General features: G+C 47.7%; 12 protein-coding genes, 1 long non-coding RNA gene and 1 pseudogene across 14 annotated transcripts; 7 read left to right on the top strand and 7 right to left on the bottom strand.

Moving 5' to 3' along the window:
• Positions 1–342: 342 nt before the first annotated feature.
• LOC120649433 (protein argonaute MEL1-like) lies at positions 343–9,438 on the bottom strand. The gene is made up of 22 exons (XM_039926223.1): positions 8,678–9,438; positions 5,418–5,623; positions 5,191–5,340; positions 4,962–5,095; positions 4,756–4,865; positions 4,546–4,652; positions 4,076–4,214; positions 3,881–3,997; positions 3,670–3,777; positions 3,492–3,563; positions 3,199–3,318; positions 2,940–3,108; positions 2,731–2,852; positions 2,510–2,650; positions 2,236–2,381; positions 2,091–2,153; positions 1,949–2,012; positions 1,712–1,847; positions 1,538–1,611; positions 1,362–1,456; positions 1,250–1,281; positions 343–740 (listed from the first exon to the last, which is right to left on the bottom strand). Exons 1-22 carry the CDS (start codon positions 9,362–9,364, stop codon positions 556–558), a joined length of 3,177 nt encoding a protein of 1,058 aa, XP_039782157.1. The 5' UTR covers positions 9,365–9,438; the 3' UTR covers positions 343–555.
• Positions 9,439–18,430: 8,992 nt separating this feature from the next.
• On the top strand, positions 18,431–20,927 carry LOC120649432. Its single transcript, XR_005665253.1, has 5 exons — positions 18,431–19,134; positions 19,216–19,303; positions 20,031–20,237; positions 20,462–20,533; positions 20,628–20,927. It is a non-coding gene; the product is annotated as an uncharacterized LOC120649432 (long non-coding RNA).
• A 1,974-nt stretch (positions 20,928–22,901) lies between these two features.
• Positions 22,902–25,225, bottom strand: LOC120649428. The gene is made up of 2 exons (XM_039926220.1): positions 24,524–25,225; positions 22,902–23,639 (listed from the first exon to the last, which is right to left on the bottom strand). Exons 1-2 carry the CDS (start codon positions 25,048–25,050, stop codon positions 23,231–23,233), a joined length of 936 nt encoding a protein of 311 aa, XP_039782154.1. The 5' UTR covers positions 25,051–25,225; the 3' UTR covers positions 22,902–23,230.
• A 394-nt stretch (positions 25,226–25,619) lies between these two features.
• On the bottom strand, positions 25,620–27,612 carry LOC120649430 (thioredoxin H2-2-like). The gene is made up of 3 exons (XM_039926222.1): positions 27,286–27,612; positions 27,051–27,173; positions 25,620–25,928 (listed from the first exon to the last, which is right to left on the bottom strand). The coding sequence occupies exons 1-3, from the start codon at positions 27,415–27,417 to the stop codon at positions 25,794–25,796; spliced, it is 390 nt and encodes a 129-aa protein (XP_039782156.1). The 5' UTR covers positions 27,418–27,612; the 3' UTR covers positions 25,620–25,793.
• Positions 27,613–27,761: 149 nt separating this feature from the next.
• LOC120648964 lies at positions 27,762–32,003 on the bottom strand (annotated as a pseudogene).
• Positions 32,004–32,133: 130 nt separating this feature from the next.
• Positions 32,134–33,436, bottom strand: LOC120649429 (TLC domain-containing protein At5g14285-like). The gene has a single exon (XM_039926221.1). The coding sequence runs from the start codon at positions 33,226–33,228 to the stop codon at positions 32,461–32,463; it is 768 nt and encodes a 255-aa protein (XP_039782155.1). The 5' UTR covers positions 33,229–33,436; the 3' UTR covers positions 32,134–32,460.
• A 2,014-nt stretch (positions 33,437–35,450) lies between these two features.
• LOC120649426 (vacuolar protein sorting-associated protein 35B-like) lies at positions 35,451–43,227 on the top strand. 2 transcript variants are annotated; one of them, XM_039926217.1, is made up of 22 exons: positions 35,451–35,749; positions 35,844–35,940; positions 36,033–36,159; positions 36,817–37,002; positions 37,763–37,850; positions 38,015–38,071; positions 38,156–38,245; positions 38,343–38,465; positions 39,077–39,151; positions 39,219–39,278; positions 39,373–39,489; positions 39,659–39,898; positions 39,975–40,040; positions 40,205–40,294; positions 40,626–40,715; positions 41,056–41,145; positions 41,379–41,447; positions 41,547–41,627; positions 41,789–41,896; positions 41,993–42,096; positions 42,406–42,519; positions 42,606–43,227. In XM_039926217.1, the coding sequence occupies exons 1-22, from the start codon at positions 35,627–35,629 to the stop codon at positions 42,820–42,822; spliced, it is 2,412 nt and encodes an 803-aa protein (XP_039782151.1). In that variant the 5' UTR covers positions 35,451–35,626; the 3' UTR covers positions 42,823–43,227. The 2 variants fall into 2 exon arrangements, with proteins under 2 accessions (XP_039782151.1, XP_039782152.1); XM_039926218.1 differs by lacking the exons at positions 35,451–35,749; positions 35,844–35,940; positions 36,033–36,159; positions 36,817–37,002; positions 37,763–37,850 and having other exon boundaries at positions 38,160–38,245.
• A 611-nt stretch (positions 43,228–43,838) lies between these two features.
• Positions 43,839–50,547, bottom strand: LOC120649427 (mitochondrial import inner membrane translocase subunit TIM44-2-like). The gene is made up of 14 exons (XM_039926219.1): positions 50,241–50,547; positions 49,422–49,528; positions 49,173–49,247; positions 48,924–48,999; positions 48,772–48,816; positions 48,283–48,684; positions 48,127–48,195; positions 47,967–48,031; positions 47,633–47,701; positions 47,490–47,562; positions 46,903–47,007; positions 45,274–45,345; positions 45,118–45,180; positions 43,839–44,291 (listed from the first exon to the last, which is right to left on the bottom strand). The coding sequence occupies exons 1-14, from the start codon at positions 50,301–50,303 to the stop codon at positions 44,157–44,159; spliced, it is 1,419 nt and encodes a 472-aa protein (XP_039782153.1). The 5' UTR covers positions 50,304–50,547; the 3' UTR covers positions 43,839–44,156.
• A 623-nt stretch (positions 50,548–51,170) lies between these two features.
• Positions 51,171–54,819, bottom strand: LOC120649425 (FAD synthetase, chloroplastic-like). Its single transcript, XM_039926216.1, has 5 exons — positions 54,446–54,819; positions 53,257–53,402; positions 52,651–52,786; positions 52,361–52,536; positions 51,171–52,279 (listed from the first exon to the last, which is right to left on the bottom strand). Exons 1-5 carry the CDS (start codon positions 54,580–54,582, stop codon positions 51,783–51,785), a joined length of 1,092 nt encoding a protein of 363 aa, XP_039782150.1. The 5' UTR covers positions 54,583–54,819; the 3' UTR covers positions 51,171–51,782.
• Positions 54,820–56,609: 1,790 nt separating this feature from the next.
• Positions 56,610–65,029, top strand: LOC120649424 (RNA-binding protein 28-like). Its single transcript, XM_039926215.1, has 19 exons — positions 56,610–56,814; positions 56,896–56,956; positions 57,041–57,077; positions 57,725–57,855; positions 57,940–58,026; positions 58,114–58,204; positions 58,538–58,671; positions 59,425–59,564; positions 60,264–60,314; positions 60,402–60,484; positions 60,568–60,622; positions 60,702–60,813; positions 61,411–61,891; positions 62,001–62,214; positions 62,304–62,374; positions 63,316–63,484; positions 63,572–63,692; positions 64,026–64,420; positions 64,514–65,029. Exons 1-19 carry the CDS (start codon positions 56,677–56,679, stop codon positions 64,715–64,717), a joined length of 2,775 nt encoding a protein of 924 aa, XP_039782149.1. The 5' UTR covers positions 56,610–56,676; the 3' UTR covers positions 64,718–65,029.
• Positions 65,030–67,376: 2,347 nt separating this feature from the next.
• LOC120649423 lies at positions 67,377–70,943 on the top strand. The gene is made up of 3 exons (XM_039926213.1): positions 67,377–68,156; positions 68,872–69,160; positions 70,463–70,943. Exons 1-3 carry the CDS (start codon positions 67,527–67,529, stop codon positions 70,495–70,497), a joined length of 954 nt encoding a protein of 317 aa, XP_039782147.1. The 5' UTR covers positions 67,377–67,526; the 3' UTR covers positions 70,498–70,943.
• A 2,759-nt stretch (positions 70,944–73,702) lies between these two features.
• Positions 73,703–75,480, top strand: LOC120649422 (LEAF RUST 10 DISEASE-RESISTANCE LOCUS RECEPTOR-LIKE PROTEIN KINASE-like 1.5). Its single transcript, XM_039926212.1, has one exon. The coding sequence runs from the start codon at positions 73,836–73,838 to the stop codon at positions 75,141–75,143; it is 1,308 nt and encodes a 435-aa protein (XP_039782146.1). The 5' UTR covers positions 73,703–73,835; the 3' UTR covers positions 75,144–75,480.
• A 137-nt stretch (positions 75,481–75,617) lies between these two features.
• On the top strand, positions 75,618–78,460 carry LOC120649421 (pentatricopeptide repeat-containing protein At1g08070, chloroplastic-like). Its single transcript, XM_039926211.1, has 2 exons — positions 75,618–77,601; positions 78,283–78,460. The coding sequence occupies exon 1, from the start codon at positions 75,700–75,702 to the stop codon at positions 77,299–77,301; it is 1,602 nt and encodes a 533-aa protein (XP_039782145.1). The 5' UTR covers positions 75,618–75,699; the 3' UTR covers positions 77,302–77,601; positions 78,283–78,460.
• Positions 78,461–98,055: 19,595 nt separating this feature from the next.
• Positions 98,056–100,774, top strand: LOC120649419. The gene is made up of 3 exons (XM_039926210.1): positions 98,056–98,667; positions 99,160–99,380; positions 99,977–100,774. Exons 1-3 carry the CDS (start codon positions 98,094–98,096, stop codon positions 100,553–100,555), a joined length of 1,374 nt encoding a protein of 457 aa, XP_039782144.1. The 5' UTR covers positions 98,056–98,093; the 3' UTR covers positions 100,556–100,774.
• Positions 100,775–114,689: the final 13,915 nt, after the last annotated feature.

The following is a 114,689-nucleotide window of genomic DNA, read 5'->3' as shown; positions in this document are numbered from 1 at the left end:
CATCACGTTGAAGAAAACTTGTGGTTTCAGAAAAGAAATTGAAAGGTTCACAGTTGCTATCAGCAGACATCCATGTGGTACTTTGAACTCAATTGAAAGTCAAATTTCAAGCCACGAACTTAAGTTTGTAACATGTAGAATGGACTTGACCATCCAGAGTCCAGAACCAAATAGATCAAAACTGATTGTGCAATTAAAAGGATTAAGTTATACTGAAAAATTCATCTCGTTTTCTCCAGAAAAATGACATGTCAAGCAGACAAGCAGCAAGCCAGACATATAAGAAAATAGCAAGCAGCAAGCCAGACATCTAAGAAAATAGCAAACAGGAAGCCACTCACAGAGAACATAAACTTAAAAGAGTACTTGCATTGGTTTCATCCAGAGTTTCAGGCCTTGAAGACCAACAACTTCAGTCATAACCTAGCAACCAGCTCCAAATTCATGACAAGTACACCAGAAGAAAACCACCAGAACCATCAAACACCTCTCACCAACATCTCGGCATCTCCATCACCCAGCCAAAAGAAAACTTATATGCAAACTTGGAGCAGATCAGCAGTAGAACATGACGTCCTTGATGTTGTCCTTGATCTTCGGAAGTTGACGCACCTCCACAGGTCCCTCTCGAGCTACTGTCTGCCCACTGCTGCCAGGGGTTGAGCCACCGTCCGAGCTTTCTCCTTCCACATAGTAGCGAGCACGGAATGCGGCAAGGTGGGCATAGTAGGCAGGTGGGACTGGAAAACAAAAGCATCCCATTAGTGATGGCTGGTTAACCAACTATATCGCAACTAGAACATAAGAGTATGAAGAAGTGATGAATGGTTCAAGAAAATAGATGTCCATATGATATTTACAGCCTTACAAGGCAACAGTAGGATTAACCATAACAAAGAAATGACGATCATGAATCCAGCAGATAAAGGTGATGTTTAGAGCTGATAACAATATACCAGGCTATTTATGTCAATCAAAATTCAGATATCACATTGCAGAGACATTAACATTAAGAATACTACATGTGTTCCCTCAGTGAACCAATCTACATGGCAATACATCAACAGTTTTCAAACAACATGCTACAAAAGAGCCCGTTCTCTATTTTACTCCAGTTTGCAGTTAGAATTACATAAAAGAACTTGACATTTCTCAAGTTTCATGCCCACAGAGAAAGAGCTTATATCAATGAATCAAGCTTCAACTGAGAAAATTACTCGGAAGCAGAAGAGATACGATAATAACTTACCCACTGACACAGCACGGGTGCAACGAGCATAGCTGCATAATGCAGAGAGATGTTAAGTAGACCAAAAGTCAGAGTGAGACAGAGCAGTCATGAGGGAAGAGTTGGAACTTACGTGTAGCAAAGATTGTTGGTCAGTGACTGTAGGCCGTCAGCAGTAAAATGATTCTCATCATAAAGGACATGGTAATGGGTGGGCCGACTTGTTCCCTGACAATAAATATTTCGACACTCAATATCTGGATAGATGATTTTCTGGAAAAAAAAGTGTCAATGTACCAACATAGTTACCTGAATACCAGCATGACTACACAAGTAGAAATCAAACTCAGTAGGATGACAAATCCTTTGGTCAACCACAGTTCCTGGAGCACAAGCAAAGCACAAGAAAATCCCATATCAGCAACTGCTTAGAAGCATCAGCTATATTGTACTCAATAACAGTGTGACACCAAAACCACTAACCTGGAAGAATGTTTCCACTTTTGTCAGTCATATCACGCCTTCCATGAACCTCAGGGAAAAGCCTCGTGTGATGCCTTTTCTGGACAACCACGAACGTGACTGGAGGTAGATATCCTTCCTCCAAGGAAGCACAAGCCTTGAAATGGAAAGGGACAATAGTCACAAAACCATCAACAACATGGGCATATAGCAAAGAAAATCAAAATTACAGACATGATGATGCAGGAAAAATGTTACCTTTCTGATAGCATCCATTTCATGAAGTAGTACATGGCTGAATTGACCTTCACTTACACCATCCCTGTATATGAGTGATCATTCAACATTATTCACAACAGAATACAAAGATGAACCGAAAACAAGAATCTGGAACACACACCTATAGAATATTATCCTCTCAGGCCTGCGGTTTGTTTTCCTGCGGAAAGCAATCAGTAGCTCCCTACAAACAAGACCAAGTCAGTTCCCTGGAAAAAAAATATGAGAACTAACAGTAAGTAAACTCAGATCAATCACAAACAAACCTGATCATGCCACCATTAACACTGTGCCCCTTCTGTGGATCTTTACTGACAGTAAATAGATCTTCTATTATCTCTTGTCGGTGTGGTTGAGCAGAAACCAGACCTCTGTACTTGGTGATTTCTGGCCAGTCCATTGATGCCACCACCTACACAAATTCAAGAAAAGATACAACATCATTACTAGAACCAAGTAACAACAGGAATATCACATTGTAAGATCAGATCATACAACTGAATAATGTTGGGAAATTGACAGTTATGAGAAGAAACTAACAGCAGCAATGGATGATGCAGAGTCCTCTCCTGGTGGTGGGTGTGTGACATCAGCACCAAAGATGATAGTTGGGACTTCTGACACATAGGGTATGCCATTGCGTACAAAGGCTCGCTCAAGAACTGTGTTGCGCCCTCCAACCTGCTTAAGGAAAAGAATCATTAAATTCCTGCAAGAAAGAACCGAAACAAAGATTTCACAAAGGGTGTAGATATTGAGACCTTGACATTGATTTTGAGTGCAACATTTTCTAGATATTGCTTGTTTGGCCTGCTAGCATGCTTTGGCAAGCAACATTGAGATACAATTCCAATTTCAGTCTCACAGACTCTTTTAATTTTTCCTGCAAAAGTAAGGGAGTCAAATATACAACAAAAAATTCCAATAAATAGCAAAGGTGCGTGTACAACCTGTGTAGTAGTATGCTTACCATAAGAACCACTGACTTCAGGCAGGATTACAATTAGAAGCTGTAGCTGATTTCCCGTTCCCTGTTGGGCAACCATTTGTGTGGCCCTCCTGTGTACATCTCTCAAAGCATTCTCTATATGGTTAGGGGCAGCTGACTTGACTTCAACAAATGGACGTGGATTGACATTCTACAGAGATGATAAGAAGCCAACTGTAATTATACAAATCTTATGGAAAATAAAATACATCATAACACATCCAAGAAGTGGACAACTTACCATTCCAGTGGCATTGCACATATGAGTCAGATCCATACAGAACCTCTGTACCTCCTCAGGACGCATGCATGAAAAGTTCAAACAAGTCCAGCTATCAATAGTTCCTCCATTGATCATTTTCTGGAAAATGTTTCAAAACAAACAGTAGTAAGACAGCTTTCTTACATCTTAAGATTGATCTAGAAAAATTGGTATTGATAGTTTTTCCAACATTAAAAAAAGAGAGGTACTCCTAACTCCTAAAGGTTAGCAAACAGTGCAGAGTCATTTGTAGCTACGAGCATAGCATTCACCTTATTGATCATGTTCCATTGTCCAACACTTGGCGCACAAGTTTTCTCCCTACCAGAGTCATGATATTTCAACTGAAACACAATAAACAAACTGATTAGTCCTCTAAAAAATGAAATGGCAGTGATCCATCGGCACTTGAAACTTTTAGCAAACAAAAAAAGAATCTAGAAAATTTACCAAGGGTGGAGGCAGCACGCGGGCTTCAACAGAAACAAGGTCATTGCAGACTTTGATGCCAAATTCCTGAGCAAACTTATCCTCCACGTAATTGTTATGCAGAACCATCTATGTGGCAAATTAAAAAAAAATTGTCATAAGAAATGATATCCAACAGAGAAAATAATTATTCTAATAAACAGCAAAGAAATAAAAATGTATTGATGCGTACATCATGGATGCTCTGCTCCCTCTCCTGAGGACGTTTACAGGTTGCTCTAAGTATGTTGGTCACTTGTCTGTCATTTAGCTTCTTAGAATATCTCTGCCCTTCAACAATCTTGCAAACCTAGAAACATTTTTTGAATAAACATTAAGCATAACACAAATAATTTAAACTACAACTGAATGACAATGGATACAGTACCTCCATAGGCAAATATACAGGCCGCGAATCACTGCCAGCCTGAAGACACGGCCAAGAACTATACTTCAATCTGTAGTTATATTTTTCCCAAAAGTACTGCACAACAGTCTGTCTAGTTCCCTTCTCATCAACAGGAAATCTAAAATCACAAAAATGTATGATAAGTTGATATAGCAATGTTGACAAATGTCAGAGCATTCAAATTGTTACAATACAGAACAAATTAGCTAGAAGTTAGTAAGTGTTTTACAAGCAATTCAGCATTAATCTTCACTAAGGAACACACATCATAGTTTTCAACCTCAGCCAATATTATATCCACATCATATTTCCTACTCCCAGACCATGTCTTATACCTAGCCCACATACACCCACATGCAAACATGCACAATCTTATAATTAATTATCCAAAACATAAATGCTGTACAGAAAAGGGGAAAGGAAGGTAGCCTTTGCAGATAGATACTTACATCAGCTGGCTCATAGGCATGGGAGTAACCCCAGTTATCTTGTATCTTCTGACCTGGTCCTGTTGATGATTTGTTTCAATGCGAACTCCACGTAGTGCTTTCTTTATCTGAACATCATTAAAGTCAAACAAGATTAGTCAACAAAAGGCAGTCAATAGCTTGTCGTACTGTACAGGAAGTCTTGCAGATTCTCAGCATGGAAATCTTTACCTTCACACGATCTCTGTCTGACAAAGGCCGAGAGGTATCACGTATGCTCAGGAACTCCTCCACAAATTTGATCACTGTCACAGGCTTAAAAAATGATGTTGCAGATATATCTGAAAAAAGCAACAGGAAAAAAATGTAAATTACTGCATCAAACAGATCAAACAAAAAAACATGCGGTCAACAACAACACCATTAGAGGATGTTACCTATATTCAGTGAAAGCCCCATTTGTGTTGGGCGTAGGCTCTGGTAGTAACCTCTCCAACACTCAAGCCCCTCGCCAATGTCTCCTCTGTGACCAAAAGTAGTAGAGAAAAAGGATCTGGATACTGTAACATAACTGCAATTAAAATGTTATTACCAAGAATTTGTCAGTGCCCCAGATAGATGTGGTTAAGAAAATTCAAGAGAAGAACTCGAGTACAGCTATTATACTTCCAAGACGGAGACTCCCTGAGGACAACATCAAGTACTTGTATGGTCTCTTGAGGCATGTCCCTCTGTCTTCCACGCAGAAACTGGTGAAGGTGGTACATGTCTGTTCTTCCAGCAATTCGAATTGTGATCTTGTATTCTCTCTCCGCCCTACAAAATCAAAAGGATTAAACAGCTGCAGATAAGTTTCATATAGTCCAGTAAAATGACCCAAGAGCTGGGAAGACCTTTCTTTCTCTTTCTTTTCTGGATCAACCAGGGTAACCACAAACTCCTCTGAATCAAAAGGAAGAGGACCAGCAGTATACAGACTCTTCCGTCCATCATAGGCAGGCAATTTGCCACCCAGAGTTGACTTCCCATTCAACTTGATGAGTTCATTAAGAACTTCCCTGTTCGTTGCTCTTGACTTGGACTCAGGATTAATGGCAACCTGAAGGAAAGTAAATGCCAGGCAATCTTAATCATAATCCTTTACTGGGTTAAACTAAAACATAGTTTTAAAAATCACATCATATATACAAACACTACAAATTAACTATGCTAGATTCAGTGAAAGCCAGACGAAATTGTCATCCTAGACTCAGTTAACAAAACAGAATAGATTCACATGCACATATAGTCAGGGTGCTAACATCCACATAGTGGAGAATTTGGAAAGACTTTTGCACCAAACTGTTCACATTCATGAAAGTAAACAAAATTTAAATGAATTAAATTAACCTAGATTCAATGCAAACAAACCAAAATTCACATCCTAGATTCAGTTAACAAGACAGATTAGATGCCGCCTCATCCTAGGGCTAGGTAGCAGAAAAGATAGCGTGCTAATATCCACATAAAGGAGAATTTGGCAACGCTTTCGGACAAAAAAAAACTCATTCATTCAATCAGACACCAACTGTAAACAAAATGTAAGTGACTTACCGCAAATTTATAAAGAAAATCGTCAAATTCTGGGTAGAACAACAAGCCAATCAAACCAGAGTGGGGTTGAAGAATGTTTGTATTGGGGTTTGGCGACCATAGTGCTAGTAGCTTGGCACGATTGATCGTGTGAAGCGGCACTTCTTTGGCGACCGGGCCGTAGAGATCCAGCAGCTAAGATTGCTGGCCAGTAATCCAGCAGCTGCAGCGGGCGGATTTTGTTGGATCTATCTTTGCTAAGCGGCTGGGGATGGGGATCGGGGTAAGTGAGGGTAGGGGACGAAAGGGCGTGACACTGATAGTTTTATCTCCCAAAAAATCCTGTCCGTTGGTGAGTGATCCTACGGATTTCACTACTTTGCGACTCAGAACAAGGGATATGGCATATTCCTGTCCAGCGCAAAGAATTTCCTTGGCTATTTACAGCAGGTCCCGTAGCTCAAATAAGTAAATGACGAGAACTCCACACACACAAAAAAAAAAGATTTCCAAAAAAGGGGGAGAGCACAAAGAATCGAGTCCAGACACAAACCGGCCCCATGGGAGGCTCACTGTCCAAACACAACTGGAGATCTGACCGTAGTAAAAGCAAAAGTTCAGCAAGTACGCTTCAAATCAAAACAGACAGTGATAAAGAAAGAGCAAAAGATCCAAAAGGAGAAGAAAGTAAAGAAGATGCCAAAATACGTATCAAGCAGTAGCTGCAGCATCAAAAGCTGCTGCCCAAATGGCAGCCAACCGAAGAAATTGCAGGACACGCCTTACAGCCATCTTTCACACAAGAAGCAAGAAACGTAAGTTTTCACGCACAATGCAAGACAGGCCCTTGAAGCCCAATGAGTACACTACAGAGTATCCGACACAATCCTCGACAAACAGAGGATCACTGCATCCCCCCTTGCTATAGGAAGCGTACAAAAAACGAGCGAAAGTATCAGAGAAGAAACGCAAACAGCTATGTCTGGTCACGCTCAACGATGAGAAGCACCAAAATAACCAGGATCCAAAGCTCGCGACCAACCATTGGGGAACGCAGGAATGGAACTATGGTGCACAAACTGCAAGAGGGAAAGTCCCGTATGAACATGCGTGCACTCCAACCAACGTCCATGACATGAGCAGGACGAGATCGGGATAGCTGCGATGTTTGTCATCTCGAAGAGACCAACGTTCAAGTCACGTGCACACCATGTCCAAAACAGTCGCTCCATGCTAGCAACTGGAGGATCGGAATTTAGGAAACCTTTAGTTTCGCTTTCAAAGGTGTGAGCTCTCACATCCCCCAGCAATTACTAGCAGGGATCCAAAACAAGCGACCAACAACAAAGAAAGTCCCCAATGCAACTGGCTCCGACCAACACCAATTAGCAGGATGAGATCGGAAAGCCTCGTCCATGGACTGCTGCATCGTTACCTCAAAGCAAATCACGTACGAAAAGGAAAAAAAGCGCAGCAAAAACTGCACTGTCGAATCAAGAAAAGAAAAAGATCAAGACGGCTTGTAACTATGCGTACAAGTTAGCAAATTAGTCGTTTTGTAACTATGCATCGCACGGCATGAGGCTCACTGTATAAGCCGACAAGAGATTTGACGATTCAAAGCAAAAAAGTTCAACCAACTTCGTACGAAGAGAATGAAAAGCATCACAAGAAAGCAAGCCAAAGATCGACATGAAAAGAAAATCAAAAGCTCTTGCTTGGAAAAGCTTTTGCTCAAACGACAGCCATCGAAACAACACGCACCAAACGGATGCAACCGACCGAGAATCTGCAGGATGCGATTTTCAGTGCATCTGCGCCAGTTCTTATCGGTTTGATGTTCAGGCTTGCCATCTTTCACCCAAGAAGAGCTTTTCACGAAACGGGGAACTGGCCTGCACATCTGCAGACCCACTAGGCCACTACCTCAGGAAACCGTCCAAAACTAAGAGCAAATTGTTGCAGAGAAACGACGCCTGATCACTGCAGGCTGCTGAACACAAAAGTTGACCAAGCATCAAGATGAGAAAGCTCCAAAAACGTGCTGCTGCATGCTCCTGGAGGAAACCTGTCGTTTCACTAGAAAGGTGTGGGCGTTTGGACCGATCACCCATGGACTAGAGAGTGGCCCGATCAAGATCAATCCCATCACCGACCCAGAAGCTCAGCAAGGATCCAAGACAGGCGACCAAAGCAAGGGGAAACGCAGACCGGGACCGGGAGCTATGTCGCACAGTGGCGCAAGAGAAAGCCCCGTATGAACGTGCGCTCCAACCAAACATCAGCAGGATGGGATCGGAGGCGCAAGCTGTTCATGTACTGCTGCAACGTTCCCCGCATGGGCAGGTACAAACGAGAAAGCACAAGAACACAAAAAGAAAAGCTGGGATCCAGCAGAAGAGTAAAAAGACAACAACCAAACCGAGAGCAGACCATCACACACCGCATGACAACAACATAAAAATCCATATTTCACACGAAACTACCAGATCTAACGAGGCATACATGTACACGAGCAGAGACGATCGAGTAAATAATCCATGGGAGATAGAGGAGGAGGGCGGGTTAGCAGTTAGCTCACATCGTAGTGGTAGAGGCTGTTGTCGGCGACGTCGACGAGGAAGTGGTTCGCGCGGATCCTCACACTCTTGCCGACGGTGCCGACGCCCGGGCGAGCAGGGTGCGCGAGCCCCTTCTTGGAGACCGGCGCCAGATCCACGTCCGACGCGTCCTCCGCGTCAGAGGCAGCGGCGCCCTGCGCGGCCGCCACGGCCGCAGCAGCAGCCGCGGCCGGCGGCGCCAGCGCGGTCTCGGACACGAACAGTTTCTTCTCGACCTCCTTCGCCAGCGCCGCGGCAGACGGCGTGGAGGCGGCCGGGGCCGGCTCGGACGCCCGCGTGGGGGCGGCGCCCTGCGCCAGCTGCCGCGGAGCCGGAGCCGGAGCCGGCGACGCCGAGGGAGGAGGCGCCCGGATGGTGACCGCCACCGCGCGAGGCGCAGGCGAGAAGGAGACCGGAGGCCCCGCGGGCGCGGGTGCCCGGTACACGGCCGCCGGCGCCCCGTACGCTGCCTGGTGCGGCAGCACCATGGGCGCGCGGTAGCCCATCGGCACCTGGTACTGGACCGGCACCGGGCGCGGCGTGGACGGCGGGGGTGGCCACACGAAGCCGCGGCCGCCCCCGCCTCCGCCGTACGGTGGGCGCTGGTCCCCGCGGTCGCGGTCGCCGCCGCCGCCGCGGCCACCCCGGCCGCCGCCGCGGTAGGCCATGGCAGAAGGAGAGGCTCTAGTAGTGGTGGTGGTAGTTCCTCCTCGCAGTGGATAGGAACGAGAGAAAGCAAGGGGAAGGGAGGGAGAGGGAGAGGTGATGGAGTGGTTGAGGAGCGGAGGGGAAGGGGAGGCATTATATAGGCGGAGGGGGCGAGGAAACCCTAGACCCGTGAGGTGGGCAGCGAAGCGAGCTCGGGAATGGAGGGTGGTGAGGTGGAGGACGCCGCCTCCCAACGAAGCGGTAACGTTACCGCCTCTGTTTGTGTCCGTACGTGGGCTTAATCCTGCTTTGCAACTGCCTTGATGATCAAGTAATGATCAGCAGCAGTGGAGCCATTGGTTCTTTAGGTCTTGATTAACTTTTTAGGGCTCAAGTCTTTGTTAATTAGACCAACTGGGTGGAGATGCTCAGCCAGCTCAGGTGGTGTAGGTGCATGGTGGACATGGTGCACTGGACCATGTGTAGGGATATTGACATGTTGTGGCTACTTTTTCCAAGGGGTGAATGACAGTTTGATCCCTGAGGTTTTCCTTGGAGTTAACTATGATCCTTCTCAAGTACAGAATGTGCCATGCTAGTCCTCAGCGTTTTCATTTTTTAGATGTTATTAGTTCGAAGAAACACCTAAATTGAGTTTGCTTGGCATGTGTCGTGACGGGTCAGAATCCAGTCAAATAGGGTTAAATTAGGATGGTTACTTGCTGAATGACACCAGGTGAAATGATAGAGGAGAGACCAATTAAGTTCTATAACCAACTAGGTTCCTTAATTAAACATTAAGTTGTCCTTTCATTTGTTTGCTCGTCCTTCCCATGCATGCATGCTTTTTATTTTCAATTTAATGGTAAAAATCTCGTGATCATGTTGACGATCAAAGTTACAAAAGTTGGACTCGTGCCAAACCCAGATGGTTTATATATCATTTACTACAGGAGGAAGTATATATATGAGATTGGACGCACACCACAAATATGCTTTTAGCAGGTTCATTTCACGGGACAAAAGTGAAACATGATCGAATTACGTTCGGACAAAATTAAGTATCCAACATGAATGGCTACCGCCCTGTGTAGGCATGTGGTTACTTTTTCCTAGGGGTGGATGCATGACAATTTGGTCCTTAATTAATAATGTTTAATTACCTTTGAAGTAAACTTTGGTCATTCCCAAGTTCAAATGTGCCAAACCGGACCTCAAACAGTTTGCCGGGTTATATTAGCAACTCGATCCCCGTATATGTATATTTGATTTTTTTTCCTTGGAAGCAGATAGCAGCAGATGACCACTAGCAGGTCGAAACCGAAATCCCTGTTTGAGCAACGGCAACCCCACGGATCTCCCCGTCTCGCCTCGGCGGGGCCACATGCATGGTCGCCCGGGCAGGCACCGCAGGCGCGGCAGCTGCAGGGGGTGGGAGAGAGCAGGTGGTCGGGGCACGCGTCCAGCCAACGCAGAGTGGAAAAAGCAAAAGGGTGCCCCGCCCCGGCGAAATCGGCTGCAAAAACCAGAGTTGGAGGCGGGGGAGCCGAGTGCGGAACCGGCTGACCGGCGCGGCGCGCCCCGGCGACGACGAGATGGCACCTTGTGTGTCACCGTGCCAAGCGATTTCTACTTTGGATCCAACGCTGGCGCCTCCAGCGACGGCTCAGCCAGGGAGGTTGGATCGGGTACCCTGCTCACGGCCAGATTAAGTGTTCGTTTGGCATAGCTCCAGCTTTTCTTCTAAACCAGTTTTACTGGTGAAGTTGAAGCTATTTTCAAAAACGTTTGGCAAAACAATTTATTACTATTTTTCTTGAATGGATTGAAGATGCCAAATGATCTATATGCCCCTAGCTATATGACTTATTTGTTCAGGTGAATTGTATCTTTGCACTCAATTTACAATTTTAGTTCATGTAAAATAAATGAATAAATAAATAGAATTGTTTCGGTAAGGTCGATCCGTCGATGTCGACGGTTGCAGGGGTAGCAGGAACTGTCGCCGCCGGCCTAGGCGTGCGGCCACCGTGTCCCCCTCGTCGGCGAGCAGGGGCTCCTCGAACGGCCACCCTTTCTTCTCCCATGCCTCACTTCTCTGGTTCCCGGCCACCGTTGATGCCGGAGCTGATGCTGCAGTCAACACGCTGGACAGCCAATCCGGCCCGAGAGCCGCTGCAGCTGCGCTGCTCCACCATTCTGGCAAAATCCCGCCGCCCGCCATGGCCATCCCTTCGGGAGGCACGCCGGTGCCCACCCCACAGGCGGGGCCGCCGGGCCACGCAGGGACACGCCCGCGGTCGAGCCGGCCGCCGCATCGCCGGGCTACGCAGAGGCGCCCGCAGGAGCGCCAGCCACCGAGCCGCCGGGCCACGCAGGGGAGGACGCGGTCGAGCCAGCCGCCGCACCGCCGGGCCACGCAGGGTAGGGCGCGGCCGAGCCGGCCGTCGGTCTGCCCGACGGGCAGGCGCTGTCCGGCCCCGATCCGGAGCCTCCGCTGCCCCCAACCCGCCCTGTTTGGTTTTCCCTTTCATAGCATATCACACAATTCTCGAGAAAATTTTATATATATATATGGAGTACTAAACTAAGTTTATTTGTAAAATCTTTTCACGAATGGGTGTAACTTTTCACGACGAATCTAATGATAATAATTAATCGATGATTGACTACAGTGATGCTACAGTAACTATCCTCTAATCGTGCGGTCAAAAACCTCATTAAATTCGTCTCGCGAAGTAGCACAAGTCTGTGGAGTTAGTTTTATAAATTACCTTTATTTATTTAGTACCTCTAATTATTGGTCAAAATTTTTGTGCTACTTATGATAAACTAAACCAAACAGGGCCCAAGTCGAGCTCGCCCACGATGGATCCGCCGGTTTCCCCAGCCGGACTGGCCTCTCTGCGCGTGGTCGCCGTCTGCCGCCGGAGGGGATTCATCTCCAGGTGCTGCTTGTTTTGCGAGGAAGAACAGAGCCGACGGGGCTTAGACCGTCCACAGTGGAGGGAGCAAATGAAGGAGCAAATACACTGTTTGACACTGTAGATGCACTGTTTGGCACTGTAGACAGAGAGGACGTGGGAAACGAGGAGGGAGCAAATTAGCGCTCGGTGCCCACGGAAGAGATAAGGCAGTGGCAATTTGGCCGTAAATAATACGAAGTTGGAGGACAAACAAACACATGCTCACATGGGCCTGCCGGAGAAGCATGTCGAATTCCGAGCTTCACCTCCACAGTTCATTTTGGACGGTGCTTCACCGTCAGCTTCCAGCATGAAGCTGTTGCAAAAAAGAGCGTTTGGGATAGCTTCGGCTGAAGCTGTTGGCAAAGCTATGACAAACGAGCCCTAAGCATGTCCACGCTCCGGCTCCGCCGCGAGAGCGATCCCAGATTCCCACAGCGAGGCTCCACTGCGTCTACATACCACCACTCGCTGCTACTACCGTCGTAATAAATACTGATAACAATTCGGATCAAGCATAGAACTAGACGAAAACAGGATTTAAATTCAAGGCGCCAGCCGCATAGTTGCATCGCGATGAGGGATTATTACATAGTTCGATTGAAAATAGCAATACATATTTAGTGCATCTTTAAGAGCTTCTCCAAATCGCAATAGCTAAATTCTATTTTAGCTAACTATTTAGCTAAGATCACATCTCTGGCCCGGTTTGATTTTTAGTCTAGAAGTCCTAGAACCGATTTGACCGCTAATTAAGGGTGTCAAACAAAGATAATTTACAAAACTAACTCCAGAAACCCTGCGTTAGGAACCGGACGAATCTAATGAGGCTTTTGACCGAGTGATTAGACAATGATTACTATAGCATCACTGTAGCTAATTATCGATGAATTACCGTCATTAGATTCATCGCAAAGAGCTACACTCATCCGTAAAGAGATTTTGTAAATAGATTTCATTTAGTACTTTATGCATACAAAATTCTCCACGTTCTAAAATCTCTAGAAGCAAACCAAAGGTTGTACTTCTCTCCAACAAACTAGCCAAATAAAGTGGACCAAGTAAAGATAGTTTAACACAAAAGCCCCTAGACTCTTGTTAAACCAACTCGCAACCCACGAGACACTATTCAATTGAGTTTATCCCTCTTCAAAAAGGATCCTCATATTCTGTTTCTTCTTCGCAGTAGGGATCCCTGGCACCATGGGTTAGCTCGGGGAGCTCGTGGGGTTTGGAGTTTGGGGCGCAGCAGCGCGGGCCGGAGCCCAGCCAGCGGTTGATGATCACTAGCGCAGTTCGAAATCGAAATCCCTGTGTTATGCGGCAAGGCAACCCAGCAACGGCCTCGCTCCTCTCCCCGTCGTCTCGCCTTAGCAGGGGGCAGGCACGCGCTGCAGTTGCTGCTGCAGGGGGTGGCAGAGGGCAGGTGTCGGGGCTCTAGCTTGCAAGCGCGCGTCCAGCCAACACTGAGCGGCTGACCGTGGAAAAAGCAAAAGCCCTGCCCCGGCGAGATCGGTTGCAAAAGCCAGAGTTGGGGGTGCGAACTGAGCGCGGAACTGGCTGACTGGCGCGGCCGGCGTGCCCCGGCGACGACGATGGCACCTTGCTTGTCACCGTGCCGAGTGATTTCTTCTGATTTGGATCCAGCGCTGACGCCTCCAGCGACGGCTCAGCCGGGAGGTCGGGTACCATCTCCTTGCGGCCAAAGATGTCCCACGCCCACCGTGAGCCATTGGTTCTGTAGGTCTTAATTAACTTTTTAGAGCATCTCCAATAGTTTCTAATTTTTTCTCCCCAAATCTTGTTGTTTGCCAACTCCCTAAATAGGTATGGGAAGGTAAAAAAGAGACCAACTCCAAGAGTTCCCCATTTTTACTCCCTAAATATGAGAAAATGTGGGCCCACAAGATTTTTTTAGCATACGGGCCCACAAGATTAATTCCGCTTGAAATGTTTCCGCTCTAGCAATTCATCGCCGCCGCCGCCTCTCGGTCGCGCCTCCCTCCATCCGGCCGCCACCTCCTGCAGCGGATTGTCTGCTAGTCCCAAATTAGCATATGGTTTTGAAGAATTTAATCAGATTAATTGTCATCGTATCGTTTCTACTATTGCTCTTCCATCATGCATAGACAAGCTAGCGTCCAAGGAAGAGGCGACCACTACATATTACATAGTGGCCGTGAGCGGTGCATCATTCTCCTGCATCTGCACACGGTACCAAGCGGAGGAGGCAGGGCGGCCACAACAGGCCAAGCACAGGGCGTCCACAGCAGACCGGCGGACAGGGCAGGGCAATGGCAGTGGCGGCGGCCACAAGAAGCCCTAGATAGAAAAACTAGACGATGTCGGCCGGCCCTTGCCCTAGATCAAAAAAAATAGAGGATCGAAGGCATCCCTGAACCCTAGTACGCCGGCTTCGTGCTCCAAAACGATGGTGCCAAGGAGAGGAGGCGCGGCACGAAGGAGAGAAGCGCGCGGGAAGAAGATGCGCGACGGGAAAAAACCAGCAGCGAGTCGGATGGGAAACGACGGAAGGAGTGCGCATATTTACGCACACATCCACCCAATTTGCCAATTGTTAAAAGATGGGGAAGTAGGATGGGAAATTATTGGAGAGTGTTTTTTCTTTTTTTTTTCTAAAAAAACAAGGATGGGGAAGAGAGATGGGGAACTATTGGAGATGCTCTTAGGGATTAAGTCTTTGTTAATTAGACCATCTCGGTGGAGATGCTCAGGTCCTGCTGGTTCATGGACATGGTGCACAAGAAAGACCCGGTGTGGCCGTGCGGGGTTGTTGCCATGTTGTGCCTACTTTTTCCAAGGGGTGAATGACAGTTTAGTCCCTAAGGTTTCCCTTGAAGTTAACTTCTGGGTCCTTCTCAAGCACAGAATATGCCATGCCAGTCCTCAAGGTTTTTAGTTTTCACATATTAGTTCCAAGAAGCACCTAAATCGAGTTCGCTTGGCATGTATCACTACTACAAAAATTGATTAACTGTGACTTTTGAAAACCACCTCAGAGGCAGGCATGATTTTTAACCGTCTCAGTTAATGCCTCGGATTAACTGAGGTGGACATTATTAACCGCCTCGCAAAATCTATTAATCGAAGCAGTCATCATTAAAATAACCGTCTCGATTGATAGTACAATTTTCGGAGGCGGACCACTTATAAAGTTCCGCCTCGGTTAATAGACCGAGTCTACACGAGACCCATATGAGTTCAATTGCTGAGAAGGAGTATATAAACAATCAAACCCTAACTCCCTATACTCCATCTCCCAGTCCCAGCCGCACACCCCTCTCTCTCTCTCTTTGTTTCTCTCCCTCCGCCTCCTCCTCCCGCGCCCTTCGATGGCAGCGCCGCCTGCCCTCCGCCCCGCCCTCCCTCCTGTCATGCCCTTGTGACATCCCGACCCAGAGCTTAATAGGATTAATAGGATACTCAGCCCTCCGCCCCATCCTCCTCCCTCCCCCTGCGTACTCCCATGACTGTGGCGCCCGGTCCTCCGCCGCCTCCTCCCCCCTCCACCCGCCCCCTCCCATGGCGGCGTCGATGGCGGGCCGGGGCGCGGTGGCGGGATGGCAACGCTGGCTCGGCGGGCATGGATCTGTGCAGGGCATGGCGGATCTGCGTGGCCGGCCCTCCGACCCCTTGTCCTTCCTCCTCCCGCGCCCCCCATGGCGGCAGCGGTGGCGGAGGCCTGCGCGGCGGCCATGGCGGCCGGATCCGTGCAGGGCGGGTGCGGCTGAGGTGGGCATGGATCGGTGGCGGTCGACGCTTCTCCATGGCACGGCCATGGTCCCTGATTATGAGAATCTAGAATAGATTACGAGAACATAGATAATAATCTAGATCCCTGATTATAATGTGGATAGCAAAATATCAGCGGTCGTTTGCGTGCTATGGGAAGGGGAACGCTGCCATGGTCGCGTAAGCGACAAGGCCGGCACAGGGGATCAGCTTGCTCAGGGTTGGCCGATGACGTACGCACGCAGCATGCAGAAAGCTGCAGGCAGGCGCGCGTCTAGCCAAGGGTCGCCGGCGACCGAGGAGAAAAGCTAGCTAGCGCCCGGCCGGCGTCGCGCACGGGCCACCGCACCGTACCGCTGCTTGCCGTTTCCGTGAATGCGCGGTGCGCGCGGTTGGCGGAGAAAGGCAAGCGGGGCTCTGCGTGCATCCTGCACCGGGACGGGCCGACCGGCACGGCCACCGCGCGCAGGTGGCAACGGTGGCAGGAGGAGCCTGGAAGCCTGCTGCCCACCACCACGTCGCCGCAGAGGGTGCCACCCCCGCGTGCTCGCACGATCGCCTCAGGGCATGCCACTCGTACGAGATCTTTTCAAGACTTTATTTCCACACAAACCTCCCCTCCTAAACTCGTTGCATGCAGCTACCTACGTTTTACACAAATTCATTAGCATATTCTTGATTTTAGGTAAAATTTTGTGTAAAACTAAGCATGCACAATTTTGCAGCTACCTGCGTTTTACAATTCGCAGCCCTACGTGCATGCTTAGTTGTAAAATTGTGGTTTTGTCCTCCTATTTTAGGTCCTTAGTATATGCTCTTTACAATGTTTTTTATTTATATATTTGAAATCCTATAATTCTGATCTTATTTCGAGCCTTTTGATCCGGTTCAAAACCTAAGATTTCGACGGCCTTGTTGCATCCTCTTACAGCTGCAAGCAGAGACCTTGCAATAACAATATAGTCAATAAAGCACATAACGAAAACAAGCCCATGTTATTTTAAAATGGGAAATGTATTACGAAAAATAAAGTACCTTTTTCATAACAATCTAATTGTCATTGTTGTCGATTATATAACTATTAGCGGTTCAAACAAAAAAAAAAGGTTTGAGTTGGCATGCTGCAGGCTTAAACAAGAGCTATTAGGTTGCTAATAAAATGCACTGAAAATATAATTACTACACACAGGCGGAAAAAGAGAAAAGTTGCATTCATTTAATCTTTTGCCACTCTTAAGAGGTGGCAATTGATGCGTGGGTCATCAGTCAGTGAGGATCAGATTCAGATGTGTGATCATTGATGGTAAACCGTGTATCACTATCGGGCCGATACCCGATAAGCGCATATGTCGTTTTCCTAAAAAACTGGTGGTACCTGGATACATTTTTTATTTTTAAGAAAATAAATAATATGTATTATTAAAATTGAAACTATTCAAGACAATCTAGAATCATAAATAAAGTCCCAAAGACTAAATATCATGGACCCCACAGCTCACGTGAGAGAGACACAAATGACCTAACTACCCCATCGTTATCCATTCCCGTCATTTGTCCTTCTCTCCCTAGGGCTGGATATCAAGCCAGCTCGGCTCGTTATGGCTCGGCTCGTTATAGCTCGGCTCGTTAACATATTGGCTCGGCTCGGCTCGTTATACTAACGAGCCAGCATGCTAGCTCGGCTCGGCTCGTTAGCGAGCTCGAGCTAGCTCGTTTGGCTCGCGAGCCAATGTAGAGAGACAATATGAACACACATCATCACAGAGTATGGCTCGTTTGGCTCGTTATAGCTCGTTTGGCTCGTTCCAATTCTTGCTTCTTATGCTGCTCTTCTTACCCATTTTCCAGTATTGTTCCAATTCTTGCTTTTTATACAACTATTCTAACTCATTTTTTATATAAGCAACCTCTTGTTCATACCTTGAGGAGTCATAAAGCTGACTAAAATAGAACTGAATATATATCATTTTGAACTTAGGGTCAAGGATTGTAGCAATAACAATGACATTGTTCTTCTCTTCCAAATATTTATCAAATTTGTTTAACATTGCAGCACTCATTTTCTTCAAATATGAGTCATTAGAATTTTTTGTCTTTAACAATGCACCCATTTAAATTTGCTGGCTTCATAATTAACTGGCTCATTATGGCTCACGAGCGGCTCGCGAGCCAGCTCGAGCTGGCTCGTTATAAAACGAGCTGGCTTGTTATAAAACGAGCTAGCTCATTATAAAACGAGTCGAGCTCGAGCCGAGCCATTAACGAGCGAGTCGAGCGAGCTAGCGAGTTACGAGTTTTTCGTCCAGCCCAATCTCTCCCTTAGCGGGCGAGCTAGAGCAGCAAGCAAGGTGGTGTCGTGGTGAGCGAGCATGGCAAGCAGATCGATGCGGCAAGCAGGGGCAACGGAAGTCATGTCTGGATACGTATCGGACGTGTATCATCGGTGTATCACGTATCGGTGGATACGGGATACGTGCTTCTATGAAGCCTGATTTAAAAGCCTGCTGATTTCGGCTACATGTGAGAAATAAGCCGGGAAAAGAGAAGCCAACAGTGCGCTCTTCCCTTCCCTTCCCGGCCGCCGCCGCCCGCGCGCCTTGGGCCGCCGTATCGTTTGCCCTGGGCGGTCCTGCGACGAGCGAGCGCGTAACGTCTTCTTTCTTTTCCCCTCCCCCTTTTCCCTCGGGTTGTCGTCTCGACGACTCGCACCGTACACCAGCCTCGGAGCAACCATGGCCTCGGTCCCGCTGACGGTGGCGGAGACGGAGTCTACTCCCCTCATCGGAGTCGTGACCGAGACGGAGACGGAGACTGCATGCTCCCCTCATCCGAGTCGTGCCAGCGCAGGATGCCAAGGCCCCCCGCGCCGCCGCGTCCGTGAAGATCAGGCGCCGCCTCTCCCCGACGCGGAGAGAGGACTTGGAACGCCTTCTTCGAGTTGCCCCCCCAGCCAAGCAGTCCTTGTTCTCGCGCCTCGCGCGGCTGTGGCGCCAGGCCTTCGGCCGGTTCGATCCCCGCTCCATCCCCTTCGATCAGCCGCTGACTGGGGAACAGATGGATATGCTTGAACGGTAACGCCCCTCGTTCCATCCGTTCCGTTTTCGATTGCGTATATTACAATTCAATGCCGATCTATCCCTTTTTTTATTCAGTCATCATCAGCCGGGCCACTTCGATCGATTAGCTTTGGATCGCGAGCTTACCATGGATTGCCTGCACTACTACAACAAAAAGAATCCGGTTCGTGATCCTACCCCTTATCTGCATGAAATGGATGAATGTGTGACAAACTGCAATTGTTGTTAGTGATTCAAAAAAAAAGGGTAATCGTTGCTAGTTAGTTTGATTAGCTCCGGGCATGATTATTCGTGGTATGCATCCAAGCACAGCACAGGCTCTATTTACTCATACCGGCTGATTAGGCTTTCATCATCTATACTAATCAAGTTCGCGGCTTCTGTTCAGATAAGGGCCGCAACAAATATACATCTCGGTGTTTCAACATCCATTTTTTCTAGTTTTCCATGCACCCTTTCCATGCACCCATAACGATTACAGGCCACAGCCAGTACATTGGTTAGTGTTAATGCATCCATACCAATTAGAGGTCTGCAGCTTTGTCTCCTGATTAAGGTTGCAGCAGATATACTGATTATGTTCACACTGTGTACTCATTATGGGCGCAGCTTGTCGACTGACTAGGTGCCAAAGCATCTATATATTGATCAAGGTCCTAACTTGTGTTAGGATCACAAGTATAATGATTATTAACTTGTTTACTGATTAGGATCACAAGTATAATGATTAACCTGTGTACTGATTAGGATCACAAGTATACCGATTTGGGTTCAGCACCAATTTCGATTAGTGGCCGATGCAACCCATTAATCTAGTCTTTCGTACTGTTTTTGTACTGCTACACATGCAAATTTCCTTACCTCGTGAGTGATTGGATTGGTTTGAGCAGGGCAATGAATATGAGCCTGCTCCAGGTAAGGTGTACCGGCACTCCTATTATCACAATGGCGTTTGCTGGTCTCATGGGAACTTCGTGGCTCGTAAGAAGCGCACTGGTTGGTTGTCATGTCATTCCTTCCTGCCGCAAGGACTCTCTTTTTCTTTGAGCTTGCTGGTACAAAAGATTTCAATGGCATCGTCACGTGCTCCCGCTTAGGTATGCTCTACTTCTTTCTTGATGCATCTTCTCTCTCGTTTCTCTTCTATACAACACACCTATCTTGTATGTACTCGTTGGAAGAAGATAAGTACAGTTGTGATCTGATCTGTTTGCACTTTTTTATATTGTTATATAAACAAACCTCATGAGTACCTTTGCAGTTACATTGTAATGCTTTCTGTATAAATTAATTTTTTGCCTTCTGTTCCTTCTGTTTTCAGATGAACCAGTTACTGAATCTCACAGTGTCTTGGGTTTCCGTCTTGGGTTCTCTACTCGTCGTAGTGGCAAATGTATGAACCCCCTCTCCCCGTCCTCTCACACAGACCTCACGATCGTTCACTTTACTCATTTTTATATATTGCTTGGCTTCGTGTGTTTTTGCAGTCGATTCCTTTTGCAAGACGTGCTCCGGGCGCTTTGATGTTCCACATCCAGCATGTGAACATCAGCATGTGGAGAAAGTCTGTGGAATGTGTTATCTTCGCTCCGATGTGCTGCATCCGCGCCCTGGAGAATTCGCGTTTGGCTATCACAGTCCTTACCGCCCCTACCCTACTAAGCACTGATTATGTCATCGATCACTGTGGATGTGAAAACTGACTTCGTAACTTAACGTTGTGATTGCTTTCCAAGTTGCTATGTCACTTGGAAACTGTTCATATATAAATATGCTTTTGCTGGAGACGTGTGAAAAATTTCAGCCTTTTCTATGACTGCACTTTTGTTTTATGTGATACTAGGAAATATGCCCGAGAACTCTAGCTTGGATGACGATTAAATTCCTATGAGAACTCTAGCTTTACAAGGTTATTTTTTAATTCTTTTTCTTGTCCTAAGCCATCCGGATACTTGATATTCAAAATATTTTGCTGTATAAATTTGATCATCTCCTGTGATGGTTTGCAGTAAAACTGATTAACGATGGCGTGACTAACACATCGTATGTTGTTAAGTGCATACAGATCATCCTTGTTCCTAATAAGCAATAAAAGTATATTGTGGCCACTTGGTAGCCAATGGCCAGTAGTGTGCCACAATAGAGGCTTGTTTTCCCTTTTAAACGGCTATCTAAACAAATGCAGAAAAGTGATGTGTACAACTGTAATCGCCCTTCAAAACTGTGGAAGAACAATAACCATCCATAACCATTCCGGGAAGCGCAGCGGCTTTAATTTATTTGTATCCCACGGCCGGTCGGTGGTGATGCCAGCAGGCGACGCCGCCGGAGTGCACAGGCAGAGGAAGTCCTCGTCGTCGCGATGGGGCCAGGACCTATGCGCCATGAGCAGTGAGCACCAGCTGGGGGTCGGAGCCGCCGTCGATGCGCCGGAGGACGGGGCGACGGGCGCCGACGTGTAGGAGGCCTCGAGGCGCCGACTCGGCAGGCAGGGGGAGGGGAGGGGGTCATGTAGAGCTAGCGCCGCGTCGGTGGAGTCGTAGACGAGGTAGTATCCGCGATCTCTGGGGTCGTGGACGCCAAAGTAGACGATAAGGACGAGGAGTCCCTCGCTGGCGATCTTGACGAAGCCCTGGGCCTTTATCGCGCAGCGGGGGTCGAGGCCGAGATCCGCCTTGATGCTCCGGACCGCCTCGTCGCCCAGGCGGATGGTCATGGTAGAGGTGAGATCAGTCGGGTGGTCGGGGCGGCGCACGTAGAGCGTGACGCCCTCCACCAGCTTTTGGCCGTCCCTCCCGCACCCGCAGGCCACCTTCCTAGAGCAATAGATGCTTCGGCCCCGGTGCGTCGTCGGCGATGTGGTTCAGACGGTACAGGACGACCCCCATCACCATCAACTCTTTCGCCGGATCCATGGCTGACGCGCGGCGGCGGTGTCGAGGAGGAAGAGGACTAGAGAAGAGCTGCGAAAGGCTCGAACCGATCGGCGGGAGAATATATTTATAGAGTAAAATGTATAAATAGTCACTATAGTCGTTAGCGTGTTTCAGTTTGGCCATTGTATTTTGAAAAGTGCAAATCGTGGTCACTAAAGTCGTTTAATAGTATCAATTCGATCGTTATCTCTATAGCCAATACGTATTTAGATGACATGGAGTCCAATGTGTTCTTTTTTTCAAATTGCTCCCTCTCGTTTGAGTTATTTGAGACGCATAAATATCAACCTGACAATGGACCTTGCTATCTAAATCAAGTACTGGTTTGACCCGTCGCCGCCGCAATGCTCCAATTCCACGGGGTGTTGAGCTCGAGTCGAGATCACTTCAATAATTTGTGCATACATGGAATTATGCAGGTACTAGTTTATTATTTCCTAAAGCTTGGAAGCTTATTTTTCCAGAAATTTTGATTCAAATGGCATCTCGAAGATGAATCGCTTCACTCTGCATCACTTGGCAGTAAAAGTTAACAGGTTTAATCTCTACTTTTTGCAGATTTAACTCAAATGAGAGAGTAATTTGCAAACCAGAACTCCACTTTTGATGCCATGTCATCAAAATATGTATGACTACAGAGGTAGTGACCGTATTGATAGAGTGAAACAACTTGAGTGGCCGCAATTTGCACCTTTCATAATATAATGGCCAAACTGAAACATGCTAACAAGTATAATGGCTATTCATGCATTTTACTCATATTTATATATAGCTGATGGATGGAATCCTTGGGAAGCCGGCGTTTCGATGGGCCTTGAGAGTTAGTGTCCTGCCTTCAAAAGTCCAGTACCAAATAAGGGGCCTTTCAATTCAAGGCCAGTTACAACCCAGCTCACAATGTTTTTCTCAAAAGAAAAAACTATGATGTGATCACCAGACTCAATGAGAAATAAATATGGAATGTACCTACACAGACTAAAGTTACTCGGCTATGATTCTACTAAAATCACTGGGTGACGGCATATAGCTCGAGAGTTTGCTCTGCGAATACAAGCAAAAGTAAAAATGTGAGAAAATTTTACACAACTGTAATTCACACGTAAGTGTGAACTCTGCATACATCAGAAACAACTTCGTTGAGACTTATCAGATCATTAGGCATTGGCTGACTTCTTGAGGGATCGAAGTACATTCCACATGACAGTTGATACAAGGAACAGAAAAACTCCAGTGACAATCGCATATTTCAGACCGAGATTCATGAGCAAGTTCACCAGCAGGCCTGCTAGGATGACTCCCACAAAGTTTGCCGAGAAACCTGACCAGAACGGCATACCTAAGACGGAAGCAATGATTGCTCCTGTCCATGCCCCTGTTCCTGGAAACGGAACAGCAACAAACAACATCAGTCCAAGCCACTGGAATTCCTCAACAGGTGCCGCTTTCCGTCGTGCCCGCTCAAAGAGGAGGTCGATAAGTCGGGTTGCAGAGGTGTTTCTCTGAGAGAGAAAAGTCGCAAGTTTTTTCAGGTAGAGGATGATAAACGACACAGGCACCATGTTCCTGGAGAAAGACATAGCAGGAATCAAAACAAGTATATCTACCGTACACCTTTTTATTCAGAGAATGAATCAATAATAAGATTTGTACTAATTCTGACAACAGGTATTTATGTGCTACTGAAAAGGGTATAAACATCACTGCAACAGTAGTCACTTACAATAACTGTAAGGACTAATCATATCCAAATGCTGAATAAGCTAAAGAACAAGTCTCTTTAATTCGCTACTGGTCGGCGGTCCTCTATCTTGTTTTCAGTCCCTTGCTTCTTCGTCTTGTGTTTCCTTTAACACACTTTATACTCCTTTTTAGTTAGGAAAAATTTAAATAAGTAATGAAGTATTGTCATCTTTTGATCTCAGCAACTTATCCACTGATAGACAATTAATTACAATCCAGAGCATATACTAGGTGTACATAAAGATAATAGGTAAGCTGTGCTGTGGATGAACTTTAGTTAACTAGAATGTTCAGTTAAAACACTGAACAAAATTAGCCAGCATATATTCACTTAGTTCACATGTCATCACAGTTATCGTTCTGCAGCATATCCTAAACAATCCATAAATTTCAGAAGTTGTTTAATTATTCGTAGTTCAGTCGTCCAGACAGGTGAATTATGCTACTACCCCACTTTAACATGTGAATTTCATTGCGTTAAGGCGGGTTCTGAAGTGTTGGCTACTTTTATTCTAGAATCTAGACATCAGTTGAGAACAAATAGCATGTATCCCACAATTTGGATTGGCATTAACAACTATTCGGCGTGTAATCCCTGCCACTCTGAACCACTGGGCATCAGTAATTCATCGAACACCTAGTGGTCAAGTACTGGTGCAGCATTGACCAAAAGAGAGAGAGATGGAAGAGGATACGAAGTTACAAACCCAAGAACGGATAGGACGGTGAGGCGGACGGGGTGGAGCCGCATCCAGTACCCGACCGGGATCGCCCCCCGCAGCTCGATCACCGGCAGCGTCGCGAGCGCGAACACGACGGCGTCGTCGGGCCACCCGAGCCTCCGCAGCGACTCAGCCACCCGCAGCCCGAACCCGGACTCCTTGATCGAGTCCTCCGCCGCCGCCCACGCCGCGCCGCAGCCGAGCACGGCGGCCGCAGCGCAGCAGCCAAGCGCGACCAGCGCCACCCGCTTCAGAACATCCCAATCGGGCGCCTCCCGCTCCGTAACCTCCGCCTTCGCAACCGCCGCCGCACACGGCGGCTTCGCGACGGCCGCTCCGGAACAAGGATTGCGGGGAATGGAGGCCCAGAGAGGAGAAGCGGGCGCCCGCAGGCGCCGTGCGGGAGGCGAACCCGCCCGTGGATGCGCCGCGAGGAGAGGCCTCCACCTCCACGATGTCAGCTGGGGCGAGGTCGCCGCAGCGGCGGTGAGGACCGAGGACGCCATGGCCATTTGGGATCCCCTCCTGGATGGATAGAGCCGGAGCTTTGGATCGGCAGGTCTATTCCGGCGGCGGTTACGAGGCAATGAGACGCTGGAGAAGGAGAGACCGAGGCTGCTCGCGCAGTCGCGCCATGGGAAGGGACTGGTCCATCCGCGTGAGGGGAAACCGGGGGCTCTGGCCTCTGGCTTGGCTTGTCACGCTGGAAGGTGGGGTCACATTGGTACCACCTGTCAGTGAGGCTAGGGGCTTCGGGGCTACGCCAATTGGTGGAAGAAGTCAAAGTCGCACGGAACATTCGAAGCTCACTTGGAACTTGGAAGTTGGAACAGAACTCACACCGAATCCTTGGTAAAAATCATCCAAAACACTCGGTAAACTCGCACAAAACATGCCAAATTCACCCGTGAAGCTGAAACAGATCAATCAAACTCGTTCGAAACACGCCAAAAGCATAAACCCTGGTGTTTTGGCAAGCAGAAACTACCAGCAATAGCATCATCACCTCCAACTCTGCTCCAGTTCTGGAACCCATGCAGCAAACTCATATGATTCATTTGGAGTAAACCAACAGGCAAACTGACATTCACATCCAAGTCTCAGAAACTTTATTAACCCAGGCACGTTTGTAACCGGTTCACATAAATTCTGCAGCATTCAGAGAAGAGAACGACATGGCATTTCAACCTGGGCAAACCACAGGACTCCCCCACCATTTCAACATGGGATTGCATGCATTGTTGAGTTAGTATGACTAAGATGATCGGAACATGCCGATCTTCCTCTCGAGCTCGTCCTTTTTCGCCCCAACCACACGGCTCACCTCCTTCCCACCCTTGGCTAGTACGAATGTAGGCATCGCCTCTACCTTCCATGTCCTTGCCACATCCTGAAAAATTCCAAGGTGTCATCAATTAGAACGTTCAGTGCTGAATATGTAAACTTCCATCGCGGCCTTGTGAAGGAAATTTCAAAGTTGCCTTCACCTACATTAATCAATCCTCATTTTTCTGTTCCTGGATGTGGAGCTGTGCAGTCTTTAAAATATGTTCTCAAAGTGTAATCACTATTCCGAACATACAAAAATTACCCCTGAATACTGTCTAACATACAAAATTAACCCCAACTACTGTCTAACATACAAAGTTAACCCCGAATACTGTCTAACATACAAAGTTAACCCCAAATACTGTCTTCCATTTGAATATACTTTATCATTGAACTTTTCAAATCCTTGTAACTTGTGAGTCCGGATGGATACAACTGATCCATCCAAGTAGGTGCTACGAGACATCCATTATAACCTATTTATTTAGTACCTTCATAGCATCAACACTTTCACATAAACATAATCGGTCACATTCAGGTGGGCGCAAACACAATTTATCTGAGCTCTGAACCTGATGAAACAGTTCTTATTTGAGGCTGAACCTAACCAAATTACTAGTTTTAGTGCTACTGCTAATCGGAGCCCCGATAAATTGCATCGGATTCTGATGACCTATTTCTTTGCTTTCAGGCTCACAAGGACAGAAAGGTATGCACAGCGTGTTCTAATAATGCAATAAACCTGCTTGAGCCCTCTCCTCTATTTGGTTCTACTGGTTGACCTCCAGAAAACGCATCAACATAGGTCAATATCTAATTCTATTGAACGAGCAGCCACCATGATCAAGATCAAGCTTAGTACAACTAAATGCAAAGACGCATCCAGACTCCCAGATTAGCAGAACTGAGGTCGATTTTCGCACAGCTATATCGGAACATCTGGATGATTGGGGAAAATCGCAACGAATTCCTCACTGTTCCGGTCTCCAAACTGTTAGGTACGACTCTGCCAATGCTACTCGGTACACGATCATACCAAGGCTAGGTCAGAATCTTTCCCCAAGCACAACACAAGCGCCAATTCCGCGAGCTCTCGCTGGCTTCTCACACTGCGGCTGCCGAATTCGCCCCCGAGGCGGCGAACAAAGCGCACCGGAAGAAGGAACGAAAGGAGGAGGCGTACCGCGAGCTCGTCGACGTCGATCTTGACGAAGACGACGTCAGTGTAGCGGGAGGCCATCTCCTTGAAGGCCGGCTCGATGAAGCGGCAGGGCCCGCACCAGGACGCCGAGAAGTCGATCACCACCTGCGGCGCAAAGCAAGGCGGCCGACCCCGGTCAGATCCAGAACACCCAACACGGGGCGTGGGGGGGCTAACGAGGAGAAGCGAAGGGGAAGAGGAGCAGGGGCCAGCTGACCAGCTTGCCGCTGCTCTTGGCGGCCTCCCACTGCTGGTCGTAGGCGGCCTTGGAGTGCGCGGCGACCACGGCGGAGTTGGGGTCGTCGCCCGCGGGCGGCGGCGTGAACATGGTCGAGAAGAAGGAACCCATCTCGCTCGTCGCCTGCTCCGCCCGCCCGGTGCGGTTGCTGGTCTGCTTGCCTGTCGGCTTGCTGCCTCGCTGGTTGGGGTGTGGTTGGTTTGTTCGGCCACGGGCACGGCACGGCGGTGAAGCGAGGGAATCGTGCTAGTTTATGACCCCAGTCCCCAGTCGCGTGGGTCTCGGCTCGGGGCTTCTGACCTTTTGAGGACGGGGGATTTGGGGAAAACCTCACCTCCTTGCTCTCCGTCTCGCACCGGAAGGAACACCAAACCCTGTCGATTTTGCGAGCCAGCCGAGCGAGGGAATGGGATTCTTCGTCATCAGAATGCGTGAGATGTCAGTACAAACACGCCTTGTTTAGCTGCCGATCTGTTTTGTCTCGCATCAGACTAGCGTCGTGTAAGCCAAGCCAGCCCACCGGAACGGGGGCATATACGCATATGCCGGAGCAGAATGCACAACCGTGTCAGCACGAGGTAACCAGGCTCCTTTTTAGGTAAAAATGCCGCCGCCGCGCATTGCTTTCCGGCATCTGCCAAGAGCTTTTGTATTTTACAAACCCACCGTCAAGAGCTGATTCAGAGTTCGTGCTTCAAGACCATCACAGGCGCTATAAATAAGTAAACTATGGTGGCAATGTTGCAGGGATCCAATGGTCTCTCGCGGAGGTGCATCCTCCTGTGATCCTGTCCTACGCTAGAATCTTCCCTTCTTTTGATTCTTTTCACGCTTGCGATGGTTGGCGCTCGGCAGTCGGCACCCACACCGCGATCTTAGGTTCTAGAGTGCCAGATTTCAAATGAAATTGTGCCCGGGAGTGTCAGAAAACTAGCGTACAATGGAATGGAACATCCTAAACGAACAGTGCTTACTCAACGAGGCGACCACCCACAGCGTGCCAAACGAAACGAAACGAAACTAGCGTTCTGGCTTCAGGTCGCTGGCGACGTACTGACTCGCAGCATTCTGATTTCAATGAAAGATAAACCTCGTGTTCTTTATCTGCAAGAAAAATCAGAAGCTAAATAAGTACAGCATGAGGATACTTGATGAGATGCATTAGTAATTATCTCCGTGAAATAACATGAGAAAACACACTATCTATTTTTTACCCCAAGAGCAAGGACATCAAACTACTGTAGCAGTCAATTTAAGGAAAAGTAACTGTTACATGCCTGCTTTGCAAATCACCACCGCATCAATTCATACTACACGAAGTCCAAAATAACAGAATGGTAAGATGTAAAGTTTGAGTGGTTACGCCCTATATGTCAATAAAAAGACAATAAACTATATTGTAATCGATAGAAACAGCTTTTGAATATGGATTACTATAGACGCGGAACACTCTCTATAGTTGTATCACAAGAGGATATGAAAGGACCACATGACTAGTTACAAAAAAAGGTGCGTGCATTGATTAATCACCAAGTCTCAAATGTATTCAAAAGTTAAGGTTTGAATATTTTTTTAGGAACAGGGCAGGTGATCTGCCTTTCATTATAGTAGGATTGTAGATATGCAAGCACAAACCAAGGCTGGCCAGTCAGAACATTGAGGAAACAAGGACTGACACAAAAGATCAGCCAAAGAGAAGAATGTGAAAGGAACGTATAAAGGTTTCAATTAGAAATCAAAGGAACGGGAAGTATGGGTACCTCAATTAATAAGTCAGAGCTTAAGTTAGTGCATTTGTAGCTTGGTATTTCCTTGCTAATTGCTATTAACGAAAATTGGTCATTTCCCAATGTTCTTAATGTGAAAAGACCCAGCTTCATCCATCTTGATAACAGCCTCATTATCAGAATTACGCATGGATTAAATATAATGGTACAAAAAGTGTACTACAGTAGAAAAGAAGCTGACTTAGCAAAACAAGAAATTATCATCTTGTAGGGCAGTGTGCACAATAAAGGCAAGGGGAACAGTGTATGATGTCATCAGTAGAATGCAACCAACTGGGCGCCATAATGTGAACATATATCTATTAATTGTTTTTGAAAATGGTCCAGAATGATATGATCAACAGAGTATTGAAAAAGTTATTGCAAGCGGGAGTATGAGCAACAAGTGCCACAATTTTAGAAGTTCCTATTTCCAAAACAAGCCTGTGGTCAATTTACACAAATGGAAATATTTTTTTTACACATGGCATTTGAAAGAAAGAAGGGCGGGCCTGGTGCAGCGGTAGAGCCTACCGTCTGTAACCGGAAGGTCCCGGGTTCGAGCCCTAGCCTCTGCACATTTGTGTGGGTAAGACTTGAGGCTTAAAAACAACCCTTCCCCAGACCCCGCACAGTGCGGGAAGCCTACGGCATTGGGTACGCCCTTTATGGCATTTGAAAGAAAGAAAAAAAGTGTTAAAAGCTGCAAATTCCCCAACAGAAAACATAAATACATTATATTAAACTAAAAGGAACCTAAATGAAACACAACCAATCGATGCCACCTTTCCAGCCCCTAGTACTGTCTATGGGATAAAGTAGACTGCATTGCTAATTCAAGCAAACCTCACAGCCTGCATGTTAAGACGTGTTTGACCAGCATCAGAGCATAGTACCAATGTTTAACAAATCCATCAAGGTGGCAATGCCAATGTGGCATAAAGAACAATTGTGAGTGCCAATCAGAGAAAATAATCATTTTACCTTAAAGACAATGTAAATAAAATCTTAATATCTCATTCTACAGGGATATATGTTTCTTATCTTTTTAAAACATACACACACACAGAAGTTAAGTCCACTATTATGAGCCATTTCCTAAGTAAATGCAGGTGATATTTCTTAACACATAATGGCAGTTCAAGGAATTGCCTGTCGGCGAGATATTTTATTTGCCCTCCCTTCTTTTCCCAAATCAATGTCAACTTTAACATCTTATGTCTCTCTTCCAAGAGTAACCTGCATGAGCAAAGAAAAAAATCAGAAGATGGTAGCAAGAAATATTGGTTTCTAGAAATTGAGATATATATCTGGCAATTTCTGAATAACACCCAGGGTCTTTTTTATTTCCATTTTGGGATTTATGCTCTGATCTGAGAGGGCTGGGAGATTCCCTGTTGCATTTTTCGTTTGTGTATGGAGTATGCAGTGAATATTTGTATCGCTGAGTGACTGGGTGTTAATGTAATACCCCTGCAACTGCCACCACAAGATTATTATGGAAATTGTGCACTTAGCTGCCCCCTCTCACTTACATCCTACAACCGATTTAGCTAAAACAGATTGCTGACCTCAGGATCCTTTATGTAGTATTTCAAGTGCAGTCCATAGGTAAACTGCAAAGGAACCACGTGACATTATAGCCCTCTTCATATAGCATGCCCCCTGTTCCAATCTTGTCAATGCCTTCCCGCTTTGCGGGTGATGAGATCTGGTAACTGAAATTTGCAAAAAAGAAAAAGAAAAGAATACATTGTGTTCCATCATACGCAGTTTTTATGGTATACCACAGCAAGGTTGTTTGCATTGAAATTGTGATTAAGAGGAAATGATCACATGTATATTGCATAGTGAGTCCACACGTAATAACACCCACTCTTATACTATCACAAGAACAACTCATTATACAAATATATACTCCTTAAACCCTCAGCCAAGAGCCAACCAATGCCCTGTTCAAGGTGCATCTAGCCTTTAAAGATTCTAGACTCTGTCATCACAGAACACTAATGCTAAGCTTACAAAACGAAAAGAAACATCTCTATATGGTATTTGCTTAATTTGCCATACATATATTGAACAGCAAACAAATTTTGTAATACATAGACATTTACCTTCAGGATGCATCAAATCAGTCTTGATCCCATAGGATGAGATCCTGGTCAAGAATCTGCAATGAGCAAGGTACGTGACTAGTCAGAGACGTCAAGGTAAAGAGCTCCTAGTAGCTGAGCTAAAAGATATATACCAAAGCTTCTAGATCGTAGTAGTTTGGAACATTGTTTCATTGTCAGGGATTCTTCTGCTAGAGCTGGTGTTGGCACAGTTGGAACAGGATCTTGAATACCCAGATCTGAAAAAGTGCATTTGGTGGCATAAGTAGAGCAGCCTCATCACCTAATTCTGGTTGACCATCAATTGACTTGTCTTGAAGATCAGGAGCTTGAATTTTGTAAGTTAAACCATGAGAATTATCAAAACTCTCCCATCGTTGAACTACAAGGTGATCCTTCACCAAATCCAGCAGCGCTAAAAGAGGGCAAAGCGCAAAGCTAGCATCCATGTGTTTGCACATCTTTGTGTCAATGGGCCTACAGTTGTTGAAGGACCTTCTGACGGCTTAGTTCCTAGGAAACCACCTTTATCATGTGACACTGAAACTTCTTTTTGCTCTGAAGTGGATGGGCTAATCTTCATTATTTGGAAAGAAGGTTGGGCATTTGCCACATCTTCCACCATTATCGCCAAGTCATTTGCTTTGGAATGTTAAGCATTCTATGTAGGTCTGGTTGCCGGGGAGGCTGAATAGGTAGTGTTCTCGGCTTACTGGCCCAAGGTGAACTGCTCAATAACGGTGAACTGTAACATGTGTCGATTCCTTCTGGTAGGTAAACTTAATTTTGGACGAAATTGGTTATACAAATTATTTAGACAATTCGATGGTCGCTTGATTTTTACGTCACATCGAGCAGCATAATAAATCATTAAATTATTGGAGGCAGCTAAGGAAACGGTTGCACACAACGTGAAGCACGCAACACTACGGTCAAACCAATGCCAATGGCAACAAACAACAGCGTACCCTGTCATTGTTTATTGAGCAGTACATTTACAATTTGATCACGCACAAGAGAGAGATCACACAATTCAAATAATTTTTCCACACAATGCACACTAAACTAGCTACCTGATCTGATATCTTTCAATGAAGGAATGAAGAGATGAATCTTACAGATAAGCATTCCCCACCAATATCATCTGAGATCAACATCTACCACCATATCACCAAAATCATGGTCCTCAACATCCATGCCGATTCATGGAGAAGTTTGGAAAGATTCTGCTGCTACATGGTTGGTACACCAGTTCATGGCTAGAGTGAGGTGGCCTACGTGTCTTTCATTGATTTTGCTGTAGCTTGGTTCCGTTCCCTGAAGAGCTCCTTCCAGAGGTTCCAAATCCACAGGTTGCTGACAGCAATGGCTGTGCCGACAACAACAATCCAAGAGATCCGCACCCACCACGGGATGACGTCGACAGCTTGGCCCGACAGGTAGAAGACGGTCATCTTGAGAAGGAAGAGAGGGCCGGCGACGCCCCTGACGAGCGTGTAGAGCACGTAGAAGGGCGGAGAGAGGGCGCCGTAGACACGCGCGGCAGCGGGGGACTGGTCCCGCCAGATCCCGGCGAGCGTCCAGACGTTCTGCAGCAGGCTGGTGACCTCGGCAAGGACGAGGAGGACGAGCAGAGCGTACGCGCCGTGGCGAACCATGTAGCGGCAGGTGAGGAAGACGAAGAGCGTGGCGAGGTGGTGCGCGATGAAGAGGACGTCTCCGGGCAGGAAGGCGAGATAGTGGAGCAGGTCCATGGTGAAGTAGGCGATGCTGTAGTCGAGGACGTAGTCCTGGAGGCGCGCGTTGGGCGCGGCGAAGGAGCGGAACCCCGCGGGCAGCGCGAGGATGGCTCCCGCCGCGGCGAGCGCGGCGGGGGTCCCGTGGAAGAGTGAGATGAGGCAGCTGGAGCCGTCCAGACGCTGCCGCGGCGCCCACCGCCGGAACACGAAGAGCTGGCCGACGCAGTAGATGGCGGCGTACATAACGAGGAACGCCGGGTACAGCCACCGCTCCTCGGCGGCCAGAGACGCCAACAACTCCATGGCCGGGCTGCGCCGCGAGATTCGCGCCGGGAAGGCAGGAACCCGCCGGATCGATGCGAATCGAGCGCGGCGGGGCGGGGAAGATTGGATGGAGGTGTAGGGTTAGGGGCGGCGGCGGAAGCGTGGACGGAGGGGACGGCTCTGCGGCTGGGTTTGGTTTTTGCGGTTGGGAAGGGGAGAAGGCGAGGCGAGAGGTGGGATTGCTGAAATTGGTGGGGAGATTTAAACAAGAAGAAGGGATTTTTTTTTCCGTTTTCGTTTCGTGTGATTTGAGGCTGATTTCTGAATTCTGATAGGCTAGTGGAGAGTTTTAAACTCCTACACGAAAAAGACTTGGATCTCTTTTAAAAAATATTTATACAACGGAAATAATAATAAAATATTTACAATCATCCACATATTTGGTGCACAACATGCACCGGCATATACAAGCTTAATTCAATCTGAGCTACTTTAATTTATTTTCATCAATTATACTACGATTCTTTAGATAATCATAGTGCAGTGCTCAATTCATCACTCCTTAATATATTATGAAAGCAACGTAATTTATATGCCAATTTTGAAATTAGATTAACAATCAAACCCTATTTCTGCATTAGGTCTCATAGTGTGGATGTGTTTGTTATATAAAAAATAAATGGGATGCGAGAAGGTTTATGTTAAAATTGTTTCGTTTCGAATCTAAGTTGGAATATAGTATCATTAAAACTGTAACAGAGTGATATAATCTAAATGTTCAAAGTACTCTATTAACACCAAAATGAGAAGCACAAATTATAGCACGAGGACTGAATTTTCATTGCCTAACTAATTGTTTTTTCTAAGATCCCTTAGCACATAAAAATTTTGATTCATGATTTAGTATGATACGGTGTATTGCCAGCAGATTCGCTATTTATCTGAATCGAGTTCTTTACTGTACTAAGATATTGGTTGAACAAGATAATTTTGTCTTAAACAAAAAATGTTTTTACATGCTTACAAACAATATCTTCTATGTATTTTATGGTAGACTGAGCTACATAGATTTTAGATTGAAACCTAATCACAAACTTATCATCATAGGCGGCCGTAAATATGAATACGACCACCCGATCTAAGTCAAAGATTCAGATTCAATGGGTATGTTCCACCATAAGTAGCCTCATTAGTTTGCAAAATAAAAGGACAACCTAGTAAAGAAAATTTGCTATATATATCAATAAAATAAGCTTATCAAAGTGGTCGTACTAACAATGAAAAATAGAGAATTATCATTATAGAAATGTTCTTGAGTGGTTACATATCTTTTCTAGGTACACGTTTGTTATTGCAAAATATTCTTACATCTTATGATCATTGGTTTTATACCTACTTCTTGCCATACAACAAATGAAAGCTCTATCACATATATATTTGCTCGAAAGTTAATTACATATATCAAGTGTAAGATCGTTTCAGTTGCTGCGCTAGCTAGTAATAAGATGAGGACATTCGAAAACAAAAGGTGTCTAGCATTATTGGAGCAGCACAACATTTGCAAGGTAACAGACTAATTCTGTTTTGAAATTCTATTAATTTTTACTTCTTAGATTTTGTAATAAAAACTTTACAAACTCTAACATAAGAGCATTGCAACAACTTTTTGAGCAATATAAAGGCCTTGCAATAAGAGAAAAAATTGTTCATTTCATCTACACAAATAAAAGAGACATACGACTGTACCTACATACTATTAGCATGTCTACCCTTTTTGAAGCAAAATACACAATTTTGATATTGTTGTATTTTTTGAAGTGCCTTTCAAGTCCTAGGGGTAAGTAACTTCGACGTACTCCCTCCATCCTAAAACAACGCAGCTCTCACTTTCTAAAGGGTCAAACAATTCTAAAATTTTATCAAATTTATACAAAATAATATTTATATTTATATTACAAAATAAGCATCATTAGATTAATCATATAATATATTTTTGTATTAATTTTTTTTGAAGATATAAATATCACTAAATTTTGTATAAGTTCAATCAACCTTTAAAATTATTTGACCTTTTTTCTTTTTGGGATTTGGGATGGAGATGGAGAGTAACTAACCAAGCAGGGACCCCTTAATCATACAATATATATATTTTCGTATTAAATTAAATGGTTCGAATCCTGAGCCGAACTGTCAGTCAGCCGTCGCCACAGCAGCGCGTCCACTCATCTCATCCCGATCGAACCATTATAAAACAACAAACCAAATTGGAAAAAAGAAAATAAATAAAAATACGCGCGACGAACAGAGCAGCAGAGCACAAACACCCGCACCGATCCAAGCCAAGCCAGCCCCCTCGGGGACAGCCCACGCGAGATCCAACCCCTAGTCCCGACGCCGCGGGCGAGGCCGACCAGATCCACCTCGCCAGGCGGCGCGGATGGCGGCAGCATCGGCGGCGGTGAGGATGCTCCCCGACGGCGGCGCCGACGACGAGGAGCGGTGGCTCGCCGAGGGCATCGCCGGCGTCCAGCAGAACGCCTTCTACATGCACCGCGCCCTCGTAAGCCGCCCCGCGGAACCCTTCCCCCCACCTCCACCTCCCAACTGCTGCTTCCTTCCTCGGTGTGTGCTTCAATCGTGCAATTTGGGCGCAGGACTCCAACAACCTCAAGGACGCGCTCAAGTACTCGGCGCAGATGCTCTCCGAGCTGCGCACCTCGCGACTCTCACCGCACAAGTACTACGAGCTCTGTGAGTGATCGTGGATTCGGAGCGACTGGGTATGTCGAATTCTGGGAGTGGGATCGGTTGGGGTTTGACGGGATTGACTTGTGGGGCTGCAGACATGAGGGCGTTTGATGAGATGCGGAAGCTGGAGATGTTCTTCAGGGAGGAGACCCGGCGGGGTAGCTGCTCCGTCGTTGATCTGTACGAGCTTGTTCAACATGCTGGCAACGTCTTACCGAGACTGTGAGGCTCCTCTGCTCCTGCCCCATTTTGCAAATTCTCAGTTCTCATTGCCATGCACTAAATGCTAGTGAGGAAAATAAAGCACACATCCTTTTCAGAACGATGAGATAGTTTGCTTATCTTGAAAGCTCAAATTGTGAGCGAGTCTTTGCTGTGCTGAAAATACTACCTGGAATAAAGTGGATATGTGCTGGTGTGTCATGAGTGAAATAAAATTTATGCTCACCTTTCGAGTATCAAGTCTTTAACTCAGTACATATCATCATGTCAGGTTGTCACTAGTCATCTCTCTTTCTTTTGTAGTTGTTACTTGCTCAAGCGGCAAAATTGTGTTTTCTCACGAGGAGTACTGCAACATCTTAGGATAGCTCCCAGAACTGCATGTTAACAAGAACTTTAATCCCAAAAGGCTCACAGTCAATGTCCCTGACTTCTCTATAATATCAGCATCCAGAATAAAGAACTTCATGATACAAGACTCTCGGTCAGATTGTGTTGGATTAATGTATGAGTGTATGAATCAAGCTGTTGTGATGCAAGTCTCATCTTTCTGTTAAGGTCCACATAAATTACTATGCGATTTCAGTCATGAATATCCTATTTGATTTCCTATGATTCATGAAAACATACATCTGATTTGGTGTTGTTACATGCCAGCTATCTGCTGTGCACAGTAGGATCTGTGTACATCAAGTCGAAAGAGGCTCCTGCTAAAGATGTTCTTAAAGACCTCGTTGAAATGTGTCGGGGCATTCAACATCCTCTTCGTGGCCTTTTCCTGAGAAGCTACCTTTCTCAGATAAGCAGAGACAAATTGCCGGATATTGGTTCTGAGTATGAAGGGTACTGCACCTTTACTTCATGCTATGCTGTTTCTTAATACAGTTCATTTTGATACGAGTTCCATTAGTATCATGCTAATTCTAGGATCCTGTTGCCAATATACAACTACTGAACTGTGTAATATGGTTTCTTTTTTCCATTTATTTCTTAATGAATGCACTACTGTTGACTGGCACAAAAATAGCATGAATAGCTGTAGATATTAAATACAGCCTGGTGTTGTTTCATTTGGCTCAATAATAAAGCTTTTTAATTCGAAGCAGTTTGGGTAGGATGTTAAATTTGGCTATGTACATATTTATTTCTATCATCCTGCAGGCTGCAGCATTACTTTTTACAAACCATACGACACATTGATGTTACAAGATTCATTGGCACTAGTGTCAATTAGTCCCACCTTCTTCATTTTGTACAGTTCATACTTAATGCAATCTTGTACTTGTTTTGGTGCTGTGCCTCCTGTGCATTCAGGATCATCAATTTATTGTAAACCCTTAAGAGTTTTTATTGACCATATTAAGCCATTTTGTTAGTTGTATGTTCCAATTCCTAACTCTCTCCAGATGGCACTGGCTGTTAGCCTGTTTGAATATGGATAATTACAAGAAAATCTGCAGTTAGTTATATTCATTTTAACTGGGAGTTGGACATGCAGAATGTAACAAGTTTCCCAGACAGTATATTTCCTCTTCAAATGTAAAGTTCTATTATATAATGATCTCTATATGTCCCGTCATGTTTTGGAATCATAACTATGCAGGGATGCTGAAAGCATTAATGATGCAGTTGAATTCGTTCTTCAGAATTTCATAGAAATGAACAAACTCTGGGTCCGGATGCAGCATCAGGTATGCACGGGCTTGTAACCTACAGCAGAATCTGTCTTCGCTTCTTAAATCTTTACCATGCATTTCATCATAGATTCATACCATATGAATGACACAAGTAACTAAGCCATTCACTGGTTGTACCATCCTAGCTGAAACAAGAAAATGATTTGTCTGGTCTGCAGGGGCCTGTCAGGGAAAAAGAAAAGCGGGGGAAGGAAAGAAATGAACTGCGTGATCTGGTAACTCAAATACATTTCTACATATTCTACTCTACTATTTTTTCTGAGTCATGTCACTTACAAAAACAAATAATCTTTGTTTAGGTAGGCAAAAACCTTCATGTGCTTAGTCAGATTGAGGGTGTTGACCTTGATATGTACAAAGAAACTGTGCTTCCGAGGATATTAGAACAGGTTTGCAATCAGAAATATATTGATATTACTTATTAGATGATTATAATAGCTAATAGCTTGATTTTATTGGAAACTGAAGTAGTGATATTATTGGCAGGTGGTCAATTGTAAGGATGACCTTGCACAGTTCTACCTGATGGACTGCATAATCCAAGTCTTTCCAGACGAATATCATTTACAGACATTAGAAACACTATTGAGTGCATTTCCCCAGCTACAGGTTGCCAACTTTACCTTCTCTTTTTTGGCTTGATCCCCTTATGCATTTGTCAATGTGAACCCAGCATTTTAATTCATCATTCTGATACCTTTAGTTGAGTCCGTCCATGTAGGACTTGATTGCTTTGCTTTGCGCCTTTGCCTGGCCTTTTGTTATCTAGATCAGATTGGATTATAGATTTCTTTTATCCTGATGGTAAAAATGGTTATTTTGCAAATTGTGTAACTGGCAAGGCATATGATTCCAACAGTTCAGTTAAAATAAGCTCACTTGCGCATGAATCCTGTACTGATGTTAATTACACATACAAAATAACTGATTCATTGTGTCTTTGGCATCTGTTTTGGGTAAAACGTGTGCCTTGTGAGAGCAAAAACTACATTTATGAATATATGCTAATACTGTGGTACTATAGCATGCTTAGATGATGAAAGTTTGATTTACGCCCCCCTGACATAGTTATAAGCTGCTTTATTGCTAACATGCTACCTTGTAGAATCATCCAACCAAGCTCAAACACTGAATACTGTGAAGCTCAATTTATTTTGGGAATTTACATGGAATTCTATTTGTTACATCAACAACTAAACTCATTTTTAAATTTATTGCAGCCAAGTGTTGATATCAAAACAGTACTGTCACAACTTATGGACAGATTGTCTAACTATGCTGCCTCAAGTCCTGAAGTAAGCATCCCTATATCACTTGTTCAAGGCAAATTCTATGTATGCTTGACATAAATGAATTATGCAGGTATTGTCAGAGTTCTTGCAAGTTGAAGCTTTTGCGAAGTTCAGTAATGCTATTGGGAAGGTAACTTTGTTTTTTTTATTCCTGTTCAAATTGCATAGCTGTTTTTTCTCTGGCTATGGAAACCCAAACAGCAGAGTTATGGTGTTTTTGGCAGGTGATAGAAGCCCAACCTGACATGCCGGTTGTTGGAGCAGTAACTCTATATGTGTCACTTCTGACATTTACTCTCCGTGTACATCCGGATCGGCTTGATTATGTTGACCAAGTGCTGGTTAGTCTTCTTTAGACAATCATATGAATTATGTCATTTGTCTTATGGTTTGTTGCTAAATCTATGAAGCTGTTGCACTATAATTGATAGTATGCCAATGATGTAAATTTATTAATGACCCCATGCCAATTGAACTTTCAAAGCTCATATTATATTTTTCATTGTACAGGGTGCATGCGTCAAGAAACTTTCAGGCAAGGCAAAACTTGAAGATAGCAGGGCAACAAAGCAAATTGTTGCACTTCTTAGTGCTCCCCTGGAAAAATATAGCAACATTGTTACTGCATTGGAACTTTCAAATTATCCTCGAGTTATGGATTATCTTGATAATGCTACAACCAAAGTTATGGCTGTGGTAATAATTCAGAGCATAATGAAGAACACAACTTGCATATCTACTTCTGACAAGGTAATATTTCATGATATGATATTGCTGTGCGAATTACTAAGCAACTAATCGTGTGGCTATGCGTTGTTTCTTGCAGATTGAGGCACTGTTCGATTTAATTAAGGGGCTTATAAAAGATATGGATGGGGCTCAAGACGATGAGGTGAGACCATACATTTTGTTGTAAAAGTGTATTTTGACTTGTTTGTGGTCTTCTTCCCGCTACTTAGTGCTGCTATCTTCTTGGGCTACATCAGTATGGAACATTTCAATTTCAATTTAAATCTAGTTTGCTCAAACTATAACTATGTTTTTTTATTGTTTTAGCTTGATGAAGAGGACTTTAAAGAGGAACAAAATTCCGTAGCACGCCTTATTCACATGCTGTACAATGATGATCATGAGGAGATGCTGAAGGTACATTTGTTATTACTACTGATATCATTGAAAAGTATACAAAAATACACTGATGTCCATCATCGATCCCACTTTGTCGACATGTTTATTTACTATGCATATGTGTTGCACAAACCTTTATTTTTGTGCGTCAGCTTGCATAAACTGAATTTTCCCGTTATTTTGTCATATCACTAGACCATGTTCGTTCTCCCAAAGTAAGGAAAATTGCCATGTGATGTTAATTGCTGATCATGGAACTCTGTTGCTAGGCAGCACTTATTTATATCAGCATGCATGTGTTGAACTGCTTCAGTTTCAAAGTTCTAATTGCAATTTCTTGGTCTTTCAGATCTTATGTACTGTTCAGAAGCATATACTTCTCGGAGGACCCAAGCGGCTAACTTTCACTGTACCGTCATTAGTATTCTCTGCTCTGAAGGTTTGTTCTACCACTCCTTAAAAATATTGAGATGTGAGGAATCTGCTTAATTAAAAATATTTTCATGTTATGGTTGAATGTTGTTTTTTAGTATTTTTAGTATGCAAAAGACTTTTACTTTCAATAAGACTATGCCACTTTGGGTCCTTTTCCACTTGTGCTTTTAGATTGCCTTTTATCGAGACTATATTAGTGATTAGATGCATCCGTATACATTATCCTCCTAAATTGAAGAAACACATTCATGGTACTGGAAAAAAACAGATCGTACTTTTTCTACATTGATCTATGCAGCTATTATCATTGAAACATCTTTGTGGATAACTCGTCTTATTTGCAGTTGGTCAGGCGATTACAAGGTCAAGATGGAGATGTCACTGGGGAGGACGTGCCTGCAACTCCAAAAAAAATCTTCCAGATCTTGCATCAGGTTATTTCATAGATTTATTTGCATGCATATTACTTTGAGTTCCACTCTCAGGACAGACACACAATATAAAATATGCTTTGCAATTAAAATAATTTTGGTTTCCATGCCTATGTATAAATTATGGTTAATAAGTAATAACCTGGCGCACCCAATTGTAGATGCATAATTGCAAATTATTTCATGTGATCTCTCCATATTCGTCTGCACACTCATTGTTCTTACTATTTGTCCAGACTATTGAAGCGCTTTCATGTGTTCCTTCTCCCGAGTTAGCTCTGAGACTGTATTTGCAGTGCGCGGAGGTATGTTTGTATTTTGTAACAATATATTCTTTTCCAAAAAAACAAAAAAAATGATTTTTCATAATTCTCACTATTTTCTGACTATGATTCTTAATTTAGGCTGCCAATGACTGTGATTTGGAACCAGTTGCTTATGAATTCTTTACGCAAGCATTCATTTTATATGAAGAAGAAATTGCAGTACGTCCCTCTCCCACGTCATTCCAACTGTGAACGACTACTTTACCTGAGTTGTTTGATGCAATTCTGTATTGTATCGTGAATGCGCCTTTGCAAGAACATCTGGTTGCATTTATATCCCGTTCCAATTTTCACTTATAATGTTTCTTTGCCGCAAGCAGGATTCAAAGGCTCAAATAACAGCAATTCACCTAATAATTGGAACCCTTCAGCGAATGAATATATTTGGGGTGGAAAACAGGGACACCCTCACCCATAAGACAACAGGGGTAATGAATCTTTGATTTAATTTAGCCTTATCAAACTTGCCTGGAATCAATTTTCTTTGGACCGTCTGCAAAACACCTCATTACTGTTTTGTGCAGTACTCAGCAAAACTTCTCAAGAAGCCTGATCAATGCCGAGCAGTCTATGCATGTTCACATCTTTTCTGGACTGATGACCAGGATGGAATAATGGATGGTGAAAGGTAAGACGATTGATCGTACTCAGTGTAAACACACTGCTTACGGGTCTCATGATTATGTTGCCCATCTTTTGGTTAGTACTGCAATTCTGCAAATAAATTGTTATGGCACTTATATCACAACAGTACTGAGATAAGTACCTATCATAACTTCATGGGTTCATGTCTGGTCAAACTAATTGCATGATGTCATGGTCCCAGATCTCATGGCCATACAGAAAAATGATAACTAAAGGTTTTATATAGCCTTTAGAACTGTTCTTGAATAATATCTGGGATATTACTAACTTCCTAATTTGAACTTTGTTCCAGGGTTCTCCTTTGTTTAAAGCGTGCCTTGAGAATCGCAAATGCTGCGCAACAGATGGCTAATGCAACAAGGGGAAGCAGTAGATCTGTGACTCTATTTATCGAAATTTTGAACAAGTAAACTCAAGGACTATATTTTATTTGTTTTCTGGTGTATACAATATTTCTGCCTGTGTAAACCCTCGTAATTTCACCATTTTCAGGTACTTGTACTTCTTTGAGAAAGGAATCCCACAGATCACAAATACTGTGATTCAAGATTTGATCGAACTGATTAGGAGCGAGAAGCAAAGTGACAACACTGTAGCTGATCCATCTACAGAAGCCTTCTTTTCTAGCACTTTACGGTACATCGAATTTCAAAAGCAGAAAGGTGGAAGCATAGGTGAAAAATACGAACAGATAAAGACAAGCTCATGAGTCAAAACAAGCACGGCACCATGACAGGTTTCGATTTTGTCGAGAGAATTGAGTCTTTTTTTTTTTGGCATGGTTCAGTGAAGTAGGAACCATCGGTTTCAGCTGCCTTTGACCAGAATATCTTTATACGAGCTGTTATTTGCAAGTCTCACGGTCCGAGTGGGTCTGGCAACACTGTCGGGTTTAGTCAGGTGACAATAAGCTCGTGCTTTGGGGACACAGGTCTGTACAGGATAACTCATGTTTATGGTCAGGTTCTACTTCGACCTGAGTGTCATTGTTGTATATTTCCCCACCTTCTGCAAAGCGTATTGATTTTAGGTTCCTGTAACATTCGAGGACAACTCTTTTCTGACTGGACACTATTGATTGGTTAATAGCGATCGGTTGCGTGCAACTTGAACATGTTGGAGTTGGATGCCCGTTCGTTGGCATATATCATTACAAATCAATTGGCCACGTGCGCCCGACATCACTGGGCCACTGCAACTAGACGAACAATGCGTTGGTGGCTTGAACTTTATCAACTCCAAGTTTTTTTTTAAATACATACTATTGTCTATGTATCTAGATCTGTAAATTATGTATATAGATCTATGTTATGTAACTTATGTATCAAGAAAAGTCAACCTATAATTTGAAACAGAGTATTTATGTAAATCATGTATCTAGAAAAAGGACAACCTATAATTTGAAACGGAGTATTTAGCGTCATGAATATACTGATGATTTTCTAACGGAGCTTGCTGCGCTTTCTGTTCGACCTGTTAAAGCTGTCGATGTTGCTGCGCATCACATCAGGCACCCTGATGAGCAGTTGCACATCGCAGCAGCTTGGCCAGGTTGGCCTGTCTCGGGCAGCGGCCGCATCTCGGCATCTGTGTATGGTGTGTGGCGCGCCCGTTCGGCCATGGTGCCAAACTGCCAAAGCTAGGCTATGCTGACTCTTTGAGCTGAGAAGAATGTAGCTTCAGCATGGTCTCATCAGCACACAAAGGGCAAATCCAAAGAATATATACCCAGGATCTGTGTTGCCCGTGACAACCCTTGTGTTTCATCTCCAATCCAAAAAAAAGTCACAAGTATGCTGCTTGCAACCGTTTTTCAGTAGACGGCGTGAACTTTGCAAGCAAGCTACACACGCGTTAGATACATCAGGAAAGAATAGGAACAGACTGCTACCATCAGGACACATCAAAAGAAACAATCTGTGGAAAATTGCTTTGCACCAAGAGGGCAACGTTCTTGCACATGGCTCGTTGAGCAGCAGTGAAAGTAGAGCGATAAGCTGATCAAATGATGAAAGAGCAAAAACAAAAATAAGACGATCTGCTCTATATGAGGGCTTTGATTCCAGCTTGATGCATCTCACGCAACCGCCAAACCGGGTAATATGATTCTTCTTCTGGCACCTCATCGCTGTCAAGAAGTTGCATAGCCCATTGATAAAAGACGGTTTGAATGGTATCCTGGAACATTTACACCAGAAAATAGAATTAGTATTTGTTACATATGTCAACTGCAATATCACCTGTGAACTATGAGGTGCAGGAAATCTTGGGCTTTTCACTGTCATATATATGCCAGTGGATAAAAACTTGAGCAATTCATACAAATCAATCTAAACATTTAACGGCCTGCTATGTAGGAGTCAAGCACTAGCTACCACTCAGGTTCAACTAAAATGGAAACATTTCACCTTAACAGCACTAGCTACATTGTTTGCAGAGCATCCAAAGTTCCAAACTCAGGTGCAGGGTTTGCGATATTACTTTAGTTTTTATACCTAATTGCATTAAGGTTCATGGGCATATTCACCAGGTTCTATCAAGCATGGAGTCAAGCATGAGAAAGATCATGATAAGAGACAAATTCACTCAAATAGACTATGTTTGACAGTCGTCCAGTCGAACATAATCGCCATGGCACTGATAAGGTGATTAGTCGAGATTAGTCATCGATCAAGCCGATTAGTCAAGCTTAGTTGAGCCCAATAGCTCACCGCACAGTGGTCATGGCCCATTAATGCAAATCTGATCATTTTCCTATCTAGTCGGACGACTAATCGTGTTTAATCGACGACTAACTAGACGACTAGAATTGTAGTCGCCCAGAGACCTAGTCGCTGCTCCTTATCGATGCTATGGGAACGATACGCCTGACTAATTGCGATTAGTCGGACGACTGTAAAACATTGCAACCAGATCACAATGAAGTTACCCTATAATCAGCCTACCGCACATGACAAAACACATAGAAAAGATGGTTAGATATATCCCCATGGAAATAGCCTACCTGTCCTCCTTCCATGACTTGTCCTTCTCTATCTCGGACACAGTATATCTGTTGCGTTTGGAACTGAAATATATTGGAGACAAGCATGGCTTGTAAGAAGGATAAACTCAGAACTACACACAAAAATAATAATCAAAATACAACTAATGTACTTACACGCAAGATAATCATGGGTGAAGATCCAAACATTTTTGTTTCCAATACATCAGCTTCTGAAATATGCAGGATCTGGAAATGCAATGAAATATAAGTTTTTTTTTCCATTCTTTTTTAACAAGTCAGAAGGCTGTTCCCAGCTTAGGAGCAACAAGTTACAGGCAATACAAAAAAATATTGTACAGAACACAAGTGTGATTAAATAAAAAAGGAAAAAGTCTATTTTTGACCATCCAACTATTGCCCGAGTTTGGTTTTGGCCATTGAACTCCAAAACCGGGTATCTTCGACCATCCAACTATCAAAACCGTTCACTTTTGGCCATCCGGCGGTTTCGCTGACGTGGACGCCACGTGGAGGTGGGGCTCACTTGTCAGCCATCCTCTCTCCTCTTTCTCTTTCTTTTCTCCCCCTCTCTCTCTCCTCTCTCCCGGTCCCTCTGCTCGGCGGCCCCCTGCTGCCTGCTGCCTGCTGCCGCCCCCTGCTGCTTGTGCTGCCTGCTGCTGCCACCGCCCCTTGTTGCAGCAGGCGCCGCCGCCACGTACTACAGCCGGCGCCACCTGCTGCAGCCGCAGCCGCCGCCCCTTGCGGGTCCACCCTGCTGCAGCAACGGCGCTGGAGAGGAAGGAGGGAGCGGCGGTGGCGGCCGCCGGGGCAGGGGACGAAGGAGGGAGCGGCGGTGGCGGCCGCCGGGGCAGGGGACGAAGGAGGGAGCAGCGGTGGCGGCCGCCGGGGTAGGGGAGGAAGGAGGGTGGGGCAGGGGGTGCGGCGGCGGTGGGGAGGAAGGAGGAAGCGGCGGGAGGGGGCCGCCGGGGTAGGGGAGGTGCGGTGGGTGCGAGGACGAGCACCACTGCTGGCTCGCCTGCACGCCGCCACGGAGCACGCCTGCGACGCGGAGCACGCCTCGCCGCGGCGCCCAGCCCCGACCGCCGTGCCGGCTCCACGCAGTCCCCGCTGCCCGATTCGCGCGGCCCCTGCACCGGCTGCTGCTCAAGCCCACCGCCGCCCCTGCTCCGGCCGCCGCCGTCCAGCTCCCTACCACCCCTGCGACGGCTTGCCGCCGTCCAGCTCCGCGCTGCCCCTGCACGGCTCGCCGTGGCCCAGCCACTGCCTGCTGCTCTCTCGCCCTCACGCCTCACCGTGCGCGGCCGTGGCTTCCCGGCGGTGCCGCTCGCGCCGGTTGCCCGGCGTCAGGCTGCCGCGCGGCACCACAACGGCCTCGACGCCGGCTCACCGGCCGCCCTCCCGCCGGTCCCTGCTCCGCCCGCCGCCGGCCGTCTGAAGGGAGGAGAGAGATGAGATAGGAGAGAAAGAGGGAGACAGAGAAAAGAGAGAGAGAGAGAGAGAGTGGGGGTAGCACTGACAAGTGGGCCCCACCTCCACGTGGCGTCCACGTCAGCAAAACCGCCCTGCAAAACCGCCGGATGGCCAAAAGTGAACGGTTTTGATAGTTAGATGGTCGAAGATACCCGGTTTTGGAGTTCAATGGCCAAAATCAAACTCGGGCAATAGTTGGATGGTAAAAAATGAACCTTTTCCAATTTAAAAAGAGGGAGCATGTTTCAACATTTTACTCAATAAAGCTTTGGAAAAAAGGGAATGTTCAACACATGAGTAACAATGGCCTACCTTGTGATTGAAAAATATGCCCTGTGATGCATACGCTTGTCTCTCTCCTTTGCAGCGCTCAATCACTTCCTTGGTGCAATATTTTTTTAAAGTCTCCACATCACCCTGAAAGCAGCATATGCAATTGTGAGATAACCAAAGATTCTTAGTGTGTGTGTATGTGTGTGTGCAAATCCCTTGACAATTATAAACTTATCCGAAACTTGCTAGTTTCATAATAATTGCACTATCACCAGATATATGTAAAGAAGTACTCCCTCCTTTTCAAAACGTAGGGATGTACAGAAGTACTCCCTCCTTTTCAAAACGTAGGGTCCAGTTTGACCCGGTACGGTTCTAACAGCATTTTGTACGCCAATATCTCATGTATAATGTATTTTAATGTTCATGACCATGACACTGACATCATATTAAAGTACGTGCCAATATGAATCTAGTGGTACCAAATTTTAGGTTCTACAAATCTTTAAACAAGTTGGCCAAGAAAAGGTGGGAGTAATACACAACCAACCCATCTCGTTAGTACAATCAGCAATCATGCTAGTTCAATGAATGAGAGGATTTCTCCTTAGTATGATAAGAGTTACCTTTGAATATGCAATGAGAACAGGCTTGATCATTTCTTGAACATCAGCAACAAAATCAGATAGAGAAAAGGACCTGTGCACAAAATAATGAAACATAATTCAGCTATCTCCTAAGTCTCTCAGTTATGTTACACGTGCCTTACGGGTCTCGTTGCCGGATTTCCCTGAATGTCACCGCAGCTGTGGTTTCTTCAAGCAAAGATTCGTTCAAACTACAAGACAAGAACAAAGGGAAACCAACAACATGTCAGACATAAAATTTAATTGATTTGCATATACAAGAAAGTAATTAGCATTTATGTTTCATCCTCGTTTGTGTTATTAACAACACCAATGGATTGCAACCATGAATGCACCACGCAGTTTCCATACTTGGTGTCAAGACACAATATCTAATGTGCTAACTGATAAGAAAAATAAATAGAAGATCAAATTTTGTAACCAGGTAGAACAAAGAAATGATGGAGTACATCATACTCTTGAATTTTCTGAACCACTGGATTGTCACTTGTCTCCCATCTTTCTCGGACATCCTCAGCTACCTGCATTTGCATATGCAAAACATGTATATCACTACAAGAGAAAACTATGTTTGAGCAAATACATCAAATGCAACTGTACAGCATTGTGATGGTACCTCTTGTCCCTTGGTTACAACAGGTTTGGTGTATTCATCAACTCTCTTATAGACTGGGTGACCTCGAATCTTACAGAAAGAAAAAAAGGGATTTCAGATAGGGGATTTATATGAAAAAGATATGAACAAAAGTTGAACAATCTCCTCTAAATATACCTTATTTTTAAATGCTTCCCATTTTTCACCCAGCACCGACTTCTTTGTTGGCGTAATAACTAAATCAGTTCTTGTACTCTTTTCTACCTTAGCGGAAGCATGTCTAGCTTGATGTTTCTTCTTTCTGCTAGAGGTAGAGCTTAATTCATCCTTGATAACATCATATCCCTGCTTAGCTAAAGTTGATACTCTTGTATCCTTCAACTTTGCAAATGCACCAGATACAACAGGTGAAGCAGATGAGATTGTTGACTTTAATTTAGTAAATAATGTATGGCTGGCATCTTCAGACGCGCCGTCTGAATGCGATGATGCCTCGGTTTTCTCATGTTTTGAAGCTCCAGGCGAACCATCCTTGCAACTTGTACTCTCTTCTTTTCCAAGTCCAAAACTTTCCTTTACCTGTTAACCATTCAATCAAGGCAAAGAATACATACATAAAGAAATTCATATGCGTACCATATCAAAGTGATATTAATTATCACTTACCTCTTCTTTAGCAGCAAACACTTTTTCTTTGATATTTGCAGTAACCTAGAAATTTAAAAAAGAATGCCCCCCCCATAAGTCATGAGCATATAAACAAAGAAACGAATAGGACACAAAACAATCATCCTTGACACACACTGTGGCTGACTTACCTTTTTAGATGTCTCCTCAGCTTCAGTCCAAACATCATCAACACTTTTGTATATTGTCTCTGTCGTTTTCTTAGTTCTGCATAAATAGTATTTGTGATGTCCTCAATAAAGGTATTCGAGAAAAAAAATGTCCTCAATAAAGACATTTAAAAGTACAGATCTTCTTCATTCAAAAGTACATCCTAATTTTAACCACTATATGTAGAAGATTCAAAATGAAAAAAGTGTGACACTTCTGCCAACTTGTACCTTACTTTGAGGTCTTCCTTTACCACACCAAGTTTCTCGCCGAACTCTTTCATGGATTTCTGGAATTCAGGATTACTGCAACAAAAAAGTGTTGATAAGCGTAATTGTTTATAAAAGGTGATCAAGTAGTATAGAATAAAAAAGAAACACATACAACAATTATAGTGTTATATGACTGCTGTATTGATCTTTTTGTTCATTTTTTTCTGGGTTTCCATAGCGGTGGAGACCTTAGAAAGTAACACATACCTCTTGGCCTCCCCCTTTAGTTGCTTCGAGAACTCATTGAAAACACTTAGATTCCTGTTATTCAAATGTCTATATCCAGTAATTGCTTGTGCATTTGCACGCATTGCCTACACCAAGTAACAGCAATCAAATGGCAATTAGCAAAAGGCAGGAAACAATGTAATATAAAGGAATAAAATATTAAAATACGGTTCGCTAATCAAACTCCAGAAACATCCCACATTAATTAGATCACATACTGGACAGAGAAAAAGGCCTAGTCACCAAGATAACTTCGTTTTTGAATCAAGAAGCTATGTCTATCTAACCTATGCAACCATAGTATTTATGGTAAATAAGCAACCTAAATGAAATGAACATGTCACTTGTCTCTTGTTTGTGCAACCATAAAAATAATCCATGGAATTAATTAATTTTACACAAAATCTTCAAATCAGTCAAAAAGCAAAAGATGTGTAGCACAAACGTAGCAAACAAATGGCTCCTTTTTGTTGAAACTGCAGGAGATAATAAACTTTCCCAATGGAAGTTATGTCATTCATCTTTTTTCTCCCCAAGAACTTCAATCCACACTAGCGGCTACTCAACAAACAAAACAATCATCAGCTCCCCCCCCCCCCCCCCCCCCCCCCAGATGATAGACTTTCTCGACAGAACAGAGCAAATGTTCATGTGCTATTGCAGAAAAACATGACCTTTACTCGTTGTGGTCCCTTTGTCCCCTCCTGAACCACTTCACCAACGCCCCACAGGTAGCTTGCTATTCAAATCTCAGAAGTAGGATTACCAAAGAGCTAAAAGAAACCAAACTCCACTCACCAATCGCATCGCGGCTTCGGATGAAGGCCGCCGGAGAGCGCGGAGCAGCGCGGAAGTCGCCATCCCAAGAGCAATTAGCGGGGCGCGGGCGGAAGGCTGCCGTAGGGTTCCCGCGGACCGTCTGACCGCTGTCGCGGCGGCGGAGAGGCTTGCCGCACGGCGATAACTGGGTCACGCGTGCCGGGGGAGGAGGCGGCGGCCGCAGAGTCGCCGGACGGCCGGAGCTGGCGGCGCGCGTGCGGAGGGAGGAAGCGGCGGCGGGAGGAGGGATAGTAGGTTTAAGGGAAGAACAGGAAGGGGAAGGACCAGGTTGCAATAACGGTAAAGTTTTGTGCCTTATGTTCTCGATTTTTTGCAAATTGTGCGCGAGTGGAGAGGGTCTAGTTGTAATAATTGAAAAATGCGCGTATGCACTTGCGGTACCAGTGTGCAGATAATTTCTTGTGGCGAAAGATGGTCGAATCTTGATTGATTTAAACTCCTATCTGACGGTCAACGGAGGAAAAAGGCAGGCAAATTCTTCACAGTTTTGCAAGCATTTCATTCGAATTTATGCAAAAAAATTTCATGTCCATTCTTTTCGTGGATGATTCATCAGTTGGGCATGGCAGATCGATTCAGAGTTCATAGCTTCTTTGCGACCATGTTCCCATGCGGCCTGCAATTTCTTTCTTTAATTCTCTATATGGCACTCATTATGTTGGATGGTGCGTAGTAGTCTTCAGCTATAAAATTTCTGCATTCGAAATGAGATCCCTTTGTGTTTTTTTAACATCAAGAAAATAGAGAGTAAATAAATGGGTCGGCAACTTGGCTGAATTGCAACAACATTCAAATGCAACCTGTGATGTTGATCATCTATACGTTCGAGATGTCTATGCACAGCTCCAGTACCAGAGGTATATCACAGCAGAAGCAGAACTGCATAAGTTGCCAGTATCTTCAAATGTGCACCCCAAAAAAATTAATAGAAAAAAGTCTCTTTAGTCTCCAGGTGTTAAGCATGTCTAACAAATAGTGTTTCTACATGCTAGCAGCAGCCAAAAGAACAGCTGCAAGTTCGTACAAAAGAAATCTGGAGAGGTCTCAAATGTTCTTTATCAGAAAAGTTCTAATTCTAACAACTAAACATTCAAGTAATGACAGATATGTTGACAAATGACCAACCATGCTCCCTACCAATGTTTGAACTAAAACTACAATGTATAAGCCCCTTCCCAGCATTTGATTCGATGGATGCTGCTTGTCAGATCAAAAGTCACTTTGACCCCACAGTCCTCCTTTGTATGGTAAGCTTGGACTGATCTCGACTTTTCTGAAAGAAAGCATTCTTGTGAGACTACAAAGATGCTAAGCATTCTTGTGAGACTACAAAGATGCTCCTGAATTCAATCATGGTGAGGCAAACTGCATACTTGAACACAGTCTTTGACTTCCCTTGCAATATTTCTACCAATGTCTTCTCCTTTTGGCAACAATCTCCAAAAAAGGGCAAATGTAAAAGGATGGCCTCCTACCAATAGAGCACAAATTTACTTAACTTTATCCAAACTCAATGCCTAATTGCCCGACTTCTTGAATAGGATTGGGAGACAAACTGTTCTCATCTTTCATCTCAATGACGATGGTGTCAGAGTTGATGATCACTCTACATGGTCCAAGATACTGTCCATTAACAAGGTTGCAGTTTTCATACAGACCTTCAGCTGGTGGCATGTTCAACATGCAGGAATTAGGGAGTACAATCTTTTTCCTTTCATGAAGGCACTTTTGGTCAACCATTAGCACAAGACGGTGTTTCCTCCCTAGTAATTCGGAGACATATTCCATGTCACCCATAGCCAATGCATGGCGGACACGGCTGGAAGAGACCTGTCCTTTATCACTTGAATTTATAGCAGCTGCAGCTCCATTATGAGATCTTTTTGCTGTGTCCATAACAGAGCGTACAATGAATGCGCTTAAACCAAATTCCTCACATAGTTTAACTAACTCAGCTGCATCACCTGATGCTTTATAACCAAATCTGTAATTTTCACCTGTCAAGAAATATATTAGTGAAAGGGCAGGATGGTGAAGCACAATACAAAACCTGCAGGAGAAAAATAAAATGTCTGTACCTGCCACGACACCTTTTATTCTAAGATCCTTTGACAACCTTTCAACAAATTGCCGTGGAGATAGGGACCGAACCTTTGAAAACTCAACTTGGTATTCAAGAGGTATGACATTCCTACAGTATGGAGCCCAAGATGAAAGGACTCGCTTGCGATCACACTGAGCAACTATAGGAGGCCTGTACAAAAGGAAATACTCATGTAAAGCCCTCCCTGATTTGGGGTTAATGATTGCCAAAGAGAAGTATCTAAACTTCTAAAGGGAAGCCATGAAAGTTTTCGTGTAGGCTCACCTATATGTCCAGCCAAGTACTTCGGCCATTCCCACAAAAGAAAGAAGAAAAGGAGTCCCTGCTTTAGAAGCATGCATTGCCAATTCCCGATGGCCAATGTGAAGGGCATCAAACTTTCCCAGCGCAACTATGCCACCTAAAAAATGTATGGAATATGAAGAAATTTATACATAAGAGCAGAAAGGCATTAAAAATAGAAGCATGTAACAAAATCTCATGACTACAATAACAAAAGAACATGTGGTCTAGTTTTAAGGAAAAGAACATGTGATCTAGCTACATAACAACATTGAGAGGTCAGAGAGACAACACAAGTTCAACTTCAAGAAGCAACAAGTGTAAGATGGAAAGGAGTAAAATAACACTGCAACGTTCACTACAGAAACATGAAATTTTGACCAAGTCGTTGCCTTCTCCTTCAGTTTTTATATCATATTTAGTTTGTACCATATGAGACGTATCCTATGCCAGTTACTATTACAACAGTTCGACCTGAAATAAGCTTATGGCCACCTTCTAGAGATGCATGATTTCAATTCTGCATGAAAATCGAAGTAACAATTTGAAACTTGGATGATACAAAAAAGTTGTCCACAAAGAACTTACCGAGCACACAATCTTGATCTTCTCCACAATCTATTAGGAGCTTGCCGTTAACTAAATCGTCATTGTTCTGTCTGACCCCTGAGTGTCCAGATGAGCTGAAGGTCTTAAGCGAGTTGCTACTCTGCCCCTTCTTCATGTCTAGAGGCCTGTTTTGACAGAAGTAGAATAAGATATCACCAAAATCTCAAATCTAATAGTCTAAAAGCAGTTAGTTTTAATAAACAAGTTCAGAACATGTACTAATGCACACCAAAAAATTATTCTCATTTCGATAAGAAAGTAGGAATCATAGCGTTAAAGGAGGACAAGTTTAATCTTTACATGCCTACAAGTTTTTGAGTCTTAAGCAATTGATACGTTCATTAGTCATTCCCATACAACAATCTGGACCGAGGATCTTATATGAAATTCAAATTTCTAGATGTTAAATGATAACTAACTTCTGGGATTACCCAGGTTGCATCACTAAACAATTAGGGAACAGTAAAACCTTACATGGTGCGTACAGCAGATATGGTAGCTCTACCTTTTTTGCAAAACCATTTGCCCAAGGGCGGGCGCACACCACATAGTGGCTTTACCCTTTTCTCAAAGCCCCTTGCCCGCGACCACACCTCCCTTTGGTTGACTTTGACATGCAGCCTAGCTTGGCCGATAGGTCCTTGGTGATCGAAATTTAGACCAGCATGGTTCGGTAGCAACACGACACACCACTTTACCAAATCGCACACACGTAACGTAATGCTTAGTTGCTTGCTATATCATTAGACTCCAACCTCCCATCACAGAATCATGTACATGAAACAAACTAACTTCAACTCACATTAAATCCAAAATTATAGTTGGCCACCCACTAGAAAGTCAAAGCATAGAAATTCGTTGCATTTGGAAAGCGTTAGCGTGCCTCATAAACCCTACTAATAAGCCAAGAGAACTTAACCCTTCAAATTTGACTGGCATTCGGATCCCCAGGCTCAAATGTCTCAAGCTTCTCATCGCGTTCCAGTATATATAGAAATGCTCTACACTATTGCAGATAAGAGGGTGCCATCGACCGTCCCAAGGCTCGAAGGAACAGTCGTTTCGTCGAACAGCTACCAAGCGCTAGCACCATTTCGGTATATTGCGCTGATAGCAACAGAGAGGAAAAACGGAGCAACAGCAGCAATAACAGGAGGCAGCTCGTCACCTGAAGCGGAGCGCGGGCGGCAGAAGGGGGCGGGGAGGCCCGGGCGGGCCGCGGCGGGGGCAGCGGAGGAGCGGCGACGGGGAGGGAGAAGGGGAGCGGAGGGCGCAGCCGAGCGCCGCGGCGGCGGCCCTCTCCATCCAACTCCCACCACGCGCCGGCCGGAGGACGCGGCCTCCCTGTTCCTTCCCCCGGGGGGGAGCTTGGCGGGCCGCGTCGTCCTCTTCCTCGCCGCTTGCTGGCTGTGGCGGGTGGCGGCAGCCTGTCCGGCCGCTGCCCGTTAGATGAGGTGCGATTCGCACATCCCCTGTCGCCGTCTCGGCCGGGGGTCAGGACGGCTTGCGTGCGATGCGCAAGCAGGTTCCAACGCACAGGAAGGGACAGGCCACGTCGCGCCCGAACTATCGAGTTCCTAGTTTTTTTTTCGGGTGAGTTCATAGGTTGTTCGTGTCAAACTATGCCGTATTTGGTTTTAATTTTCTTAAAAAATGAAAAGCTTAATTATCTAAACACTCCTTTTATACTTCAAATGCCCGAAAATAGCAAAAAAAAGTATTCAATCAAGACGAGTAAATGTTATTATAAAAAAACACGAGTAAATGTTAAAAGCTTCTGTTAGTGGATTCGTACTCGTACGTCTTTTTAAAGCAAGCTGGTCCGTCCAAGATGATAGACATGGTAGCATTGCTAGGGAAAATAGTGGGTGGCAATGTAGAGCGAGTTACTTCGTTAGCGAGAGAAAAAAAGATGAAAGGAAAATAATAGACAAATATGCTACAGCATTTCCCTCAATAACAATAATATCTTGCATGCTCACCTAGAAAAAAAAAATAACTTGATTGATTCTCCATACAAAGTTTAATTTGCCTTTTAGATATAGTTGCAACAAGCTTACAAGATGGATGTCTCATATTTACAGTCGAATTTGTAATAATATTATACCGAAGTGACCTCTCCTTTCACTCAAACATCCACTTACAATCTTTAGCTAACCGAAGCGAGTGCCAGTGCTGCCTTATGACATTTGTTAGGCATAACTACTTCTACCATTCTAAAGTATGGGTGTGTTTAGATACCCCAAACTCCTCCCAACTTTCCAAACTTTCCATCACATCAAAATCACATCAAAACATTAAATATAGCAAATGACCCATGCATGGAGTACTAAATGTAGGTAAATAAAAAAAACTAATTGCATAATTTTAATATACGTTGCGAGATGAATCTTTTGAGCCTAATTAGGTCATGGTAGGATAATATTTACCACAAACAAACGAAAAGTGCTACAGTGTGCTGCAGTGTCTGATGTGCCTTTTTCATCCAACTTTTGTGGATCTAAACACACCCTATATGACATTTGCTATGCTCCGAGATATATCTTATGTTTATATAATAAATATCATATGTCTAGAAAAAGTCAAACCGACTTATATTTTGAATTGGAAGGAATAATATGGCTTTTTAGAAGAAAAAATAAATATTTTTTTTGGATTTTGGCAACCACACGCTTGAACAAAATTTGGAGGTGTTCCATGCAACACAACTGCGGCTCTGTTTGGATCCCAACTTTTTTCAGAAGTCCCTATCACATCAAAAGGAATCTTACTATTTTATAGTATTAAATAAAATCTGTTTATAAATGTTTTTTGACAGCTGAGTGCTTTTTCGCGAGACGAATCTAATGAGCCTAATTAATTCATAATTTGCTACAGTGATGCTACAGTAACCATTCGCTAATTATGTATTAAGATACCTCATTAGATTCGTCTCGCAGTTTAGTCCCAGGGTTCTGCAGTTAATTTTATAATTAACATTTATTTAATACTTCTAAATACTAAAAAATCCCTGGGACTTTTTTGAAGACTCTGTTTCAAAACACCCCTGCGTCTTGCGAAAGAAGAAAGCAAACACTAATGCCACCTAGTACTTGGTTTTTAGTGGAGACATCGGAGAAGAGCACACGAAGGCAAAAAGCATCTTCGAACCTTGTGCCACGTCACCTTCCTCGCCCCCACGTCACGTCGTCAGCCCGGCACTCTTCAGCGGGCCGTCCGTCCGAAAGCCCAACATTTAAAAATTGGCCGAACCCAACAGCATCTACATAAAAGACCATAACAGCCCAGTTATCATCCTCAACTATAAACCCTAGCCCAACAAAACCTCCCGTCTGGCCGTCTCATCGTTGCAGCCGTGTGAAGCACCCCAGTTCCCTCGGTTCCCCCACGACGCCGGCGATGGGTAAGCGGAAGCAGCACGGCGGCGGCGGCGAACCCGCCGCGGAAGGCCACGCGGCCACCGGCGGCACTGGAGGAGGGCACAGCCACTCCACCGTGTTCGTCTCCAACCTGCCCTACACCTTCAAGTCCTCCGATGTAAGCGCGAGCTGCCGAGTGCTCAACTGCTACTTCCATTTACGGTCGTAGCTCGGAATTTAGCGTTTCGTTGTCTTGCAGCTCGAGGCGGTGTTTAGCGAGGTCGGCCCTGTGCGGCGCAGCTTCCTGGTTGCGGAGAAAGGTGAGCTGGAGAAATTCGGTTGCTGTTTAGTTGGGATTGGTATCGCGCCGGTTGGGCTTACGCGGCAATGCTTTTTTGTTGCAGGATCGGAGACGAGTCGAGGCTTTGGGTTCGTGCAATTGTAAGTTATTTCAGAAATCGCCTATGTTGGTATTACTTTCTGCTTGTATAGAGATGCAGTTTTGAGCAAATATTGTGAAGCTTCCGAGCCAATTGTTTCTGAATGTTAAACATAAGTTTGTCTATGTCAAAAGTTTCAAGTGGTTCAATCACCTGCAAATCCTTACTGCAACCTTTTACTAGAATTTAGAAGTGTCCACTTTTTCAGCAATTTAACATTGACTGGGCCAGATGATTAAATGATATAAACTTATCATATAGCTCAATGCCTATCCCAGTACTTGACTACTTGTAATGACTGTTCACGTTTAACTGTGCTGTTTCTAATAGCATCTGAATGTTAACATAAGTTCGTCTATGTCAGAGTCTCATGTGGTTCAAGAACCTGCAATTCCCTTTGCTGTCACACTTTTATTAGAATTTAGAACTTTTTATTTTTAGCAAATTTTCTGACCGTAGGGCATCATTCAACGTCCACTGGGCTAAAATGACCAAGTGATATAAACTTTTATATACCTCGATGCCTGTCCCAGTACTTGACTACTTATAATGATTTTTAACGTTCAACTGTGCTGATGCTAATAACATTTTTCTTGACAATGTTAAGAACTTGTTTGTTTTAAAGTAATCTGTTCCCCTTGGTACCAGCGCAACTGTTCAAGATGCTGAGCGAGCTATTCAACAAAAGAACGGATTTCCTGTCGCTGGTAGGAAAATCAGGGTTAAGCTAGCGATCAATCGTGCCCCACTGAAGGAACGCTTGCAAAAGAAGGAGAATAGTAAGGCTCTATTCCTTACAATTTGTTGATGCTGAAGTTCAATACTGTTGATCTGATGGTCTTGTGTTTTTCTCTTGCGAGCAGTGCAAGCAAAGGACTCTGATGCAATAGTTGAAGATAATGATACTTCTGCTGCAAAGCTTAATGAGAACTCCATTAAAGCAGATCCAGGTTTTAATGGGAAAAATATTTTTTGTTATGTATTTAGTCCATTTTTAATATTCCTCAGTACCAATGCAAGATGTTATGCTGTTTCAGAGAGACCACAGTTGTTGGCAAAGGATGCTATTGTATCAAAGGAAGCTTCCATTGGTGACACTGATAAAGTGAAAAGTTCTGAAAAGCAAAGGTGTGTGCTGGAACATTTTACTTGGAGAAGTCCTTGACTAAATCTAATTTACCATATTTTTTGTCAGAGCTGCTTACATCATCACTAACTCAATTCTCAGAATTTTCTTGTTGCCATCAAGCTACTTTATTTATCTGTACCTTTTTTTTTGTAAGCAGCAAATAGGAGATTATAACTATAGATGGATGATTGGTAGTATATAGCGTACTAATTATAATTTTGTGAAGGATATTCTTTTTTTTTGTTCTTTTTTTTTTGAAAAACATTGTTCGGTTTTTTTGTTTGTTTTTCCCTTTCGGATTGACTGGCAATTTTAATCTTGTTTTTATAAAGGGTTGCAAAAACGGTGATTTTTGGTGGTCTGCAAGACTTTGCCATGGCCAGCGAGGTTTTCCGTCAAGCTGGAGAGATTGGCCCGGTTGTGTCTGTAAACTATCCACTTCCCAAAGAGGAAATGGAACTCCATGGTATGCTATTTTCATCTTCATTGTTTTTGTTTTAGTTTAGTAATGTAAATTTTATTTTATGTGTTGTGATTTCCCGGTGGAAAATTTAATTCTGCAACAGTCATTGAGAGCTGTGATAGTTACCATTATTAGTTTCTTGTTGGCTTGAGTGATAATAACTATAACCTATCCTGGCAGTATCAAATGATGTATTTCTTATGTTTGTACATTGATAATATATATGTCACTGTTTTCTTTTGAGTTAGTTTCCAGCATCTTCTGAATTTTACATTTTCCAGTGGCTCTTTTGACCTAATTCTTATATGATTATAAATTGTTCATGACATCATGCCTATTTTCACCCAAGACCTGTTTGCATTGTCATAGCATGCGAGTATGGTGTATGTTTGGTATGTACATTGTTAACACAGATTTCTATGTATAGAAAGTATAATAGATTTCTGATAATTTATCACTTTTCATAGTTCTCATGCAGTCATTCCTTACTGGGGACAAACATTTTGAACTCTACTACTCGACAAAAGGGTTTCCTTGTTTCAAATTTCATAAAATATGTCTTTGCCTGTTGCTTTAATGTTTCGATGGGAATATGTTGAAACTCTTGCATTACATGACATTTTGCAGTCCTACTTTCCTTCTTGTTAGTTGTTACTTGACCAAGCATGTAATGTTATTAACTTATTCTTGCTTACTGCAGCTAGCATGTGTAGTAACATGCCTATAACCATAAAATATGACTGTGTTTCCCTGCAGGACTTGCTGGAGATGGATGCACATCAGATGCGGCAGCTGTACTCTTTTCAAGTGTCAAATCAGCTTGGGATTCTGTTGTTCGCCTGCATCGTAAGGAAGTCAAGGGAGCAGTTGTTTGGGCTCGTCAACTTGGTGGAGAGGTGACCTAATAGCTATCCATTATGTTTGTCTGCATATGCTGGTCTAAAATATCAAATTGGATTGATGATTCCATCAACTTATTCCTGCTCGCTAGTTTGCTTGTCTTAATCCTATTCTGCAACTAATATACTTGATTCCACATTTGCTTGTGTTTAGCTGCCGTCTGCATACTCTTTACTCACGACATAATAAAGAAAAATTTGAAGTGATGTAATGAACAATGGGTTTAGTTGTCTATGCCTCAATAAATCTTGTCAATACCTTATACAGTCATATATCACAGATCTTCACAATCTAAGTTTCCAATAAATTAGTCTGCTGGAGTTTTGCATGTGCTTTATTCATTTAAGTAGTCCTTTATTTTGCTTGGTAGAATATGATATGTTAGTGATTTAAGAAGTAGACGTTGGTTATTGTTTTATGTCATCAGTATAACGTAGGAGGTGAATGATACCAAAAGTAAAGTGTTTTGGATCAAAAGATAAAGTAGTTTTCTCTCTTCCTCCAAATAAGGAAGATGCTTCCAAAATATTGTATTCATGGCTGCAGATAACAAACATGCTAGTAAGACTTGGCATGAATTAAAGAAAAATCTAGCTTTTTTATTGATTTTGTTTTCTTTGGCTATCTGTAGAACTACCGCCACCCTTCCCTCATTTGCTTGCAAGTGCTTGAAACTTGCTTTCTTTCTATTTTAGGGTTCAAAGATCAGGAAATGGCGAGTGATTGTCAGGAACCTGCCATTCAAGGTGCTTGTTTAAGTTATCACTCTTCCAATCTAATATTTTTCTTTCTCTAGAGCAGATAAGCTAAATGTGTGTATATGAATGCTGCAGATTACAGAAAAGGAGATAATGGATATATTTAGTTCAGCAGGTTTTGTCTGGGATGTGTCTATTCCGCATAAGTCGGATGAGGGGTATGTTAATTCCCATTGAATCCTTTGTTTCTTAAGTGGACTAATAAAACCTGCAAGATATGATTACATTTACTCTTTAATAGGTTATCAAAAGGCTTTGCTTTTGTATCTTTCACACGGAAGCAGGATGCAGAAAATGTATGGTCAGTGCCCTATTCAGTAAGAGTACAAAAATGCATTTAAAATTCCTAATGCGCCATGATTTTTTCTGAATCAGGCTATAAAAAACATTAATGGAAAAGTTGTTGCAAAGAGACCTGTGGCTGTTGATTGGGCTGTTCCCAAAAAAGTATACACTGTTGCTGCGAAATCCGATGCCAAGGATAATGGTAAATACAAAGTTTCCTTTATCCTTCATTTTCATTCCTCAAGAGAGATAATGATGCTGCTTAAAACTTTAGTTGCTAGTTGGTCTGTAATTTAAACTTGTTCGGATGTCGTGTCTTTGCTTACATTCGCGAGGTCTGGGCCTGGGAGCCCCAGGTTTCCGACGATGGTTGGATTGCTAATGACGTCTGGACCTGAAGGCCAGATTCTGGTGCCTTGCATCTCCTTCTGACCATCCCGCCTTGTTTTGCCTTCTGCTCCCTCCTCTATCTCTCTATTTCCTGAACTTCATCTGTAAACTGTGGTATTTCTGTTCAAGTAATGGAAATGGGGACGAGGCCTCGATTCGAAAATGTCATTCGTGCGCAAAATTAAAGAGTTCTCTCATAGCTAAATGCAAGATTTTACCTGAATGATATGATAAAAGGCTTACCATGTGCCTTTGACATTTGTTTTTAAAAAACAAATTAGGCTGTTGCTTGTTGTGTAACAAAAATTCGATGTAGCACTCTTTATATCATCTCAATGTTATATTTGCTCTGTATTTTTCTTAGTTTACTATTTGGCAGCCGCATCTCATGAATATGTTGCATTTCCAGAGCTTGCCAATGTTCCTGACAGTGGCAGTGATGATGACACCTCTGAAGAGAACCTTGTTGGAGAAGATGATAGCTCTGAACTTGATCAGGAGGTTTCTAATCGTCCATCCGAGGATGATTTCAAAACTGAAGTAGATATTTCTAGAAGAGTTCTTGAAAATTTGATCAAGTCATCAGAGAAGTCTGAACCATCTGGCATTGATGGTTTGAATATTGATACTGACACTGAAACAGAAAATGACACATCAGAAAAGAAGAAACCTGATTCACCTATAGCTGGCAAGTTGGCTAAGTCGAAACGTGTAACAGATGCAAAAATCACTGATCCTGCTTCCAAACCTGAGAAAAAAGATACTGACCTGGATAGGACTATATTCATCAGCAACCTTCCTTTTGATATAAGTAACGAGGAGGTAACAATGCGCTTCTCAGTTTTTGGGAAGGTTGAGTCTTTCTTCCCGGTTCTTCATAAACTCACAAAGTATGTTTAACCGTCTTGTTTCATCCATCTTTATCTTAAGTCATATCAACCAGTGAACGTTCACTTAGCATTCTTGTTGACGCTAACAGTTTCTGTGCTGTCTATGCAGGAGACCTAGAGGTACTGGTTTCCTAAAGTTCTCTACAGCAGAGGCAGCTGATGCAGCAGTTTCAGCCGCCAATGCTGCTTCTGGCTTAGGAATATTTATGAAGAGCAGGGCACTTAATGTCATGAAAGCAATGGACAAGGATTCTGCTCACAAAAAGGCACTTGAGAAGGCGAAGACTGAGATTGAGGATAGACGGAATCTATACTTGGCCAAGGCAAGTTCTTCAGCACTTCATTTTGCACGTGAACTGTAGTGGGTCTCTTCCATTATTATGTTACTGAAAGTTTGGTTGACATCAAGCAGGAGGGTGAAATACTTGCTGGAACACCAGCTGCTGAAGGTGTGTCAGATGCTGACATGAATAAACGTAACTGGTCAGAGTTTATCCTTATTCTTCATCATTTCATGTTCTAGCTAGTATCGATATTGGCATTGCATTTATTTTTTCTGTTGACTATAGGACAGCAATTCGTCCGGCGATGTTATACGGTGCTGAATGTTGGCCTACAAAAAGGCGACATGTGCAGCAACTGAGTGTAGCAGAGATGCGGATGTTGCGGTGGTTTTGCGGGCACACAAGGAGGGATAGAGTCCGGAACGAAGTTATTCGGGATAGGGTCGGGGTGGCACCAATTGAGGAGAAACTTACTCAGCATCGGCTGAGATGGTTTGGACATGTCCAACGAAGGCCTCCTGAGGCGCCGGTGCGTAATGGGGTTCTTGAGCGGGTCGATAATGTAAAGAGGGGTAGAGGTAGACCTAAACTGACGTGGGATGAGTTGGTTAAGAGAGACCTTAAGGATTGGAATATCTCTAAAGAGATAGCTTTGGATAGGAGCGCTTGGAGACTAGCTATCAATGTGCCTGAACCTTGAACTTATTTCTTTCGGGTTTCATCTCTAGCCTACCCCAACTTGCTTGGGAAAAAGGCTATGTTGTTGTTGTTGTTGTAGTGTCTTCCATACCTATTGTTTCCATTTTTATGCAAGTTGGCAGAATCAGGTTACCAGGCCATTGGCCAATATGCTTTCACCGATTCTAGTTAACGATCTTCACATCTTTGTTTCCCTAAAAAAAATCCCTCAAAAATATTCACATCTTTGAATTCTATATTCATGCTTGGAAGGGAACTGCATTTCAATTTGTTACATACAAACTTTTATATTCATATTTGCAACTGCAGCTAACGACATCATTTGGGTTACATATTCTGTCAATGATAAGATTCTTTTCCTGATGTACTTGCTACCCTAGCTCATGGCAAACATTTAATCATTTATGATCTGATAGTATCTTATTTATTTGTCTGTTTTAGGTTGGCTAGAAGGAAAGCGGAGATGCTTCAGTCTCCAAAGTTTCACGTATCCAGAACAAGGCTTATCATCTACAATTTACCTAAGACTATGACCATTAATGATGTAAAGAAGCTTTGCAGAGAAGCAGTCATTTCTCGTGCCACCAGACAAAATCCTGTGATCCGAAAGGTTTCATGGAGTTATTTTTGTTTAGTTTCATCTCCACTTTTGCTATGTTCGTTTTGTGATGCTTATGCCAATGCATTTCTTGAACAGGTGAATATCCTGAAGAATGAAAAGAAAGGGGTACAGAAGCATTCCCGTGGTGTAGCCTTTGTTGATTTTCAAGAACACGAGCACGCACTTGTTGCTCTAAGAGTTCTAAACAACAACCCTGGTACTCTCTGTTCTACTGCACTCATATTGTGTCAGTTGTTCTGTCTCCCTGTTGCAATTGATTTTGTGTGTTGAGTAATCATTATATTGCTAGAGTCCTTAAGTTTATATAGGGTATACATCACACTGGGACCAGGGTTGCTATCGATACTTTTTACACTGGAGGAACAATGGCTCATCACCATGTCCGTCTTATCATACTATTACTACCTTTGGTCTTTTTTACAAACATATTGGCTGTTCGCTTCTATTTCTTATCTTGAGGCTGTCTGCTGCATTGTAGTAAACAGACTTAGTTCCAGTTATAATTTATCAGCGTTTCTGTTATCTGCAGAAACGTTTGGTGCAGAACGGCGTCCAATTGTGGAGTTTGCACTTGAGGATGTTGAAAAGGTTAGGCTTCAGAAGATTCGGAAGGAGCGGCAGCACAAGTCAGCAGCTGCAGAAGATCAGCAGAGTCCTTCAGGGGATCAACCTGCAAGCGATGGTCGTCATGCAGATAGCAGCAGGACATTCAGGAAAGGAAACAAGCGGAAGTCGCATGATAGACCATTGAAACCCTCCGATTCTGGTGAAGGGTCTGCCAAGGATCCTTCAGTTGCTGGAGATCGCAGTGCTGTGGATGTTATAAGAAAGGGAAGACCTGCAAAGAGATCAAGGAAGTCTAATGAGGGTACCATTTTGCCCAAACAAGATCGACAAGATGCAACCCCAAATGCTGCTAAGAAGGTAAGTTTTGTTTTTTTAAATATATATCCTGAAGATACTCATTAAGTTCTCCACTTTTATATGTTATAAATGGTTCTATTTCATTTTATGCAGCAAGCTGTGCCAAGTGAGCGTGAGCAATCAGTTGCTCCAAAGAAAAGGAAAAACATAAAAGACAGCCAGACAGAACAAAAGAGAGGAAAGGGTACAAAGAGGACAAAGAAAGAACCTACCAGGGAAGGAGGCGTCGATAAGTCTCTGGTTGAGCAGTATCGTTCCAAGTTCTTGCAACATGGCGTGAGCAAAACTAAAGGATAGTTGAGTGGGATTGCTGTTGAAGAATCAGCGTGTCAAAGGTTAATGTTTCTAATAGCACGGCTCCACAAACCTTTTCAGCCCCTTGCGGTTGTGGGTGCCAAAATTTTGGTTGTAACGTTGTGTTTGTCTCGTCGATCTGTACCTTGGATGATAGCGACTGATTGATCTTTGTTGAGGAATCTACTTATAGCCGTACGAGTCAGCCTTCCGTCGCTTACCCCTGGCGTTCATTGCTGGGATGCTCGATTCAGTAACTGAAATATGCTGTGATGTACTTCTGAAGGAAACTTTGCAGGAAATGAGTTGCGATAAGTGGGTGGATTCTTATTGCTTATGATGCAACCCATCCTTTCCGAGACTGATTGCCTGTTATGAAAGAAGCGCCATTGTTCTAGGGGGGGATTCTTCTCGCTTGAATGTGCGGCCTCAGCTGCGTGTTCCATGTGGCCATGTTTGCCACATCTGATCACTCTGCAAAAGGAGGTCTTTTTGTTCTCTTGCCTAACCCCTCTCTCACTCTGACGGTGATCCACAGGGACCAAAAGGGTAAACCAAAAATCGTGGTAGCTGTTGGATAGCAACGATTTTCTAACACCGCGTCTGCCTAGTCCAACTTCTTTGAAGTTCCTGCACCATTTTCGCCGTGGACCGCTTTCGACGCTACCAGATGGTTTGATGTGTTACGGAAACGATGAAGAGAAGTTGTTTAGCTAAGCATAAGTTCGCTGCTGAGAGAATATTCAGAACTTCATGATGCAGCATTGCGTTCGCGCAGCTGCCAGGTTTTAATCTGGAAGAAAATAAAATGTCGGAGCGTCACTACGCCGCGGTCTATCCTACCCCTACGCTGACGTGCTCGGAGCTATTTCTGCCCATGTTCAATTGTGTGTTCCTTTTTATTTCTTCTGCTTTCTTAAAGACTCCGAGGCAGCACTGACTCATCAGCGTGTGTCCTCAGTTCACGGTCACATCAGCGAGGGCTAAAAATACAGATAGCTTTTGTTGTTGCGCGACACCTCTTCAGGAGCAGGACGGAACAATGGTGCTTCATCGCTAAGTCTGCGGCGCGGCGAGGTCGGCGGACGCGCCGCGGTCTGCAGCCTATTCACGAGGCAAGAAACAAATCATGATTATGGTTACCTTCAAAAAGAAACAAATCAAAAGAGAGAGAGAAAAAAAAGGAAAGAAACAAGCCGGCTTGACACCGCCGTGGCACCGCGTGACTGTTGAGTGCACGCACGCTGGATCCGACGAAGACCCGAGCAGGATGCGGGCATGCGTCGGGCCATGTTCCGGCCGGCGGCCAGGGCGTCACCGCGTCGAGTAACCCGTACACAGAAGTAGATGTAGATCCCGCCCAGCAGGCTACAGGTCAAAGTCAAACCAAACATGGGCAGGCGCCGCACCAGAGGATTGACGCGGCTCACGTGCCCGCGCCCCGTGCGGCGCCCGTGATCCCGTTCCCATTCCCACCCATTCCATTCCCCCCTCCTCCCCGTACTCCACGACGAGCCAACGACAAGGACAGCTACCATGTGACGCGGAAGAAAACGCGCCCAAGAAACTGACGTGAAACCGAAAGAAAAAACCTGCCGGGAACAGGGTTAAATTTTTCGGTCGAATTTCGCCGAAATTCGGTGTTTTTTTTCGTTTTCGCTAGTTACCGGGAAGAGAAATTTCGGTATTTTTCGCCATTTTTCGTTTTCAAATTTAAAAATTCAAAAATATTTATAAAAAATTCGAAAAAAATATGATAAAAAACTAGGTGTTCTTCTGAGCAAATAGGACTAGAACACACTCAAATCTAAAATCATTTGCTAGGCTAAAATTACATTTTAGTTGAAAAACAAGGTTATTTGTAGTCTAATGAGGTAGAATTTATAGTTTTTTAGTATCCGATGCAGCTTGGCATTTCTCCAGACCCCTCCTCGCTCTATACAAATTACATTTTAGGAATTCTCTATACAAATTGAATCAAACAAAAAATTCAAACACTGTCACATGAATTGATAACCAATTCAAATCATGTTTGTCCTGGATTTAAAACAACTTTCAATTGGATCAACTAATGTCCCTAAAAATTTATAGGAATATCCGCCATAACAAGAATAATAAAACTCCAGTTGAGGCCTAAGAGAGAAAATGAAAGTTGTCACATGAAATGACAAGACTTTTAATTGGTAGTTTTTGAAATAATTAAATAACTTTCAAACCATTGCTCAAATGAAAAAGTTCCTGAAACAAAAGTTGTAGATCTCGAAAAACTGAACAAAGTTGGTATTCAAAAGTTTTTCATTTGACCTCGGGAACAGTACGAAAATCACAACGGACATTATTTTCCGGTCGAAATCACCGAAATTTCGGTCGGAATTCACCGAAATTTCGTTTTTTGAATTTGAATTCTCTTTCCGTTCGGAATTAGCGAAATTCGGCGAAATTTCGGCCGAAATTTCGTTTCCGGCAAACGACGGGATTCGGAAAAAAACGAAAAGGTAAACCCTGGCCGGGAATGGGCAGCAGCTCGGACAACCGCGCGGTAAACGAAATCCCGCCCGCCCACCCCCATTTCCGCGAACCGCCAGCTCGGCTCCCGACGGGCCCCCGCCGCCGCCCTGCCGCCGAACGGGTCAAAAACCCCCGCCCCCTCCCCGGGCTCCACACGCAGCGACGCCTCCCTCCCGCGTCTTCATTAACGCCGCCCCAAATCAACAAGCCAACCCATCCCCCCTCCCTCCTCGTCACCGGCCACACCAACCTCCTCCCTCCCCTCGCAGGCTCGCTCACACCTCCCTCCGCATCCAGGTTCTCGATGGAGCTGTTCTCGCGGGCCAAGGTGGTGCGGCTCAAGAGCCACCACGACAAGTTCCTGTACGCGGACGAGGACGAGGTGCGCGTCACGCAGGACCGGAACGGCGCGTCCCCGAACGCGCGGTGGAGCGTCGAGGCCGTGCCCAACGTCCCCGGCGTCGTCCGCCTCCGGAGCCGCTACGGCCGCTACCTCACCGCCTCCAACGAGCCCTTCCTGCTCGGCATGACGGGGCGCAAGGTGCTGCAGACGGCGCCCGCGCGCCCGGACTCGTCGGTGGAGTGGGAGCCCGTGCGGGACGGCTTCCAGACGCGCCTCAAGACGCGCTACGGCCACTTCCTCCGCGCCAACGGGGGGCTCCCGCCCTGGCGGAACTCCGTCACCCACGACGTCCCGCACCGCACCGCCACGCAGGACTGGGTGCTCTGGGACGTCGAGGTCGTGCAGGTGGTCACGCCGGGGCCCGAGCGCGCGGAATCCGCGCCAGTCAAGATGCCGGACTCGCCGCCCGCGCCGGAGCTCAGAGACCCGCCGCCGGCGCCGCACCACCGGCCGTCCAAGTCCTACGCCGCGCCCCCGCCCACGCTGGAGCCTGATGCCCCGCCCCCGGGGCCAAGGCTCTCCAAGCTCGAGGTCAGTGACCAGATTGCTCTTGCGTTGATTAAATTGCCATGTGCTGCGCCTGACGCTAGCATTGGTTGTGATGCCGTCTTGACAAAGGAATTGACTTCGGCATCGTCCCGCTTGCTTGGTCTCATTAGGCGTAGTACTAGTAGCTCGGCTGTTCCGATTGGCATACTGAAATGCATTGGGGATTTTCTGGAACTTCATAGTTGTGGTGATTCTGAAATGCTAATCGTGCTGAGGGGAGAATGCTCTTCTCACAAGACACAGCGAATAGCTATGAATCTATGGATTTCGCACTGCTGATCTCGATTTGTTTTGTTTGTCCAAGTGACAATGCTGCCACACTGTAAAAATTCGTTTCTTATTTGAGAATTTTGCCTAAAACTTTGTAGGATTGAACTAACTTTATATATCTTCTGTAGGCTAGATTCTCCAAATTGTTGCTGAGACTGCAAGCAATGTGCATCTAGAGCCATTTATCCAACCTGTTTTTAGTGAATCACAATTGCAATCCTACCTGCATCATACATATAACCATGGTGGTGCATAGCTGCTTATTAAATTCACTTTGGTTAGCCTATAGTCCTGTACAGTTGGCATGAACTGCATAACATTACAAGTGGTCTTTAAATTCTCAATTTCTTTCTTCTATGCCATGTTACTTCTCAGTGTTTAGTTGGTTCAGAATAATATTTGACATTGAATTTTCTCATATTTCCAGTCCTCCGATTCTTTCTCCGCCCCATTGCACAAGGTGGAGGGGCGTGCTATCCATTACCACATCGCAGATGATCTGGGCAATGTGGACGATGGCACTGAGGGACACTCGTTTACATTTAATGGCAGCAACTTGAAGGAGCTCGCCCAGAAGCTGCAGGAGGAGACGGGTATGGATGACATCATCATATGCACACGCAGCCCTATCAATGGGAAGCTCACTCCTCTCCGTTTGCAATTGCCACCGAACAATGCAGCGATGCATATTGTGCTCGTCCAGGAATCCTCAAAAGGTGAGATCACCACTCCTTGTTTTCACCATTTCGGTCTATTTCTTTTACAAATTGCTCTGGCATTGAGAACTGAAGATAGTTGCTATCATTTTGGTCTTATGGAGCCTGACTTCCATTTGGCTAGTTGTAGAAGCACGATAACCTGTATTGGTTTTTAGATGGAATCTGCAGCCAGGGGGCAGGGGCCATTGGCCCCCTGTTCTCTCTCTGTTTTTTTTTAAATCAACAACCACCCCCTGTTCCCATCTTATTCCTGCATTCCTAACTGCTAAGCAGTTAAACAATCAGATATTTTCAAGTTGTGCAGGCCTTAAAAAATAACTACTATCTTTAGCAATCAACCACACCAGTCATCATATCTGTGCTATCCTATCTGCCCAATGCTTCCATGATGGCAATCATTACTTCAAGGAGTTCGGTGCTGAGAGTGAATATCCACAACTAAATTTACAATGCAGTGGCATCTTCTTTAATGAATTTGTAATTTTGTTTGAAAGGTCCCTATGCTAAATGTTGTTCATTCTTTCTTTCTTCTATAAGTCAATCCAGCATAAAAAGAAAGTGCTAAGCAAGGTAGTGTTTCGGTCTAGTTTCACTAGACATCATTCACCATGGCTCAACCTATTAAAATGTTATCAGCATCAATTTACTATAGCAGCTGTGGAATCCTTCTATATATATGGTCGACTGGTCATATGCTTGACACTGACCTTATTTATCAAAAACGGAAAGAGCGAGAAATAAACCAGGGAATGTGTGAGATTCCATTATCATGGGTTGCACGCTGTTACTTAGACTGACCACAAATTATTTATGTTAAATGACGTGGAGTCCAGCAGACACCTTCCTTCCAATTAATGTACAAGAAAGTGAAGATGATTTGTTTCATTTAAACAAAAGATGGTATTATTCTGTATTCTGTCAGTGACAAACAAATATAGTGTCTGAAGACAATGCACTGAGCATGAGCATTATCAGTTCAGTCATGATATGCTCATGTCTCATCGGTTTGTGATGCATCGTGAACAGTTAGTAGTAACTATCCCGTGACCTGCATGGCAGACCCTGTGCTGAATCTTCACTAAATCGTAACAACCCAACTCATGCAGATGTCTAGTTATAATACTGTAACCAGATTATTACTTAGAGATGTGATTTGAACTGTTTGCCATTAGCGGGTTCCTCTTCGGTTCAACGTACAGTTGCCTGTTAGAATCATCGACCAGATTGTTATCTGCTACTGATCCTGTTCTTGCTACAACTCGCCAACTGACCATTCTTCTTTTCTGCTGTAAATTTCAGTGGTGAAGACATTCCCATGGCCATATGGTTCGTAGATCACAAATCTTTCGGTGAGGACGGCGCCCTGAGTTTTGATGGATCGCGCGTCTCGCCCGACGCCCGTTGCATTCATCAGTCGATCCACCCATGCTAGTTCTGCAGTTACAATGGGTACCACGAGCAACTACTGCTGACCTTGTGCCTCCATCAGTGGTCTCATTGCTGCACATGTACAAAGCGCTATATGTCTGATTAATTTATAGACGGGAGTTTGACCCTGAACCGTGTATGGTGGATTGTATGAGTTGTTGGAGGGAATTTCTAATCGCTGCAGACTCAGCACCAGCCGGCTCACTCCTCCCCAAGTTGGATTGGATCCTGCCAGTATATACAATTCTTGAATCAATATGTGTTTTGAACCATCTGTCGTTGACTTTTGGGGCGAGAAAAATTGTAATTTTATTTTGTTTGCGACTCGTATCATCATAGTGATTAGTGAGTATCGATAGAGCATGTATAGATATATATAGATATAAGTAAATTAGGATAATGCTGCAAGCCTGCAGCCATGAATGAATGAGCCGCTGAAATACGTCACGGCGCGGGAGGACGAGCATTTCGGATCATGCTTTCAGCATGCTGCGTATCGGGGTCGGACGCATCCATTCATCCGATGAGGATTGAGGAATGGGATGCAGCAGGCAGCTTTGTGACGATGGATACGCAGACGGTTCTGCTTCCGCGCCAATTCTTTCTACTATTCTAGGCATGATTCTTTCTACTATTCTAGGCATGATTCTTTCTAACGCATGACATGAATTCCGAACTCCTGATTCCTGAATACTACCAAACTCGTGGCCTACTCGAATTTGCTCCCAGCAATTGCAGATTCTGTCGCACAACACTCCAAGCTCCAGATGGAATCGGCCTCGTTCCTGCACAGGACACTCGATCCTGCTCGCTGCTTTGCGACCGGGACGGATAACCGAAGGCGCGTCGTCGCAAAGTGTGTGCCGCCTTTGCTTTCCGTTCTCTTCTCTGTTTCCCATCCCTCCTCTCCTTTCGCCGTGTCGCGCGTCAAAAGACTAGCACGCCTGCTGGATTAGCAGCTGCGAGCTGCAGAAACAGTTGCAAGGCACGCCGTGGTGTTTACAGCGGCAGCGGCGGCGGCTGCTGCGGCTTTGGTCGATCGGACGTCTCCGTCTCGGTCTCTCCCCTCGCCAGATCGCCAGTGGCGTGAGCATCAGATGGAAATATTCTCTTCCTATAGAAGAGAAAAAATGGAAATAAAGGAACATTACAATCGGAAAGAGAGAAAGAGAAGTAGTAATTAGCAAAGGAGCATTAAAATAGGAAAGAGAAAACAGTAGCTTGCGCGCCGGACCTGGGCATGGGGAGGCCGCGGCCGGTCAACGCAACATGCCACCCGAGCAGGAGTCCCGGTCAAAGAAAGCTTCGGCACGGAACGCCATGAATGAACCTTCCACGGGGCCGGCCTGTCCTGTCCGGTGCGTGCCATACTGCCATCGACACGATCCTTTCCTGATCTCCTCCTTCCATTCCATCTAGTCTCCTATTTATTCCTGCTGTATCGCTAGGTAAACCATTACGATTACTTGACCATCACAAACGGCCAATCACCCACTAATAATCCGCGTCGGAGATAATTAGCTACAAAGTTGGCCGTGGCATCTCGTCAAGCGAGTCGCTGTTCAGAATCATGGCCCCGGGGGCGCCGTCGGCGGCAAAGCCGGCCGGTCACGTCACGCCCGCCCGCCCGCCCTTGGCTGTGGGCCGGCATGCCGTATTGCGCTGTCCACTACGTCGCCGAGTTAGAGCTAAAGGAGTTGACCCTAAGTACTCCTACCCCACTAATCCATCTGCTATCGCGCTTTTCTGTTAAACGTCCACGTTAGCGGCTCTCCTACCTCTCGCCCAACTAGTGACATAAATGGGGAGCAATTTCCTTGCCGGACGTGAAAAATACGGGCTATTCGCCACAATTACGGAACCAGTATGCTTTTCGTTTTAAGAATGCAGGACTTACTTCTAGTTTTTTTTTGCTGAATTTGAAGTGTTTCACGGGAAACTCGAGATTACAAAAGTGATCAATGATCTCTTGAAACATAGACTATTGATGTATAGGACTTATTTGATAAATGCTTTTCGTTTAACAATTTATGGAACTGCATATTGATGTAGTTTGGTTTTACCCTTTGTGTAATGCGGTGGTGTCAGATAATGGTCAGCGCTGCATAGGGCGCAGCGCGAGGTGGTGCGTCGTGACGAAGGATGGTGATACAATGGTGCTGTTGTCGGGAAGCGGAGTCAGTGTCGATGTGGAGAACACCATGGTGTGCAGACGGATGTTGGAGGTGATTTGTTTTGGCTTTGCATGTGAGCGTCGGTTGCGCGGTGGCGGCATAGGGTAGCCAGCATTGTATAGGACGGTTTTTGTTGAGGTGGTTTTGGTTTGACGTTGTCTGGATGGGTGTTGTAGTGGCGGTAACGTGATGAGGTATTTTAGTTTGACAATATAGGGAGGAGAATGGGGCGATCGATATACTAGCGATAAAAGGTGAACGCGTGTTGAAGCGGTTTACTGTAATATTTTCTGATTTGGATATACGGCGTGGCATCACTATGCCGTTGGATCTTGGTTGATCGTAGAATTACATGTTATAATACACAGAAAGCAATTGCATACTTAAAATTTCTTGTGAAGTACCGCGCTTTTGCTCATGTCTGATATCTGTTCTCCATCTCAACTATAAGAATTAAACACAATCTCTCCGTAAACTCAAACCTAGACCCTGTTTAGTTGCATCCAAAATTCCAAAACTTTACAAGATTCTCCGTCACATCAAATTTTTCAACGCATGTATGAAGTATTAAATCTACACGAAATAAAAAACTAATTGCATAGTTTGCTTGTAAATTACGAGACGAATCTAATGAGCCTAATTAATCTATGACGGGACAATAATTACCAAATACAAACGAAAGTACTACAGTGTTTTTTACACCCTAAAATTTTTGCAACTAAACACGGCGCTAGTAGACTCAAACATCTCAGTCAATGCCCAATGAAGCCATCCCATCTGTCCGAATTCAAGCGATGACACACCACTTCTTCGGAAAATCCATCCGGTTCCCAGCAATTTATGTGTTTCTGGCATGCCAAACAAGGATAGCCTGAACTGAAAGCGGAGGGTCCCTCACGGTCACGCTCGCCGGGCCCGCCGCCGGTCACGCTGAGTGTAGTGGTGGAGTGGTAGCCTTGCGCTTGCGCGGCCGCGTCTTGGCATCTTCCTCCTCTCTTTCCCCCCTCGGCTGGCTCCTCGCTCCCGCATCTCGCCTCGCCGTGCGGGCCTGGATCGCACGCGACCTCCAAATGCGACCGCATCTCCTCCGACGCCTCCTCCTCCTCGCCGCCGCCGCGCTGCCGCCACCGGCCGATTGCCGCCAGGGCGGCCACCACGCGGCCCCTCCGCCGCCGAAACACCACGACAAGAGCGGCGCGCTCACCGTCGCGCTCGCCGTCGCCGCGTCGCTCCTCGCGCTGGTCCTTCTCTACCTCTGCGCGGCCATCGCCGTCCGCCGCTTCCGCTCCCGCGGCGCGGTGGGGCGGGGACCGGCCTCCTCCTCCTCATCCTCCTCTGCGGCGTCCCGCGCCGCGGCGTTTCTTCGCCGGAACGGGCTCCAGCATCACCGCCCGGCCTTCACCTACGAGCAGCTCCGCGCCGCCACCGCGGGCTTCGACGCGGGCCGCAAGCTCGGCGACGGCGGGTTCGGGACGGTGTTCCTCGCGTACCTCCCGCCCGCCGGCCGCCCCGCCGCCGTCAAGCGCCTCCACGTTCCGCCATCCCCGTCGCCGTCCTTCCCTTCCGCCGCCGCCACCATCACCAAGTCTTTCTGCAACGAGGTGCTCATCCTCTCTGCGCTCCGCCACCCGCACCTCGTCCGCCTCCACGGCTTCTGCGCCGACCCCCGCGCGCTCCTCCTCGTCTACGACTTCGTCCCCAACGGCACGCTCTCGCACCACCTCCACCGCCGGGTCGGCGGCGGTGCGCCGCCGCCCCCGCCGCTCCCCTGGCGGACCCGCCTCGCCATGGCGGCCCAGATCGCGTCGGCGCTCGAGTACCTCCACTTCGGCGTCAAGCCCGCCGTTGTGCACCGCGACGTCACCTCGTCCAACATCTTCGTGGAGGCCGACATGCGCGCCCGCCTCGGCGACTTCGGCCTCTCGCGGCTCCTCGCGCCGCCGGACGCGTGCTCCACCGGCGCCGCCCGCGAGCTCGTGTGCTGCACCGCGCCGCAGGGGACGCCGGGGTACCTGGACCCGGACTACCACCGCTCCTTCCAGCTCACCGAGAAGAGCGACGTGTACAGCTTGGGCGTGGTGGTGTTGGAGCTCGTCACGGGGCTGAGGCCCGTGGACGTGGGCAGGGAGCGGCGGGACGTGACGCTGGCGGACTGGGTGGTGGCCAAGATCCAGGTCGGCGAGCTCAGGGAGGTCGTCGACCCGCCGGTGCTCGGCGAGGGCCCCGGCGTGATGGCGAGCGTCGAGGCCGTGGCGGAGCTGGCGTTCCGGTGCGTGGCGCCGGACAAGGATGACCGGCCCGACGCCCGGGAGGTGCTGGCCGAGCTCAGGAGGATTCAGACGATGCTCCCCGAGCTTCCCGGGGGCAAGGGTTCCTGAATCGGATCGCGCAAGACGCCATGTGCATCAGAATTGAGCTAGCTCCTGCTCGAACTCAGGATCCAACACCTCTCATTGTCCATGACCGCGACTCCTATCCTAATCCTGTGCTGACATCTTGACTAGGAAATAGCAGCACACCCTGAATGTTTGCTGCTTTGTACTGGCATTTGTCAGAGCCAAGTGCCTCGTGGTTGACTACCGGAACTCACCAAGAACTACAAGAATTAGCATCAGGTCATGTGTAGTCTAGTTTTGTTGGTATGTACAAGTTCAACAAATAGTAACAGCCCCCAAATGTATTTATCCAGATTCCAATCTCGTTGGTTCTTGCCAATTTTGCATTCAGCTGCCATGCGTCCTCACCGAATGATCATCCTCGCACGCTGCCCAAGTGCTCGCACGCGAGTACGGTCACGTCCAAGGCCCACCTGTCATCGTAGCAGCATACGTTGCCCAGCTGGGTGTGTGGGGAACCCTGAATTTGATTCATGATTTAATTCGTCTGTCTGAACCTCTAACCTGCAGGCTCGGGCCGCAGGAGCCGGCATCGCCCATGCACCCGCTCAAGCTCTCCTCCACCGCGCTCCTCCGCCTCATCAAGTCACTCTCGCCGGCGGCGGGGCCGAGGGCCCACCTCACGGCCTCGGCGATCCACTGCCTCCTCTTCAAGGAAGGGCTCCTCCACGCTGGGGCGCACCTCCCCACGGCGCTGCTCTCCTCGTATGCTGCGCTCGGCAGGCCGTGGCAAGCACGGGATCTGTTCGACGAAATGCCCGAGCGGAGCCTCGTCGCCCGCACCGCCATGGCGCGGGCGCACGCGGCGGCCGGGCAGGCGGCCCTGGCGCTTGCCGTGTTTCGGGACATGCTCACGGACAGCCTGCTCCCCGACAACGTGGCACTGGCGGTCGCACTCGCAGCGTGCCACGGGGTGGGCTCGTCCTCCGTGGCAGCCCGGAAGCCTGGGAAGATGGTTCATGCTCTCATCGTGACAAGCGGCATTGTGCCGGATGTGTTCGTCTCCACAGAATTGATCAGGGTCTACGGGGAGTGCGGCGAGCTGTCTGTTTCGCAGAGGGTGTTCGATGACATGCCCGTGAGGAGTACTGTTTCGTGGAACGCCATGGTGCATCAGTATGTCAGGCATAGTAATGTTGGCGCTGCATACGAGCTGTTTCTTGCAATGCCAAGGAGGGATGTGGTGTCATGGAATACAATGATTGCCGGGTATTGCCTCATTGGCCAATGTAGGGAGGCACTAGAATTGTTTCGTCAGATGATATTGCCATCTTCACGTCCGGTGCATCCAAATGGACCTACAATGAGCACTGTCCTTGCTGCTTGCGCCGGTGCAGGCTGTTTGGAGACTGGGATTTGGGTCCATGCCTACATTGACAGGAACCGAATGAATTATGACGGCTCATTGGACCGGTCCTTGATAGACATGTACGCCAAATGTGGAAGCATTGAAAAGGCTCTTCAGGTGTTTGAGAAAGCACCAGGGAAGAGGGACTTGTACTCATGGACAACAGTGATTTGTGGGTTGGCAATGCATGGTAGGGCTGCTGATGCTTTACGCATGTTTGAAATGATGCAAGATAATGGTATTCACCCTGACGACGTTACTCTTGTTGGGGTACTAAATGCATGTGCGCATGGCGGACTCGTAGACAAAGGTCTTCGCCACTTCTACTCCATGGAGGAGAGTTATGCAATCGTGCCCAAAATTGAACACTACGGGTGTATCATTGATCTTCTTGGTCGGGTTGGGAGATTGCAAGAAGCATACAGCATGATCAGGACCATGCCGATGAAACCTAATGCGGTAATCTGTGGTGCATTCTTGAATGCATGCAAAGTTCACAGCAACGTGGAACTTGGTGAGATCGCAGCAGCTGAAGTCAGCAGGTTGGATCCAAATGACCCCTGGGCAAGGGTGATGCTGTCCAGCATGTATGCAAAAGCACAGGACTGGAACAGTCTAGCCAGGGAGAGGAAGGAGATGAATAGCCTGCAGATGAAGAAAACACCAGGGTGCAGCTCAATTGAGCTTGACGGGGAGGTGCATGAGTTTGTCGCTGGTGGTTTTCAGCATTCCCTGCTTGGTGAAATTTGCACTATACTAGAGAATATTGAAGCACAAACACATGCAGCCTAAAGAGACGTGGATGCCTCATCTTCTGAGGTTTCTGGTTCTGCCAATGATGCTAGCATTTCGTTGCAAGTTTCTTGGCCTCCACAAGTAGTTAACTGACCTCAGCGTTTTCCATTAGCCTGTGAATGTTACGAGGGAATAATTTTGAGCTTGGTCGTATTGCGAAGAATTGAAGGAGGTTAAAATCTTAGGGGCCAGAGTAAATGATTAGGTGCTGACAAAAATCTGTTTTGATTGTTCATACTGTAAGTTGAACTAGCTATTGAAACTAGTGGAAGCATAGCACCGGCTAGTGGACCGAAGGTACATGGGAAAAAATAGACCGCATTACTGTTTTGTCTTGATTGTTCACTAACCCTGTTTCAACCATGCATGTAGGTAATTATGCAGGATTTCTAAGTTAAAAAACTATAGTATATTTGATATTTCTCAGTTTATAAGCAAGCTGATATTTATCCTCCTATATTCGTACATGAGAGGCTTTGAACCTTCTGGCATATGTACATAGTTGTTTTTATGACCTGGATAGTAATGTAATTATTTTGAAGCAAATGAAATTGTTAATTGATTAGTCCACTTGCAGTTGTCTTATTGAATGTTTGAATGGTTTCTTTGATCAATTTCAAATGAAAATACTATACATTTCAGTAGGATCCTGTGATCCTGCTTGACACACTTTATACAATCCACTATTAAGTTTGAGTATTTGACATAACTTCGATTTGTTAAAAATTTGAGACTATTATGTCTTTATTGTTGCTTGGTGGATAGCATGTAACTGTATTAATATTCTTTTCCTTCAGTTTTTTTTTAATTCAGATCACTTGTTGCTCTCTCTCTCTCCAAGTTGTTTTTGCACAATATATGGCATATCTTTGTGTTTTAGTTGTTTTATTATATGATATTATGATATGTTCTCAACAATAGGTATCATTGTGTTCCTTTTGAGTCACATTGTAACCCTTTTCCTTTTTGTGTGTGCAGGATGCTACTGGACATTTAGCACATCCTTTTCAACTGTGTTTATGTACCAAAGTTAGGATTTCAATTTTGTATCACATTTTGGGTTCAAACCAAAAATACTTTATAGATCTGACATTTATTTATCCTGATTGAATGGCGGTGTATTTTTCCTTAATAAAATTTGATAGATTTTGACACATGTAGCTTAATAATATACATGCCATCAGTAACTAATTATGTTTAATCTGAGATATCTAAACTGCAGCTTTTGAGCTTAGCTTGTTTCCCTTGATTTAGACCTGGCTCTTCCAGTGGTTTTATGGAAAAATAATCTCATCTTAGGTTAGTTTATAATAATGCTTGACAATTTGGATATGCTACTACTATCTTATTGCGAATATGTAGGAGTGGCGTATGCTAGCTGAATTTAAATGGGTGGCGTATCGGAAACTGGCAAGTGCTCTCAAGAGCCTGTGCATGGTTTGCTCCTTCATCCAATGTGTACTTTTAATATGTACTGTCCAGATGATTTTCAGTATATAGACTGCAGGCAGCTATGGTTGATAGGTTTAAATTAATTCCCTGTTTTGGTGGGCTAGATGTGAATTTTAGATTATCTTATCTGTACATTTCATTTGCAGTCATGGTTGATAGGTTCATTGCCAGTCATGGTTGATAGGTTCATTGCCAGTCTTAGTGGGCTACAGGTGAATATCAGATGAGAACAAATTTATTCTCCCCATCACTTAATAGAGCATCATCACCTTAAATTATAATACCCCATCACTTAAGGAGGATCTGGTATTTCTTCTCTTACTCCCGTTTGCAGTTCTATGCAAGAATTCAGTGTTGTTATCCCTCCATAGACTCCATAAAAATCGTGGAAGTGGATCAGTGAGTTAAACAGATTAGTGTGTTTATGCACACCACCCCTTGTTTTTCTCCCTTCGTATTCGAAAAGGATGTCGTTTTGGACAGCAACACGGTCTTCAAAATACAACTTTGCTTTCTTGTTTCTATAAAAATATTTATTAAAAAGTGATATATGTATATTTTTATAAAAGTATTTTCAAAACTAATCTATTCATATAATTTTCACATTTTCAAACTCAACAACTTGAGAGTTATTCATGATTTTATATTTTCAGGATTGACTCAAATTGTCCTAAACGACTTCCTTTACGAGTACGAGGAAGTATCTAATAGTAAACAACGGTGCGAATGAACTCGGGGTAGCTAGGATTAGTCCGATCTAAATGCAAGAACACGATGAACACTGTCGGGTGCCACAATTAGGGACACCCTAATCGGAGTACTAAAACCACTTTCGAAAACACAAACACATGTTAAGTCAACTGGGCCCACGAAGGCCCCCGGCCTCCTTCCAAATCCGGAAGAGAGGAAAGGACTCAAAGAAGCCCAGCATGTGGCCCATTCGCACCCCTCTCAGGCCCACCGGATAATCTCTGCCTCGCTCGAGGGTAGCGGATCTACCCTCGAGCGGGTCACTCATCTCCGCCTCGCTCGAGGGCTCCCCTCGGGACCCTCAACCGCGCAAACGCATCTCCGCCTCGCTCGAGGACAGCGGACCTGCCCTCGAGCGGGTGGCTAATCTCCGCCTCGCTCGAGGCCGTCTCTCGGCACAAGGGACAAACGGCCCCGCCGCCCAACCAACCGCCGTACGAAGGCATTAAAGGCCAGCCACTCCGCCACGGCTCAAAGGACGGGCGGCGTCAGACTGCCACTCCCACAGTGGAGGTGGCCGGCGTCCCGTCCACCGACCCCGGTCACCGCTCCGCCACCCCGGTCGCTGTAGCAACACAGTGGTCATTTAACGCGGGACAAGATAGGCTGGCGCCGCCCCCGTTACTGTTCCGCCGACATCAACCATCCGAACTCACCTCCCGCTGGGGAAGGGGTCTGGCGATGGCACGTGCCCTTCCGACAGGGGCACTCTGCATGCGCGGGCGGGACCCCGGACCCCCCTCTTGTGGGGTCCGGGACTTCCACGCGCCCCCGGACCTTCTAGTGCGCACGCTCGCACCCCGACCAGGGGGTCCGGGACCGTTCCACGCCATTACTACCGCTGGGACACTGCGGGACGACCGGCACAATCTTCGCAGGGCCAAGGACGGAGCCCAGGACGACAGCGACGCGCGCCGCCTTCCCACAGTACACTTTCTACAGTGTTCGACCACTATACCCGCGATTCGGGGGAAGACGACGACTTCCGCGCGCCCTACACTCATGTACACCGCCCCTCCTTACAACTATAAAAGAAGGGGGTGGGCTTCCTTTTGGGCAGGCTGATCGACTCTCTCCAATCGAAGGTTGGCAGCAGGTTCTCCGGTTTTTCTCCCTCAGAAAGGTCTCAGCACTACTGAGCATTCACCTCAACCGACTCCACTCCTAGCAGAGACTTGGGAGCTTCCCTCCCTCTCTCGCTTTGCTTGTATCCCCTACTACAAGCACTCCGGGTGCAAGATAATACAGTGCCCTCGCACACCCCCTTTGCTGGACGTACGGCCCCGCGGCCGGAACCAGGATAAAATCGTGCGTTACTGTGTTGCCTCTTGCATCATCATCTGGGACGAGGAAACACGCAGCATTTACTAGTTGGGACTCAGGCCCCTCGGGTCGGAACACCGACAGTTGGCGCGCCAGGTAGGGGAGCGCTGCGTGACTTTTTCTCTCTTTTTCCCACTTGATCTCCAGGAATGGCGAGCAGATCGAACCCATACTCTATGGGTGTTTCGGATCCGTTTCCAACGGGACGCGCGATCTCGTTCGGGAGTCTCGAGTTCAGGACAACCGGCAACGGTTACCTCATGCAGCTCCTCTCCTCCGAACGCAACCTCATCACTCCGACTTCGCCAGCCCGGTGCAACAGGCGCTCGGGTCAGCGTTCGCGACAAGCACGCGCGGAGCGGCGTCGTGCGGCACGCCACAGCTCCCCCACGTGGGTCGAGGCTGGCGTGTCGCAACTCAGCATCACGGCCAATGGGGCAACCGTTTCGCCATCGCGTGCCTCGGCGTCATCTGCGCCGGCACCATCGCCTGCGGCAACACTAGTGCCTCCCAGGGGGGACTCGACTTCGGCGTCGCCCTTCCCCTTCGGGATGCGCAACGCTGCCGCCCACGCCTCGTCAACCGTCGTTGACTTCATCGAGCGTGGGGATCTGCCGGGTCATCATCTTCGGTCGATTCGCAGCCCCATCGCGTCATCTCCTGACGAATCCTACCCCGAGACGGCGAGCTCGATCGCCGACGACATCGACTTCTTCATGACCAACTTCGTAGCCGAGGAGGCCGAGGACTACTCCGGGGCCCGCGACCCCGACGCTCTCCGCGCGTTCCAGCTGGCGACGGCCTACTGCCTCACCTGCTCCGAAGACTCCAGCGAGGGGGATTTCGATCCTTCCCGGGAGTGCTTCATGGTGGACCTTGCGGACGAGCAAAATGACAACGCCCCAGGCAACGACGGGGAAGACGGGGTGGACGTACGGCCAAAGCAACCGGTGGTCCCTCCTGCGGCCCCTTCCTCGTCAAGTTCGGCGGCGCGACAAGCTCAACTGGCGCAGCTCAACGAGCTTCGAGCCAAGCTCGACGAGCAGCGTCAACAAACCCAGGAGCTATGCGCCGCACTCGAGCAGCAGCGTGCCGAGCCTGGTGCACACGCCCAGGCGGCGGGACGTGTTGCCCGGGAGCGCATCCTGGCCGACGACAACGTCGACAAATCTCCGGAACTGAAGACGGCGGGCGAGAAGCTCGTCGCTGCGGCTTACCTACTCCAAGCTATGCCCGAGCCATCGACACCTTCGGGCCGCAACCTGCGCCGCGAGGCACAGGAGCTCATCGAGCAAGCTGCCGTGCAGCAGGCCGAGAGTTCTGCGTCTCGCATGCGCTCGAAGGCCCCGGAGCAGTGTGATGGGACTGCGCACCAGGACCGTGAGGTCTCCGTGCACACACCCCCAGCGGCGAAGGGCAAAGCAGCCGTAGCGCCCGACGCGAGGGCACCCTCGGTGCACGAGCGCATCGGGAGAGTTCCCGTAAGGGAGCGAATCCGTGACACTCGCGGGCACGCTGGTGACGGCGACGCCCGCAACGTCATCGACGGCAGGAGGTACACCCCTCGACGGGGTGGACGCTTCGACCCCGAGCACGACAGGGGTGAGTCACCAGAGCCTCCGGGCACCCGGGTGTTCAGCCGGGAGATTCGAACCGCGCCTTTTCCCCCGCGCTTCCGACAACCCAACACCCTCGTCAAATACTCGGGCGAGACTGATCCTGCAGTCTGGCTTAACGACTACCGCCTAGCATGCCAGCTAGGCGGCACGACTGAGGACGCGGCCATCATCCGCAACCTTCTTCTCCATCTTGCTGACGCCACACGAACGTGGCTCGAGCACCTGCCTGCGGATCAGATCCACAACTGGGCCGATTTGGTCCACATCTTCGTGGGCAATTTCCAGGGCACGTATGTTCGCCCTGGGAACTCTTGGGACCTCAAAGGGTGTCGCCAAAAGCCCCGCGAGTCCCTGCGTGACTACGTGCGATGCTTCTCCAAGCAGTGCACCGAGCTCCCCAGCGTCACCCACGTCGAGGTCATTAACGCTTTCCTCGAGGGTACGACGTGCAGGAACTTGGTGCATGAGCTTGCGAGAAGCCGACCCGTTAACACCAATGAGTTGTTCGACGCTGCCACCAACTACGCCACCGGCGAGGAAGCGGTTGGTGCCATCTTCGACGACAAATCGAGCAAGCGCAAAGACGATGCGCCCGCGGAGGGCGGCAGCGTCAAGCCCAATGCCCCCGCCAAGAAACTGAAGCGGGGGAAGAAGGGAAAGAAGCCGGTCCCACCAAGCCAGCGCGGGTCGAGACAGGCAGAGGACTCCGAGGAGGCCTTTGCAGCTGCCCCAGACCGCAAGGGACCTCGAGGCCCCCCTCGAGGCGGTGGTGGCCAGTTCGACGACATGCTTAAGAAGCCGTGTCCTTATCACAAGGGGCCGGTCAACCATACCCTCGAGCAGTGCGAGATGCTCAAGAAATACTACAACCGCGTCGCACATCGCGACGAGGACAAGAAGAAGGATGCTGGCGACAAAGGTGGAGATGACGAGTTCCCCCCAGTGGAGAATGCCTTCTTCATCTTTGGAGGAACAACGACGAATATGACTTCTCGGCAGCGCAAGCGTGAGCGCCGCGAAGTCTTTTCCGTTACCAAAGCCATGCCATCCTACCTCGACTGGTCGAAGGATACCATCGCCTTTGGCCGCGAGGACCACCCCGACTACGTCCCGCATCCGGGACGGTATCCGCTCGTTGTCGTTCCCATCATCGGCAACACTCGCTTCTCCAAGGTGCTCATGGACGGAGGCAGCAGCCTCAACATCATGTACGCCCCTACCTTGGAGCTCATGGGGATCGGACTGGACAAGCTTCGCCCCAGCAAGTCGCCATTCCATGGCGTTGCGCCGGGGAAGCGAGTCCAACCCCTCGGCCAGATCGATCTGCCTGTATGCTTCGGCACAGCAGCCAACTTCCGCAAGGAGGTTCTCACTTTCGAGGTGGTGGGATTTCGAGGGTCCTATCATGCCATCCTTGGTCGTCCTTGCTACGCCAAGTTTATGGCTGTCCCCAACAACACCTACCTCAAGCTCAAAATGCCGGGTCCGAAGGGCGTCATCACCATCGGCTCTTCGTTCGAGCACGCCTACGAGTGCGACGTCGAGTGCGTTGAGCGCGCGGAAGCTCAAGCGGAGGACGAGGCCCTCGCAACCACCCTCGACAAAATGGCGAGCGAGGCCTTAGACTCCACGCACCGACACGCCGGGAGCTTCGAGCCCGCCGAGGACATCAAGAAAGTACCCCTCGACCCAAGCCACTTCGACGACAAGGTGTTGCAGATCAGCGCCACCCTCGACGACAAATAGGAAGTGGTGCTCGTCGATTTCCTCCGCGCCAACGCAGATATCTTTGCGTGGAGCCCCTCGGACATGCCTGGCATACCGAAGGAGGTCGCCGAGCACTCTCTTGATGTCCGACCCAACTCCAAGCCGGTGAAGCAGCGCCTAAGACGCTTCGACGAGCTCAAGCGCCGGGCGATCGGCGAGGAGTTGCAGAAACTTCTGGCGGCCGGATTCATCAAAGAGGTATTCCATCCCGAGTGGCTAGCTAATCTAGTATTAGTGAAGAAAAAGAGTGGAAACTGGAGAATGTGTGTGGACTACACTAGTCTAAATAAGACATGTCCGAAGGTTCCCTTTCCCTTGCCACGAATTGATCAGATTGTAGATACTACTGCGGGATGTGAGCTCTTATCCTTTCTTGATGCTTACTCCGGTTACCACCAAATCAAGATGAAAGAGTCCGACCAGCTCGCGACTTCTTTTATCACACCTTTTGGCATGTACTGCTACGTTACGATGCCCTTTGGCCTCAGAAACGCCGGAGCTACCTATCAACGGTGTATGCTCCACGTTTTCGGAGACCATCTCGGGCGGAGCGTAGAGGCATATGTCGATGACATCATTGTAAAATCCAGGAAGGCGGACGGCCTGGTTGCCGATCTCAGGATCGCATTCGATTGCCTACGGGCCAAAGGGGTAAAACTTAACCCCGAGAAGTGCGTATTCGGGGTGCCTCGAGGCATGCTCTTGGGTTTCATTGTCTCCCAGCGGGGCATCAAACCCAACCCTAACAAAGTCTCGGCCATCACTCGGATGGGACCGATCCGAGATTTAAAGGGGGTACAGAGGGTCATGGGATGCCTAGCGTCCCTTAGCCGTTTCATCTCGCGTCTCGGCGAGAAAGGCTTACCCCTGTATCGACTCTTGAGGAAAACCGAGCACTTCACGTGGACCCCCGAAGCTCAAGAAGCCCTCGAAAGGCTGAAGGCATCGCTCACTCATGCTCCCATTCTTACGCCACCTACGGACGGCGAGCCCCTCTATCTGTACGTAGCTGCGACGACCCAAGTGGTCAGCGCGGTGATCGTGGTTGAAAGACAAGAGGAGGGTCAGGCTCTGCCCGTCCAGCGGCCGGTGTACTATATCAGCGAGGTGTTGTCCGAAACCAAGACACGCTATCCGCAGATTCAGAAGCTGCTCTACGCAGTAGTGCTAGCTCGACGCAAGTTGCGCCACTACTTCGAGGCTCACCCCGTCACCGTTGTCTCGTCTTTCCCCTTGGGAGAGATAGCCCGCAACCGGGAAGCCGAGGGTAGAATTGCCAAATGGTCTGTGGAGCTGATGGGAGAGACCCTCGCCTACGCCCCCCGCAGAGCGATCAAGTCCCAAATCTTGGCTGACTTCGTGGCTGAGTGGACGGACACTCAGCTACCCCCGTCACAAATCCAGGGCGAATGCTGGATTATGTACTTCGACGGGTCGGTGATGAAAACTGGCGCCGGTGCCGGCCTCCTATTCATCTCACCCCTTGGAGAACACATACGGTACGTGATCCGCTTGCATTTCCCTGCTTCGAACAATATGGCGGAGTATGAGGCCCTCCTCGGTGGCCTCCGCATCGCCATCGAGCTCGGCGTCAAACGCCTCGACGTGCGCGGTGACTCTCAGCTTGTCGTCGACCAGGTAATGAAAGAGTCCAGCTGTCACGACCCGAAGATGGAGGCATACTGCAACGCGGTGCGCCGCCTCGAAGACAAATTCGACGGTCTCGAGCTCAATCATGTCCCGCGCAAGTACAACGAGGATGCCGACGAACTGGCCAAGATAGCCTCGGGGCGGACCACTGTCCCCCCGAATATCTTCGCCCGCGACATCGCCAAGCCCTCCGCCGAATTCATGGACCCGCCGGAGCCGGGCCCCTCGTCCACCGGGTCCCCCGGCGGGAACCCCCCGGCGGACGGGGTCGAGCCCATGGACATTGACTTTGGGACCACCTCCGCGGACGAAGCCGAAGCAATGGAAGTCGACAAGGCCCCCACCTCGCGAGACTGGCGCGTCCAGTACCTTGACTGGATGATTCGAGGGATCTTACCCTCGAACCGTGCTCAGGCACGGCGCCTCGCCAGGAGGGCCAAGTCCTTCGCTCTAATCGACAATGAGCTACACAAGCGCAGTCCCTCGGGCGTCTTGCGGCGATGCATCCCCCTCCCCGAGGGCAAGGAGCTGATCCGCGACATCCACGCTGGCATCTGCGGCCATCACGCCGCGCCACGTACCCTCGTGGGCAACGCGTTTCGGCAAGGATTTTACTGGCCCACCGCGGTCGCCGACGCCACCGACGTCGTGCGGACCTGCGAGGGTTGCCAGTTCTATGCTCGAAAAACACATCTTCCGGCCCATGCTCTGCAGACCATCCCCATCACGTGGCCGTTCGCCGTGTGGGGGCTGGACCTCGTTGGTCCGCTGAAGAAGGCGCCCGGGGGCTTCACCCACTTGCTGGTGGTGGTCGACAAGTTCTCCAAATGGATCGAGGCTCGACCCATCGGCAGGATCAAATCCGAGCAAGCAGTCCAATTCTTCACCGACATCGTCTTCAGGTTCGGGGTCCCGAACTCGATCATCACCGACAACGGCACCCAGTTCACAGGCAAGAAGTTCTTGGCGTTCTGTGATAGTTTCCACATACGTGTGGACTGGTCGGCTGTGGCACACCCACAGACGAACGGGCAAGTGGAGCGTGCCAACGGCATGATCCTCCAAGGACTAAAGCCAAGAATCTTCAACAAGCTGAACAAGTTCGGCCGGAGGTGGCTCACGGAGCTACCCTCGATCATCTGGAGCCTGAGGACGACCCCGAGCAGAGCCACGGGCTTTTCTCCGTTCTTCCTGGTCTATGGTGCCGAGGCTATCCTCCCCACTGACTTGGAGTACGGATCGCCAAGGCTCAAGGCATATCAAGAGCAACGAAACCAGCGAGCTCGCGAAGACTCGCTGGACCAAGTGGACGAGGCTCGAGACATGGCGCTCCTCCACTCTGCGCACTACCAGCAGTCCTTGCGAAGGTATCAAGCGCAGAGGGTCCGGCGCCGAGACCTCAACGAAGGGGACTTGGTGCTAAGGCTTCGACAAGACAACAGGGGCCGCCACAAGCTCTCACCTCCATGGGAAGGACCGTACATAATCGCCAAGGTGCTCAAGCCCGGCACGTACAAGCTGGCCAACGAAAAGGGCGAAGTCCTCACCAATGCTTGGAATATACAACAGCTACGTCGCTTTTATCCTTAGCATTTCAAGCTATTTGTATATTGTCCGTACTCGCATTTTCAATTTCCCGAAATAATAAGGAAGTACGCTTTACTTATTGCTTTTTGGGAACATTCCCGACCCTCGAGGGCTCGGGCGCGCACGAACATCGAGGTACGCTCGGCTTTACCCTCGGCAAAGCCGAGCCTCCCTCGGGGGATACTACGGGGGGAACCCCCGAACGTCCCCAAAAAGTCGCCAATGTTTTTTCGAAATATCTCCGTCTCGACCCTAAGCTTCTCGTATCCTTGGAAAAAACGGACGCGAGGCATAAGCAACTACGGTACGGGGCTGGCCGAGTCGTGGGGCTGCCTACGCCTCCGGGATACGGCACCCCCCTCACCACCCTACGCCTACGTTGCTTATGAACGCGAACTTCCTCGCAGATGTTTATCTAAGTCGCATACGAAGAACACGGAAGTAAAGTAAAGAAACACAGGCTCGAACACCCAATGCCTCGACGGGCCACACATTCAAATTATGAAATAAAATTTCATATATTCATAGGATGCGATTACAAAGAGCGACTGTGATAAACACTAATCTATTTACAATGGGCTTCGAGGCCCAACTTTCCTACAGGCTACCATTCCCCCGCTGCGGGTCTTCAGGGGCGTCGAATTCAGCGATGGGAGGGATGTCTGCCTCGAGCTTCTCGGCGAGGACGGTGGCGAATTCCTCTGCGGCTGCGTCAGCTTCATCCATGATGACCGACGCGGCGTCCGCATCCGCATCATCGGGAATGATGTACCCCGACGACACCCTCTGGAGATCCATGAGGTAATGCGTCGAGGCCACGGCGAGAGCCCGCAGGACACCGAGGCGGAAGGTACTCTTGGCGTGTTCGGCAATCCGGCCGCCTAGCGCGCGCAGGCGGCTGATCACCGAACTGCCCGAGACGGCACCCTCCCCCTCGAGCTCTTGACACACGCTCACGGTGGTCTGCTCCAGCTCAGCAAACTCCATCTGTGCCGCCGTGAGCGCGGTGTGGACCGCTTCCTTCGCCGCGGTCTCATCCGCCACCTTTTGCCTCAGCTCTGAGCAAAGGAAATCAACATTAGCCACGAAAGAAAGCAAAACGACGGAAAATCGAAGGTACTCACCCGCCATGTTCTTTTGCGCCTCCTCCCTCTGGGTACGGGCGGCCTCCTCGATCAAGGACATGGAGGCTTCCTTTTCCTTAAGGCTAGCCCCCATGTTCTGGAGGGCCACCTCCCTCTCTTCGAGGGCCACACCCTGTTCCTGGAGGGTCCCGGCGAGCGCAACCACGGCCACCTCTTTGTGGAGGAGCTCGACTTTCTGCTGCTCAAGAGTGGCGTCGAGGCGTTGCAGCTCGGTGCTCTGCGCTTCAGCCTCCCGAGCTCTTTCCTCGAGCGTCGTCCGAAGGTGCTGCAGCTCGGCAGCTTGCGCCTCGGCCTCCCGGGCCTTCTGCTCCGCTGTCACCCTCTGGGCGTTCCGCTCATCGGTGACCCGCGCCAGTTCCTCCTCCAGCGCCCGCTGACGTGCCCTCAGATCGGCCATTTTTGTATTGGCGTCGATGTTTTTGAGCACTAGCTCGGCGTTGTGTTGCCCGAGCTGGCTCATCTGGGAGTACAGCCGGTTCATCTCGACGCTCTTTTGGCGCGAGATTTCCCTCAGCTGCTGCAAAGGGGGAGGGCGTGGGTGAGGACGCGTAAAAGCTAAAACCGAATCCGAGCAATTTTCGGGGGAAATATTTACCTGGCTGACCTGGTAATCCGCGTTCTGATGAAGCTGATAAGCGCGGTCGAGGGCCTGCAAGATCTCGCGCCCAACGCCCATCTGCTTGTTCCAGGCATCCTCCTCCTCCTGCTCCTTGCGAAGGAACTCTGAGGGGACACCGGACGGGACGATAACCCCGAGGTGGCTCCCCTCCGACGCCCCTGCTTCGAGCACGCCCGCGCTGGCTGACACGAACTCGGCAATATGTGCGGCGGCGCTCGCCGCAGCAGCGGGGTCGATATCCATCGAGTCCCCGTACTCCTCACTGCTGTCTGGCAGCTCCACCACCGCCGTTGCGCCCCCCTGCGCCGTGGGCACGGGCACTATCGCGGCGGTACCCTCGTCTCGGGCCTCGGTGGGCTCCGAGATGGGGGCTCCTTCTACCGCTGGCGCCTCTTGCGCCATTTCTTCTGCGAGACCCTCGCCCTCGGCCCTCGAAGGCTCGAAGACGGGGATCTCCTCCGCAGTTTGGCCGGCAGGGTGCTCCTGCGCGCCCCCGCCAGTTTCTCCTCCTATGTCCGGCCGGGCGGCGATATCTGCGTCGCCCTGACCGGCCTCAACATCAATGACCGTTTGGGCGGCGCCACCGGCACCGCCCTGGCCGGTCTCCTCGGCGTCGGCCGCTTGAGCAGCCGCCTCGGCGCCACGGTGGCCGGCGTCACTCTGACCGGCGTCACCCTCCTTCTCCCGGGCTTGCTGCGCCGCCTGGGCCCCTCGGGCCACTGCCTCCCGTAGCCTAGCGGCCGCCGCCTCGAGATCCAAGGCGGGCGGGGGCTGCGGCGCCGTGTGCGGAGTGCTGCGAGCCCCGGTCTTGAGAGCCTTGGCCGGGGCAAGCCGCACTGCATCCTTGGGAACAGCCCCGGGGCTGGAAGTCAAGAGGCACGAGTTGAGCGGGATCGAGAAATTTACCAAGTACGTAACAAAAAACGAAATCCAAAATGCTTACCCAGATCGAGCACTCATGCTCCTCTTCCTCGTGGCGCTCTTTCGAGCCTGGGGCATCGAGCTGTCCCTCAAAGACTGCCCCGAGGGCGCCCCCCTCGTGTCAGCCCGATGGCTCGAGGCTGCCAGCATGGATGACTCCTCTCCCGCCACGGCCTCGTGGCCGCGGATCAGCACCTGGGGCGCAGGCGACCCCTCGCCGGCCGCCGGCGAGGATGACCCCCGTACCGCACCCTCGAGGGTGGGATTCGCCGATGACCCCGCTATGGCCCCCGGCTCCTCTAGCGCCACGGTTGCTCCCTCTTCCTCGTCCCACAGGTAGAACGGTAGGGGGCTCGCGCCCTCCCCGTCCCCCCTTGGCGCGCGGTCCTCGGCATCCGAGGCCTCCTCCGAGTCCTCCTCCTCGTCCTCCTCCGAGGACTCAGGTGTGGCGGGCCGTGGCTTCCCCTCCGCCCGAGCGAGCTGGCGCGCCTTGTCGTGCGCCGCCTTCCTTTTCCTCTTCCTCTCGGCCTTGGCCTCCGCCGCATCCTTCCGCCTCTTCATCTTCTCTGCGTGGAGGCGATTGATCAGGCGCTGTTCTGGGACCGGAGGCCTCGAGGTGCCGCATCTCAAACCCTGTACAACACACCCGAGATGGGGTCAGGAAAGGGGAACTACACGATGCACGACGAGTTCGAAGCCAAAACTCACCAGGGAAATATACCCCGGCTCGGGGCGCATCTTGATCCTCCAAAGATCCGCGGGATCTTGGGGAAACTCCACCACCGCATACTTCGCCCTCCGGGCGGCGTTGGTGTGGGAGAGAAGCTTGCTCGACGTCCTCGAGCCCTCGACCTTGCTCCCCGGGATGAGCCGGTAAATCGGCAGGGCCCTCTCCACAAGAGGGATCACCCTCTGCCGGTGAAAGTTCGCGATGACGTCCGCCGCTGTCAATCCCTTCCTCGCCAAACGCGCCGGCGCATCGGTGAGGCCCTCGAGCCTGGCTTGTTGGGCTGGGGGCGACACCCCCCAGTCCCACTTTGCCGGACGCTCCCGAAGAACCTTGTTAGTAAACGCCGGGAGCGCGCCGCTGAAGTTTCGAAGGTAGAACCACCCTCGGCTCCATCCGGAGTTGTTTGTCGTCATCTTGCTTGTGATGTAAAGGTTCCGCCGGTTCGGGCGGACGTGGAGCGTCAAGCCACCGGCGTGCGCGAACCGCCTTGGCTGGTTCCGCGCGTTCTCGACGAAGAGCTCGCCGCGGAACAGGTGGATCCAGAGATCCCAGTGGACGTCGATGCCGAGGTACCCCTCGCAGACGGCGACGAAGACCGCCGCCTGCGAGATGGAGTTGGGGCTGAAATTGTGCAGCTCCACTCCGTAGTACTCGCACAGCGCCCTCATAAACTTGCTGGCGGGGACGCCGAAGCCCCGTTCGTGGAGGCGCACGAAGCTCACGACGTAGCCCTGCGGGGGCTTCGGCTCAGACTCGTCCGGGTGCGGGGAAATCCACGCCGGCGCCCCCGTGTCGGAGTTCCACGGCAGCAGCCGTTCGGCGACCAGCTGCTCCAGCACCGCGACGGTGGCGGAGGACTTCCCCCATGGCAAGGGCTCCTGGATGTCCGACATCTCCGAGAGTCGAGGGGGGATGGAAAAAGGAAGGCTCCGAAATGGCTAAGTCTCTCTCTCTCTCTCTCTCTCTTTCTCCTTTCCCCTTCTCGCTCTTGGCTACGGGTTCGGAAAGCAACGGAGGCGGAGAAGGCGAAGGCGAAGGCAAAGCGGGACGAAGGCAAATGACCAGGTGAACCCAAAACATCCCTTTCTTCTCCGTATTTATTTACCACGGGGGGCGCACCCACAACCACGGCCCAAATCTACCGCATTCAATACGGTAGATTTTGCTATCACTGACGGGTGGGCCCCACGACCGCGAAGTTTCCCACGCGCACACGCGGCGATAAGTGTGGCACGGTAACCGGCGGGCGCGACGCGACTGTTGTGTTATCCCATCCGTCAGCCGCCGCCCACGCCGCTCTGTCTGCCCGAGACGGACGCCTGAAAAGGCGCGCCCACGCTGTGCCGCCCAAATCGGGCCACGTCGCCCGCTATCGGCGGAAGACCCGCGCGCGCGTGGCTCGCGGCTCTGCGACATTTTCAGACCATGACGGAATATTCCTTCATAGGGTCTCTTTACCCTCGAAGGAATCGCATTTCGAGGCCTTACTGATTAGGGGGTCAAAGCCTGGCCCTTCAGGGGGTTCGACAGGCGCCCCAGATCACCAGAGTCAGGGACTGCAGGGATGTGCCGTACAAGCTACCCTCGAACGTGGAGTTCGAGACATCCTACGCAGTGTTCAAGGCCAGTCGAGGGTGCCTAGAAGGGGGATCCCATCGAGGGAGAGCATCGAGCCCTCGAACCCTACCGAATGGGTTCGAGCCCCGCCTAGCGAACCCTCACGAGCGCTTTATGAGATGTGTCTATGGACCACGAGCCGACCCCTATCGAACGGGGCACGGACGTCCACTTGAACAACCCGCTAATAGCTCACTGAAGCAGCCATAGCTCGCGGCCCGGGCATGGGTAGCATGGTGCGCTTCACCCCTCCTCCCTGCGGAAGGGCGACGAGGGTCGTAATTGAAGTCGAGGGTTTCCCCTGAATGCCTTCACACGGGCCTAGGCTCGGTGGCTCCTCGCACACCACGGTTCAAAACCACACCCTCGAATAAATCGACAACCATCACTTATGAAGCTCCACGCGTAAACCGAACCCACCGCTATTAGCGTACGTCCCCCTAACGGCTAAAGCTGAACGCCAGATCGCCGTACCAGCACTAAGAGTGCCGAGGCCGGCTGAAAAAGTGCCGATGCCGGCTGAAAAAGACGCTGGACGGCCATCCCAGTAGAGCTACCCAGCGCGACAACGTTTATAGCCCTTGGACGAGCACAAACTCTCCTCCAAGGCCTCGGGGGCTACACCCGCGGGTGCGCTGACGCGCCCCCGCGAAGGTGACTTCACACATATTCGAGGGTCGTGACTCTCTATACACCCTTATACCCTCGGTAATCCTCCCCGCAGAGGAGAAAGGGGACTTTATTGCTCAAATGCAAGTAAAGATTACAAAGGGTCACCAGCGCGAAGCCATCGAAAGATACAAACACATTGCCACCTACGTGGCAATTTCCCTGTCTTGGGGAGGAGCGAGCGACGAAGAAAGGCACCAAGCCCCTAGCTGACGCAGCGGCGAGGCTGCTAGGGATGCGAGAAGCGGCCCCCAGACCTCACGGGTCCAGCGGGTCGCTCTCCTCGCAAGCCTTCTTCTAGCGTCTCCTCCACCGAAGACCACGCGGGGGGTCAAGCTGGCGGACAGCGCCCTCCGCACCGTCTCCCCGAGAGCAACCTTGTCGTCGGGGGGGACGATGCGAAAAACAGCCGCCGGACCTGGCGCCAGCGCCCCGGTCAGGCATCTCCATCCCCCTTCAGGCTAGGGGACATCGCAGGAGCAGGACCCCACGGGCCCAATGCTCTTCTGCTGATCCCACTGAAGCTGAGGGATGGTGCGCACGCCCACTCCGGTCTTCCCCAACCGCTCGCAAGCATTCTTCTAGCGCCAAAAGCCTAAAAAAGCCAGGCCACCCCATCTGGGGGCCGGTCGCAAAAAGGCAAAGGAAACATTACAAGATTTAGGCAATGCTGGAAGAAAGAGTCGGAAGGCTGGAGAAGAAGGGAAATCCCACGACCCCTATTTATAGCTGCGCCGGGCACAAAGCTTCGAGCTTTTCGAAGAGCGGAGGCTTGTATCGCCCGTGACAAAGCGGTGCTCCACGAGCAAACGATGTCCTCGGTCCCTGCGCCAAGACACGACTGAACGAAATAAAGCAGAGCTGAGTCCCCGGATGCTAAGCGGTGCAGCATCGGCCCTGGCCGGATGCCCTCGAACGGCGCGCCGTAAAGCAACCAGGAACGCTGGGGCCAAGGCCCTACGTACGGGACAGCACGATGGGAGCACCAGCTGCCAAGCAGCGGGTGCCACCGTCGCCCTGGCCCCCCTCAGTGCGCGGACACGTCTTGTCCTTTACACAAACAAACGAAGAGGCGCGCGCCTCGAAGTACTCCCCCCACGGGCGTACTATCCCGACCGGCGTGTTGTCACATCCGCCGGGCCCGCGCTCAGGCGCGCCCAGCAGGTGCGCAACTTTGACTAAACACGTCGAGAGAGAAACCGCCGAATTACCCTTTGGACGAATCCCATGACTCGACCAAAGCCTCGGGGGCTACTGTCGGGTGCCACAATTAGGGACATCCTAATCGGAGTACTAAAACCACTTTCGAAAACACAAACACATGTTAAGGCAACTGGGCCCACGAAGGCCCCCGGCCTCCTTCCAAATCCGAAAGAGAGGAAAGGACTCAAAGAAGCCCAGCATGTGGCCCATTCGCACCCCTCTCAGGCCCACCGGACAATCTCCGTCTCGCTCGAGGGTAGCGGATCTACCCTCGAGCGGGTCACTCATCTCCGCCTCGCTCGAGGGCTCCCCTCGGGACCCTCGACCGCGCAAACGCATCTCCGCCTCGCTCGAGGACAGCGGACCTGCCCTCGAGCGGGTGGCCAATCTCCGCCTCGCTCGAGGCCGTCTCTCGGCACAAGGGACAAACGGCCCCGCCGCCCAACCAACCGCCGTACGAAGCTATTAAAGGCCAGCCACTCTGCCACGGCTCAAAGGACGGGCGGCGTCAGACTGCCACTCCCACAGTGGAGGTGGCCGGCGTCCCGTCCACCGACCCCGGTCACCGCTCCGCCACCCTGGTCGCTGTAGCAACACAGTGGGCATTTAACGCGGGACAAGATAGGCTGGCGCCGCCCCCGTTACTGTTCCGCCGACATCAACCATCCGAACTCACCTCCCGCTGGGGAAGGGGTCTGGCGATGGCACGTGCCCTTCCGACAGGGGCACTCTGCATGCGCGGGCGGGACCCCGGACCCCCCTCTGTGGGGTCCGGGACTTCCACGCGCCCCCGGACCTTCTAGTGCGCACGCTCGCACCCCGACCAGGGGGTCCGGGACCGTTCCACGCCATTACTACCGCTGGGACACTGCGGGACGACCGGCACAATCTTCGCAGGGCCAAGGACGAAGCCCAGGACGACAGCGACGCGCGCCGCCTTCCCACAGTACACTTTCTACAGTGTTCGACCACTATACCCGCGATTCGGGGGAAGACGACGACTTCCGCGCGCCCTACACTCATGTACACCGCCCCTCCTTACAACTATAAAAGAAGGGGGTGGGCTTCCTTTTGGGCAGGCTGATCGACTCTCTCCAATCGAAGGTTGGCAGCAGGTTCTCCGGTTTTTCTCCCTCAGAAAGGCCTCAGCACTACTGAGCACTCACCTCAACCGACTCCACTCCTAGCAGAGACTTGGGAGCTTCCCTCCCTCTCTCGCTTTGCTTGTATCTCCTACTACAAGCACTCCGGGTGCAAGATAATACAGTGCCCTCGCACACCCCCTTTGCTGGACGTACGGCCCCGCGGCCGGAACCAGGATAAAATCGTGCGTTACTGTGTTGCCTCTTGCATCATCATCTGGGACGAGGAAACACGCAGCATTTACTAGTTGGGACTTAGGCCCCTCGGGTCGGAACACCGACAAACACAGAAGGTTTTGAGTGGTTCGGGCCGCCGGAGCGTAATACCCTACATCCACTGTGTGTTGTATTGCCTGTGCTCACAAGAGATTGCTCAAGATTGGTTCTGGCTGGTGAGCTGAGAGTGTGAGGGAGAGAGTCTGAGTCAACTTGTCCTGAGACTAGCGTGTGCTCCCCTTTCATAGTCAAAGGGAGGCACATACATAGCCGTTGGGACCCCGACAGGTGGGCCCAACATGGATGTATTTAAATAACATAACGCCTAGCACTACTATGACGCTACGCCTGTCGTAGATCTCCTCCGGGCTTGCCTTGTCTCGTCGGCGTGATTCCAGTAGCGTAGGTTGCGGCGTAGACTGTTGTGGCAGCAACGTAGACTGCGGCGTAGACGGCTGAGCCTGTTACATAGACTGCGTGCTGACGGCGTAAGTGTCATGATGGAGTGGTAGCTGTCGCCTCTGGTTAATATGGAGGCGTGGGCGGCGCCTGCGACTCCACTGTTACACCTCGGTAATTTGCGACCTACAGTGCGGTCTGTCAAAGGCTGTCACCTCTCTGCGGCGGCAGAGCACGCCTCCACTATCCGCATTAAATGCGGGTGGGTGAGGGAGCTTCCATCGGAAGGCTTGCGCCTACGCGCGTGTCTGTGGGACACGTGGCGGGCATGCTCCCAGCGGAAGGCTAGCGCCCGCGCCCACGTCTGTGGGACACGTGGCGGCTCCGGACCCCTCCTGAGCGGAGTGCTGAGCCGAGGGCTCGTGGGGGTCCGGATGGGCACGTGGAAGTCCCGGACCCGGCTGGGGGTCCGGATGGGCACGTGGAGGTCCCAGACCCGACTGTGGGGGTCTGAATCCACGACTGAAGGCCCTGAGCATCTCCACCTCTGGGACACGTGGCGTCACCGGATCCATCCCCGCGCGGTGGAATGGGTCCGAGGTCGTTGGCCCGGTGAGACGGAGTCAGACCGCAGGGGTTTGGCTACTCAGGTCCTTGGGGCGTAGTTACGGATAACTTCGCTTGTATTAGCCTTGTCACAGTAGGAGTGGGTACCCCAGTCGCGGGGTACCGACAAACATAAAAAATATCATTTACAATTAATTTTATAGTCATTTTTTACTGTATTTGATTTTATTAGTTTCATAAATACGGGAAAATTCTGACCAAACCACTTTCGTTTTCTGTATTGTAATACCGGTACTAGCCGTTCCCAATCATTTTCATCCCTACTTACAGATGTGCCAAAATTAGCATGGTTACAATCCAAACAACATTTTTTTCTCACACTTACTACATTTTTTGACATGCCTACGATCCACAGTACAGTTTTGTCCAACGCCCATACTTGGTCATGGAGAGATTATGCTTTTGGCGAGTTGGGGCCAGGATATGAATATATGCATGGAACCTTTATCCCTATAAGCATCTCTAAAAGATTGAGTCGGCAAATTTTTTTATATTGACGAAGTCACCTTCGGCGAGCACATCGTCTACTATTGAAACAACAACCACGCTTGTTATATTCTGAAATAAATCAATAAAAATCCGAGCACCTATGACGGGTTAAGAATTCAAATTCGGTGGACAGATTTCACCATAAAAACCTTAACCATCTGAGTCACGCTAAGTTTGCACGTGTGTGTTTTGTGTTCTTGCGACAGGGTAGTAGCCAAACGACTTACTATTACTACACGGATACTAGCTGAATATACCTACATTTGTATTGGGTTGCGAATCAAATGCCAGGACTAGGACTATTTCGGCTCCAGCCACTTGCACCCACCTGATGTATCATCGGTAATCAAAATGCCAGTACTAGGACGTAAATCGGACGCTGTGGTCCATGTTGTATGAATCAAATACCGTTGTAATTATTATTTTTTTATATTACACATTGGATGTTGTGTGAAATATTGAAATATGATGCTAATGTTACGGCAGAAATTTTACATCCACAAATAGGATATTAGAGTTATTTATATATTTTTTTATGTTGCAACTATTATTTACCAAAATGTTGCGATGGACCACACATTCATCCCGCCGCTAGCGGTACGGATTTATCATGGGCTGGCTAACTAAGCCTAGAGGGAAGGCCCACATCCTCGTAGCATAGTCGAAATCGAATCCGATAAAACTGTTAATATTAGTGTATCGGGCTAGTATATATATAAAAAAAAACTAGCCTATCGGGACTGCGCGCGAGAGGGGATCGAAGATCGATCGGTTCCGACTTCCGAGTTCCGACTCGCAAACCCTAGGCTTGCCCCCCCCCCCCCCCCCTCCTTCCCCGGCGGCGGCGGCGGCAGCGGCGTGTTTATGGCAGACGCAGCGGTAAGGGCGAAGAGGGTGGACCAGATGTACCGGGAGATAGCGCGCAAGCGCTTGGAGGCCGGCGATCCCAATGCTATACGAGCGGCGGCGGCGGCAGCGGCGGCGGCGGAGGAGGGCAGCGGCGGCTGCGGCGGCTGCGGCGGCGGCAGTGGCAGCGGCTTGTTTATGGCAAACCTTGTCGCATCCATGCGGATCCTGGTGAGGAAGGAACTCCTGGAGGCTGAGGCCGAGGGAACGGCAAGGGCAGAGAGGGTAGGGCAGATGTACCGGGAGATAGCGCGCAAGCGCTTGGAGGCCGGCGATCCCGATGCTATACGAGCGGCGGCGGCGGCGGCGGAGGAGGAGGAGGAGGAGGAAGAGTTGGAGGAGGATGAGGAGGAACTCGAGGAGGAGGCAGCGGTGTGGGAGATGACAAGGCTGCTGAAGCTTGAGAAGGATGAGGCTCGGTATCGGGAAGCCAAGGATCGCATCCTCGACTACGATTCCAAGCAGGGAGGCGTCTACTACACCCGGATCTATCATGTCCATGACCTCGCCTCTTTCGACCACGATGAGGAGTGTGAGTAGTCCGTCCCCTCTTGCCATGCTCTGCATCCCCTAGTTGCATAGTGTCTACGGTCTGCAGCATCTACATACTGCAATATAGCAATTATTTGTTTGCTTGCTCGGCCTTTATCAGATTCATTTAATATGTACCATGTCGTGGTTGCTTCGGTTCTAGTTCTCGACTGACAAAGTTAAGTGCTTGCTAAAATTTCAACAACAAGCTGAGTCATGTCACGTCCTCTATACAATCGTGTCGATGTATTCCACATCGTCAGGTAATAAAATTTGTATAGAACACTTGATTGGTTATGCAGTGTAGCTTTAATCTCAGTTTGGCAAAGTTTGTTGCCAAAATTTTAACTCCTGATGATGAAATGTGCTTTGAAAGTTTAATGGGTATTTGTGCTTTGAAGACCAAAAGAAACCACTTTTCTTGGCTGGGAGCCTAACAAACGATTCTGTCTATATTTCTCATAATCCTTTGTTTTTGTTTTTTGCATCGCAGCGCCTATTCCGCCGATGAGATTTACTGACGTGGTCTACAAAAATAAGAATGATTATGAGCTATGTGAGGCAGTAAACATCTTATCTGTGAAGATAGGCTCCTTGGATATTGAATTCCCAGTCCATGTCTATGGCACTGTCATTGCGAGAGACAGCCTTGACAAAAAGTGTGTTTATCTCTTCCGGCGTGATAGAGAGGAGGCCCAAACCATCAACTCTAAGGTATGCAATTCCTTTTAAAACAAATCCTATCCGCACAGAGAGAGTAGGTTGGCTATTTAACTTCTAGTTGCTTTCATGGTGATACATGTCTTCATTTCTTGTTCTGAGTTCGCATGGTGTTGAAAGTTTTGAGGTTCTCACGTCATGGATCAACCATCAAAATGTCAGATAACTGCATCATGATCTCATCACAATGCACATTTAGAATGAAGTGCTGTGTGTTTGTTTCTTGTGCTTGTTTTATACACCAAAAAGGGGATACCGTAGCTGCGTGGTGGTACTGTTGGAGGCGCGCAGTATAAGATAATTACACACGAGTCCAGTTATCAAATAATAAGAATATATGTTGCTGTTGCTGTTTTTCTTTTCGAGAGGGTAAATGATTATGGTTTGGATAGGGCATCAAATGTAATAACACTGCAGAACAACTGGTCAATCTAGCTGTATGGGGTGTACAGGAGTGTAGCATTGGGACATTCATAGTTTATCTGGGTAACAGCTTTCTTATGCTTTCTGGCTGGAATTTTAATTTTCCTGTATTGCAGCGCTATTCATTCTTATGGTTTGGATAACTTATCATGCAAGTGTTTGTGTAGGATGAATCGCTGATCTTGACAGGTCCAAAACGAGGACTTGCACTGATAAGTAATACATATGTTGAGACTAATCTGATTATCAAGGGTGATGAGAGGCAGGAGGAAAGACAACTCAGTAAAGGAATCTTAACTATTCGAGGCATAGAACGCCGAGTGTTGACGAAATGTGAGCTTGAAAGTTCCTCTCTTGCTACCAGGCTCAGTACTGTGGATGTGATGTATGGAGTTGTGAAAGATGCTGTGGAGGCAACTATTTCAATTGAAGTTTTATCTGGAGATTTTTTTGGAGAAATCACAGCCTGCACCAGCAGCATCAAGGAAAAGCTTGTACTTCATGATAGATTGGCTTATATTACTAGCAGTGGAAAAATTGCCCAGATTATCCCACTTTTGCGATCTGTGGTAGCTGTCTATGTGAAGGAGATGCTGCTACTGACTATCGTTGCCCATACCGAGTATGGAGAAGTTACAAGGTGCATTGACATTACTCCCAAGGTCAACGGTTCATATATAGATGAACTTAGCGTTGGAATCGCTGTATTGCGCGTGAAAGTTGTATGGTCGATAATTGATTTTTGAGTATCAAACTTTGGGTTGGCTGGCAGTTAACAGTTTATGTTGGAAGTATTGGCAAATAAGAGTTTGTAAATACCAAGATTTTATTATCGTTTTGGGCTGTGCTTGGTATGTAAGTGAGTTGTCCTAATCTGACAAACTAGTTTATTGTGTCGGGCGTTTATGACTGCGGTACCTTTTTATTTGATCTTTCTATAGTTGCTAAATTATTATGGTGGATTATTGTGTGATATTGAATGTTATCCGTTCAATTCTGGCTGGCGTGGTTGTGGGCGAACATGAAGATAATGCAAGACGCTTGGTATTTGTTTCTCCTATGGACCTTTTCTGTTGCAAGTATCAAGCTTGCGTTCCTTTTCTTGTCTCGTAAAAACGACATACTCAGGAGGTGGCATGGCGTTTGGATACGCAATGGGAACAGGAAGAGAGTACAAGGGGAAATGGAGTATTATGGGCCGCGATCGAGTGCCAAGACAAAAATACAATCCCGCCCGCGAAGCTTGTGGGCTCGTGTCCTGCAGGACGACGGCTCGTCGGCTAGAGAAGAAGACTGGAGTAAACAGCAGAGCGAAATGGAGATGGATTGTGCCGGGAAAGAAGAGAGGGAAAAACGAAGAGTGTTGTGGCTGGGCCAATTGATTGATTTGCTTGCATCTGTATGACAGTATATGAGCTTCCTGCTTCCGTTTTGCCCTTGCCTGCTCGTTAATCATTTGGGTGACCAGCACGATGAAAGCAGTCTGGACCGCGTTCCGCCACCTCTTGCAGCACGTACTTGGCAGCAGCGCACGGCGTGTCGACTGGATTGGTTTGTATTGACGGTTGTGCCAATACAAATGCCGTTTAAGCCGACCAGCAACACAATCATTAGCACTTGCATCTTGTTCTTTCGGTACTGCAAGCTGATGCTCAAGGTTGCCGATCGCCACTACAAATGTCCATGAGATCGGCAGCCTGAGTTGGATGAGCTGTGCCATGCCAAACTGCTCCCAGGTTAGCATCTGGTTCTTGGGCAATGGCAGGTTAGTCAATGGTGGCCAGGCCAGTCTCAAGCGACGCGTTTTGGTTGCTGCACCCTGCCAGCCCCTGCCAAATTTTGGCGCACAAATCGGCCGCCCAAGATTAGCCGGATAAGGGCACCAAAAATAGGAATGAAATGGTAGGAAACATCGGCAAAAGACTCCATCACTTTCACTTTCATATTTTTTTTTCATTGAAAACGAAAATGATTCGTTGTTATCAGAAATGAAAAAGACATCAGTATTATGGTAATTTTGTAAGAAAAAAATATACTATTGAGAACACATCGATAATGATCGAAACCCATTGAAATGATATTTTGATAAATAATATATATGACTCGGCACATTTCATACAAAGATGTGAGCCAGGTCATGCTCAGAAGTGAGACCAATTGGGACAAATGTACTCTTGTCAAAGTTTATATGCAGGGATGTGAAGGAGGAAAAGCTATCAAGGAGGTGTTTCAAGTGTAACAATTGATCATGGTCAGCTTTGATCACCAAAAGAGTATCATCTACATACTGCAATATAGGGCAAGGCAGCGTGTCCATAGTACGATGATGTAGCAAGTCCTGATTAGACGACGCAAGGAGGATCATTTGCTGTAGTAGATCAGCCACCAGAATGAACAGGTAGGGAGATAGAGGGTCTCCTTGCCTATAGGGATGGCACTGTTGAGAAAAACTTGGGTTGAAATTCCTCAACACCCATCTCGGGTCTCAAATTTACCCCATACCTGCCACCCGTGTGGGTAACGGGTACCCATCGGGCCGGTGACCCACTCCCACATACCACTGTCCTCGGTCGAGGTCTGCAGCGGCACTGGCTACTGGCCACCGGCGGTGAGCTGCAGCCCGGCGCGTTCGTTGGCGGTGGACTTGAGCTGCTTGCCCCCCAAGAAGCAACGCCATCAGATTCAGAGGCTCAGAGCAACAGGGGCCATGGGCGTGCGGCGCTGGACCGGCACTACTACAGAATTCTATTTTGCGAGGCACTTAAAATGGGCCTCGGAGGCGGGCGTGTTTCCGGACCGCCTCGGTTAATAGGCGCCGGGCCGCCCGTCGTGCAACCGCCTCGGTTAATAGATTAACCGAGGTGGTCAAGTAACAAAAACCGTCTCGGTTAATGGAACTTAAACGAGGCGGTGGTGTTAAGAAAACCGCCTCGGTTAAACTATTAACCGAGGCGTTTGATTCTATCCTAACCACCTCGGTTAAGTGCCATTAACCGAGGCGTTTCTGCTACAGTGCCCGCCTCGGTTAAGTCTATTACATAAACCACCCAGCCCTCTTCTTCCTCCCCGCGGCTCCTCTTCCATTTTTGGCTGTTTTGAGGTCAAAACACCCAAACTTGAGCATTCTAGAGGGGGGAGGTTTTGCCCTTATATTTGGTGGGGGAGAACACCACAAAAGTTTGATTTCTAATTCCTCACCCTCTCATCATCTCCTCTCTTTCTACTTGTTTTGGATCTAGATCTAGATCTAGTTCTAAATGCAGGAGAAAGAAACTCAGATCTGGATCGATCTGACTCTTGATTCTCACTGTGTGCAGGGTCTCCTCATGGACAAGGCAGAGTGGATGTACAAGATACCGAGGGCGGGCAATGATCTGGCTTTCTTGCATCATGTGACAAAATTTTGTTGCCGTTGCGAAAAAGCATTGTACAAGTCTGGGTCGAGAGGGCACCATTTGTCCGTGCAATAGATGCATGAACAATCTTGTCTACGAAGATAGCGTGGTGAAATCTCACCTGATCCCCTATGGTTTTGTCGACAATTACACCGTCTGGAAGTTTCATGGCGAAATGGATTCGAGCGCCACCGGTGCATCAGAACGAAACTCGTCGATGACGACGACCTCTTCGGTGAATGAACGAGGACAACAACCCTCATCATCAACGGCAGCAAGAGCGGACAACGATACTGGGAATCATGATTATGTCAAGATCAACGAACTTCTCCAAGATATGGCAGCCAATGATGGTGATGGGGATTGTGACGAGCAGAGTGATTTTTTGGGGCCCGAAGATGCAGAGATCTTCGAAAACTTGGCTAACCGCATGGACCAAGATGATGTTCTGTTTGGGAATCCGAAGTGGCTTGAGAATTTTAAGGAGATGAAGCAGGCGGCAATTGATCCGCTGTATAAGGACTGTCCGAAGCAATGGACGGCATTGCGTTTTAATCTCCAACTGCTGATGCTGAAGTCTCGCCATGGGTGGTCCAACACTAGCTTCAATGACCTGTTACGTATCCTTGCTGACACATACCTAGAGGGTAACAAGGTGCCGGCCAATACGTATCGAGCGAAGAAAATGATCCGGCCAGTGTCCATGAAGCTTAAAAAGTTCCATGCGTGCAGTAATCACTATATCCTATATCGGGGCAAGTATGAGAACTTACAGAGCTGTCCGCATTGCGGCGCGAGTCGCTACAAGAGGAATGCCGGTTGTCGCGCCGACGTGGATGAAGAGGGACCCAAGAGTAGGCAAAAGAAGAAGAAGAAGATGACCAAGCAGATCCCAGTGGTTCCTGAGGAGGAGGAAGAAGAGGGATACGTGCAGAGAAAAATTCCTGCCCTGTCAGTGTGGTACCTCCCTGTGATCGATCGCCTGCGTGCGCTATTCGGGAACCCAGAGGATGCCAAGCTAATGTCGTGGCATGCATCAGCAGAACGCATTAAGGGCGATGGCAAGCTACGACACCCCTCCGATGGCAGTCAGTGGAAAAGATTCGATGCAAAGTATGCAAAGGAGTTTGGTGATGAGGCGAGGAACGTCAGATTCGCACTAAGTACCGATGGGATGAATCCGTTCGGTGACCTCAGCAGCTCCCACAGCACTTGGCTGGTCATCCTGACCGTCTACAACCTACCTCCCTATCTATGCCTGAAGCGTAGGTATCTTTTACTGACCATGCTTATTTCTGGTCCGAAGCAACCAGGCATTGATATAGATGTGTTTCTGGAGCCACTCATGGAGGACATGAAGATGCTATAGGAAGATGGGGTAAAAATGATGGATGCGTTCGTAAAGAAGGAGTTCACTCTAAAAGCCATCATCTTTGTCACCGTCACCGATTACCCTGGCCTTTTTGCACTATCGGGGCAGATCAAAGGCAAGTCAGGTTGTGTAGTTTGCATTGACGGTACCTGCTACACTTATCTTAGTGGATCGAACAAGTTGGTGTACATGAGGCACAAGCGTTTCCTCAGTAAAAAGCACAGGTATCGGCATACTTCGATGAATCAGTTCTTTGACAAAGAGGCCGAGCCTCAAACAGATGAGCCAGAGAAGACGAGTTATGGGCAAAAGGTGTTTGAAATGGTGAAGGGCATAAACGTAGAGTTCGGAAAGAAGAAGAAAGCTAAGGAAGATGGGACCACGAAAAAGAAGAAGAGGAAGCGGGATATGATGGAGGAGGAACAACCGCCTGTCACCCCAGTTCCTTTCAAGAAGCAGTCGTGCTTCTTCAAGTACCTGTCGTATTGGAAGGATCTAGATACACCCCATGCCATCGACTGTATGCACCTTTCGAAGAATGTTTTTGAAAGCACTGCCAGGATTCTGCTAGACATGAAGACTAAGACGAAGGATGGTCTGAAGTCTCATCAGGATCTTGTGAACCTAGACATTAGACCCGAACTTCATCCGACCCCATCGGCGCAAGGCGGGAAAATGGACCTTCCAGGCGCAAGCTACAACCTCACGACAGAAGAGAAGAGGGCTGTGTGCCAGTGGCTTAGGGATGTCAAGGTGCCGACCGGTTTCTCTTCGAACATCAAGAGTCTGGTCTTGATGAAGGATCTCACACTAACCAGCTTCAACGCACACGACTGCCACGTCATGCTTACGGTGTTCCTCCCAATTGTGATCAGGGCAATTGGTCCTGAGTACATGAAGATGGTCATCACACGGCTCAGTTACTACTTCAACTGGATCACACAAAAGGTCATCGATGAAGCTGAGCTGCCAGGCATGAAACAATTCATCGCAGAGATGATTTGCCAGCTCGAGATGTGCTTCCCACCATCTTACTTTGATATTATGCCGCACTTGATGATGCACATGGTTGATCAGATTCAGGACCTCGGGCCTGTATACCTACACCAGATGTGGACGTACGAGAGGTTCATGTCGACACTAAATAGATACGTCCATAACCGTGCTTACCCAGAGGGTTCTATGATCGAGGCATACACAACGGAGGAGGCCATTAATTGCTGCACCAAATATATCCGGGATGGAAATGCGATTGGGTTGCCCGTCCATCCACACGAAGGCAGAACCTCAGGGATGGGGTGCACGGGGAGGAAAGATCGCACCGATGTAGAAGAAGAAATGCTGCAAGAAGCTCATCACAACACCCTTAATCAGTTAGTTGTCATGGATAAGTGGGTTGAGAAGCATGTGGAAGAGCTCCGGAGTGGTCGTGATGGACGCACAGAGGCTTGGGTACAGAGACAGCACAAGATCAATTTCACGACGTGGATCAAACATCAGGGCATACCTCGCTATGGAGAATCTGATGAGTCGAGGCTTGCGTATGGCCCGTCTTCCCAAATCACCTCGTGGCAAGGGTATGACATCAATGGATACAGGTTTCATACGAAAGAGAAGGATAAGAAGAGCGCAGCACAGAACTGCGGGGTTCGATATGAGGGCATCGACGAGGCCACTGGAGACACCAAGGCATACTTTGGGCAGATTGAGCAGATATGGGAACTTGACTACGGCGGTGAACTACAAATACCCATCTTCCAGTGCCAGTGGGTCAAGCCAAAGGCGGTTGTCGTGGACGAGTATGGGCTAACCACCGTGGAGCTTGGAAGTGTTGGGTACAAAGATGATCAGTGGGTACTAGCAAATCGCGTTGCTCAGGTAGCCTACTACCCGAAGCCTAGAGATTCAAAGAAACATGTGGTTGTATCAGGAAAGCAGAGGATCGTGGGAGCTGATGGAGTGCAGAGCCCCGAGGAATACAACAACTACGCGGAGTTCTCGCTCTTTACCGATCATCCACACAAGATCAAGCAAGTCGAGTCCCGCGTCAACAAGACCAAGATGAAGCCATGGTGCCGCCCGGATGGTGAGAAGAGGACAGTGCTAGCGTCTAAGCCAAAATGAGTTAGATTTAATAATTAATGTAATAAATGTACTGAGTTATTGAACTAGAGGTTCCTAGCTGCCAATTTTTGTAACTTATTATTGTAATGGATGAATTCACAGTTAAGTAATCAATTCCGGAGATAATTGAACTCGAGAATTACATGTTTATTCGTTTAAACGTTGAATATTAGAGGTTATTGAAAAAGGTGACGCCATAATCATCAAAACATCCTTAACACTATTTTTTCAAAATACGGTTTTGAAAATGTTAGAGGACAAATCAGCAAAAGTTACAAAAACAAAAGTTGTCAAGAATTTTGAAACCTACAACATTAATTTTTGGGGATTTTGAAGTGCAGTGCAACAATTTAGAGAAAAATGCATGGCAACAAAGCTTTGGATCAATTTCTGGGATATTTAACCGAGGCGGGCAAGTTACTGTAACCGCCTCGGTTAATATTAACTGAGGCGGGCAACTTTATACGACCGCCTCAATTAATGTTAACCGAGGCGGTTACTGTACTTCCACCCGCCTCCGTTAATCGGCTTCTATATAAGCCCAGCCTCCGCGCCGGCCCGTTTCAAATCTCGCCGGCCGCCTCCTCTCACCTCGAAGGGCTGCCGCCGCGAACCCTAGTGCCGCCGCCGTCGCGCTCGGATCCCGAAGGGCTGCCGCCGCGAACCCGAGCGCCGCCGTCGTCGCACTCGGATCCCGCCGCCGTCACGCTCGACGCCCGCCGCCGTCCTCGCGCTTGACAACCGCCGTCTCCCTCACCCCGAAGGCCTCCTCGGGTACGCCTCCCACCTCCGCCGCCATGCGATCAATTGGAGCGGACCCATCGGCCGGCCACACGTCTGCGGGCCCAGCGCCGCCATGCCGGCCATGGCCACGGCCATGGCGACCATGGGGCTGGCCGGGCCACCCACTGGCCATGGCGGCCATGGCGCTGGCAAGCCGAGGGGCTGGCGGGGCCTCCCACTGACTGGTGGGGCCCGCCTGTCAGCCCTTGATTTTTTTTTTCTCATTTTGTCTATGCTTGCGCCAGCATCATATAGAGATTCATAGGCTGTTATGTGACGACAGATTCTTTGGCTAAAAAAATTAATAATGATACGAACTCTAGAGCTAATGGATCCTTCTTTAGGTTTCTAGATAAAAATAGGACATCAGTTTAGTATCCACAGCTACTGTGCTAGATTACAAAATCAAACTGAGCTCGGGGAACCCGGAAAATAATTGTTGTCCTCTATGCATGCAGATAGAGCTGCTAATGCCGTCTTTTAACTACACTGCAAATTCTATCTTAAGAGCACAACAAGAAAAAAAAACTAGAATGATTTCTGGCCATTTCCTATGCAGCTAGAGCTGCTAATGCCATATTGTAAGTTACGCTGCAAATTTTATCATAGAGACTACAACAAGAAAAAAGCCTATAATGATCTCTGTCTATTGACATGAAGCTAGAGCTGTTAATGCTGTATTTTTAAGTTACAGTGCAAATTTTATCTTAGGAGTACAGCAGAAAAAAAATAGAATGATATTTGTCTATTGAAAAAACTGAATTATCACCTTCTTGTACAAACTTGAAATGGAACCAGCTTCAGCACTCTTTTGCTACCGCTCCTTGAAGATCTCCACCAATATCCTCTTTATTTCCAATTCTGTATATGTCTAAAACAAGTCATGAGTTTAGTGTTGGCACAATGAGAAATGTACATGTTGATTGTATCAACATAAAGCAGGAATTAGAAGCCTGTCATTAGTGCCATTGCCCTTTAACTACCCAGCTGGCCGGTTAGACCTACAGAGGTCGAAAGATTAGGACCAAGCTAAAGATATAGCATCACGCAATGCAAGTGGCAGCTGCTCAAGACATCTGCAAGCTGCAATTTGCTGTGCACCTGAAAGAACACATGGTGGTCCGGCAGGTGTGCAAAGATACAGGGACAATTATTCAGAAGTTATGTGTCCTTGCTAATTTTGTGTATGCACTTTTGGGTCTTCAACTGTTCAGTCTTGTTCAGTTTTATAAATTCAGTTCTCATTAATTCAGTTCTATAAATTCAGTTTTAGGTCATTTCTCTTATGCCCTTTCTGAAATTATAAAACTTTGAATGACTTGGTGACTGCAGTCCTAAACCATTTATATTGTGAAATTCATTCTGCTGCATCTATCAACATTATTATTCAATCTCTCATATTAGGTTTTTGATGCTCGTTTATTTCCTGAATCAGGAACATGTAATGGCCTTCATGTTAGGTTTTTGATGCTTGCTGCTAGGTCAATGACAAAGCTCTCAAATTTCTAGGATGGGTTCGAAACATGTAGTGGCCTTTTTTTTTAAATTAGTAGCACAGTTTGATGCTTGCTGCTTCTATCTTTTTTTTTATTGTTGCCATGCAAGGGTGTTAGAACAGGATCAGCTAGATACATCAATGACAAGTATTAGAAAACATCTTGTTACTTATAGTTGCTTGATTTAGAGAAGATCCTTTTTTTATTGTTGCCATGCCATGTTGGCTCTGTGCGTTTGTACAACAGCTAGATGCCTTGCCATGTTGCCTTGTGAAGACTCTTGTCAAGCTATATTTATCAATGTCATTGGCCTGTCATGGCAACCCCATATGAGGACCCAATAGTTTTTTGCTAGTTGTGTTTGTAGTACTAAGCTTTATATAATCAAGTGTTTTTTGTACAACTATCAGAATTACTACCTGATTTAAAATTTTTATAGAAAACAAAGCAATGGCGGACTTGCCTATTGGAGAATGGCGCCAGCCGAGCCCGGCTCCAAGTGATCATGGAAGCTCATCGTCAGACGAGAGCACCTCGTACAAGGAAGAGGAGCTAACACCCCCTATCGAGAAGAAACGTCGTACGGAGGAAGACGAAGATCCCACCTATAGTCCTACGCTGGATCGTCGTCCTTCAACACGAAAATCTCGGACCCCGGCACGGGATGAAGCAGATCATGAGGATCGCGTGAGTAAATAATGAATATATACAACAGTAGCATAAGATGGCGGCCTTCCTGATTATGTATGAAACTAATGCGAATCCTTGTCTTCAACAGGTTCCGGTGGTACCTATGCGTTTGGAGTACCCTGAAGAGAGTGAAGAACACCTGGAGGAGTGTGGATCCGGTCCCACCCGAGCACATCAGCCAAAACTGCCGCCAGTGCCAAGAGTAGTGAGAAGAAGAGGGGCCAACACGGGAGGCACAAGATTCACAGCAAGGTGCATGTCATACGCAAGATTGGGCCACATGGAGAGCCCTTGGAGGCAGAAGAAGTCATCGGCGCCTTCAGCAACCAGTGCTCCTGTATAGTTAGGCAGCACGTGCCGATCACATATTCGGATTGGAGGAAAGTCCCGGCAGACTTGAAGGGTGCCGTCTGGGGGGAGATGAAGAGGCGGTTTATATACCCAGAGGACTAATTTGATGAAGATCTGTGCAAGCGCCATGTTTTGTTTATTGCTGGCAAAGCGCTTCGTAACTTGAGGTCACACCTCAATAGGCAGTACGTGCAGGAAGGGAACACACCCTACAAAGACTACAACTTCACCACTCGTGAGGTCTGGGAAGAGTTTGTTGAAAAGATGAGTACCGATGAAGCAAAGGCCAAGGGCCAGAAGTACTCTGAGCTCGCAAAGAAGAACGTGCTACCCCACCACCTGGGCATGACAGGGTACGCCGCAAAGAGGAAGAAGTGGCGACAGGAGGAAATGGAGGTAGATGCGGCCGGGCTGGAGAATCCATTCAAAGAGGTCGACGAGAGGGGACGTGACTACTTTTATGCCCGTCGGCCTAAGAAACTCAAGAAGGGCATGGCCAAGTATAATGATCCAAAGGCTGAGGAAGCGGAGAAGGCATTGATTGCGATCAGTGCTGCCAAGCAACAGGGGAAGTTCAAACCAGTCGGTCAGCACGACTTGCTGACCGAGGCGCTAGGAAACCCCGAGCATCGTGGCCACGTGCGGGGCATATCCTCGAGGCATAGCTGGAAGAATGTGGACTCATGGCAATCCGACGCATGTTCGCACCACATGAGGCAGAGATACAAGGAAGGGCTCATCCAGAAAGGCAGAGATGAGGCAATGGAAGACATTGCCATGGGGAAGATACAAGAGGTGTTCACGAGCAACGACCCCAAGATGGTGGAGTTGGGGAAGAAGATGTTCCTCCAGGCTGGCGTGTTGCCACAACAGTCGGCCGGTACATCACAACCCCAAAGGCACCCAGCCGATGAGATCACAGAGGAAACATTGGCCATCCTCCAAGTGCCCTTTGGTAGGGCGGGGAGGAAGAATGATGTGGCACAGGGATTAGTACAGCCACCTGACTCTGAAGCCAGGTACAACGGGCAGCCTATCCCGCCTGAATACGCCGTGGTGAACATTGCATAGGTGGCCGAAGAACACGAAAAGGTTGAACTTGACTATCCCCTTGAAAGCGGAAACACAACCATCGGCCATGCTTTAGGCCTTGTCGTGCTATGGAACAAGGCAGATATTGTCTTAATGGAGAAGAAGACGTCGAAACCAACGCAACCGTCGCCATCTCCCCCGGGTAGCCCAAGTGACGACGACAATGCTGGTGGCTCAGGTAGCAGTCCTCAACGTAGCCCACCCCCCGACAAGAGCGACCCACGAGGAGATATAGGGGGTGCACCGGGCAACGATACACTGCCTCCAAGTGGTCCAAAGGGCACCAAGCAATGTCCTGCTACGCCGAAGAAGCATACAGTAGAAGATGAGGACAAACCGCCCCACCTCACTACAGAGCAATGGGCCGCGTACCAAATAGCAGAAGACTTCACCTACACAATAGCGTTTGATAGGTACACAACGACAAATTTGACTATATATGGTTGTTTATAAACGTTGTCTTTGAATTTATTCAAAAATATCTTCTTATAATTGTTGTTAAAATTACAGGGAACCAACACCGCCGGAAGTCTGGCCCCTTTCTCCTGATTGCCCTGATAACTACGAGCGTGGCAAGTTTATGTTGCCCTTGGGCCAGCTTGTCCAGGAGGAGTCATGGGAGGTTCGGAGGTTCCATCTATGGTACATGCATGCTGCGAAGTTAGGCATGAGGGAATTCGTTGTCAAGGCCTCGAAGGAGTACTTCCACTTGGAGGACGATTGTTATTTCACCGTCGACTTCCATGACATGCATAGGCTGCTACGCCACAAGGACCTCAACGTCACACAAGTCACCCTTTATGCCATGTAAGTGATTATACCTGTCCATCAATAAAGGTACGCTCATTATGATCAAACTAACAATGCCATGACAATGATTTGCATTGTGCTTGCAGATGCAAGCATATGCTTCCCAGGAACTAGGGGAAGATATTATCTACAATCTCCTATGCATATTACCCAAAGGGCCATTAGTGGGTACGATATACCGGACACGCACCCAAAGTTAGTGAATTTGACCGGTCTGCAGCGAGTGGAGGTCCGAGTTAAAATGCGAGGAGAGATGATGTATAGAAAAGGACAATACATCTTAGAAGCCATGAAGAAGGTTCGGGGCAATGGGTGTATCCTTGCCGCACACTAATTCGGGTAAGTTAAAACGATACTTGCTATGTTTCAATTGTGATTTTTCATGTTTTTCACCGTTTGCGTACCAATATTGTTTCAATTGTGTAGCGGGGGAATCATGGGCCACTGGGTTGTATTTGTCATCTATCCTCAGGATGCAAAGACTGTCATATTCGATTCCTTGCGCCATACGCACAAGGACGCGTATAAGGATTTTGAAGATTGTCTGCGATAGTAAGTGATGACACAATTCCTTATGCACTCAAAGTATTTATTGAATTTATTGTTGACACTAGTGTTTCATATACAGTGCATACTGGAAATAAGCGGAAGACCCCGATTCCTATGATCGGAGGTCCGAGAAAAAGAAGTAGAAGAATGGCACAAAATTGCGCCTGAGATGAGATTTTCCGGTATGTATGAAGAAGATTATGTTCTACTACATTTGCATGCAATCTGTGTCCTAACGACTATCTCTTACATTAATGCAATGCGCGAAGCAACCTGCAAACTCAGTATTGTGTGGATACTATGCTTGTATATACCTCATGACTGCCGGATGTTACAACAGAAGCTGGCGACAGCTCAAGAAATCTGTAGCATGGTGGCGCAGGTCAAGGGTGGACAAGTATGTCATCAACCAAATAATATCTGACATTTGTAAGTTTGTCACTGATGAATGTTGTCATGTTGGGGGGTCTCGCGTTCTATGACGAGAGCGATCTAGCAACGGACGACAAGTTTGTGAGGCTACGCAACTGGAGAACCCAACTTAACATGAAGGACTACAAGTTGCCGGAACTCAATTAGATGCCTTTAGCTTTTGTAATCATTTGAACGCTAATGTCGAATTGATGTAATATATATTTGTGAATGGATGTAATATACTTGTTGAACATGTACTATGCAAATTCGAGTTGGTTTTTAAATTCAAAATCAAATATACTTTTTTTTAAAATTTTGAAAATCTTAACAGAGGCGGTCAAGTTAAAGCTGACCGCCTCCGTTAAAATTCAATAACGACGGCGGTCATATTAGAGTATAGTTTTCCAAACGGGCCGCCCGGCACGGCACGGCACTAGCACGACGCCGGCACGGCACTATCTGACACGGCACTACTGTAAGGATCGATGGACCAAGAGGGGGGTGAATTGGGCCTTTTCAAATTTCTAAAACAAAATGAAGCAACCTTAACCTATGCAATACTAGTAAGGCTCAATTCACCAACCGACTAACTAAGTAATCTACACAAGCTATAAAGAATACAACAAGATATAAAGCTAAGCAAGGTAGAGCTAAGTTATAATCTTTAGGGTCAAGCACATGAATAAATTGCATGAAAGTAAGTGCTTGAATGTAAAGAGTGGGCAAGAGACAACTGGATTTTTTCCCGTGGTGTCGATGTGTTGGCACACACCACTAATCCACGTTGTGACACTCACTAAGAGTCTTGTCACCTCCCAAGTCACCGAGACGAGGGTGCTCACTAAGAGTCCCCGTTCACCATCCCGGCGTGGTGGAGTTCAAGCCAAGTACAAACTTCTTCGGGCTCTCACAATCAACTTGGCAAGCTCCGGAAGAAACACCTCAATCACCAAGATCGCCTAGGTGCTGCCAATCACCAAGAGTAACAAGCTAGGGCCTTCACTTGAGCAAGAACCGATCACCAAAAACGGATGCACACAAGCTTCTCTCTACTCAAGTCATTAGTCTTGCTTCTTGAATGATTGAATGATCAAATGAGTGGAATATGAAGCTCAAGGTGGCTCTCAACAATAGAATGAGTGTATGAGTGTTGCCTGGTGTCAAGAGACTTCAAAATGACCCATTGGAGGGGTATATATAGGCAGCTCACGCGGATAGAGCCGTTGGAGAAAAGCCGCCAGAAAAGTACGCAACGCCGGTTAATCCGACGGCCCTCCAAAAGTCATCGTCGGTTTAACCGATGAATGTAAACTGCCCATTTGAAAAACTAGCCGTTACAGCTCGAGCAATTTAACCGACGTATCATCGATTTAACCGGTGAGTGTAGTCGTCCACTGATCAACTGAAAAACCAACTCTCTGGACAACTGCACCGACGCTAACTCAAATCCATCGTCGGTTTAACCGGTAAATACTTCGAATCTTGCTCCTTGCTCTTCTCATTCTCTTTGCTGCAATCAACATCTTGCTTGACCGGATTATTGCCAGCAACAATCGGTCTTTGTAGTAAGGCATGATTTGAATACATAGGAGGATATTGAATATAATATGATTGCATATGCATCCTACTATAATCCATAGGTGTATAAAAATAAGGATACCAATAATAACATGGAGCAATCGGTCCACTAGATGAAGTATAATTACTTTGACTCGATTGCTCTTGATGTTTTGACGATGATCCCGTATCCTTGACTTTGCTTGGTGGCCCCTTCTGTCTCTGAGAACTCCCTTCCTTCTCATAT

The sequence above is a fragment of the Panicum virgatum genome, chromosome 9K (genome assembly GCF_016808335.1).
Source record: "Panicum virgatum strain AP13 chromosome 9K, P.virgatum_v5, whole genome shotgun sequence".
Lineage (NCBI taxonomy): Eukaryota > Viridiplantae > Streptophyta > Magnoliopsida > Poales > Poaceae > Panicum > Panicum virgatum.
The sequence above is the reverse complement of the archived record's forward strand: the minus strand, read 5'-3'. Positions and strand labels throughout refer to the sequence as shown.

Bases quoted from the DNA above. Each gene is read 5' to 3' on its own strand.
- LOC120649433 (XM_039926223.1), bottom strand. From the start codon at position 9,364: ATGGCCTACCGCGGCGGCGGCCGGGGTGGCCGCGGCGGCGGCGGCGAC. The intron at 4,215-4,545 runs GTAAGTATCTAT...TTGTGATTTTAG, and splicing joins ATGCCTATGAGCCAGCTGAT to ATTTCCTGTTGATGAGAAGG. The intron at 2,651-2,730 runs GTCTCAATATCT...TTCCTTAAGCAG, and splicing joins CACTCAAAATCAATGTCAAG to GTTGGAGGGCGCAACACAGT.
- LOC120649428 (XM_039926220.1), bottom strand. From the start codon at position 25,050: ATGGCCATGGCGTCCTCGGTCCTCACCGCCGCTGCGGCGACCTCGCCC. The intron at 23,640-24,523 runs GTTTGTAACTTC...GTCTTTCTCCAG, and splicing joins ACCGTCCTATCCGTTCTTGG to GAACATGGTGCCTGTGTCGT.
- LOC120649430 (XM_039926222.1), bottom strand. From the start codon at position 27,417: ATGGGTTCCTTCTTCTCGACCATGTTCACGCCGCCGCCCGCGGGCGAC. The intron at 27,174-27,285 runs GTCAGCTGGCCC...TTTGCGCCGCAG, and splicing joins CCAAGAGCAGCGGCAAGCTG to GTGGTGATCGACTTCTCGGC. The intron at 25,929-27,050 runs GTACGCCTCCTC...GGAATTTTTCAG, and splicing joins TCGACGTCGACGAGCTCGCG to GATGTGGCAAGGACATGGAA.
- LOC120649429 (XM_039926221.1), bottom strand. From the start codon at position 33,228: ATGGAGTTGTTGGCGTCTCTGGCCGCCGAGGAGCGGTGGCTGTACCCG.
- LOC120649426 (XM_039926217.1), top strand. From the start codon at position 35,627: ATGGCGGCAGCATCGGCGGCGGTGAGGATGCTCCCCGACGGCGGCGCC. The intron at 39,899-39,974 runs GTAATATTTCAT...TGTTTCTTGCAG, and splicing joins GCATATCTACTTCTGACAAG to ATTGAGGCACTGTTCGATTT. The intron at 40,716-41,055 runs GTTTGTTCTACC...TCTTATTTGCAG, and splicing joins TAGTATTCTCTGCTCTGAAG to TTGGTCAGGCGATTACAAGG.
- LOC120649427 (XM_039926219.1), bottom strand. From the start codon at position 50,303: ATGGCGACTTCCGCGCTGCTCCGCGCTCTCCGGCGGCCTTCATCCGAA. The intron at 49,529-50,240 runs GTGAGTGGAGTT...TACTTGGTGTAG, and splicing joins CCGAAGCCGCGATGCGATTG to GCAATGCGTGCAAATGCACA. The intron at 47,008-47,489 runs GTAACTCTTATC...TGCTGCTTTCAG, and splicing joins TTCTCATTGCATATTCAAAG to GGTGATGTGGAGACTTTAAA.
- LOC120649425 (XM_039926216.1), bottom strand. From the start codon at position 54,582: ATGGAGAGGGCCGCCGCCGCGGCGCTCGGCTGCGCCCTCCGCTCCCCT. The intron at 53,403-54,445 runs GTGACGAGCTGC...CTGTCAAAACAG, and splicing joins CCGCCCGCGCTCCGCTTCAG to GCCTCTAGACATGAAGAAGG. The intron at 52,280-52,360 runs GTACAGACATTT...ATTTCTTGACAG, and splicing joins AATAAAAGGTGTCGTGGCAG to GTGAAAATTACAGATTTGGT.
- LOC120649424 (XM_039926215.1), top strand. From the start codon at position 56,677: ATGGGTAAGCGGAAGCAGCACGGCGGCGGCGGCGAACCCGCCGCGGAA. The intron at 57,856-57,939 runs GTAAGGCTCTAT...TCTTGCGAGCAG, and splicing joins CTTGCAAAAGAAGGAGAATA to TGCAAGCAAAGGACTCTGAT. The intron at 58,027-58,113 runs GTTTTAATGGGA...ATGCTGTTTCAG, and splicing joins CTCCATTAAAGCAGATCCAG to AGAGACCACAGTTGTTGGCA.
- LOC120649423 (XM_039926213.1), top strand. From the start codon at position 67,527: ATGGAGCTGTTCTCGCGGGCCAAGGTGGTGCGGCTCAAGAGCCACCAC. The intron at 68,157-68,871 runs GTCAGTGACCAG...TCATATTTCCAG, and splicing joins CAAGGCTCTCCAAGCTCGAG to TCCTCCGATTCTTTCTCCGC. The intron at 69,161-70,462 runs GTGAGATCACCA...TGTAAATTTCAG, and splicing joins CGTCCAGGAATCCTCAAAAG to TGGTGAAGACATTCCCATGG.
- LOC120649422 (XM_039926212.1), top strand. From the start codon at position 73,836: ATGCGACCGCATCTCCTCCGACGCCTCCTCCTCCTCGCCGCCGCCGCG.
- LOC120649421 (XM_039926211.1), top strand. From the start codon at position 75,700: ATGCACCCGCTCAAGCTCTCCTCCACCGCGCTCCTCCGCCTCATCAAG.
- LOC120649419 (XM_039926210.1), top strand. From the start codon at position 98,094: ATGGCAGACGCAGCGGTAAGGGCGAAGAGGGTGGACCAGATGTACCGG. The intron at 98,668-99,159 runs GTGAGTAGTCCG...TTTGCATCGCAG, and splicing joins TTTCGACCACGATGAGGAGT to CGCCTATTCCGCCGATGAGA. The intron at 99,381-99,976 runs GTATGCAATTCC...GTGTTTGTGTAG, and splicing joins CCCAAACCATCAACTCTAAG to GATGAATCGCTGATCTTGAC.